We start from the raw sequence: 132,539 nt of genomic DNA, 5'->3' as shown, positions 1-132,539 counted from the left end.
ACCCTGCAGTCTGACTGTGGCAAGTGTATTTTTTTATGTATTATAGTGCGTGGCTTTTACCTTTTTAAAAATAGATTGTGATTAATAAACAGCTTCTTTTAAAAATAATTATGAGTTGATCTGTGACTTTGGCCAAGTCTAATGGTTGGTTTAAAATAAACACTTACCTTGAGAAGCATGATCTCTGTTGGATTATTTTGGTGAAAACCCCATGGTAGTTGGAAGTTATTGATCTGTTCTATATCTGCCATCATGCCATGGCTACTTATCTATCACAGTGGCCAAATCCATATGGCCACTATATAAGGCAACATTTTCTACATTTCATTATGCTTTAAGTAGCATGTGACGTGTTAAACTAGGTAGGGGGTTTTAGTGAGCATTCGTGAGCATGCTCACTGTCTATAGAAGTGTCTATTTGTACGTCTCTAAATGTTTTGATGATTTGAACATGGTGGACCCTGTTGGAAACAAGTGTAATGCTTAATTGGGTCGTCCACTCACAGTTAACAGCCTTTGTATTGAGTTTGTGCTTGAAATGTACTGTAATTCTGCAAACTGTTAATAAATTCTTCAATCAATCAATCAATCATCCAAGCATTAGTTTTGCACAAAACACACTCCTTGATCTAAAAACGGCCATAGCCGTCATGCACAAATGTGATGGTTAGCACATTTGTGGGAATGTTCAATGACCTTGTCAATGGCCAATTGTTCTTGTCCAAATAATTATATCATATTTCATTCCACTGTTATGCTGATGATCCATAGCTTTATCTCAAACGTCAACCTCATGAACTACCTTGACGACATAGTAGTGTTGGATTGTTCTATACTGCTGAAATTAAAGTCTGAAGTTGTCCTATTTGGCCCCCCTGACCCCATCAGTTGATAAAAGAAATCACACCCGTGTGAAGTACGGGGCGCTCTTATCATTGTACATCATCCATTCATTGTCAATTAATTGTTTAGGAAAATAGCCGATTTGCTCGTCTACATACATGTATGACTTAAATTCTCCATTCATTGTCAATGGGAATTTGTTTGTGTAAGATGTGAAAATCTACACTATAGCTGATTATAGGAGGGGCTAACGACCCTCAAAAATCACACCCGAAGTGAGGGGCACTCTTATCATCACATCTCATTCTAGCCAATCACAATTTGCGTCCTCACTTTTCCGTCTTCACTTTTCTGCCCTCTCTTTTATCTTCAATGTGTATTTGCTCAGCCAATCAAATCATCGCTATGGGGTGATTAGCCAATCACAAGCCAGAACCCGGAAAGCTGGCGCCCCTCAAAAAGTTGTAGCAACCTGTCCACCCTTGTCAAACCCCATATCAAATACCCCAGTGTGTTATTACTTGCGCGAGCAGAGCGGAAGTACTGTTTTCGGCTGCGTATGTCGCTGACTACCTCGGCCAATCAGGGATTGTGTATTTTTGGTGGCATCGCTGATCGGCCAATCCAATCAGGGATTGTGTATTTTTGGTGGCGTCGCTGATCGGCCAATCCAATCAGGGATTGGGTATTTTTGGTGGCGTCGCTCGGCCAATCAGGGATTGGCTTATGACATAACAATTATTTTATTTTAGAATGTTGGTAAATGGGTTTCGTCTTCATTTGTTATATTTTAAAGAGGGAGGGATGGTAAGTTGACAAGAGTCAGGGGTAAGTTGCGCGCTCTGCTCACGCACAAGTAGGCCATTCATGGCAAACTTGTGTGCAAAGCGAAAGTTTGGCTCGACAGAGTGCATTTCTGCCTTTAAAAGTGGTGTATGTGATGTTTATTTTTGGTTAAACTAAGTTAGCTCTATAGTCCCATAGTAACCATTATTATTATAGAGGATTTGTTCATAATAGAGGTATACTGTATGCCAGTGGTCCTCAACAGGCGGGCCGCGGCCCACGACCGGTCCGCAGCACACCTCTCTGAATGTGGACCGACTGATTGTGTGCGTGCGTGTGTGCGCGTGTGTGCCTGTGTAATATGGGCCGGCATGTCATGATGACAATGTTGCGCTGACTGGCTCACTAGCTGTTAGCTGGGGTCGCAGTGACACAGTCACACATTCGCGTGCAGCACGCATCAGCCCAATAGAGGGTATGCGCATGCATAAAGTGAATGGCAAATCGAGTGGAAAAGTGAGTTTACGTTGCTTAACGTCATCTAATGCAATCAGATAGGTGTATGCAATTCCATTAATAGAGACACATTTTGGAGTGTTTCGATCATTCACTCATCCCTCCTCGTTTGATACAGGACACCACATTTATCTTTTCATTACAGACAACTCTTTATTGTCCCCACCAGGCCGAAGGCATGGGGAGAGAGTATGTTTTGCAATCCGTCCAACTGTGTGTGAGTGTGTGTGTGTGTGTGTGTGTGTGTGTGGTGTGTGCGTGTCCGTCCGTCTGTGGACAGCTAATCTCCGGCACCGTTGGCTTGATCGCAGTCATACTCTGCACATACACTCCCTGAATGCCACAGCTGAACCTCTGCCCCAAGGTTTTCACATTGGCCTCTTATAGCGCCACCAGGAGGCTGCTTTGTGCAAAACATTTTTTTGGACAGTACACCTACAGATTTTGTTCAAACATCACACAAATTGCTACACAGTCTAGCCATTCAACGAAACAGGTCTTTCAGATTTTTCAGTCTCCATCCTGATTGGCTAAAATTGGCTTCCAAAGTTCACAGGAGTGCTCAGTTTCAAACAAAATGCCGCAAATCATGAACACAACGTGTGATTTCCGTGAAATTGTGCACGCACATTCCCACTAGGCCGAGGAAGAAATGCCACTTGAACATTTTCAACTCAGCCTCATGGTGGCGCTATAACGGGCCGATTAGTGCTTTTACCTCTAACTGCACGGATCTGTGTAAAACTTTGTATGCACAGTCCCTAGAAGCCAAGGAAAAACCTTTGCCTGGAATGTTTCACATCTGCTCTTCATAGCGCCACCAGGAGGCCGACATATATTAAACACATTTTCTAATACTCCTTCAGATTGTATCCAAATTTCACGCAAAAAAAGACGGGTTTGTTTGATTTCTCATAATCCCTCCTGATTGGCTACGATTGGCTTCTAAACTTTTCAGGAGTAGCCCGTTTTATACCCGTTGTGCACAACTCCTCAATGCAGCGTTCAAATCAGCCTCATGGTGGCGCTACAACAGGCCAAGTCGCGTCACACACACACACACACACACACACACACACACACACACACACACACACACACACACACACACACACACACACACACACACACACACACACACACACACACACACACACACTCCTGTCCACCTGTGCCCAGAAGGGACACCTGTCATGCCTAGGGTTAAAGGACAACTTTGCCCATTTTCAACCTATCTTCAATTATTGGTCCTCACTAATGCTTCTCATGGCACCACTTTTGTCTACTCAATCTGTGCCTTACTTAGAGGAGGGCTGTGTGTGGATAGTTCAGAAACCTGCCTACCAGTGACATCATCGGTTGGGAATCCAAGCTAATAGAAACCACAGGCTTTCTCCCCTGGAAAGCATGCTTATAAATAGAACCCATTCATGTTAATAAAAATCACACCCGTGTGAAATGAGGGGCGCTCTTGTCATAGTACATCAATTTATGTTAGCGGACATTTGACATTGCTACATAAGGTGGTCCCTTATTGGCCAAGCGCTCCCACCAACATGCAGCCGATTTGCTCGTTTACATATGACTTAAGTTTTCCCTTCAATGTCAATGGCGTTTAATGTTTTAATTTAATTTAATGAAAACACTGTACTGTATGGCTCCATCGAGGACACAGTATTGTAGCACATTTGTGGTGTATTTTCTTTTTTAATTTGTATTAGCGGTAATTGCTTAATTATAGTCCCTGCTGCTGTCAACAACTTGAAGTTTGTTTGTTTTAGTAGCCCAAGAAACATCCTTGTCTACCAAAACAAACCAGTTTATGTACAGTTTATGTACAGCAACATGTCGTATGGTTTGACTTTGTATCGTGACGTATCGTTTTACCTGTACCTGCACTATCCACACAGATTACATTTCTTTGCTAAATAGTTACTGTATCGATTTTAAATCATTGAATCGTATCGTATCACCATGAATGAACCAATATTGTCCTTGTATCATATCGTCAACCATATGTATCGTGATGCGTATCCGCGTATCGCTGTTAAAATGTATTGTTTAAATACACCCCTAAATACTGTATGTTGCAACCCATAAAAATGGGCCAACAACCTAAAAATGGGTCCCGACCCGTGGTTTGTGAAATTGAGGTCTCCTCTATACATGACGTTTTCAGTTGCTTCTTTGCACCTTTTTCCTTTCTTTTGAAAACAAAACGCCTGCGGTCTCCGAGTTTCCTTGGGAGGCCGTAAAGCATGCAGAGGAACATGGCACGATATCCTAGCCTAGCTGGTTAAACCCCTCACCCCTCGCCAGATTTTTGTCTGGAGGGGTTTACCCAGGCTAATGTTACCCCTCCCAGTTCTGGCACCGCACCCAGCCTGTAGGGGGCAGAATGCCTCCCCTGTCGGCTTTCCACTCATGATTGAACACAGCCAAGTCAACTGTGTTCATTGGAGCACCTGGCCAAGCTAGAGCTAGGGCCATCACGGTTACAAATTGAGTTGTATTTTTGGCATTAAACATTGGAACATATGAATAAAGAATATAATTTTTTTGCCTGGTAATCAAAAAATGCACAGGGCAGATAACTGAAATATACAAATAAATTACCAGTTGACATATTCATTACTTTTATATAAAAAAAAGGTAAAAAAATAATAATAGCGGAAATAGCTGATCTTATATGTGACACGAAGTTATATGTTGTATTTCAGCTTTTTTTTTATGTATGACATTTTTTCAACATGGAAACGATTATGACAACATAATTGTGATTATCTCACATAATTGCGATTAGACAATTATGTAATTTTTAGAGCCACCGTGAAGGAATCAAATCGATCAAATCAGTGTGGTGAGCAGGAACCTTTAGAAACCTTTTCTGTGTAGTTATGTATGGCCTGGGTCCCTGGGTCACACAAAATTAGCGTTTGGTTGGTTTTCACAACCAAGTGTCACTGTTGCGCAGCCTAATGCACACACGCACGCACACACAAACTGTATATATGATAATTTCGGGTGTGACAGTATACAGTGACGGTACAGTACAGTACCCCCTGGGGACCCCCACACGGTAACTCTGTCATTTCTCAACTGTTTCGGACGCGGGGCGGCTCGCCGGAACCGGCTCGGCCCCCTGGGCGCGTTCCTGGGGGTCTGGATGTTCCGGGGACCCCCCAGGGATCCCCACACGGAGTTGCACCACTCATTTCACACAGGTGTGATTTTTAGATCTTTTCTGGGCTTTTTTCTGCCTTTATTGATAGATACAGTAGTCTGAAATGAGTGACACGCAGCAAAAACTAACTATCACCTAACTATACCTAACTACCTCTACCACATCAACTATACTGAGAAAGTATGTTGTAATTGATCTTTTTGTATTTGTCTTGTAACTAGATTCTCTGAGGGAACAAAAATAAATAGCTGTCTTCCTTATAATAAATCAAGACTGTTCTTTAAACTCCTCCCACTGGATTCCCCTCCCCCAGTGTCTTTGTCCCTAACTGCCCTCCCCTCCCCCTCAACACACACCTGCTACTGCACTCCGTTCTTCCCTTCCCTCCCTTTTGACACGCTACCATTCAGTGTGGTCAGGTGTTTGTTTCAGTGACTGACAACATAAACAAACAAAATACTATAGTGACAGTAAAATACGTCACTGCAGTCAACACTGTTGAGGAAATTCAGAGCTGCTCACATTAGAAAAGGAATGTGGTCCCATTAAAAGACCACAATTGTTCATTGTTTATTCACAGATCAGCCAAATCGTACATAAACATTAAAGGGAAAAGCAAAGCAAAAAGCAAAGTTACTATATTTACCCAGGGTATCTGGGCTAAGCTCAAGAACTTGTTTCCAGCCAGGCCCTGCTCATAGAACATTTCATGGTAGTGGTTCAATGCCTTGCTCAAGGGCACTTCAGCGGTGGTAATTTTAACGTGTTGGACCGCTGATTTGAACTGGCGACCTTCCGGTATCAAGACCGCTCCGCAATCCGTTCGGCCACCGCTGCTGGAAAAACTGCAATCATTCAATGTTAATAGTATTTGAAGTAGATAAGAGTATAGCACAATTTGAATGGCTACTCTACGGCCAGGAAAGAAATGAAGTCTGTATATGTTTGACTAGGGTTTGACTGGATTGAGACGATAGATATAAAAAAAGATGCCTCATTGGCCGCTGCAGTTCGTTGGAGCCAGAAGTGCGGAAGGTCAAGGCACGCTATACGCCACGCTGCCACTCAAGTGACTACTGGCCAATCACAGCACATCTTTTCTGGGACTTGTCAGACCTGAACATCTGCTCTGACGCACGCGGAAGCTTCTGTGAAGCACCAACGTGGAAGCTTGCCCTTGCCCTTCCTTGAGAGCATATGTCTATGTCTATGGGGAGACACCCCATGTGGGTTACAGCCTTATTGAGACAACTATAGTCCAGGAAGGAAGTGAAGACCACATTTTCATGACACATTTTTGTCATAAAGATGGCGTCATGACTAAAATATCTAAAAACACATATTACACACATACAAACCCCAGGAAAGTGTTTCTTGTGTCCAAGACATAATTCAAATAAGATCTGGTTGCAAAAAGGGTGACGTGGCCCTTTAAGCAAGAACATAAGCTTTTTTATTTTATTTTTTTTCTTCCTCTTTTTTACAGTGGCCTGGCTTCTCTTGCAAACCACTGTGTTGTGGAACCACTGTGTATGTGTTTTGTGCACCGCACCACACCACACCATATTTTTTCACACACTGTGGATTTATTTTGGTGCAAATATCTTCATAATCATAATATCTGATCCACTGATCCATCCATGTGTGTCCCTGAGCAAGACTCTTAACCCCGAAATGCTCCCCAAGCGTCGTAGAATGGCTGCTCACATGCTCCTAGTTGTTATAGGATGGGTAAATGCAGAGGATGAATTTCACCTATGTGCATATATACAGTATATTATTGACAAAAAACACCCAAAAGGAGATGATGTCAATGATTCACAGGGAGGCCACACCATCATTAAACAGTCTTGTTAGATTTCGTGTCTATTATTTGCATTTAATTCAATGCTAGTTTTGTTCGTAAAGCAGTAATTATACTGTATGTAATAATATGTATTGTCATTTTGTCACATCACAGATTATGTGATGTGACAAAATGAGGAATACATTCACAGACAAATGTGTTATTAACCAACCAGCCAAATTTGAATGATTTAAAAAACAAGTCCGTTGGATGCTGGGGTGTGTTATTATGGGGCTAAATTAGCATATTTCCCAGGATGCATTTTGGGTTACACGGAATGTGGAGTTGTTTACCTAGTTAATATGGTATGTGTTTGGGCATGCAGGGATTCTCAACCTTTTCTGAGAACTGAACTGAACTGAACTGAACTGAACTCTTCTGTCTCAAATGTTAAACTGAAGTCCCTCCTATGAAATCATTTGGCAATAGGTTTTCATTTTAGTTAAAAAGGGTATAGTGTAGTGAACAATTTCAACTCTGTCTCACTTTAGACTCAATCTCATAATTTGTATCACACTGTGACTAGACCGGTGCCCGGCTGTAGTGCACCGTCTACCGAGTCAGTAACAATGGAATTTGGAGTTCCACCCATCTGTCTGTGTCTCTTTTGTGCCCATATATGGACATTTCTGTATCTGTCTCTATGTGTCCTTTATTCATATATATGGAGTACAGGCCAGCTCCATATATGGAGCCTGGGCAGGGGACCTGTCCAGAGGGGCAGAGGCCCTCTTGTGGCGGTTCTGGACAACCGTGGGTTCGACCAACTCGTCATCGGGCACTGCACTCCCTGTGGGGGTGTGGAACGTGTGTGTTGAATTTGAAATGGGTGGGGCGAACGGTTCTCTAGTTATGTGGATTACAGCCGAACACACATACATATGGAGTTCTGTCTCATGGCATGCCCAAATATGGAGTGTTGTGATGTCAGAACAGGCCTGGTCAGAGGCCTTTTGTGGCAGTTCTGGACAACCGTGGGTCGGAGGGACTCGACACCAGGCACTGCACTCCCCCATGGGGGGGGGGGGGGGGGGGGGGGGGGGTGGAACACGTGTGTCGAATTTGAAGTCGGTGAGACGAACAGTTTTCGAGTTACGTGCATTACAGCCGTACACACAGACAGAGACATGGTGCATTTATAGATAAGATTTTTAACCGATTTTCCTCACAATTGTGTTGAGAACCCCCTCCAGTACCAGCAAATACCCCTAGGGGTTTGCAAACCCTTGGCTGAGAACCCTGATTATGTTATGGATCTTCATGTGTAGTGTTGTGGTGACTTGTGTGTTGTTTTTCTGTAAGACCTTGACTGTAATGGCTGTTTTCACCACTCCTTCTGACTTTTCTCCTCCACGTGCGTGGCTGTGCGTGCGCTATACATCGTCAAATCGTCGTCATACAACATCGTCGCGCAGTAAAGATTATCGGGTTAAGCCTTATTACATGAGCTTGTAGATTGGCTTTGTTCTGTTTTGCGTGCAACAACGTAGTACGACAGAGTAGGCTATTAAAGAAAGAATTCTGAGGATTTGTTGTCAGTATCAGTCTCTGTATAAACAAAGATGGCTGCCACGTTCTGTGTATTCTAAGGTTTTATGACACTCGATTTGACACTCACTTTATGCATGCGCATACCCATAGGAGCTGGCAGGGAGTCACAGTCTGTGACGAAGGTAGCAAAGGGGGTATTTATAGAAGTGTTGTACGGTAAGTGAGGGTGCTCGAGGGGGGAGAGAAAGCAAGGGAGGTTGGAATGTTATTCGTGCACACAAATGACCAAAACAAACAAAATATATATTTGCAGTTTGAGTTGATGTAACGACATAACTAATGACATTATCGCAGATTTTGTTATATGCTACTAAATGCATACATTTGTTTTTATCCTGGATTCCCAGTGCAACCTTTTCCTCCCCGTGCAAACTTTTCCTCCAACTTGATCCCATTATAACTAACCCTATAACCCTAACCTCACACTAACCTAACGATTGTCAGACTATTGGGACGTCGGAATAATGGGAGGTCTGAATTGAGAGTGAACCCCTGGCATTCCTTTGCACTGCCATTCCGACTATACGTGGCTTTGCGTGCGGTTAAATGTTACTGACAGGGTTAGTAATGCGGCGTGTCGGAATGGCGATGCGTCGGAATAGCGGGCCTCTCATTACTAACCCTGTCAGTGACATTCAACCGCACGCAAAGCCACGTAGTCGGAATGGCGGTGCAAAAGAATGCACTCTATCCCCGGGCAGGTTGGCAGCTGGATGTTGGGTTATAGTCTACACAAGGCGAGCCTAGGTCTGTCATTTGACTCCTGCATTTGGATGCATGGGATCAGGTTGCACTCGCAGCGTGTGCTGAGCTACATTATTTTTTACCGCTTAAACCCTTTTCCCACCAAATCTCTTCACCAAAAATAGCCGATCTACATGCTCACAACGTTGTGATCTTATAGATCGGATTCGGCTATTTTTTTGGCAGAATAGGGATGCTGGGGTTCAAGTGGTTAACAGACTGTAGCCTGATCAAAGCACAGGGGTCGTCCCACAACACTGACATGTCTGCTGGCTTCGGAATGCCGGTGTGTAACCGAATGATTCTCTCTTTCATGGTGCGTCAAATCTAGCCAATCTAAGAGCTCAGAACTCCGTGTATGATTGACAGATTGCCATTTCCATGTTGCATGTATGACGTTCATAAACCAGAAGCAATGTTGGGCACAAGCAGTGGTGTAATGGTGTTTGTGGTACGGCATGATGTCACGTGTACGCAGCTGACATTTTTGTATTAATCAATCTTTTTTTCTTTTTGATATTTTTGGGACTTTTTTCTGCCTTTATTGATAGGATTTAGTGGAGAGACAGGAAACGGGGAGAGAGACTGGGAATGACACGCAGCAAAGGTCGTCGGGATCGGGACTCGAACCCGCGACGCGCTGTCAGGCAAGCGCCTATATGTGGTATGCGCCTGGACCGCTAGGCCAGCGGGAGACCCAATTAATTCACATTTTTGCTGTGTCTACTGTTTCAGTGTCACACTACAGCAAGCGAGAGCACGCACACACACACACACACACACACACACACACACACACACACACTACACACACACACACACACACACACACACACACACACAGAGTAGTAGCGGCCTTCAGTCTCGAGAGACCATGGCACAAGCGCACTTGGATTGGATCAGGTGGTGCTGAGGGAACAGTGCTTTGTGTGTCTGAGCAGCCCAACACGTGAGAGACAGTCTCTTTGGCAGTGATGGCATTTGAATGCGCTGCCGTCGCCTGCTGACGCCGATTGAGGTGCCTTTCGCCTATAGCTCTCCTTTCTGCTTTTTTTTTGTACCCGTGCATTCGTGCAACGAGCATGACACCACTGGGCACGAGGGTTTGTCACATACAGACGCTGCTAATCACACTTGGTCCCCCTGTGGGTGACTTGCATAACTACAGGTTTCCCTCTGCAATATGAGCCTCTCAAATGGCTGTCGTTATATAATATGCATTAACCTCTTAAGGTTGAGCGGAGTCCCTCAGGGCTGTATACTTGTGTTTTCTGTTTTCTGTTATTGCGGGGAAAGCTTTAGTTGAAAATAGCCGATCAACACTGTGTTGCGTTGTCAGCATTACGATCTGCTATTTTCTGCAAAAGCTTTCCCCCACAATACGGATGCTGGCAGTTAAGTGGTTAATATGATTGTTGAAAGCGGCTCTCTGCAGTTTTTATGCACACTCTATAGATATGGTCCTGTGTATTGTGTGTGCGCTAGCTTGCTCAATTCTCACGCACACATACACATACACGCGCGCACACACACGCACGCACAGACACACAGTTGTTGTTTTTTCTCATTGCCATGCTTCTGTTAATTTAATAACGTTTCAAAATCCAACCTCTAAGAAGACACTTGGTTTCATCAGGCAGATGTGCGAACAAACATGGGTTAATAATATTTATTTGTAGAGAGGATTAGAACATTGCACCCTCTGCTGGTGACATGGGCATACTACATCTTTCCTTCAACCAGATGAAGCAACAAAATGGCTGTGCAGATCATAGACATAGAAACCTCATTCGCCAATCGACCTGGAAGTGCACTGTGCGCCCATAGAGTTAAGGCGCATTCATACTCCAGTTTTAGGTGATAGCTTATCACCACGGTGTAGTTTTTTTTTTTTTTTTTTTTAAAGATTTTTTTTTAAAGATTTATTTTGTGGCTTTTTCTGCCTTTATTGATAGGTTGAAAGTAATCTGACAGGAAATGGGCAGAGAGATGGGGGGGGGGGGGGGGGGGGGAGACACACGGCAAAGGCCGTCAGGATCGGGAGTCGAACCCGCGGCACGCCGTCAGGCTGGCTCAGTGCCCAGACGGTAACCGTCCGGGTCTACAGTGTAGGGTTGGAAAAGTACAACATTGTGTGAGGTGATAAGCTATCACCTCACGCGGTGATAACCTATCACTTCACCCTGGAGTATGTATGAGGCTATATGGATACGAGTGTCATGGCGGCCTCCAGTCACGTGACTCACGCCCCTTCCTTTCATTATGTTCCTTGGCACCAACGTGGAAGCTTTCCCTCAGTTGAGAGCATAGGCCCCAGAGCCGGAAGAGGCGTCTACCTTTCTGTCTATGGTGCAGACAATATGCTTTATTATAATGGCTGGGGAAAAATTACACTCTTGACAAAAGAAAGAAAAGAAAAAAGAATAACACAGAGTTTAAATCAGACGGTTTTCACTCCAAATTAATCAATCAATTAATCAAGTTCATTGCCAAATTACTTGATCACTTAAAGCCTGACGACCTCCGGAACCGGCCATATCGGTATTGTTCCAAAAGCTAGTACTCCATTACAGCAGAAAGAGACTCTTCCTGTAGGCATAAGGGTTATGTTTAACATTGAAACAAAAACACAAGTAACACAGGTATCTGTCAGCAATGCATTGGACATGCCACACACACGTTGTGACGTTATTATATGGATCGCACCTCGGTTCTAGGGAAGCCCCGCTCGTTTTTGCAACTATGCCTAAACCTAACCCGCCTAACCTCAGTAAAACTATGCCTGCCTAAGAGCCAATCAGACACATGGTAAGGCGGGTCTACCCTAGAACATTGGTGTGATTCATAATCACGCCCACACAGTCACACACTCGTTTTCCCCTTGAACATTAATGGCTATGATGAAAAGCGGGCAGCTGGCAGACAGAGATGTTTTATCTAATGAGTATGCCCCCCCTCCCCCGCCACACACCAGGTGCAGTTATGACATAAGGTCTGCTTTTTCCATGAACATATGAACGCCAGGCACTCAGTTGTGTTAACTAAACAATTATTAGCCTGGAATGTGTCTGAATGGAAGTGCTTTGTTTTCTTTTGCTAATAATAATAATAATAATAATAATAATAACAACAGCTGGTATAGGCCAATCTTGAGGGGGAAAACCAGGGATCGGACCCCGATATTTGATCGGAACACCCCTACTAATTTTACAATGCACTATAACACCGTAGTTCAGGCTAGAAATGTGCTTTTGAATTACATACTGTATATTGTGCATTACATTCACCCATTCACACACATTCATACACCAATGGCGGAGCAATCGGTCACTGCTGCCGCGGTAAGATTTCATGATCTCTCTCAGACAAAATTTGATGACTGTGTCGTGGCACAAAAACCGGTAGGAGAAGGCGCGCTCTACTCAGGGGGAGTCTTGGAGTAGTCTCTGTAGCTGGGTGATAATGTCCTTGCCAGTACACAGCGGCTGCTATACTCAAGCACCTTATATAAATACATTATCTCATGTACTATGTGTACATTTATTTGTGGAAAAGAGACCCTTTCGTTGTACGGCTGTACAGCCTGTAAATAAGATAAGAGAAACCCAACAGCTGCGCTGTTTGTGAAACAAGATTCTGAATTATGTGAAACCCTTTACTTGTACTTTCTGTGGTAAAAGTTCTCAAACTTGCTTCTTTCCCTCCTTGATCCCCCCCCCCCCCCCCCCCCCCCCCTCTCTCTCTTCTTCCCTTTCTTGTATTTTCATGGAAAAGATGACATGGTGGGAAGTGAACTATGCGCAAAAAATAATTCCGCCCAATTTTTTACTTGTAAAGCCGTGATGTGACAATGCAGTTGATTCTTAAGGTGGTTGCACACTGGGCGCGTTTTTCGGAAAACCGATGGAGAAACGCCACTAAAAATCCGAAAAACCCTCTGTTTCACCAATATTTAGTCTCTTTATATAGACTAGTGTTCTCAAACAAAATGAGACATACACAAGTGGCAGTAGGTCATTGCAGGCTTGATGATGTATGTTCAGAGAAGAAAAAATAATATATTTAAAAAAAAAAACATTGTGACACAATTTACAAATTAGGCGTATAGCAGACGCTCTTAATCCAGAACAAATAACATGACAATACATCACATACATAAAAAAGTAGTTATCATGAATCATACGTAAACCCTAAACCCCTTTGCTGACGATCTACAAGATCACAACGTTTTGGTGCAACACGTTGTGAGCTTGATGATCTGATACTTTCGCTGAATGTTCAAACTTGGTCTATTTTCGCAGAACGCACGCATTTTAGGACATGCCCACAATAGGGATGCTATAAGGCTTCATATGGTTAAAGTGGTCATCCGTATTCACACACTACCATTAATGAAGCTGAGCTTTTACTGGACTCAAACACAGAATAATAAAAAGCTAAATCCTCACATCTTGTTGTAATACTTCCCAATTAATCTTTCCTAGCCATTCAGTTTTCAAATGAGTGAAGATTCCACAAAACCTGTTATTGACAATTAGTCAATGTAAGTTAGAGCACCCCTACAAATAAAAAAGAAAATAAATAAAAACAGAGAAAAAAAGAAAGAAAAAAATGCATTTGTAGGTAGGCTATGGTAAAACACACTTCTATTTCAGGCATAATTTGACTTAAAGTGACACTGTAATTTAAATATTAGTTTTTCCACACCCGTTTTTTAGAACAAACTGTTCCTTGTGTTCTTTAAACTCCTCCCCCTGACTGATTCCCCTCCCCCAATGTTTATTCATATTTCACAATGGCAAACTGAAACTGCACCCTTCCCCCCACAACTGCCACAAGTACATACTGCCCTCTAGTCTATTTCCTCCTTTTTTCCTGTGTGAATGTTCAGTCTGTGAGGCTAGTTTCAGCTACAGCCTCTGTATAGACAAGTGTTCTCAAACAAGATTAGACAAATAAGAGCCAGTATAGGTCCCTGCAGTCTACTCTGTATCTTCAGAGCTGCCAAAATTACAAGAAAATAGAACAATCGGAAATTTGATCTAAAAAAGCTAATATAATTGTGAAAGAATTGTGACACTCCTCTACACACAATATCTCATATTATCACATTAGCAATATCTTGCAAATGTTACAATATTTTGTAAAATGAATACAGCTTGCCTCATTCAAACCATATCAGTTTCAAAGTGTCTTCTTTAAACTCCTCCCCGTGACCGATTCCCCTCCCCCAGTGTTATCTTTCGTAACGACAAACTGCCCTTTGCCCTGTCTACCTACAAGTACATAGATCTACCCTCTCTGTTCCTCCGTTTCTCTGAGGATTCACTCAAGCTGTTTCCGTTACAGCGTATGTAGATATTAGATAGACTAGTGTTCTCAAACAAAATGAGATAGAGGTGGCAGGTGACTGCAATCTACATTGTGTGTTCAGAGCTGTGCACATGAAGAAAAAAAGCGAAATTGAAAATGTAACCGAATCGTGAGCTAAAATTAAAAGTAAAATAGAATCGTGGATTTCAAGAATCGTGACATTCCTTTATCTCTATACCAAATCTAGCCAATCTACAAGCTCACATATTGCAACGCATTTTACGCTTGTAGATCTCATATTGTTCGTCTATTTTCATTGAGAGATCACGTACGACGACATGCCCGGAATAGGGATTGTAGGGTTCGTGTAGTGAATATTCACGCACCACAAGGGTTTATCACGTACATACAATATTTGTGGAAAACATGAAGACATTCATCCCCTATGGCTGACTTGAGTAACTACATGTTTCCTTCTTCGTTGTTATATAATATGCATTAATATAATGGTTTAATGTCTCTCTACAAACTCTTGACAATTGCATATTGTTTGTGGGTGCGTGCGCACAGACTGCACATGCACACGCACACACACACACACACACACACACACACACACACACACACACACACACACACACACACACACACACACACACACACACACACACACACACACACACACACACAATGTGTAATATATTTTGTTGTTGTTCTAAAGGCAGCCACAAGGGCTTATCCGGGTAATGTACACAAACAAACAGTAACATAGTTTGTAGAGAACATAAGCACATTGCTCCCTCTACTGGTGACTTGGGTAACTACACCTTCCCTTCGACTAGATGAAGGAACAAAATGGCTGTGCTTACAATGATGATGGCTGAAAATTGCACAAAACCTGTTATTGACAATTTGCTTCTGCCCTCTGTATTTGATCATGTCACCAAAGTATATAGAAAATCAAAGTGGGATTTAGTCAAATGTATTTTGCTTGCCAAATTCAAATACTAGTATTTCTCAATAGCAAAACAACATGTCTTCTTTAAACTCCTCCCCCTGACTGATTCCCCTCCCACAGTCTTTATCTTTTGCAACGACATGCACCCTTCCCCCTCCACCCACAAGCACATCTACCCACTGTTCCTCCTTTTTTCCCCTGTGTGAAGAAGTCTGACAGTCTGTTTCAGTTACAGTCAGTACATATAGAGATAGACTAGTGTTCCCAAACAACATGAGATAAAGAAGTGCCAGTAGGTCAATGCAGTCTACACTGTATGTTCAGAGCTGTGTCTACATTATGAGGAGGGAAAATGAGTGGTGTGACTTTAAAAGGGGGGAGGCCACTGGCAAGCACTGTATAATCAGTGTGCCGGCACAGACAGCCACTGGCGGAGAGGAGACTGAATGCTCTCTAGTCTAGTCTCTACGGCTGGTATCGTCTGCCAAAAACACAGCGCAGTCTCTAAAGACACGCTCACGTCCGTTTACATTGTTCTCTGTGTTGACCAATAGCGGCGAAGCAGCCATGATTGCGCACAGTTAGGCATGGTCATTATTACACTATTACAGAGGCACATTTTGTTGGGATCATGGTCACCCGTGATAGAGGGAGCCGACCCTAATTATCTATTATTGACACATGAATCTGCACAGTTAATTTATAATACTGGTCCACTATTGGGAAATGAGTCAATATGTTGAATTTGGCGATCTTAGACAAGAGTACGACAATTGAAAACACACAAACATGAATGTCACCCTGGGCTTTTATTAGACTGAATCAGATCGTATTGATCACCAAAGAAGCATATTCGTAATTATTTCCTTGCCACTGAGTGTCATCAAACTATAAAATCATACCATTCTCCCAGAAATCCTATGCCTACTGCAGACTATGCAGAGATGTGCGTACCTTCTCGTGCGATCACTGTATAAGTATAGCCTACCAATCTTTGTATAGAAAGTTACCTGGTATGATTTCCAAGTGTACACGTCCATTGTCTTGTGTGCAATTTGTGTGTTTGTGCGCAGGGCAGCCACATTTTTTTTCAAAAGCTTTTATTGAAATGTGTTAGTTTTATTTTGTCTTCATTGTCATGCTTTTTTCTTAGTAAGATAGTGAATCTGGATTTTCAAAAATCACCCCTATCCCACATTTGTATCAACTAGATGAGTACAATCAGTAACATTTTGTGGAGAACATTACCAAATTGCACCCCCTATTGGTGACTTGGGTAACTACATGCTTCCTGTAGTCACAAACATGAAGCAACAAAATGGCTGTCCTTATATAATAGGCTACGCATTACTACAATGGCTGAAAAAGTTATTATTATGAGAATATGGATTGGCCACCAAATTTAACACAGAAAAACAGAAAAGCATTAGATGTTATATTACAAATGCATTGTACCATATCTTTACTTCTCTTTGAGACTAAGGTGCTTTTGCATTATAAAGACTAGTATACTTAATTAAGTTTACATACTTTTCCCTACTAATTAGTTAAGTTCACAGTCTGCATTATTCAGACTGACATCGGTTATGGCCGAACCGATTTCTCCATGCCAGTTTCAGGAGGACAAAGTGTTCAGGCTGTTCTTTAGGCTCCTCCCATTGACCGATTCCCCTCCCCCGTCTTTTTTCTTCTCTCCACAAACTGCGCCCTTCCCCCCTCCCCACACAAGTTGCTTCTGCCCTTTTTTCCCTCTCCCCATCGGCGCGATCGACCGACGGTTCGGTCTGTGTGGAGGGTGTTTCAGTCGTCTAGCTAGCTAGACTGTCACAACTAGGGTTGTCGTCAGAGAAACCCTACATAACAACTTTCACGTAGACGACCCGTCCAGAAACGCAGAGCACGTCCTAACTGCCAAATACTCACCTTGTCAGATCTAACTGCTTCGGCACCAGGATCGGCCAAGACTGAGACTAAAAAGTTGGTTGGGGAAAACATCTACACGTGTTGTTTTTCCTGTGGACTGCTCTTCTTTCGCTCAGCTCTCTCTCTCTGGCTTGCCTGTAACAGCCCCAGCCCCCCCTCCTCCCCCCACTGCTGCCTGGCTGACGTCTGGCTCGCTCAGGACGAAAAGAGGAGGAGTCTGTTTCTGTGCCGACAGGACCGAACCGTGTTGTGTGCACTGAGAACCGAGAAGAGTCCGACGCCGGAACAGCTCTTGAATGCACCGTCGCGTCGGTAAGGTTGTTTTATTTTGATGCACTAGTCATAATCATTCACGAGTTCTCCTCCTCACTGCAGCAACACCAAACCACTCCGCTCTGTAATCTCTAACTGTCACGTTTTGAATGCAGGCTCCGGAAGTGTGCAGAGGAGGAGAGAGTTCGTGCACTGACGCGATTTCGCGGGGAACCGTCGCTCGTTCAACACTGTGGTTCAACACCCGGTGAGTAACCTATCAGTAAGCTGCTTGCATGCTAGCATATTAGCATTGGCTTAGCCTGTGCATAAACAACAAGGCAGGGTGCATCATGCCATGGGTATGTGTTGTGCAGTAGTCTTCTGCAAACTAAGGAGGATAATGAGAAATGAGCATAGTTTATTACTGAGTAGTAACCTATATTTGCATTTTGATTGCAAGTCGGTAAGGTTGATTGGTTGGTGGGTTGAATACTTTATTAAAGGATGCCTTCACCCATTTTCAACTTATCTTCATATCCTCCAGTCTTTTTTTTTAATTAACACGATAACAATGGCTTTCATTATAACATGCTAACTTAACGGGAATTGAAAATCTGCAGTTTCTATTGGCTTGGATTCCCCATCGATGATGTCACTGGTAGACGGGTTTCTGAAATGTTCACAGCCCTCCTCTGAAACACAGAGCGAGTAGTTTTTTTTTTACAATGCTATAATGAGCATTAGTGAGGACCAATTATATTAAGATACATTAAAAAATGTTTGAAGTCGTCCTTTAACAGTTTGCGTGTGCAAGCACAGGGAAGTACAGTACACGATTGATAACATGTCTGTAGTGACCCCTGCTGGTCAAGAATCAAGCAGGAAGGACTTGGAAGCTAGCTGATGTATTTAGCAGTCGGCGTACAAAATATGCATTTCGTTAGCGCTAATTAGCTTTACAATTGGTTTCATCCAGCTCTCTGTTCAAAATGAATGTTACATGGTTCAGTGACACCACATCAACTGTAACGATGCATACGCTTTCCATATTTTGTGAAGAAGTGAATGCAAATACAGCTTGCGGTTTTTTAAATGTTTTTGTCCATACTTTCACACTGCTTTAACTTGATATGCATGATATTAAACAACATGACGTCAATGCCATGTCAGTCATCTCCATATTTGGGCATATCGAGAGACAGACAAGACAAAGAAAGTGTCAATTCTGCCCAAAAGGTTGCTTTTAAAACAACCAAAACCAGGAGTGCAAAATAAATCTTTTTTTTTCTTCTACCAGGTGTCTTAATATAAATTTAGTTTAACTTTATTTTTGAGGGGCGCTAGCCCCTCCTATGTCCAGCTTTGAGGGTTTGTGTAAACACAAACATTGAATGGCCACAAATCACTTCCTGTATAGCTGCTGTTTTGTCAAAGTAGACAGAGTGACAGATATTCAATTGGAGTCATTAAATAAATAAAAGAAAGGTATGCTCACTCATGTTGAGCAACTTTAGTGTTCTGAACATTGCACCCCTCTAAGCCGACAGTGGTACATTCCTGCAGTACTTTTCCATGCAGCTCTGGTCTAGAAAGGGGGTGTGGCTTAAAGAGCTGAACTGTTTCCCCCCCCTCCTAGTCATTCTTAGTCCTGTTTTCTAGGCTGTATACGGTATGCCTATTTATTGATTTATTAAAAAATATGTTAAAAGTGCATATGTTTAAGACACTGTTTGTCTCCACTAAAGATTTTTTGTTCTTTTTTTTTTAAACATTTTTGTTTGACAGTCCACAGACTTAAACTTAAATCTTAGGTTATGCATTATTCAATGGGATTTCAACTGTGACTTAATTTGTCCCACAAACACACTGTTGAGCTGTGTAGACTTTGACTTTACGGACTAGCAGGACATGGTACAGACCTGCTTCTAGTAGTTTCCCCTCCCCCACTTTGTCTAGTGTGTCTGCTCACGTGGGACACTGGTAACCCGACACTCTGCTTTCTCCACAGCAGAAAACCAAGAACAGACTCGAAATGCTCCTCCCACTTGTTTGTTTGCTTCAGCTTATGAATGCCTATTGGCCGGTGTTGTGTTCTGATTTTTAAAGGCCTCAAATTTGCCTATGCTGTATTGTCGATCATTGAGAATTGTATATTGAATGTATATTGAATTTCAAAGGCTGTTGTTGAAAACATTTTATCTATTTATTTTAATTCAAAGCTTCGGTGCAAATTACCAATGACAAATTACCAATGGCAAATTACCAATTACAAATACTACATTCTGATTAATTCTGTGGTCTGTTGTTTTTGAGTAGTATCGGTACTTTGAAACAGGTCAGTGAGTTTGAGTGGGAATGTGAACACCTTTGATTGTCCTTTAATGTTATCACTCAGAAAGAAGAATTGTATTGGTTTATTAGCGTTGTGGCACATTGTGCAACGTCCATATTATTAAATAGTGCCTTTGTCTTGCAGTGATACTGGAGCTAGTACACCTGGTACTAGCTCTAGCTCTAGTACACCTGGAAGCCAGTCTGCCAGGGGGGGGGGGGGGGGGGGGGGCATAAGGGGGCCCTAACCGGACCATCTAACCACCTCAGTCAAGACTGGCAGTTAAAAAAAAAAAAACTTCTGGTACTTGTGTCCAGCCTTCTTCCTCAGTAAAACCTTCGGTGTCAACCAACCCTCAGGTGCACCCTGAGGGTTGGTTGTGCACCCCCCCCCCCCCCCACCGTCGTGATATACAACTGCTAAATAAATAATAATAAAAAACGTACGTGCGCAAAAGCACCCCCCACAATAACATTTGATTACTGGTTTGATATCGATCAAAACTGATGCACACCAGTGATTTCTGGTTTTGATACCATGGCAACAATCAAAACTGATGCATGCCTGTGGCTGAAAAAATGTCTGCCATTTTCTCTCCTTGCTGCATTATACATGGTCTGAGTGTGGATCTATTTTAGTACCGTTTGGTTGTTGCACTGTAGTTCAGATTAGCACCCTCTATTGGTGACTTGGGTAACTACATGTTTCATGTAATCACTACAAAATGGCTGTCCTAGCAGGGTGAAATCAGCCCTCAGCTGCTTTGGACAGAAATATAGGGGCGAGTCTTTCTGATAGAAATACAGTGTGATAAATATCTTTCTGACAGAATAACCATCTGATTAACGCATCTCTGATAGAAATACATTGTGATAAATGTATTTCTGACAGGAAATAGCAGTGTGGTAACTGCATTACCATAATCCTGACCCTAACCTCACAGACTGTATCGCAGTCTAAAACGTTACTTTATCGCCAAAATAAGTTGTTAGTGGTGCAAGTAGGATTAGAACACGGGAGGTATGGATTGAAATACGGGGATGGGTAGGTAACGTGACGTAAAAGTGTTTGTCAATGGGAATTTAATGTTTGTGTAGGACGAGGAACATACTCCAATAGCTGACAGAAAAGTGAGGACGCCAAAAGTGATTGGCCGGAATGATGATGATGTATGATAAGAGCGCCCCTCACTTCACACAAGTGTGATTTTTTTTTAATTATTTTTATTTATTTTCTATTTGAGGTAAGGTGCTTTTGAATTATAAATAAATGCTAGTATATTACTTAAAGGACCACTTCACCACTTTTCAACCTATCTTCATATAATAGGTCCTCACTAATAATCATGAAAAAATGGCGCAATTATTTTCTACTCTGTCTGTGTCTCATAGGAGGGCTGTGGGCAGTTCAGAAACCGTCTTCCAGTGACATCATCGATGGGGAATACAAGCTAATAGAAACTGCAGGCTTTCTAGTCCTGAAAAGTTGCAATGCGAAATTTGCGCCATTTTATCATTAGTGAGGACCTATTATATGAAGATAGGTTGAAAAGTGGTGAAGTGGTCCTTTAAGTTTACATACTTTTCCCTACTAATATGTTAAGTTCACAGATTGACAGGAACAGTATGAATATTGTATACTCTATTAGTATACAGTGATGACGTCATAGGTTACTGGAAACAGTGTAGGCTCAAGTAGTTCTGTACTCGATGATGACGTATTGACCCACATGACGTCACAGCCCCCCTCCCTCTGTCTTCCCACTGGTTGACCCACATGACATTACAGCCGAACAGGAACACGGTCCCGGGAATAAAGACGACAGTGGGCTCGCTACTCGAGGCAACAATTTCGTCGTTATTTGTCTTCACAGTCTGTTGAAGGTGAAAGTAAAGGGCGATTTATACTTGGTTGCATGCCGGTGTCGTGCACAGAAAATAGCCGATCTACAAGCTCACAACGGGTTGCAGTGTGGTGCATTTAGAACTGCAGTGTCTGTTTGAAGCCACATTAGTTGGCTCCAGGTGTGCCATTTTGAATGTAGTAACATTCAGCAACTACAGACTAAAGACAATAAATACTTTCATAGAAAAAATGAGAATTGTGTGAGATTCACATTTGAGCAAGAATCGTGCAGCACTTCATTATACTTCATCACAATTAGTATCTATCTAAACCCCTGCTTTTTGATATTTTAGCCAACTTGCATAAACGTTCCAGTTTCAGCTGGCTGGAACTGGTTCATTTGGAGTGGTCATTGGTGTTCGAGGGAAAATATATTTGACCCTGGGAAACAAAGTTTTTACTTTACTTTCATAACCATTTGGTAGACGATTGTGTTTTTTATTTTTTATTTAATTTATACTTGAAATGTGTTGCACTTCATATACAAAATAAAAGGTTACATTTATCAATAAATTAATGTATTTATACTTAATCTGTTTCATCAGGGAAAATGGTGATTAATGTAAACACAGATTGTGTTGCTTAATGTGACCTTTAAACACATTTTAGTTTGGCAAGCAACCTTTTGGAAAGTTGTTTACATGCTCTTAATGATCCAGTGATTGATTGGAAAAGTTTGACATTGATTTAGTCTGTGGAACACCTGATTAACTGTCGGCCATTCAGAGCATTCAATAAAATCTGGGGAAAACTGATTTATTTTATGCGGCAGAAGTTGATTGGCATTGTCTGTTCCTGCAAAAAAAAAAGAATATCCAGAATGTTGATAAAGTACCCTAGAAAAGACACAATCGGGCTCAGCTCTATTGGCACGGTAGGTTGGCCGTTAGTCGGTATGCCGAGTGGGAGACTGAGGTTCGATCACAGCTCGCGTCTGAATAACTACATCTGGCGTAGTCGGCAGGACATGATGGAGGTTGTTCTCGCGCAAGGGACATGAAAGACGTGCTTTGTTGTGTGTATCGTGTTCGGCCGGTGAGGCATATATGGTGTTTCTACATTGACCTGATGCCAGCACTAGATGTCTGTCGTCTCCATATATGGAACTTTTGTGAGAGTGAGTGAGAGCCTTCGTTACAGCCACCCCCAGATTTCTTGTGGAAATCTTTACAACATCAAGAGGGCTTGAACAGTATACGTCGGCCCTACAGGCCACCCCATTAAAAGCGCACCGCCATCCAATATGGGCAATACTGCTTTCTTTTTCGATGTTCTGGTAGGTCATAAAGAACTGAAGATCGAAACCCTTGCCACCCCGTTGAGGGATGGGTATCACTATGGTTCTCCTGCATCTGTAGCACTGATGGAGATAGTGGTCCCAGTACTTAGGGGCTAGGCTGCACTAACATCTGACAGCCAGTACCAACAGCCCTTGGAGGAGAGAAGTTTCCCAGACCAGTTCTTTCACCTGCTGCTGTAACACTCTAATGGATCTGTCCTTCGGCTGTCTAGCCTTCGCTATCCAGACTAATTTCCCGGCTGCCCTTCTTCCACTCCATGGGGCCGTTCGCACAAGCTTCCTTCCTCGGAGAGCTGTTCTACCACCATTACTAGAGGATTTCGACATCCTGTTACTGCAGTACGCCATAATCCGGCTCGAAGGACCATATAAAATACTACTCAAATGGGACTGGTTCCCTGGAAGTAGGACCCGCCAAAGTGGTGAGAAGTTCACACAACGATATCTGGGTTGTAAGGCCAAAATATTGCTATAGCAAATGCTGCTTGCATCTCCCCTCAAGGGCAACAATCGCTCTGGGTTGAATGCCCGTCACGATGACCATGCCAGTTGTCAGCGCCAGCTACGAGTGGGATCTGCCAATCACCTGCCAATTAGCTTTAACAAAAAAAGGCCCACTTTCTTCAGCGATTGGGCTTCAGTGAGCCCAGATGGAAGTAGTTTGTGAAACGGGTGTGAAGCAATCTTCTTCAATCTGGCGGAGTCAGATTAACGCATCCATGGTCATCAACGATATATACAAAGATGGACAGAGATTTCTGTTATAGATGGATAGAAGTTATTAATTGTTAATTGTCCAGTGCATTTATCTTTTGTAAGGCATGTCATAAAGAGAAGCCATCACTAAGCACCTCCATGGTTAAGCTCTACTATGCTATACCACAAGGCAAGACCAACTAACAGCAATCATGCTAAAAATGAATAAAGTCCAAGAGGTAATACAACCTCCCGTTGTATGGTACACATATAGAGACATCTTGTCTTTCATAATGGTTCAACATCTCAAGGACATGGAGACATTTCAGATCTGTGGTGAGAATGATGCAGCGTGCACTGATCCCAGACTTATATTACTGGTTCATTCTGCATTTCACCTGGAGTCAGACATGCATTTTTCAAACACATCTTTGGATGTTTCATGGATGTTAATCTACAGAGGTGCATACTGCATAGTGGACTTGAGTGGTGATGGTCAGGGTGTCTTCTGTTTCCAGGAATTCTTACTTGACCACCCTGGTTAACTGGTGGTGGTGCTGTTAGCATGTAGAGTGAAGTGGGGTCACTACCCTCATAAATTCTCGAGGAGACCCACGTTACCACCTGCAGGAATTTCACCTTTCAGGCTGGTGACTGGAGGAGGGATAGTCATTGTGAAACTGGGGAATGAAAATGTCATACAAAGCTTAGCTTAAAGGCAACGTGACATCTTGCACCATAATATTGAGACACTCGCATACTGTTCCCTCCTACTTAAAATGCCTTCAATTTACCCGCTGTTCCTGTGGGAATATGCAACTTGTATTGTCAATATCCCGTCACCCTGTATGCCTGCATTCTTATTCCTCAACCGGTGGAAAAACTGTTCAGTGAACATTGTTGCCATGTCCACTTATTTACGAGTTTGGCCTTGTTTTGTTGAGAGTTGCTGGAGAAATTCATAGGGATGCAGCGATTGAGATCTTTCACTTCCGATCCGATACCGATATGGCAGCATCCATACCGATACCAATACCCATCCGATACAGCACTTATGCTCTATGCTGTGTATTGCTTCTGTGTGCCTCTGCATGCTGCTACATGCTGGATCTGCTGGATAGAAGTGCTGGAGCGGACTTATGGAATGGAGTGCTTGGATCATTTTCGCTGCAATCCCGATCTAGTGGAAATAGATGGGCTCGACACAAAAGCTTGTGCACGGGTTGCGCACGGATGTGACACTACTGCGCATGCGAGACGACGCAACAACACGTCGCATAAACCCCAAATACACTGTCTATCACATTATCCAAACCTGGAAAAAGGGGTGAAAAGGGAGTATATGCTGGGTCAGCAACTCCATGCCCTCTCTATTATTTTTAGCTCTATGGTCCCATGCAGTTACAGTCTGCTCCAGTCTAATGGCAGTCAAAGGACACTTGAATCCCCATGCAAATATCCCCACCGCCTGGTTCAGGTAAAAGCCCATTTTAAAGAGAGCATACTTGCCAGCATTAGTCATAAATGGAGACCACCACAAGTCAGGATGCCTGGAACCCCATAAACGGAGATAACCGACCTACTCATCCAGACATCCCCATATCTGGAGATAATTGACCTACTCAAGTCTGGCATCATATACCCTATCTTTGGGCATGATTGACATTGGGGGCTCCAAATAAGGATATGAATGACATCACCGTAATGACACAAGCAACGCAGCCTAAGACATAAAGGAAATTGAAGCCTCACATTACTTTCTCTTTCATCATCGATAATCAGAGTGTCCTCTAAGACAGACAGATTCCACTGAGCTCTATCGGCAATATTAGACATTCACCCAGGTAGCTGACCTTACAGGGGCATCTCGGTTTAATTCCTACTTGGACACCATCTCAGCGGGTCCACAACTATTGGTAAGTCTTAATTGGATTGTTCCGGAATATTGCTGTGAAGCCCGACACATTTATCTATTTTTATTAGGCATATATATGGCCATATCACGGTTTGTTTTGACTTGTATTTCGAGGTGAGGTTGCTTGTGTTGGGCTTGTTTGTGGAAGTGCGGTTCCTTATTTGGCAACACAAATGCCTAAAATGTTTTAAATATTGTTTCACATAAATGCCTTTTAATACACTAACTGCCAAATACGCAATATCACGGCTTTTAACACTTTAATTGCCCGGAACTATTTAATCCATTACATTCATGCGCCCAGTCGATTTATAAACACGGGCGCCTTTTCTGGACGGACCGGCCGGAAGTTCATGATGTTGTGTAGCAGCTAACAATGGCCACAGCACTTTAGAATCGATCGACAACAACGGGAGACAAGAATAAATCTATCGAGACTAGCGACTGGACCGCGGAGCGCCGTCTAACACAGGATCTTTTTTCAGAAAAAGACGGGATGATTTAGATCGCGATTTATGAACGTTTTAAGATTTTCGTTTTCATCAGCTAAACAGAGGAGGGAGTTTTTTTATGACGTCTCAGTCTTGCGCGTCACCGAGGAGAGCCCAGCAGGCGCGCCTGGGCTATACAGCCAGGCGATCTGTTCTCGTATCAATAAACTTCGTCTTTAGGACAATACTTCGTCCTGAGCGTCGGGCGTTACTAATAGAAAGGACAAAGAAGAAAGCGATTAATCTGTTAATTAACACCCCCGTCAGCTGCCAAATATGCGATATTGCATTTTTAATTGCTTTATATGGATATGAAACTGTCGAGCTAAAAATCTACATTTCAGATTTTACACTGCATCGCCATTACAATATTAACGTTTCTGGAGAAAGATAGCTAACGTGAGCTAATGTTAGCGTTAGCAATTTTTCTTCTTGCTTTTCAGCTAGCCGAAAAACGGAAGTAAAAGCTCACTGCATCCGAATATCGCTGGTGGCCACACAGTCAAAGTTTAAACAAATGTCGGACGGATTAAGCAGAAAAACGAAGCACCGACAAAACAAAACATGCAGATATTTGTGTAATTTATAGTAGGATATAGAGACGTTTTAATGAATGTATTAATTGTTATACCGTGAAATCAGATTTATAAGGAGCGTTGCACACGTTTGCATGGCACTGTAGGCATCTCACCTCATTAGGGACTCTCATCCTAGAATCGCCCCAAACTGTAGAGTGCTGTAATATTACTGCTAGGTAGCGAACAGCACACATTCTTAGCAAACGTAGTCCCTATGGCAATGAACAATGGCACTGTTGGTGCCATGTGAAATTATAGTTTTTTTCCTTAACTAGGGCACAAATAATCCATATTGGAGAAAAAGGCTGTGTGGAAAAACATAAATAAATAATCGGATTGTTTTTCATGGTCAAGCTTAACATATCCCCAAACCAATGAATGGAATCCATGTAAACATTCATCTCCTCTCACTTGTGCAATATGGTGTTTAACTTAGCATTTTAGCATGAGTCTAGAGACTGCTGGTTGAACCTGTCATTAATTTTCTAGCTCCTTCCCTGGATGGAGCACCCTTCTGCTGGAATGGTTTAGTCCATGCTGGAAACCGAGTATGTGCAACAGACTGTGCTAGAGTGGGGGAGGGGTGCTGGCGTTCTGTGTTTCCATTTCTGCTTGCGCGGAGCTAGCTAGAGCTTACGCGAACTGATTAAAATCAGTTGTGCTTACATTTATGAATTGTTTTGGGATTGGTAATCAGTTAATAGATACAATATTTAGTGAAAGTGCGTGTCCAGATATTGACACATTTCACAAGGACACATACATCTTTGTATCGAATCAGGGAATTCCAGGTTAAATGGATATTTTACACCAGAATAGTTTGTTGTGGCTTGGTAGAGATTGGTGGCTTTTTGTTGACACCGGAATGGTTTCTCTTAGCTGTGCTGTGATTCTGTAAAGGATCACTCTGCGCCTGATTCAGATGTGGCTGCTGGCTCAGCCACACAAGGGGAGGGGGGATGTGTGACTGTGACCCACACATCCCCCCTCCCCTTTCCCTTCCCTTTTCTCCCTCTCCCTCTCCCTCTGCCTTCAACTACTGGGAAACAAATCACGTGCACGTTCTCTAGGGCCTAGACTCAGAGAACAGCCTACAGTCTAGGCAGCGTTTGTCTGGTAAAGCGTTAGTTTAGTCATACAGTGTATATCTTTTGAAGAATTAGTTTTGACAATTGCTTGCTGGAGACGGAGAACATTTGTGTATTGTTTTTTTTAGGAACCATATAATTAGTAGATAGTAGGCTATGGCATATTATCTAATATGTATTATATGTATTGTAAGAAATTGCAGCTTTAATAAATAATCTAGGAAAAATATCCACCTGGACAGACAAAATATTACCTTGTGTTAGCTGCTCAAATGTCAAAGTAAACCACACCTCCCCACGCTTGGGTCTTGAAGACAGCTTGACTGAATTTAATTTACCCGTAGCGCATTGTAACGGGGATAGACTCCTGCGTGTTACCGGCTGATACCGACAATAAGCCACTCCCGACCTACTTCTTCTTGAATGAGTCCAGTGGGAATATTACCATGAAACCACAGGTGTAAAACTGATCACATAGAACATGCACACAAATATGCTTTTCATAGCTACTCCCTGTATGCAAAAGGAAGGAGGGGCACTTATAGATGTTAATGTTAGTTGAATAGGAAATTTACCCAGTAGGCTATGCCAGAGAAAACAACCGGGTTCATATTCAAGTACTGAACGAAAGTGAAGTGAAGGAGAATGGTTTCACTCCCTGGGGAATGTATGTTATTAATCTTAATCCGCTGAGTAAGAATATGGATTTATTCCTGGTGTTTTTTATTTATCTTAATAATCTGCTTTTCCTGTTCCTGGTGTCCTTGAGCTGGTACTTTTCTTTCTTTACCATAAGGGAGTCCTTCAGCTATTTATTTTTTATTTTTTAGAATGATCTTCATCAATATAGTTCAAATATTCAAGACTTTGTCTAGATATGGTTGGAACATCAACATGGAACATCAACAAATCTGTCATGGATTGCTGACTGCTGAGTTCTGTGGTTTCCTCCATGGAGTGAGATGAATGACGTCATTTTTAATTACATGTATTTATTCAGCAGTTGAAAATCATTCACACGTGCCTGTGAGATTTCAGATGATCTGGAACTTGAGTTGATATTACCTGACCAGGCTAGGTCAGAATCATGATTCAATGTAGGGGTGAATAGAGAAACATAAAGACTGGCAAAGCGTAAACGTGTGGTTTTTGATCATGTCATTAAAAACTAGCAATCGCTAAAAGTACAATCAATTTTGAAAAATATTGCACACCTGTGGTGTACGTAGCATGACATGATGTGATGAATTAGTTCAGGCTATGTTAAAAATGGCAAACCGTTAAAACGGTAAGCTTAGTCCTCCACTGCTCACCCAATAAATCAATGAATGCATGCATACACATGATTTGCTTGGGAGCTAGTAAGAAATGTACACGTGTGAAACTGACATAGTTCAAAATAATGCCTCATTGCTGTAACTCGAAATGATGCGATCTACTGATATTGGGCACGTTTTTCCAAAGAGAACCTGCGCAGGTGCTTACGTGCGGCCCTTACGAAGGCTCCACTACGAAGGGTGCCTGATATCATTATAGCTACCAGAGCTGAGGTAGGCCGAGCCTCAGCAAAACATCATGGTGGCCATTTTGTGTTGCTGCAGTGAATCCAGATTCAGCAGCCCGTGTGAGCGGGGGAGGGGATGAATGCGCACTGTGCGCAGTAGCATTGGAACACAGGCTAAACTCTCGCTGTTCATGGTTCAGCCTCTTAACACTGGGAAGATTGATGAAAAATAATATGTTGTCATCTGATCAAATGCATTTGATTACCAGTGTTAAAGCAGATACGGTACTAAGTAGGACATGCAGTGTTCAGCCGGTACTCCATGTCATGCAGCCACCTGGCTGTTGCTCTACTCTGTATCAAGAAATGGAGCCATAAATTCAGATTAGATGAGCCATATAGGCCTACATTGAGGTTCACAATTGCAATTTAGATAAGCGATCGTGTCGATTTAAAAAACAAACAAATCCAGGAGGTCAGAGATGAGTAGTTGCTCAGCTTTCTTTGAACTATAAACTGGTAAAGATAAAATATTAATTCACAAATGTGAAGATATTTACAGAATGTTTTACGTTTTAACCAAAAAGCATATGGGGGAGGTTTGTATATCTACTTTTGTATAGCTATTCTGACTTGTCTGTATCAAGTGCTAAGCTTGTTGCTTAGCATGCTCAGCATAGCAACAAGGGTGGCCATTTTGAGTTGCTGCAGAAATGGAATGTGGGTGGGCAAAGAAGTACACAAAAAAACTGTATTAAAACCATTTGGCCTGCAATGATGACTGATGAGAAAGAAAAATGTTACACACTACAGTGTTTATATTTCAGTTTAATACAAATCCCATGTAGGCCTATCTGTTTCCTCGAATAATTATAGCCTACAATTTGTATCACACTCCTAAAACTTAAAAAGTCCAGTATACTGGAAAGTTTGATCTGGCAGGGGCTATGTTGTCATTTTAAGATTCTATAAGCTATATTGACATTTTATGATTCTGTAGTCCCCACTCTTGTGTGGAGAACCCCCCTCTGCTAGAATGGTTTGGTCCATGTTTGGCACCTCTGCATTGTGGGAGAGGCCTCCTCTAGCATTGACCCACCCCCGCCTGCATGTGAGAGAGGCTGTTCTTCTGGTGTGGGGGATGGGAGGTGAATCAGTAAAGTATGTCAGGGAGTGTTCAGTTCAGGTCCGGCTCTTCGCTGCTAGCTAAGCTTTGTCGAGAAATAAAATTCATATTGTACTGTGGAAAACTGGAAATAGCCTGTGAAATATTAAAGCTGAGCTTATGTTTTTTTGGTTGGTAAGTAATAGCCAATACGTTGCATAAATTCTCACTAGGAAGAAAACACCTGTTTCACATCATGCGGTATAAATGGGGCGGTTTTGCACTATGTAGGGCTATTTTAAAGTCAGTAACTGTTCACTTTTGTGGCAATTATATCCACAAAGCTTAAAATAAAAAAACTACCCCTCTGCAATGTGATGGAACAGTCTATGAAGAGCTCCTCCCCCTTCCCTCTTGGTTTTCCCCCTGGCCTCACTCTAGTCTGCATCAGGCCTCTTTGCCATGTGTTCCTTTGAACAAAACAACTTTTGAATGACATCCAACGGAAGGCCTTCCGCCATCTTGATATTACTCCTGTCAGAGGTGAACCTCTCTTCATTTTGAAAGCATATCTTATTGTCTTGATTGTTAATTTGACCTGATGTTAAACAAACATGTATGTTTGCTAGCATAAAATGCTAATACCCTTTGAATTTTTTGTTTGGTGCTAGTTATATTTTACGTGAGTGTTTTCCACATAAGGGCTCTCTGTGCATCAAAGAAAGGCAATTAATGGAGCTAATTTGGCTTATTTTGAAACCTTGGCACAGTGCCAGGAAATGATTTAAGGAAGATTGATTTCAGCTGCAACCACACAACTCACATAAGCCTGTCTGTCGCAAAGTCACACTGGGTGTCACCCGCGAAAGAAAAAAAGAAAAACGGGTACTGACGACATAGCACAGATCTATATCTCTGTCTGTCTGTCCTTTGCATATGTCCAGAACTGTTCATCCAATAAACTTCATACTTGGCTGGTGTAATGCTCGTGACATGTGAGCTTGTAGATCTGCTATTTTCTTTGGCTTGTCATGTTTTACAATGAAGAATATAGGGCTTACGTGGTTAATCAGACTATTTTTGTTGAAGTCATCTAAATATTGACTATATTCACACAGCGGCCATTTTGCTTTCACGTCATGTTTGCGGGTTAACTTAATATAAAAATGGCCGCCGTGTGAATATTTTGAATTGCTGAGGACCCAGGGAAGTACAGTGTTGAGTGTGACGTTGATTGGACGAGCGGTTATTATCCAGAACCAGCCTGTTAGTTTGATAAAAAAGCACTGCACTTATTTTGTTTATTTAAAGAAGTCAAGGCTTATTTTTTTTACTCGGCAGACGGGAACGAGAATGAGTAGCTAAACGACAACTTAACTACATTTCATGAGCTCGATTTCAAACCCATTTTTGGAGATTCATGCATTGAATCGGGCTAGTCATTTATCATCAGCCATTTCAGAGAATACAGTTTTGTTGAGCTAAACTCTTTAGCTGCTAAAGAGTCTCACAACAAGAGAGATGTTTGAGATTATAACATGGAAGAGCTTAGTAAAGATTCTGAAATGTCCAGTATCCTAGTAACCACTTGAGTCCTACTATGCTTTGTTGGTGAAAATAGACGATCTACAAGCTCACACAGCGTATTGTAATGTGTTGTGTGCTTTTACATCTATTATGTTTACTAGGTTGTGAGGGGGGGGGGGGGGGGGGGGGTTAATGTGATTAAATGAGACTTAAGCATTTGGGGAGAAAGTAATTTTTTGTGAGGGTTACATTCTTTTAAAAATTGCGGCTTTTTGTATTTTGAAGTATGGAAAATCCCATCCCTCTGCCAGAATGGTTTAGTCCATGGCTGTCTGTGAATTTCCATACCGGTTTGTGCTAGGATGGGGGATGGGTGCGGCTAGCTGGCTGTGTGCACTGCACTTTGTGCCTGCAGACACGGCTAGCTACGGTCGGTGTTCACTGTTAGCTATGATCGGTGTTGGTTAAAACCACACTGTATTGGTTTGTTATACGTGTTGTTGTGGTTTGTTTTAACACGATGCAGACATGCAGTTAGGAACTGCACAGGCCCTGAAGGAAAACAATCTTGTATTTCATATGCATTACAGCACTGTGCCGTGTTCAGTCACTCCCAATAATGACTTCACTAACCGATTCTATGTTTTAAAGCTACTCTGCCTGCATTGGGTTTTAGTATGGGAATATTAAAGGAGATATAATTAAGTTTTCTTTTGTAATATAGTTTGCATGTGAAGATGAAGAACAACAATTTGTAGGCGGAGCTTGTAACTAACTACCACTTCAGTTAAATGGTTCCAAGTGTTCAGTACAGGCGGCCATTTTGTGTGCTTTCAGGCAACGCAGATAAAAGACCCATGAAAGGTGGGTGGGGACAGAAAAGGGAAGCATACCGTGAAAGCTATGTGTTGCTTGGTAGAGTAATTCTTACAGAGAGAAGTGCTTTACAGACTAAGATATTTGTCTTGTCTACATTCATCTGATATGGAGCTAAGAAATGGCTTAATTATAAACAGGTCGTAATACAGAAATGCTCATCACCCTGTAGATATTTTTAGAGTTTGTATTTAGGACCGTGGTGAATTAAGCTAATATCCATTCCATAATGATGACTCATCCAATGTGAACAATTTCTTGATCACAAATCGCATTATATTTGGTCTCTGTTTATCATTCCATTTTGTGTATACGAGAGAATAAAGTTCCTGTTTTTGGTTTTGAGAGGAAGCTCACTGCTGTGTGGGTAAATTGGGGAACCCCCCTCCCTGGAGGGATGGTTTAGTCCATGCCGAGTTTGTGCTAGAATGGGGGATGGGTGCTAAGTGGCAGCTTGTGCTCTGCCCCTTTACCTTGTGCCTGTCACAGCTAGCTACGGTTGATGTGGGTTAAAACCACACTATTGGTTATACATGCGGTTGTTTTGTGATGTATATGTACTGAATACTTGTTTGTTTTAACAGTATGATGTTATGAGTTTTGTTTCCGATGCAAAACTAATCTCTTCATTTCATATGCAGTACACGGTACTGCAGTCTCTCCCAATACGGTAATCACGTTAACGGATTCAATATAAAGCTAATATATAAAGCTAATCTGCCTTCATGTTTTATTAATGGCATACTATTAATGTTTTTCTTTCTTTTTTTCCCCGTTTTTTTTTTTTTTAAACTGCCGGTAAGGGGGGGGGGCTGTTCAATGTTTAGCCCACTACATAAGGCAGAGAGTAGCTTAATGATGTCGGAGGAAAATACTGTAGCTGATCTGCAAGCTCACAACTAAACTTATGTGTTGTGAGCTACTGAGCTTGTAGGTTGGCTATTCTAGTATTATATTTTTATCATTTCTTATGACATGCCCAAAATGCGGGATGATGAAATGGGTTACGATATAGAATCGGTTAGTAAAATGAGTATTGGAGCACTGTGTTTTAATGCATGTGAAATGCCACACAAAGCTCCTAACTGCACCCTGTTCAAAAAGAATGAACCAATACAGTGGGGTATTAACCGACACCGATCGTAGCTAGCTGTGACAGGCAAAAAGGAAGTGCAGTGCACAGCCTACTATAGCGGCTCCCATCCCCCATTCTAGCACATACTCAATCTGGTACAGACAGCCATGGACTAAACCATTCTGACAGAGGGGGGGGGGGGGGGGGGGGTTGAGTTATTCATACTAAACTTCATATCAAAGGCCACAAAAAAACATTTATCCTAAAAAACGTCAAAATAAATAAATAAAGGTTTCTCTTCTCTGCGACTATGCACAAAATTATTAGTTCTATATTAGCGGATAGTTTTCTTTTTTTTATTTATATAAACGTCTTTAGGGTTGATTTATTATGGCATTTTGTAGTTTCCAATCATTCCTTTTTCCAGATCAGATATAAGTAGACTAGACGCAAAGTAATAACGAAAAAAGCAAGCAACACATAGCTTTCAATTGCCTTTTCTGTCCCCACCCACCTTTCATGGATCTATTCACTGGATTTGCCTGCAGGCACACACAAAATGGCCACCTGTATTGCTATGCACCGGAACACTTAACACAGTTTGGAACTGAACTAGTTATAAGCTCCGCCCACAAAACTGGCAAAACAGGGGAAAGACGAGCTGTACTTTTTGGGAAATGTTTTGTTTGTCACTATGAAGACTGGAGTCAGATAGTCTTCCTAAAGCTTCCAAATATTTGTCAACAAAACAGTCAATGTATGACAGTGAAGAACATTGTAATGTACACATACTGTGTGCTATGTCAGAAAACTGAAATTGTTGGGCATTATTACCAGTGCAGTACCAGTTTGTCAGAGCGTACTATTGCACTATGCGTCAGTACCCATTGCCAGAGTAGTGCAGCTCCTGGCTGTTATCACAATACTTGGAGGCAAGTTTATTGCTTTAGATTTTTCAGATCCCCAATTTTCACCTCAGCAGTGACTATCCTTCCTGGGGTCAAACAAGAACGTATATCGTATGACGTCATTGCTAGAACATATTGATGACATCAGTGATCTCCCTATATATGGACGCACGCACACGCACGCATGCGCGCGCATACCCACACACACACACAGCTTCCTGGATTTATAGTTGATTTACCATTTGCGCCCGTTCCGAACTTTTAATTCCTATTATTCCTGAAGGCCTTCTCATCTCTGGAATCTGAGGTTTCAAGCACTCTGCTGAGTCATATAAGGGCTGTCGTTGAAAATACTGATTTGAATCAAGAAAATGTTTTGCTTATGGAGAATACTGTCCAGAGCATACCGCAAGGTTTTCTTTTCTCAAACAGGAGAGGGAATGACCAAGTTCAAACGGAACATAAATACATAGGAATAGGTTGGATTGAAATATGAACTCATGTAGTCTTAGAGCATATTTTATTATTTTCGGAGGCAACATTTTGTCTGCACAAGGCTCTTATTTATTTATTTTTGATTCAAATTGGAACACTGCATTGAACATTACATTGCTTGTGTCATCAATAACCCACTAGGCCACTACTATGCTACTCCTGAGAGGTTTCAATTCAAATTATGCTTAGTGCTGGTTAATCATTTCTGGGCTTCTGGCACATTAACAGGATCGGTGCAGCACATTTACGGCCGTCTTTTAGGCTAGAATGCCTAAGTATAAAGTTACCTTTGAACCGACCGCTGAGTTGCTTGTCATGCAAATCCACTTTAAAACGGTGAAATTGCTTGTTGTAGTGTTGAAAAATATTCCAAAGTGCCGATCACAACAACAGACCGGACGGGGCAGCCGCGCCCTGCTAGGCAGCTTTCCCATTGTAAAAACAAATCACACCCGTGTGAACTGAGTGGTGCAAGGTCTTATATAGCCTGATCAGCTGTGGTCTGACGTAATGTCAGTGACCATAGTAACCATGCTCATTATTTTGGGCCCCACGTACAGGTAGTACAGTATGACAAAAAACGTATTAAACGTGGATTAAACAATTAAACAATGGGCAACTCGCAAATCGGGAAAGCGTTCTACAATTAATTAATTCGGGCAACTCGTGAATAGTATTCAAAGTGTTACAATACAGTAGGCCTATGTAGATTTTCACCTGGGTGCTTTCACCTGACATTATCCAACCAAGAGCTGGTTAATGCAGCGGTTCCTCAGGTTGGATATAGGTGGCAATAACGAATGCGGAGTGATAATAATGTTCATCACATTGTACCCATAGCCTTATTTATTAACCATTTCATTCTTATACTAAGTTGTGAAAATAGCCAGATTTAACAAAGACAATGCCATCAACTCTTGTAACTTCTTAAATAGATTAACATTGGGCTACTGTCACTGTCAGCTAAGAACTGCCTTGTGAGGGAGTTTGCTACTGGCGGCCGACCTTGCCGGTGTTGGTACGCATGCAGGGCAGACAGTCTTAACCGTAGAAGGTTAGCTGTGGTGGTTCCTTTGTGCACATATAAACAACTCCAGAGTTGACTCAGCCATGAATTGTACCTCACCATCTGCAGTAACTTTGTTTGGTGAAAACACATTAGTGCTCCTACATCTGTTGACCGTCGTACTGATGTGATGAATTGGCTAATTTGACGAGATTCTTTTATTATTCATGTTTAGATCTCAATTGAGATCCACATGAAAAACTAATGCTGGCATGATAGACACTTGAAGCCTCTAGTCCCCCTGCTTTTGGGGATTTTTGGAGCCTCCCGCAGGAAGCCCTGAGAAGGCTATGCAAAAGCTGCATAGACGAGCAGAGAAATCTTGGCATAAGCTACTAAAAGAGAATGATCATCTTCAGAATGAAAGCTTATTTATCCTACGTTCATTGGCTTGTATCCGTAGTCCGCAACAATTAACCAACACTAAGAAGCAGTGAATTAGCTGTTTACATTATGGGTATGGAAAGGAAATACTTTGGGAAAAGCATTTTGTGTGCTGAGAGAAATGCTAAACTGTTGAATAATTACTTTTTTGTGATATGATAATGACTTTGCCTGTAAGTGACATTAAATTAAAATTTGCATATGCATGTACATTTAATATCAAGAGCAAATAATGAATGAACAGCAGGGTGGTGGTGATGTAACCTGATCCGGTGCAGCCTCTGAAACCCATTCAGCTAGCTACCGTGAACTCAGTCTGGCTGCGCAGAGCAGAGCAGAGCCACCCGCCATTTTGAGTTTCTGCAGTGAAACCACCAGGCACAGTTGATGAAACCTCAGTGTGGGGGAGGGGAAGGTTGCGCACTGCACTGGGCAGTAACATTGGAATGTCAACTACGCGTGTAGCATGCTGGGAATTTATTTTGCACATGTCCATGTGTCCTCTTTTATGCTTCATATTTTGAGTTGGGGTTACTTTTGAAACCATGTGTTGAAATGAATTACGACATGTAGTTATAACGACAGAAAAACTACTGAAAACAAAACACTAAAATGTGGCCATTACAGTGTCACGTGTACCTAGTCAGCTCAGCAGCTTAGTTTGCCTCTCAGCTTTACATGCAGTGTAAAGAATTTACTGGGTGAGGTGTGCTTAGCGGATGTTGTAAAATTCTCGGGTGACTCAGTCAGAAGACAGCCTACCTTAGGCAGGCTGAAACATAAACGGTATGTAGTGTGCAGGAACCAGGAAGCCAGGGGTACTATAGGACAACAAGGTCATTGTTCTTCTAGACTTCTTGTAGTTGTGGAAAAAACAGTGCACTTTTTCTTTTTTTTTGCATTCTAGAATTGTTGATTACAATCTAGACATTTTGCAGTAGATTAGCAATGCTTTCACACTTTACATAATTCAGAGATTCTATTCATTTTCCCAATGTTGTTGTATTTGATTTGATCTGATTTTTGTTTATTTTTTTTGTCAATCCGGAGAATGCAGTAGCTTGTTCATCATAATTGAGTAAAAACGTACTTGCCAAGTACGGGTTGCATAATAATTAGCTTTGGGTTTGTGGTACACAGTGACAGCCCAACATCAGAGGAATTATACACTCTGTAGTTTGTTTTCCTGTACAGGTTAAGATAAGAACGCCAGACAAGTTTAAAAACATGGCTAGTAAACAACACACAGCTGCAGCTAACGGAAATAATAGGCGTGTTAGATGACGTAGGTGTGCCCAGAGCCACGGAAGGGTGTGCCAATGTTGTGCAAGCATAGATGGTAGTGATCAGACTTGGGCACACCCACAGTAAATCTAACCCACCCATTATTAGTGCATAATTTAGCTGCAACTGCATTGCTGTGTCCTATAAGGTCAGCCTTATGCAGCTTGCCATGGTTTTTAAGTTTAGTTCTTAACCTGAACCGGAAAACAAACTACAAAATCAGCTCTACAAAAGGCTTGTAGAGCTTGTAGATCTGCTATTTTCAGCAAAGAGATTTGGTGTAGATAAAAAAGTACAGTGCAACTTGGGTCCAGAGTCTAAATGTTTAGGCAGAATTACGTATAAGAACATGGGTACATGTCATTAGATTAATTAAAGCACACAGTAACCACAAGTAATGGCTTTTAGTTTTGTATCTTATACATTCTTTTTGTTCCCACCACAGAGTTAAAACTTAAAACATAAGTATAAAATATAATGGAGATCTGCCAGGGAGAAAAAAGGACCTTGGTCAAAGAACCCACAAGTAGGAGCATTATTCTCGGTAGCGAAGGCAGGCAGAATATTCTCTAGGCCGGGGCTAGGCCCTCTAGCCCTGTGTTTTAATACTGGTGACTAAATCAGTGCTCCACCTTGTGGTCATCATTGTCATTGTAAGGTCTGTCATTAGAAGGTTGTCATAAGGCCGGTTAATGTCAAAGGCAACAGTATTGTTTATTTCAGAGAAAAGGGCACTTCACGATCAGCTGGTTTTGAGGAAGCTGGTTTTGAGGAAGTTTTAAACATAATTAACCACTGTTTGACTCTGACTCTGACTTTGACTGATTATTGGTTTTTAAAATGTCAGTGTTTTTGGAAGGTTAAAACCACGGTTTAATTTCTATCATATTTAATTGTATGTACTGTGTGCAACTGCACTACTGTAACTGATTTAACATGGTGTTTGAAAAAGCAGTTTGTGTTATAATTTCTCAGTAGGCATGCGTCACGTCGACAATCACACCACTCTTCCACATTAGCCTGCTATTGTTGTAACCCACTCAGCCTGAGTCTGAAGACCATACACTGTGAAACATAATTTAATCAAAACCTTCTGTTTTTTTTCTGTTTTTTTTCTAGGGTGCTGCTGAAGAATTAGGCCGAAAATCACATGATAATCAGTGTGCCACTTTGAGGTGAGGTGTAATTCTTATTTTAATAATACGATATTCAATCGCATATAATGCATTAGATTTTCTTTTAAGATGTTCAGACTGAGAAATTGCCAAATATTAGTTCTACCAGACTACAACTCACACCTCACATCTGACACCTGCATATAAATGGTATCTATCATAAATGTGAAATATTCAGAAACAAATGCACATAAGGTGTGAAAACTAGACTAGCTTGGAACGAGAATTTGTTCGTACGGGAATGGAAACTGCAGCTTTTGCATGACATATTACTGTTGCTAGTGTTGACTCAAATTGGCAACTCTGATTGGCTGAGGCTGTGACCAATAGGATGATGCGGGGGAGGGGTAGAGAACACTGTGAAAAGCTGGGCTGTTTTGCTAGGGTGCCATTTCTGTTCATAAGATCGGTAGTCAGGACTGGCCCATACTTGAAATACTGAGGCTAATCAGAAAACTGAGACTAGGGGCCTTGGGTTAGTGCTGTTCAGACTTCAAAGCAACCTTTTGTAACATAAGTGCTCATAGTGTACTCAGGAGTGCGTGTGTGTGTGTGTGCGCGTGTGTGTGTGTGTGTGTGTATGTGTGTGTGCGCGTGCGTGTGTGCGTGTGTAAAAATGCTGGGGAGCTTCAGTGGAGACACAAATTGCTGGGGTTTTCAACAATATCTTAATCAAATTACGACATGAAGTTGTGAAGCAATGATTTGTTATGCAGACCTCAGAGTGGAAAAAGAACCTTCTAGAACAGAACAAAGAAGAGAGTCATGGGGCACCACAGTGACCTCTAGTGGTTCCTCTGAAACTCTGCAGTGTTCTATCGTTTTCCGGTAAAGCATTCAACATGGGGAAGTGGAAGTGTATTGTACTCTTGTTCAAATTATCATTATATTAATGTCATCTATTCTTCACCCTCTCCAGGTAAAAAATGGAAGTTGCTATGGCAGAGGAGAAAAAGAAGATTTTCCGTGCCAGGAAAACCATGAAGATTAGCGATCGGCAGCAACTGGAAACTCTTCACAGCACCTTGTTATCAGCAGCTCAACAATCATCGAACCCGTCTCCATCTCCCCCTCCTGCGGCACCTCTAGTAAACGGCACGCACAAAGAGGAGGGGCCAAAGGTGGCTGACAAAGAGCAAAATTACTTTTTGGACTCGAACTCGTCCCCCGCAAACTCACCCCCCTCCCCAGCCTCCCGGGGCTCCCCACCGCCGTCCCTGTCCCTAAATTTGTCCCCTTCCCCGACCTCTTCCCAAAGTCCCAAAGCCAGAGAGGACACGCCTCCTGCATCACCATTCCAAACGATCAACTTTGACTTGAAAAACACAGAGGAGGGGAAGAAGGCCTCGTTGCCTTCACCATCAAACGGATGTTCAGCATCGCCTTCAGCAGAGAGCAAGGAAGGACCAGATGAAGAGGTGGTCAAATTGGAAAAGAATGCAAAAGCTACGGAGTCTAACAAAAAGGTTTGTATAATGTAGAAGTTTTAAAAACGGCCCTAGATTGAGATTGAATCCTAAAATTAGTTTACAACATTGTTGCATTTTTGGATTGATTCGCAGTCCGAGCACAACTTCACATCCCTTATCATACTTTTCGGTGTCTTTCCTCAGGAACTGAACACTACAAAAGACGATACAGTTACGGCGAAGGATTCTCCGAAGCCGACAATTAACGATTCAGCTCCATCTGTAAAAGAGGACGACCACAGTGCAGTCACTAATTCCACAGAGCCCATGGAGACAGATGCTGACACTGTGGAGACCAAGGCTCCCGAGACCTCCACGTCCACAAAGAAGGACGACAAAACATCTTCCTCCAAGGCAGGTACCTCTGCCTTGGTACCTGCGTCTACCTTGGTACCTGCATCCTCCTCCTCCTTGGTACCTGCACCGTCATCCTCCTCCTCATCCAAGGCAGCTTCAGTTCCTCACCAGGAAAAGGAAACCAAGGAAGCAGCTAAGGAAGTGAAAGAGGAGAAAGTCAAAGAGGAGAAAGTCAAAGAGGAGAAAGTCAAAGAGGAGAAAGTCAAACAGGATAAAGTAAAGGATGAGGCGGCGGCTTGTAGAGAGAAGGCGAAAAAAGGACCAACAAAGGAGGTGAAGATGGAGGTGGACCACGTGAAAATGAAAACGGAAGTTGGAGAGTCCTCAAAACCATCCCGACCCACATCCACTCCTCCATCTGGCACAGGTATGAGAGCAAAAGGGGAACCAATGCCCAATTGAATGTGGAAAATAGACGATCTACAAGCTCGAATGTGTCGCAGATCTGCTATTTTCCGTGTATAAAATCAAATGGTTCAAAGTTGTCAAATCCTTTTACACATGTTACTTTAGACCGTTAGTCGTTGCACCAGTATGATGGATGAATCAAACGGTAACATTACATTTGTATAGAGTATTGTAGCTATCAATGTTAAATTCCTGCTCCCGTTATAATATAAAGGTATGATCAATGTGCTCTATGTGGAAACCTATCATTTAATTTCTCATTTAGAAAACTGTCTTGTGGAAGTTTCTAACATAATTAATTTCTGCCTCAGCTAAGCACAAAGTAGTGTATAATAGTAGTTCTGTTAACGATATCGTCCCAGGTCTTTAGCATTTGTTTTCTTTTCTTTTTTTGATTCTAAGGATGTGTCTCCGTCTGGACAGTGAATCCTGATTAATGCCTCAACGTATGCTTGTGTTGCTTGCTGAAATTTGCCGATCTAAAATCTTTGTGACGCAGCACGTAGTGAGCTTGTAGATGTGCCTTTTTTGCCATTGTCTGAATATGACAGAATATGACAAATGACCGTGTGGACAGTCAATCTTAAAGGAAGGGAAATAGGATTTGTCTGCAGTCTTAACAAAGCCTCGGGGTCAGCAATTTTAGACCAAACTGCCCTGGGACCAAAAATGATCACATCTAAATTGTAAATAAACAGACTTACAGATTGTGATACTCCTGTCCTAGTCTGGCCCAGCCAGCGTGCTTTATGGTCTAGAGGGGCAGGTAGCGCATGGAGCTTGCGCTGGATAATATTGGTTCACCGATCTGAGCACCCGCCCCCCTCCGCCCCTCCCCTCCCTGGTAGAAAACAGCAGAGAAAACTGACGTCACCATATTTCGAGCGACGCCCCTCTGCACTGTAGTTCACTCCCACTCCTAGACCAGGAAATGTGTCATCTCCCTAGAGAGATGACGGGTTATGACAGTTCTATCCATTCTTATAACTCGGTACCCATTGACTAAGAAATAATTATGAAATGATTAAAGAAAAATAAATCTGATATCTCATGTTTGTGTTCTGGTAAGAGTTTGCGGAAAAGGTAATTTTCTACTCAAGATATAAGATATAAAGATATAAATAAAGTTCAGCTCCTGAAGAAGTTGGGCTATATTGAACTACAGGTTTTTCTACCACTAGCATAATTTAATTTTCTGCCATTCAGCAAGTAACAATTCACCAAACTCACATACTTTTTCTTTGTTGTTTCAGTGGTCAAAGTGGAGAAGAACCCCTCTTCACAACTTAAGCGCGCTCTGTCAGAGGGCGAGAAAGATGGCGTGAAGGTGGAAAGGGAGGGGAAAAGGCCCAAGGTGGAGTTGGAAGCGCAGCTGGAACTAAAGATTACTGCAAAAAAAGCTAACAGTCTTCTTAAACTTGAAAAGGTTTGTAATGCCCTTTTTAATATACCATCTTTTATTTCCTCCATTACCTGTATACGATATTTATTCCCACAGCCATGCACTTTACAGGAGAGCTCAGAAACGCTGTCTAAACAGATTTTGGTAAAAATAAGATGGCGATAGCGTTCATGCGCTATCGCCATCTTAAGCCGAAAAGCGTAGTTCTTACAAGCACTGGCCAACGAAAGTTGCCTATGTCTGCTCTGATAAGCACTGTGGTCCAGATTATATTTGAACAGACTAGCATTGCATCACGTGCTAACGTCTATATGCTAAAGATATGCAAGAACACATATCCGACATGTACAAAGTTTTTGAAGGCCTGCAGGCAATCTTCAGACATCTCATGACATCCTTGCTGTTATCTCGCTCAGTGAACTGTGCAATTTCTAACTTCTACCATATCAAAAGCTGTGACCGCGCCTCCAGAGTATGGTAACTTGGGAAGTCCACATTTTGAAGAAACACCCTTAAAAAACTAAAAAATTAACACCCTTTTTTCATTGTCTAATAAGGGCCTTTCTGGGCCCTGCCCCGTTCCCATTGTTTACATTGTGTTTAGGATCCAAGATGGCCGCAGCACCAGCGGGGGGTGGGGCAGAGGAAATGGGAACGGAACGGGGCGGGGCCCAGAAAGGCCCTTATTATATATTATCAAAACAATTGGACGTATTGCCCCACGTTATAATCAATTAGTTTCCCAACTCTGTGCACATTCAGCCAACCCAACATTAGACTTACAACAAAATTTGTAGAGATGTACCGATAAAAACATTTTCCTTCCTGATATCGATTCCCATAACTTGCGTATCGGTCGATGCTGAGTACCGATCCGATACCAGTGTGTAATTTAAAAAGAGGATAGTGGTTCTCAAAGTCGGGTGCAGGGACCCTCAGTAATAGTAATAGGTAGTGCAACATCAACTGAAGCATTCAAAATACAAAATAATGTAGTGTAAATGACATGTGATGAATTATGTGGTATTGGACAGTCACAGCGTAGACTGGCATACCCACCAATACCATTACCAGCATTTTAGGCAGTATGGGCAGCTTTTACGATACTGGTATCGGTATCCCTCAAAACCCTCCTCATAATCCTCAAAATCGTCTTCATAGTCCTGATCCCCATAGTCCTCGACTTCAGCCGATTCTTCGTCCTTGCCAACCTTTATTTTTGAAGGCGTGGTCTTGTCTCTCTTGTGGCTGGATTCATCTGCTTCTGGGTCTGCCTCCTCCCTGTGCCTTCTCTCCCTGTGCTTGGATCGGTCTCTTCTGTCTCTGTCATCACGGTGATGACCACTGTCATCTCTCTTAGTGTCTCCGTTCTCGGTTCTCTTAGCAAATATTTTGCCGATCTTCTTCGTATACTTGTTCCTCCTTGCGTTCCGAATGCCTTCTGTCTGCATGCCTCTCTCGACTCTCTGTGACGCTACTCATGCTTTTGTCGCTCGCCTTCTTCGTTCGGTTTCTCGCAGTAAAACAAATCCAACAAGTAATAGCAATAGTTCAGTTATAAATAAAGTTAATTAACTAACTTTTCATAAGTAGCCTACACTTTCCGTGCCCAGTTGCACCAACATGCTTACCTACAATCACCAGTAAGTCATGCGTAATTGCAAGTAATAAATCACCAGTAAGTGATGAGTAATTACAAGTAATAAGGTGCTCAGATGGGCAAAAACCAGCCGAAACGGTAAGTACCAGTCCAATTCATTCATTTTGTGGGGGTCTGCGCCATCATTTTCAAAATGTTTCCATTCCTGTCCGTCTACATGAAAGTGGCAGCGTTTTCAAAACAAAACAGGGCCAGCAGCCTTCTCAAATGTCTCTCTTTTAGGGGGTAAAATGGCAGAATAGTGTGGATTATCAGTGTTGGAAAGTAACTAAAGTAAGTTATTAGTTATTATAGTATTACTTTTTCTCCACTAACTAGTAATGGAACTAATTTTTTCCCAATGGAAATATCCTAAAAATCGGGGTCGTATTATAATTGGGCCTAGACTATTTGACATTCAATGTTATTTTTCCACAAATGAGTCTTGAAAAATGGGGGTCGTCTTATATTCGGGACAATACGGTACTATTTTCCAAAAGTAACTAAGAACTATTTTCACACGCCTTGGTGGTACTGTGGGCTTGATATTGCGTTTATTTATAATGGTTGACTGGGTTGGAATGGAGTTGCTTTGCAGGCTGCTGATCCGGTCTAGATCTAGACTCTAGAGCGGATACGGAAAAGATGGAAAAGATGTGCACTTGTCTCTACGTGTGAATTAACGAATGCGGAAGGGCGGGCCTTAAACCGTCCGGAACAAACTGGGTAGTGAGACTTTTGGGCAGTCACAGCCAATCTATTCGAATTCTAATATAACTGGTTACGGCCTAACGCAGCAGCAGAAAGTGTCTATAGGGCGTGACTTCCATTGTTTCCCTGTGTCTTTTTTTTGTTTGCCAATCACAACATGGCTTTCATGCCTGAGGAATGTAAACAGCATCAATATAACTTCCTTGGGGGGTGGTTCTTCCGGTACTTCCTGTTGGATACTCCGTAGAAGATCTCGCCCAGTGTGATTGTGTGGTCATGAGATTAGGTGCGGTACAGGTACACAGTACAGGTAAAATGAACATACTTAAACACGATTATGCAGTGTTTATTTCCTCTGTTTATCTTTGCTTTTTCTTTGGAATGGGAACTGTGATCCAAACCCAAAGGTGTCTCCAAATTGGAATACTTAAAGATTCATTCAGCCTCTACCAGCCCTTCCAACTTTAGAAGATATGTAAACACCAACTAACAGCACTAATATTTGCAGACATAGTAAAAATGTCACTTTACCTGAAATGGATTTGTGAAATATGGCCAGATTCTGAGCCGTTCCGAAATCTGAAGATTTTAAAGACCTGATGGGGAATCCATGATTGTACGCTGGTGTTTTACATTCAAATCAGCCTGGCGTGCCTTGCAGTATGGTACGCTATGCATGCATTGCATAGCTAAACCTTTTTTCTTGCGCTGCAGTAATCTGATCCTAAACCTGCCTAAAACATCGCACACGTAATTGTGTTTCCCTTTCACCAATGCAGCGAGTCGCAGGCGCACACACACGGTCACACAGTAGTACGGGTCTTCTCGGATCCACTCGGGTGTTACGCATAATGATACAGACCCGAGTTCCATTGGAATACAGTCGATTCCCACCCGGCTCCGAGTGATTATGATAAAACACAGCTCCAACCCGTACGGGTCTCAGGTCCTGTCGGGTTATTTGCGGAATCCGCGGGCCCGTGAAGAGCTGCATTCTTGTGTATGAACTGGACCATGCCTCCCGGAAGTAGACCTCAAAACGAGTGATTAGTAGTAGACATAACCAAAATGGTTTAGTCAAACTTTAAACGACATTCAATATGCATGTCTGTTGTCATCCTGCAAGCCATGATTCAGTCTGTAGTCCTTTTACTGCCGCCAGATGCAGCGGGGAATTTCATTTTGAAGACCCAAAAATTCACCCCAAAATGAACCGGAAACAAAATAGCTAATGTGGCTACCCTCTTTTTATAAGTCACCGGAAGCAAAATCGTCTAAAGCTAATGTGGCTACCGTCTTCTTATAAGTCATCGGAAGCACTGATATTCTAACCACAAGGTAGCGACGATTCAGTAAGGAGCCACTAACACTGTTCAAACACCTCAATCTGAGCCTCAATTCCGAGAAAAAATAGTTTGTGTTTACAATGGCGGTGGACGAGGGGGAATCGGCGGAGCCAAGCGCTACCTAGCGACGGGGACACTAATGGACGGTGGATATCAGCGAGACCATTCTGAATCAATAAAGACCTAAAAAGACAAAGACATCAAACGGCAGTGAGTGCCATTGGGGAAAAGAGACATCAACGACCGTCAAAGAGTTAATGAGTGGGATGTTCTCACCCCCAGTGAGGAGTGGCTCTGGAAGGGAGTTGCTCAACGCATGCCGATAGTTGGAGATTACTAATATACTTTGGGAAGCAATCCAGAGGAACACACATTACATCATGGTTTTCCGGTCAAAGGGCGCCAATTACAAATATGAGTACTACACAACAGAACCCACTGCAGTACCCACTACAGAAAGTACAAACTTTGAATGACTATAATGACTTGTTCAGGTGAAGTTCCGAAATGGCGTTTTGACATTGCATGTTTTCTTTCCTTCTGTTTCAGATTGTGCAGCAGGTTGTGGCAGAGCAGTTGAAGGCGTTCGAGAGTACGGTTATTGATAAAGGTTTACAAGAGCTGAAAGACAGAGTGGAAAAGATAGACTGTGCCACCAAACACCAGACCAGTATCAATACACTTCAAGTAAGAGGATTATCTTTATTGAAAACTAATCTCCCCATACATTTTAATTGAATTAAAAGCTATGGATGGATACATACATGCAATAAGACGTCTTAATTTAGATATATATGGTAATGTAAGAACAGTAGAAATGTATTCTAGTTATGTATTATAGTTAGTAAGCCCTAAATACTAAGTCTGTCTGCAATCTTTTTTCAGGCTAAAATAACTCGAATAGCGAAGAAGTTTGGAGAGGCCAATCAAGCATCGGAAAACAGAAGAAAACAGGAGGTAATTTATTTTCTTCAACACTTTCAAGGGGCATGAAACCGTAGGCTGATTTTTAGATTTAGGTGTGCCAATCTGGAAATGTTGACAATTAGAGATGCACAATATGGAAATTCTGATATTAACGGTCACATTAACGGTCAATATTGGTGAAATATCGGTTCATATCGATTGGCCGATACCGATATCATGCATCAATATTGACAGTAGTTGGACATTGGCCACCATGGCTCAGGGAATACCCAAAAATAACACGCCCGTTATTAACAGAGTTGCCTTATCGCCTTCTAGTGCTGCACTATTCTCGCTCAAATGTGAATCTCGATTTTCCTCCACAAGAATTGAGATCACGATTCTCATTTGTTCCATGAAAATATCTATTACAAAAACATTAGAGTAACTAAAATGGTACAGGAAAACAAACTACAAAATCAGCTTGGGGGTTTCATTCGCTTTCAAGACTTTTTGTTCTGGTATTCAAATCATGTCTGAAAAACACATTTAATCATTTTCACAGATACTTGCAGCTGCTTCCGCGAAGAGTGCAGCTGCTGCAGCAGCAACAGCTGCAATAGCAACGGCTGCAGCAGCAACATCTGCAGCAGCAACATCTGGCCCAATAACCCAAATAAACCCAGTGACCCATCGGTAAGCGTTTTCATCTTTTTATTGATTCATAATGTAAAAAACCGTCAATGCCTGACTTATAGCAGACAAGTATTCTGCCCTACAAAGCCAAAGTGCAGTAACTATGTTTTTGAACACGCCAACTTATTTGTCTATCCTAAAGGTCAAATTAGCCTTTGTGATTTTGGGGGATAAACAATTACCTCAAGAACAGATATACAATTAGTGTAATATCACTTATTTGCCGATATCTCATTTGGCTGACCAGTTGACACACTTTTAAACCCAATAACAGCCCCACAAAAAGTGTGTGTAGTTACTGCACTTTGGCTTTATAGGGCAGTATTGATGTTTTACATAACGGTATATTACAAATTCCACTTGGTGGATCATTTGGGTGATTTTTCATCTAGTCATCACGGAAATAAAAATTCTGTGCGATCATAAAATGCATCATATTTTGCGTATGTTTGTGAATTTCCCAATGGGCCTTTGTATGAACGTGACAATACCAGACTGAAACCAGTAATATGCATGTAGGGCTATATCATTTTCGTAATTCTGCAACGTTAGTGAAAAACAAAACAACAGCGTCCATATAATTATACAGAAGTGTGCAGAATTTTGGAGGGTTGAGTTTTTGACCATATTATGACTGCCAGATTTATTTCTGGCTGCGTTAGGCCACTGCCAGCCTCGTATTTGATAACCTTTTAAGTAGTCACAGAATATTCATCTTCACTAGGATCACATCCCCGACCGCTGATAATCGGAGAGACATTTTCTGAGTGTTCGCGCAAAACAAAACAAACGTGCGTAAAACCATCTGTTCAATAGTTAGTCTATTGAATGTTGGTACGGTTGCCGCGGGAGTGGAACGATACAGGAAGGGAGACTTGAGCGTTCTAGAAAATTCTCCAACACGGGAGTGGATGGCAGGCGAGTTTTGCGACCACGTGATTTCCTTGTTCCTCGTCTCAGGGACTAAAACGGTGAATCATAGGTTAGCCAAGAACGCCATCTAGTGTAAAAACACAAACAACTTGTCCAAAGAACCCGTCCTTGGCAGTGTGGGCTTTTGGGAGAAAGAAAGTCATCCAAACTCGTCCTTGGTAGTGAATAATTAGTTAAGACGGAGTGAAAGTGTACCACATCAGCATGTACATCCATAAAAACGTGGGTATGGGATACAGAAAAATTGCCAGCAGCAGAGGAACCAACACCAACACAATCTAAGAAATACAACATGGTTACGGTCAGGCCAAAACAGTATCCACATGAGTATGAGGTTTTGTCAACTTGTTGACTTGGACACGCGCACACAAAATGTAACGTCCATGCCAAATCCCAAATGTATAACTCAAAAACAAGAAGTCATAGCAAGTTTGAGAAAATGGATTTCATAGTGCCCTACACATGGAGAGCCGTTCACAGCAAGAATATTTGAGATTGTCCCGGATGACTCTTTGATCACTGATTGAAGACAGAATAAAAACCACAATCCTTTACATCTCCTAAAAACGATACTTTTTGGGGGAACCAAGATTCTGTGACTTTTTTGCGTTGTCAAGAATCAAGATTGCAACTTTTTAAAGCACTTAACTTGACCTTAAAAATATTTCTCTAGTAAACCTCATTTGGAATAAACATGCAGCTTCTTTTTTTTAAACCTGCGACGTAGCCCTGCATGGTTACAGCTGCTGAGTCTTGTAACGTTCTACAATGTGAAGCTTGATGAGCGTTACCCCAGGCCACTGCACAGAGTGTAGTTAAAACTGCAACTCTCCTCCCAACAGCGTGCTCCGTCGGCAGACGCAGGAGCCGCAGCCTGAAGTGCCCTCTGTCACTAAGACACCTGCAGAGTTAAAAAAGAAGAAGAAACACAGGACGAAGGACGAAAAACAAGAAATTCCGGCAGGAGGGCCGCAGGACGACCCTCATTCTGGCGTGCAGCACATGACCGTGGCACAGCGGTTGACGCAGTACAGCGTGGGCAGGTGCCTGCCAAACGTTCCGCTCCGGACAATCAATACCCAGTGGGAGGCGGCGCTGTACCGCAACTGTTTGAGAAACACGACGAAGGCCAGGCCCGATCGATACGCTTCGTATATATTCCGCAACTTGGTTCCCTATGACATCTACTCTAGCTGGGTCTTGAGGGTGAACTATATTGGCTTATTGGGCAAGGCCGCTCTGCCCAGGAACGTAAGGAAGACACTAAAGATGTATATCGAACGTCGGTTCAGCAGACTGTCCTCTGACAACTGGAGAGATATTCGTGAATCCATCAATGATTTACTACGAACGAAGAGAAAACCACACTTCTTTGGGGTGTGTTAATGGATGAACCGGTCCGTCATGTCTACTTGACCGTCTTTAGTTAACAAGAACAAAAGCATACTGTAAAAGTTATTACATTATTGCATTTTCCTTAGACATGTTCTCTGCATATTCATCACCCTGCTTTGAAAAATAAAGTTGAGAATGTGGTTGAAAAAAAACCTGTCATTGTGTGATATTTAATGTGGATTACACATGGGAAACATACTGATGTTCTTCTGCCCACTGCTTGGAGCTTAATTGCTTGGAGCTTCCGTATGTGGGGCGACACAGCTTTTGCCTTTGCCGCCCCAACCCTGTGGAATGCCCTCCCTAAAATACTCCAAGAAGCCCCCACCCTCCAAACCTTCAAAACCGACCTTCAACATTACTTTCCCTAGCTAACTCTTTTCACTGTTTATAATGTTTTAATCCTTTAGCTTTTAGTGTTTATTTCTTTTTCCTAATAAAGTTGTTTTTATTTTGTTGCTCCCTTTGTCTTTGGGTACTCAGAAAAGCGCTATATAAAATTGAGATTATTATTAAATTAAAACTGATTTGTTTGATTTTCATCCATAGATGTTCAAAAGATACAGACCTTCTCCACAACCACTCACACATACTGTACACCAAAGAGAGATACATGCAGGATGTTCTGTACTCGGGCCTTAAAAAGTTAGTATTTATCGTACTGTTGCCTAAACAACAATAGATCTGCAATAGAGTGAGCATATAATAGGACGACAGTGCCATGTACCTTCACCAGATCTCAGTTTTATCAGGAGAGGAGTGCCTAATGATCTGAGGGGTCTGATTGGTTTATAGGCAGTGAGCAGGTCAGATGTATTCAGGAGCTAAAGCCATGTAAACAAACTGCAGCCAAATGTATTCTGCGCCAAATCAGCCAATTAAGTGATCTATAAGTAATGTGCTGAGCTTTTCTTGTCCCAGAGAGTTCTCTGGCTGCAGCATTTTGAATGAGCTGTAGCCTTGAAGCCTTCATACAGTATTTTTTGGTACAACAAAGAGCATTACAGTAATCTAATCTGTTGGTTATTAATGCATGGATCAGTTTCTTTCAATTCGATTGGGACATAAACCTTTATTTTGGAGATGTTTTAAAGGACCACCTTAGTAATATCACCCAGGTGACTAGCTCACTGTGTTTCATAGGCAGTGAAACCAAATGGGAATGGGATCTAAATATGTATTCTTTGTTCAACTGTAGAATGTTTTGGAAGTCGTTCAGTGTTAATGTTGATGATTATTTAAGATTTTCTCTTAGTCTTGAGACAGAAATTATTACTTGGCACTACTAGCGCGCGCACACACACACACACACACACACACACCAACAGACACAGGAAAAATCATGCAAACTAGCTAGAGGAGCTAGGCATTTTTACATACCCAGGAAACATAATTACTGTGGATGGACGAACGGATGAGGATGTCTGTGCCAGAATAGTAAAAACAGGGATCTACCAACATACTCACCAAAATACAGACATTTTCCAACGGCTGCTTCCGACGCCTCCTAGGAATCTAACGGCCCTATAACACCATCTCCAAGGCCAGCCCGTGGGACCTCACCAGACAAGGCGCCACAGAAACACACATCGGGAGGAGGGAATGGAACTGTCTACTAGTTCACACACCTCAAAGACATCATTTAGATCAATCACAAAACATGCTCTGACATGGAACCTGCGAGGCAGGGGGAAGGCCCAGAGCCACCTGGAGAAGTACCACAGAGCGGGAGATGAAGGCACGTCATCGAGAGCAGAGGGCAGACGACTGAAGAGGATGGAGGAGTTTCATTAATGGCCTGTTTGTCATATTTAGTCAATATTAATCAATAGAAAGTATCATAAAGCTCAAATAATAGACGGGTCTCAATTAGTGACCAGGGGGTGATTTGTGTACATGTAAAGACAACAAAAGTGGGTTAAAAACATATTGAAATTACAATAAGGGCTGTGGTGGACAATTTACCACAATTTTCATTTCAACAGCATTCTGGGCTCACGTTTCCAATGCATCACCATCAAAGTTTAAAGCGGACTGGCTGAATCCAACAGCTGAACATAACACTGCCAAATCGTAAATGAAGTGTGTCATCCACCATGGTTGCCTTTTGTTAAGTTCACCTGCTGCCAAGCTTCCACTTCCAACTATAAACTCCAGCGCAAACCACTCTCTAATCCCACGCAAATCAAATCAATATTTTACAAGATTGTTGCACATGCTGCAAAGAACAACCAAAGAAAAATGTGTTTGTTTTGCTTTCTCTGGCTTCGTGAACAAGGTCTCTCTTCTTAGTATCTGTAAAGCCTTCAAGGCAGCCATCGTGCATCGTGAAAACCTTGTAGAAGGCAGCTGCCTTCTAAGCTAACATATTTGGCAGATTTGGTCCGTCAGCGGAAATCTACATACAGGCAGTTTCAAATGCGTGTTGCTTGTGAACAAGAAGATATTAGAAGTTCATTTTTAATTCCAAATACCCATTCTAGTCTTGTCTTTTTCATCTGTGATAATGTACAGTAAATTACTTGCAGCGTGCCCAGCGTTGCCTGGGTTATTCATTGTGAGTGAAGCAAAATGGATTGAAGAAGCTTTTCACTGCTGATTCTCTGGATTGGTTGGGATGCACTAACTTATACTTGCAGTACTAATAATCACTGCGCAAAAAGCTTGAAATACGTTTGTGTATATTACAGGAAACTCCCGTTAATCTTTCCAACAAACTCCCGTAAACTCCCGAATTGTACCATCACACCTGTATATTACCGTATATTACATGTATATGCCCGTTAAACTTGAGGTTTGCAGTTCCCGTAATTGCCCGTTAACTCCTCTTTTCACGCAGTGAATTGAGCTGAACATAAAGTCATGGGAGGAATTTCAGTCCGAATTCTGGAGTAGTGTTTATGTCAGCAGTGTAGTGTATTTGTGGTACTGGTACCTCTCTTGATTGGTTCATTTGTGAATATACAAAGCTCTGATCAGACTAGAGACTTGCATGAAGACTCTATCCAATGATTCCAAGTGAGCTTTCAACTTTTTTTTTTAAATCTCCTATGACAATTTACAGAAAGGTCAACACATGTAATAAAACTAATAATAAACGACATCTGCACCTTGAATGTCACTGGATTAACAATTTGTCCCCGTAAGTGTCCTGATAACAGCCTGAATAAATACATTTATTTCTAAATTTCCAAACAGGCTGATCCGGACTACTACGCAGACTCCAACAACCATTTCAACAACCAATGCAATTTGTGAGTACATTTGTAAACAAGATGTACATTTACGGTTTTCAGTATGACCTTTTGTAAGGATTAAATGAGCTACCCTTGAATATTTATTGATAATTATAACTCCAAACAGTATAGTTCATACTTATAATGTGTATCATACTTTCAAATTCTTCATTGCGTCATTTGAGTGATCATTTCCCCTCCATTTCCAGCCTCTCCACGTCCCCCAACTTCCGTCTCCATGGCTGCTTCTGCGGCCACAATGGTACAACAGAACCAAATTCTCCAGCTGATCACCTCCAGCGCCAATGCAACCTCTAACCTGGCCGCCGGCATCAACACCCAGAGTCCCATGGGCATCCCGTTGATCCTGAAAACGGCCAATGGTCAGCCCATGATGCACGGGGGCCAGCCCCTGCTCATCCAGCTGCCCATGTCTATGGCTAACTGCCAGCCAGGCACAGTGGTCAACATTCCCGCCTCCTGTTTGCCCACCGTCAACTCTCTCAACAAGTCCAAAATGTCCACGACCACCACTTTCATAATCAAGCCGGCTCAAGCGATCACGACAACAGCAGGTCAAACGATCACCTCGGTCCCAGCTCTCCAAGCCGCCGCGAACCAGATGACCCAGATGGCCCAGATGTCTATTGCCCGGACCGCGTACCAGGGGGGCGCCGGAATGATCAGTACTATGCCCAGCTCTGGAGTGTCTGTGACCACGGCCAGGGCACCAACTCAGCCAATTTCTGTGGTAGGCGGGGCTATGTCTTCATCCTCTTCGCCTGCATCCTCTGGGCCAGCAGCGACGGGCTCCACTGCTCCAGGACCGCCACAGGGAACATCCATGACGTCAAAGACAGGTGCGTGTGCGTGTGGTGTGTGTGTGTGTCACAAACAGCACACCTAGTTACTTGCTATTCATAGTTTCAGATTGCACAGGGAAGCCACTCCGTTATTTGGCCCAGTCTTGTTTGTTTTTTTACTGCATGGCTCTGTAGGAGCCTAGCTGTCTATAAGAGTGTTTGTTTGTTTGTTTGTTTGGAACTAATCTCGCAAACCGTGTCCACACTGCTAGTAGGTTGCTTGCACTGCTTTGGGCAAAATCCACTAAATAATTGACCAAATGCCCTCGAGAATCATTTAACCCATTTAGACCGAGGGCGATTCTAAAAACGTCTTCTAAATCCTGACCTAAGTTTTCTGAAAGACTGACCTAAGTTTTCTGAAAGACTTCAGATTGTATCTCTTCACGCGCAGTGTCAGCAAAGGATAGATAAGCCTTGCCAAGTCATTTTGGCCAAATATGGTGACTTTCACTTCCGTTTTCCCCGCTCGCGGACCGCCATTGTGAGAAACGCGTTAAGTTAGCATTAGCTCACGCCGTTTATCTTTCGCCAGAAACTAATAAATCAGATTCGAACCTCGGATGGATGATGATCACCGCGAACAGGGCCGTATTATTCAGAGAAAATAAGATCCTACTTTTAATGAATGGGACCCTATGGGGTGCGCACGCACGTTTCTTGGTGCTGGGGGTATGCAAGGCGTTGCCTAGCAACTGGGCCAGTGTTAAAAGTAGATTTTCAAAACCGTTTCATATTTGATATAAATACAAGATATCTCGTAGTTGGCATACAACTGGTGTAGACGGAAAGTACAAGATGTCTAGTAGTTGGCATAGAAATAATTAATATATTTTTTTAAATATATGTTGCTATAGCAACAGATAATGTTACAAAAAGGGGTTCCTGCATTGAAATGTATAATGACGAATAGGGGTTCCCTGTCTAAATGGGTTAATCCATTGAGACCTGGAACGCATCCATGTCACGTTAGCGTTTAACCACATTAACCATTAACCCATTTTGGGTGGGAACCCCTTTGTGTTTTAAACATCATGTTATAATTTAGCTATTGAAAAATAGCAGATCTACAAGCTCATAGCGCGCCACCGAGTGGCGCGCTATGAACTTGTAGGTCTGCTATTTTTGAAAAATCGTTAAAATGTGCCTCAAATCTTTCCGAAAATTGTCATGATTTAGAAAACTTTTTTTTTTAAATTTCGACGTCAGGCCTGAATGGGTTAAGGGAGGCAGAAAAACCATGGAGACATGCATTTTTTGCCACATATTATATTTAATTTAATATGATATAATGGATGTTTTGAATTGTAATTCTATATTGTGTTGAATATCGTCATTGCCTTGACCTTGGCCTTGAAGGAATTAAGAGTAATGGTTTCCTATGTTCGACTTCCACATTTCAGACAACCAAGCTACAAGCTCCACTCCAGGCAAAGCTGCTGTGGTGGCGGGACTTCGTCCCAAAGGCTCCGTCATAGACCTCACCGAGGACGATGACGACGTGCAGGGTAAGGTTGAGGAGCAACTGTGTCTTCTCCTGTCCTCCTCAACACGAATCTTCATCTCGTGATACCTTTTGCATTGTGAGTCATCATGGATCAGAAATACAATATTCATTCTGATTCCTCTGTCTCCTACAGTGACGGGGGTAGTAAAGAATGCCACTGCTGCACCTGCCTCGCTTACACAGCGGCCTCACCCAGTCATCAGTGTTCCCAACAGTAAGTCCCTTCATATTATGATTATAGGTCTTTGGGTGAGTGGGTTTGGGAGTGTTATTCACTCCTTATATGTGATATTAGTTGTCCACATTAGAGCACTGTGCTGCGCCTGCCCACTCCCACAATAGTTTCAACTCGTCCCAACCGCGGTTCATTTTTGACCGCCAGTACCACCTGCTCCTTCCTACAGTATTGTCATTGGAAGCCAAATAAAAAGGAGAAAGACATCGTTGACCGTTTCAGCACCATGGACAGAGACAGAGTGCGCTGGATCTTGCTGATCACATCAGTATGCTGATTAGATTTGATGACCTACATTGAAAACAATGTGTGTTGTCGTCTTTTTTTTCCAGGCCTGCAACGATTATTTGACAAAGGTCACAATCAGTCAAAAATATTGTTCATGTTCTACCTGGCTCTCTTTGACTTCAATCCATTCCAAACCTTTGGCTCTGTTTTTTTGCCACTGCCTAGAAACATGGTTCTCAACCTTTTTGGCCATCGCTCGCGACCCCCCTCCTTCACAACTCGCCAATCTAACAACATACACACACTGAACAAACACGCCCTGAACAAACTTGCATGCACGCACACTGAACAAACGCATGCGTGCACACTGAGACGGCTATACTAAATATAATAGCTATATTAGCTAATCGTTATGGCATTAATTATAGATACAGTTTTGATAAGCGGTGTAATATTACACTCTAGTCGAACCGTGTGTCCGAGAGGAAAACTTATGCACCTCTTCACACAGTCCCAGTAACCAATGGCATTGGCCGCCGATGTTGGCCCTGCAATTTTGTTGCTTTGTAAACAGCTGTGCATGCTCACTTTGAGTTTCTCACTTGCGGGTCGAAGTCAACCATTCTTGTGGGGTGTTAAATGTGTGATATTTTTGTATGGATCTTATTAGCCTATCTTACTAACAGCAAGATGCATCCGCATTCCATCCACTATTATGGAGAGCCACCGTTTCATATATTGCGACAGTTTCCTTGCATAGATTAGCTTTTCGCTGTTGTCATATGAAAGTTTATTAATCCTTCACATAGCAAGTTAAGTTTATGTGGTTCCCCGTGCTGCAGGGAGTGCAAAGCCAGCGTGAGCAGTCTGTCTCATTGTGGCCAGTGTGCGAGTGCTCTCTCTTCCTACGAAAATGTTCATGTCTACCTACTAATTCAATATTCTGTATTGTGATTTGTGACTGATTTAACTGAAACTATTAACTAAGGAAACAGATTTATATATATATATATTTCAGGACATTCAGAAAATTATTATTAACGCCCAGCTTGAGTTAACCTGACTCCGCCAGATGGGGCAGCAGAGAGTACACTGGGTTCCCCCCTCCTGCTCCCATCTGGGAACTCTCAGGCAGACTTGATGCCCGGCCACAAAACGGCCTGGCCAATCAGCAGCAGCTAGAGGCGGGATAGCTGCTGCTGATTGGCCAGGCCGTTTTGTGGCCGGGCATCAAGTCTGCCTGAACGGGACATACTGTATGTGACTCCTTCAATACTTCTTGGTTAAGGATGCAAGCTTTGCATTGGATCCCACAAGAGCCCAACCCTAATGTAGGGCTCTAGTCCATGCCACTGCTTGGTATCATGGTTTTGTTAACCACAATCGAACTAGCCTACTTGAACCCTAGCACTTATTCTGTGAAAATAGTTTGCCACATCTGTTGAATTTCCAACTTTGTTCTCTTTCCTAGGTGCTGGAATCAAGTCGTCTCCTCAAAGCAGTCAGAACCTTGGAGGCAATCCTCAGACAACAGTACACCATCGTGCCCCAGTGGTGAGATTATAGAATTACATTTTACATGTTGCATACACACCACACACTAGGCCACATTTACATTTACATACTCTGTGTGAAATTGATGTCTTACTTAATAAGAGCTCAATCAATCAATGAATAGCACAATATTTGTATGTGAAGCAAAACTTTAAATATTCTGTTGAATGGTGTGAATCTGCAACGTCATGGATCCTTCAACCATTGCAAGAATGAAAAAAGTTAAATTCAGTCCTGTTGAAATTGTAATGGTGATGATTAACCAAGTAACGTGAGATCATTAATAGAGGGAGAAACAAACTGTATGTGAGTGCAATATATGGCTCCCATAACGTTGGGGAGATGAGCTTTGGCAAATAATAAGAATCTCAAAGCGACTTTACGGCCTGTGCAATTATTGTAGTGGATCCAGTGGAATACATAATCAATCAGACTTGTGTCTCGTCTCCAGACGTTATTTGCGCGATCCTACGTCAGATACATATACAGTATGCATAAAGGAGAAAGGAGCACTTGCAATAGTTCATATTCACCTGGTGGCCATGTTGGCATTTTGCATTGGAAAAGCAAGCAAATTCATATAACGTTTTGCTATGCGGTGAGAGTGAAAAGGATGGAGAGAGAAAAGATGATGGAAAAACCTTTGGTTCTACGAAAGCTCAACATCACTTTAAATATTAGTACTCACAGAATAAAGATCACGTGATAACCTCATGTACACTCGGGCACCAATCTGTAGTAGTTTTAATTTATTTTCATGTTTGTTCTCTTTTAGGAATCTCCAGCGAAATCCCGGGTTGTAACCACCTCTATACCAACCAGAACCACCGCAGCATTTCTGCCACCCCTCCCCGCGGCACCACAACCTGTAGGTCGGCCACCTGCAGAGTCTGCCCACACCTCACCCCCCCAGCAACCCCAGCTGAAGCTGGTGCCAAGTCCCAGTGGTATAGTGCTGTCCTGGTGTGTAGCAGAGACTGACCTTTCCTGTGCGACTGTAGATAGCTACCACCTATATGCCTTCCATCAGGATAACTCGAATACCAACAGCGCAACACAGCAGCACTGGAAAAAGATTGGGGAGGTTAAGGCCCTTCCTCTGCCCATGGCCTGTACTCTAACTCAGTTCCAGGCTGGCTCCACCTACCATTTCGCGGTCCGGGCCAAGGACATATATGGTCGCTTTGGGTCCTTCTGTGATCCTCAGTGCACCAACGTCATCAGTCCCAACTCTGGCTGAGCTGAGGCGTTTTTCTTTTTGTTTTTTTTTATAACTCAAGACATTTTGTTTTCACTTTAATTTATGTTCATGTTCTTATTGTTACTTATTTCTGATGTTATATTAGTTCATTTGTAAGTTCTGTCTGGCAACCAGACCTAAAGTTCAATAAACGGTTTTATTAAGATGCTCGTGGTTAATTACGTTGCTGTGCATTTTGATACAATTTGTTGCCTAGCTTCTTTTTTTATTTTATTTTTATAACAAATGCATATAAATACATACATGTTTTTACTTATTTGGGGAAATATAATTGATAATACAATTTTAACATACTAAAATAGTAAACAAAACCGCATGGGTACTGATGAAGCGCTAGCCTTCATCTAACATATAATTAACGGAATGAATGAATGTCTGAAACACTGTCGCTGCTCGTCACTGGCTGCACCAATCGCTCTGAATTCGACCATTATATTCTCAAACCAGACAACTCTTCCACAATCTTCAAATGCTACAGAGTCAGAGTCACTACGCTTCCTGCAAGTCTTGAATGGATCATGTTTGTCAGCAGGACATAATTTACGTCACTGCAAAAACAAAGCAGAAGTGGATTACACAGCGGCTGTTGCACAAATACCGTTGGAGAGGAGAGCGGAAGAGGAGAATGCTGAGGCCGTTGAGAGCCTAATTCAAATGGATGAGGATACAAGGCGAAATGAAAATAAAAGAAAGGGTTAGGAAAATGGAAATGGCACGGCAAGTGATGGAAGTCTAGAAGAAACGCATGTAGTACGAATGAAAATAATTTCATAAGTTGATGGGAACTTCAAGGATCAACACAGAGTGGGAAAGTTTGTTGGAAGAACCATGATTGCTATAATAATAATAATAATAATACTTTATTTGTATAGCACCTTTCGTGGCATGAAATGCAGCTCAAAGTGCTTTATAGAGCAGTAGAGGAAAAAAAGAAATGCAAAGACAAAACAACATTCATATAATAGCAGTGAATAATACAGTGAGGACATGAATAAAGGGTTTTAAAAGCTCAACTAAAAGCAAGATTGTAGAAGTAGGTCTTTAGCTGTCCTTTAAAAATGTCTACAGAGGCTGCCTGTCGAAGGTATAGTGGGGGTTTGTTCCACGCCATCGGCCTGTAGAAGCGGTACGGAACGATGCTTCTTCACTGTGTTTTATTTATTTGCCAGACCATTTTTTTTAGGCACAGCAGGGCAGCAGTGGAGGACCTAAGGGGGGGCGGTTTGGGACATATCTATTTATCTAGGCAGGCAGTGTTGAACCAATCCTAAGAACAACTGGAAGCCAATGTAGTGAACTTAGGCTGCCGCATTTTGAACAAGTTATAGTCTGTCAGTTGTTGTCTTTGGCAGGCCAGAAAAAAAGTGCACTGCAATAATCAAGCCGAGAGAAAACAAAGGCGTGGATCAGCGTTTTTGCATCGTCCAACGACAAATTTCTAATTCTAATTCGCACAATATTTCTATGGTGAAAAAAGGCAATCTTGGTAACGTGTGTATTGTAGGAGAAAACTTTTGCACACCTAGAAATCAGGCGTATGCACAGGTGCGTAGGCCAGTGGACATCAATGAACCTGACGGTTGCCAAGTCTACTTATTGATTCTTTCTGTCCACTAGAACCAATTTTATGCAAACTTCTGTCTTATCCTCAACAATGGGTCTAAAGCACAGGGATCGTCTGGAGCTACGGAAATATATAGCAGCGTGGCATCAGCATAGAAATGGAAATTCACTCTGTGATAGTAATAAGTTGTCTCAATGGCAGTATACAGGGTGAACAATATGGACCAGAATTGAGCCCTGTGGAATACCAGAAACAATGTCGCTTTGTCTGAATCAAAGTGAACTAGATTGACAAAATAACTTCTGTCTGTTAATGAATGTGAATCATGAGTCAGATGTTAAAAGCTATGTTGAATATTAATATGTTTGACAGTCACACCTACCTGGCATTTGTCTATCTAATTTACCTTTTAACCTTTGCATACAAGTACGTGCGTGGTAGTCGAGGCTAGACATTTAAACTATTCTACACATAATATGAATGAATTTGCTTTGGTCATTATCTAAGTAGATAGAAATGTGTTTTTTTTATTTCCTGTCATAATAGAGGAGTCTAAGAGGACATAAGTGGAGAGGACCTTGATTATGTACCCTGAGGGAAGGGTTCGCACCTGTTGAAGTCAAGAATGGAGTAGGCTATACTGTACATCACGTGAAGAATGGTGTCACTTTAGGTGGATTTTGTAATAAAATAGACTACTGGCTACGTTATTATTACAGCACAAATACTTGCACAGTAGGTGGCGGTATACACACCCCACAGGTTACAACCTCTTAAAAATCAGACTTGTCTGAAGTGAGTGGTGCAACAGCGCCCCCTGTTGGTACCCTTAACATACAGAGACAGACGGATATACATTGCTGGTTCTAGAGTTGCACCACTCAAAAACCAAGGAAGAAGGAGAACTCAGTGACAGAAGTGGACGGGATAATTCGACACGTGAAGACCTCCAACTCCAATATTTTATAACTTTTATGGTGAAGACAAGTTGAACCGGCACCATATTCAGCCTGCCCGTTGTGGAGGACTTGACGTTAACAATAACAATGGAGCCGGTCGACTTGGAGCATGCAGGTAAACCACCACAGAGCTGCTCTGCAGAGTATAAACAACATAGCCATGCATGCATGGCGAAACTTTGGTTAATGGTTACCCTGCTTTGCGCACCTTGCTACTGTGCTACATTTGGCTGCAACGTTAAAGTCTACATCAGTGGTTCCCAAACTTTCACGTCAAGTCAAGGACCCCCGAATTGACACTAATTAGCCCGCGGACCCCCCATTTGAAAAGGTATGACAGGGACCCCCATAATAGAAGATTACGGCTCTAGCATGCAGTGATTTGCAACCATTTTCAGTACAGTTTGATTATATGCATTAGACTACGGAGTACGGACCCCCATTTAATGGCATTTCTATCTCTGGGACCCCAATTTATATTGTAAAATCAATGTTAATTTGCAGAGTGTATGGATTTGGTTCCATTTGTACACTCAGTTACAGAACCATAAGGGTCCATTTGGTTCCTAATTATCATTTAGATGTGGACCCCCTGGAACTCCCTCGAGGACCCCTGGGGGTCCCCAGACCCCACTTTGGGAACCACTGACAAGTCTGACATAGGGCATGCCATGCCAGAGTGGAATAGTAAGAGTGGCGACACGCTTTGATCTCGCTGCAAAGCGGGTGCCTATGGGCTATAGTTCGGATAGTTCCAGAGGTGGACATTAAAAGTAAATGTACTTAAGTACAGAATTTAACTACTGTACTTAAGTACAGAATCTGTACTTAAGTACTGACTTAAATACAGAATAATCTGTATTTACGTACAGATTTACTTAAGTAAATGTCCACCTCTGTATAGTTCCAAACATTGGATCCCATTGAGATAGAATGAGCACTTCCGCATTCCATTGTTACAATGGGAGTCAACGCTAGTGTCGCTACTCTCTTACTAGATTACTCTGGGGCATGCATGGCGTCATGGCGAAACTTTACCCTGCTTTGCGCACCTTGCTACATTAAAGTCTACATACTGTAGCGTTTCAAGTACCGGCACGGGCCGGTACTGGCACACGTGCATTCTGTATTGTTCAATAAAATGCATTTTAATCCGATCGGTGGCCAATTTTCTCAAAAAGTTGTAATGTATCAGGGTGCAATACACCTCCCAAATGATGGGGGCGCGTAGTTGAAAGCATTAAGGGCCTTGCAAACATGAAGCGAGGAATGCAGGCGTTGTTGCCTGGATCAACACAGGTCTCCTCCGCGACATACCAAAGCCTACACGGGTTGTGCAGTCGACGCGCTGTGATTGGCCAGTCGCTGTGATTGACAGCCTAAACCTAACCCTAACCCTAACCTTAACCTCAGTAAAACTATACCTAAACCTAACCCTAACCTTAACCTCAAGAAAACTATACCTAAACCTAACCCTAACCTTAACCTCAGTAAACTTAACTTACCCAGGGGCGTGGTTATAAACACAACCCGTGTAGGAATTAGTATGTAGCGTCTCCTCCAGGTCTGTTGAAGAGGGGCGCAACAATGCAAGCGTAAAAAAAAAGCTTAACAGAATCCAGGTCTGCTGAGTCGCGGGCGTGTGCACGTAACAAGCATGCGCGCAACAAATTCACGGGACCGCGCTCACGTAAATACGCTTGCGTTGTCGCACTGCGACTTCTCAGAGCAAAAACGCAGGTCTCATTGAAAATGAACTATAGGCTCGTTTTATCACTCCCCGTTTGCAAGGCCCTTTATGGCGAAAAGTTGGCTAAAATGCTTTTTATTGAACAATACGGAATGAACGGGTGCTAGTATCCACCCGTGCAAAATTCTAACATCCGTAGCCCCGGGGGTGTGCACTTTATATTAGAAATATGAACGTTTATCTAGACTTTAACGTTGTAAATCTAGCAAGGTGCCCAAAACGGGGTGAAGTAGCGTCAAGACTGTCAAACAAGTCCTTTACTATCCCTATCCGCTAGGACCAGGTCAGTGGTTCTTAATGTGGGGTCTGGAGACCCCAATTAAGTGGCCCTTGATGGAGTTCCAGGGAGTCCCCAGCTAAATTGGTTATATGAACCAAATGCATGGATCCTTATGGGTCTCTAACTCTGAGAGTGTCAGTGTACAAATGAAACCAAATGGATCCTTAACATTGATTTTACTGTATAAATTAGGGCCCCATAGAAATGGCGGTCCGTAGCCTAATGCATGTCAAACTGGTGTCATGGTTTTGTTAACCATATCATAATTTAACTAGCCTATACTTGAACCCTAGCGTGACCTATTCTGTGAAAATACTTTGCCACATCTGTTGAATTTCCAACTTTGTTCTCTTTTCCTAGCTGCTGGAACAAAGTCGTCTCCTCAAAGCAGCCAGAACTCTGGAGGCAATCCTCAGACAACAGTACACCATCGTGCCCCAGTGGTGAGATCATAGAATTACATGTTTCATACACACAACACACACTAGGCCACATTTTCATACAAGAAAGGGGTCAAAGTGCGCTGCGCCTATCAAGCACTTTATGCGTGAATTCTCTGTGAAATTCATCTCGATTTATGCCCATAAAAGGGACAAGAACTGACAAATAAAGAGATATACATATCTGGGCATAATCGGACTGACGGACGGGTCGGACACACATCTCCATTATGCCCATATTGGCCATTATGCCCGCTTGCCACGCCGCATAGCTGCCCAAACCTCTAGTACTCTACGTGGCAATAACAACCCAAAAATGGGTTCCCGTCTTGAAAGGTAAAAACCCCAAAAGTCATCCAGGGTTAAGATAACTTTGACAAAGAATATAGTGTGTTGGATTCTTTCTCAAGCAAGTTTCAAGTCTCGGCAAATTGCTTTTCATACCATACTGAGTGGACAGAATCCAATGACGTCCTCGAAAACAAGCACACTACAGTTACGGTATGCTTTGGAAAACGGCCGGCAATTTATTTTTTGTATTCATGTAACGTTTTGCTATGCCAGTGAGAGTGAAAGGATAGAGAGGATAGAGAGAAAAAAAGGACGAAAAATATTTGGTTCTACCAAAGCTCAACATCACTTTAAATATTAGTACTCACAGAATAAAGATCACGTGATAACCTCATGTACACTCAGGCACCAATCTGTAGTAGTTTTTATTTATTTTCATGTTTGTTCCCTTTTAGGAATCTCCAGCGAAATCCCGGGTTGTAACCACCTCTATACCAACCAGAACCACCGCAGCATTTCTGCCACCCCTCCCCGCGGCACCACAACCTGTAGGTCGGCCACCTGCAGAGGCTGCCCAAACCTCACCCCCCCAGCAACCCCAGCTGAAGCTGGTGCCAAGTCCCAGTGTTATAGTGCTGTCCTGGTGTGTAGCAGAGACTGACCTTTCCTGTGCGACTGTAGATAGCTACCACCTATATGCCTTCCATCAGGATAACTCGAATACCAACAGCGCAACACAGCAGCACTGGAAAAAGATTGGGGAGGTTAAGGCCCTTCCTCTGCCCATGGCCTGTACTCTACCTCCGTTCCAGGCTGGCTCCACCTACCATTTTGCGGTCCGGGCCAAGGACATATATGGTCGCTTTGGGTCCTTCTGTGATCCTCAGTGCACCAACGTCATCAGTCCCAACTCTGGCTGAGCTGAGGCGTTTTTCTTTTTGTTTCTTTTTATAACTCAAGACATTTTGTTTTCACTTTAATTTATGTTCATGTTCTTATTGTTACTTATTTCTGATGTTATATTAGTTCATTTGTAAGTTCTGTCTGGTGGCAACCAGACCTAAAGTTCAATAAACGGTTTTATTAAGATGCTCATGGTTAATTACATTGCTGTGCATTTTGATACAATTTGTTCCCTAGCTTCTTTTTTATTTTATTTTTATAACAAAAATGCATATAAATAGAAATACATACATGACATGTTTTTACTTATTTGGGGAAATATAATCGATAATACAATTTTAACATACTAAAATAGTAAACAAAACCGCATGGGTACTGATGAAGCGCTAGCCTTCATCTAACATATAATTAACGGAATGAATGAATGTCTGAAACACTGTCGCTGCTCGTCACTGGCTGCACCAATCGCTCTGAATTTTCACACCGGCATTGACCATTATATTCTTAAAACCAGACAACTCTTCCACAATCTTCAAATGCTACAGAGTCAGAGTCACTACGCTTCCTGCAAGTCTTGAATGGATCATGTTTGTCAGCAGGACATAATTTACGTCACTGCAAAAACAAAGCAGAAGTGGATTACCCAGCGGCTGTTGCACAAATACCGTTGGAGAGGAGAGCGGAAGAGAAGAGGAGAATGCTGAGGCCGTTGAGAGCCTAATTCAAATGGATGAGGATACAAGGGGAAATGAAAATAAAATAAAGGGTTAGGAAAATGGAAATGGCACGGCAAGTGATGGAAGTCTAGAAGAAACGCATGTAGTACGAATGAAAATAGTTTCAAAAGTTGATGGGATGCTTGGGACATATCTATTTATCTAGGCAGGCAGTGTTGAACCAATCCTAAGAACAACTGGGAGCCAATGTAGTGAACTTAGTTTTAGTTAAAACTCTGGCTGCCGCATTTTGAACAAGTTGTAGTCTGTCAGTTGTTGCAGGCCAGAAAAAAGTGCACTGCAGTAATCAAGCCGAGAGAAAACAAAGGTGTGGATCAGCGTTTTTGCATCGTCCAACGACAAATTTCGAATTCTAATTCGCAATATTTCTATGGTGAAAAAAGGCAATCTTGGTAACATGTGTATTGTAGGAGAAAACTTTCGAACACCTAGAAATCAGGCGTATGCACAGGTGCGTAGGCCAGTGGACATCAATGAAAGCAATAGAATACACCCGCACACTGTATTTACTCGGTACATGAGTATTTTCTTATTTAATGAAGCAACGTTTCGGTCTGGACCTTCCTCAGGCAACATGTGTGTATTCAAATTAAATTCAGAATCTATAATGACCGCCACGATCTTTACTGTTACTTTAGCTGTGTTAGTCTACTTATTGATTCTTTCTGTCCACTAGAACCAATTTTATGCAAACTTCTGTCTTATCCTCAACAATGGGTCTAAAGCACAGGGATCGTCTGGAGCTACGGAAATATATAGCAGCGTATCATCAGCATAGAAATGGAAATTCACTCTGTGATAGTAATTAGTTGTCCCAATGGCAGTATACAGGGTGAACAATAAAGGACCAGAATTGAGCCCTGTGGAATACCAGAAACAATGTTGCTTTGTCTGAATCAAAGTCAACTAGATTGACAAAATAACTTGTCTGTTAATGAATGTAAATCATGAGTTAGATGTTAAACGCTATGTTGAATATTAATACGTTTGACAGTCACACCTACCTGGCATCTGTCTATCTAATTTACCTTTTAACCTTTGCATACAAGTACGTGCGTGGTAGTCAAGGCTACCACGAAATAAACTATTATACTGTATAATATAATTTGCTTTGGTCATTATCTAAGTAGATAGAAATGTGTTTTATTATTTCCTGTCATAATAGAGGAGTCTAAGAGGACATAAGTGGAGAGATTATGTACCCTGAGGGAAGGGTTCACACCTGTTGAAGTCAAGAATGGAGTATACTGTACATCACGTGAAGAAGGGGGTCACTTTAGATGGATTTTGTAACACAATAGACTACTGTCTACGATATTATTACAGCAGAAATACTTTGCAAAGTCACACCCCACAGGTTACAACCTCTATTAAAAATCAGACCTGTCTGAAGTGACTGAGTGGTGCAACAGCGCCCCCTGTTGGTACCCTTAACATACAGACAGACGGATACATTGCTGGTTCTAGGGTTGCACCACTCAAAAACCAAAGAAGGAGAACACAGAAGTGGTCGGGAGAATTCGACACGTGAAGACCTCCAATATTGTATAACTTTTATGGTGAAGACAAGTTGAACCGGCAAAATATTCAGCCTGCCCGTTGTGGAGGACTTGACGTTAACAATAACAATGGAGCCGAAAGACTTAGAGCATGCAGGTAAACCACCACACAGTAAACAACAACATAGCCATTCATGGCGAAACTTTACCCTGCTTTGCGCACCTTGCTACTGTGTTACATTTGGCTGCAACGTTAAAGTCTACATCAGTGGTTCCCAAACTTTCACGTCAAGGACCCCAAATCAACATTTATTAGACCACGGACCCCCCATTTGAAAACATATGCCAGTGACTCCGATAAGGGAGGATTTTTACGGCTCTAGCAGTGATTCCGAAAATTTCACAGACCCCCAGTTTCACACGCAATATGCTACGGACCCCCGATTTAATGGCATTTCTATCTCTGGTACCCCAATTTATATTGTAAAACCACTGTTAATTTAACTTAGAGTGTGCAAATGGACTTGTTAGGTTCCATTTGTGCACACTGAGTTACAGAATACAGACCCATAAGGGTCCATTTGGTTCCTAACCATCTCTTGAGCTAGGGACCCCCTGGAACTCCCTCAAGTACCCCTAGGGGTCCCCGGACCCCACTTTGGGAACCCATGAATTTGGCTACGGAGTACGGACCCCCATTTAATGGCATTTCTATCTCTGGGACCCCAAATTTATATTGTAAAATCAATGTTAATTTAACTCAGAGTGTATGGATTTGGTTCCATTTGTACACTCTCAGTTACAGAACCATAAGGGTCCATTTGGTTCCTAATTATCATTTAGCTGGGAACCCCCTGGAACTCCCTCAAGGACCCCTGGGGATCCCCGGACCCCACTTTGGGAACCACACTGACAAGTCTGACATAGGGCACGCCAGAGTGGAATAGTAAGAGAGTGGCGACACGCTTTGATCTCGCCGCAAAGCGGGTGCCTATGGGCTATAGTTCCAGAGGTGGACATTAAAAGTAAATGTACTTAAGTAAATGTTACTTACAGAATCTGTACTTGAGTACAGAATCTGTATACTTAAGTACAGTGTCGCTACTCTCTTACTAGATTACTTTGGGGCATGCATGGCGTCATTTCGAAACTTCACCCTGCTTTGCGCACCTTGCTACATTTGCAACATTAAAGTCTACATAGCGGTTCAGATTTCAAATGTATAAAGTGCTCACCCCCGGCCAACGGATATTATAACTTTTCACGGGCCGGTATTGGCACACGTGCATTCTGTATTGTTCAATAAAATGACCGTGCAAGATTCTAACATCCATGGCCCCGGGGGTGAGCGCTTTATATTAGAAATATGAACGTTTATCTAGACTTTAACGTTGTAAATGTAGCAAGGTGCCCTATCCGCTAGGACCAGGTCAGTGGTTCTTAATGTGGGGTCCGGGGACCCCACATTAAGAGGCCCTTGACGGAGTTCCAGGGAGTCCCCAGCTAAATTGGTTATATGAACCAAATGCATGGATCCTTATGGGTCAGTGTACAAATGGACCCCTAACATTGATTTTACTGTATAAATTAGGGCCCCATAGAAATGTCATTAAATGGGGGTCTGTAGCCTAATGCATGTCAAACTTGTGTCATGGTTTTGTTAACCATATCATAATTTAACTAGCCTACTTGAACCCTAGCGTGACCTATTCTGTGAAAATACTTTGCCACATCTGTTGAACTTCCAACTTTGTTCTCGTTCCTAGGTGCTGGAACCAAGTCGTCTCCTCAAAGCAGCCAGAACTCTGGAGGCAATCCTCAGACAACAGTACACCATCGTGCCCCAGTGGTGAGATCATAGAATTACATGTTGCATACGCACAACATACTAGGCCACATTTTCATACAAGAAAGTGCGCTGCGCCTATCGAGCACTTTATGAGTGAATTCTCTGTGAAATTCATCTCGATTCATGAACTGACAAATATAGAGATATACATATCTGGGCATAATCGGACTGACGGACGCACATCTCCATTATGCCCATATTGCCCATTATGCCCGCTTGCCACGCCGCATAGCTGCCCAAACCTCTAGTACTCTACATGGCAACAACAACCCAAAAATGGGTTCCCGTCTTGAAAGGTAAAAACCCCAAAAGCGGTTCCCGTCCTTAACACAATCAGTGCCGGAAGTCCTTCAAAATAGGAGCTCTGGGGTGCCGGAAAGACATGGCCGCTTTTACTCGGAAACCCACGACCCGGAAACAATCCACTAAAAAAAGTTTACTTTACATTGCTAGCTTACATTGTGATCGTTTTAATTTATACGATATATGATCCAAAAAGCGTTCATATTTTGCGGGAGAAGTAGAGAGTAGAAACGAAGCGCCAGTATATCGATCCGTTCAACACCACGGAGAACGCCCTGGATTAGGAGAGACGAGTCATTCTTTCCTCTGCGCTAACAGCTAAGTCAACGGTAAGCTAATTTGAGTGCAGAGCGTAGCATACGGTAGCCGAAAGGCGAACTGACAAATAAAAAAAAGGAAAAAATTCTGAATATTATTATCTCGCCCGGTATCATTGAGGATGCGCTAGGACGTCGATTGGGACCCCTAGGACATGTGGCGACGTCCTACGGACGGAAACGGTTAATGGGTTAACATAACTTTGACAAATAATAGTGTGTTGGATTCTTTCTCAAGCAAGTTTCAAGTCTCGGCAAATGTTTTTTCATACCATACTGAATGGACAGAATCCAATGACGTCCTCGAAAACAAGCACACTACAGTTACGGTATGCTTTGGAAAATGGCCGGCAAATTATTTTATGTATTCACGTAACGTTTTGCTATGCAGTGAGAGTGAAAGGATAGAGAGGAAAATATTTGGTTCTACCAAAGCTCAACATCACAATTTATTTTCATGTTTGTACTCTTTTAGGAATCTCCAGCGAAATCCTGTGCTGTAACCACCTCTATACCAACCAGAGCCACCGCAGCGTTTCTGCCACCCCTCCCCGCGGCACCACAACCTGTAGGTCGACCACCTGCAGATGCTGCCCAGACCTCACCCCCCCAGCAACCCCAGCTGAAGGTGGTGCCAAGTCCCAGTGGTATAGTGCTGTCCTGGTGTGTAGCAGAGACTGACCTGATCTGTGCGACTGTAGATAGCTACCACCTATATGCCTTCCATCAGGATAACTCGAATACCAACAGCGCAACACAGCAGCACTGGAAAAGGATCGGGGAGGTTAAGGCCCTTCCTCTGCCCATGGCCTGTACTCTAACTCAGTTCCAGGCTGGCGTCACCTACCATTTTGCGGTCCAGGCCAAGGACATGTATGGCCGCTTTGGGTCCTTCTGTGATCCTCAGTGCACCAACGCCATCATCAGTCCCAACTCTGGCATCAAAGGTACCCCAACTGTCAGCAGCCGTCACAGATTTCCCTAGGGAAACTGAAACTGAAAGTTATTTAGTGCCCAGGTTGAGTACCACTGGCCTAGAACGGGACATATGTGACCTCTCCTTCAATACTCCTTGGTTAAGGATGCAATATTTTGAATTTGATCCCTCGGGCGCCCAATCCCAATTCCCAAATAGGGCCCCCAAAGTCCCAAACCTTTCAGGTCGAGACCCAAAAGAGAGATTAGATGTTTGTCCAGGACCCAAACCAGTGAAGACAGCAGATCTACAAGCACGTGTCACTTTGCACCGTGTTGCATGCTTTTAGCTTTTTTTTCACTAGTTATTTTTATTATTATTATTATTGGTTATGGAGTTTCATAGATTTGTTTGTTGTTTTAACATTTATGAAATTACTTTACATTTTTCTATTTAAAAAAACCTTTTAATACTGTCTACCTTTAGATTTATTTTATGTACTGTAGGAAAATAAAATGGGATTTTTACTCGAGTCGTGACCCATAACAATTGGTGTGTGGCCCAAAAATGGGTCCTAACCCACTGTTTGGGAAACGGTGCTCTAGTCTAGTCTATGCCACTGCTCGGTATCATGGTTTTGTTAACCACAAAATAATTTAACTAGCCTACTTGAACCCTAGCACCTATTCTGTGAAAATAGTTTTTCCAACTTTGTTCTCTTTCCTAGGTGCTGGAACCAGGTCATCCCCTCAAAGCAGTCAGAACTCTGGAGGCAATCCTAAAACAACAGTACAACATTGCGCCCCAGTGGTAAGATCATGGAATTACATTTTATATGTTGGATATGCACCACACACTAGGCCACATTTACATACAAGAAAGGGCCCAAAGTGTGCAGCGCCTATTGAGCACTTTGTGTGTGCAGTCTGTGTCTTTACTTGCATAAAATGGCAGCCAATTACGCAATCAATGAATAGGAAAATATTTGTATGTGTTAGCATGTGATGTTCTTGCTTACTGTAAATTGCTCTGGATTAAGAGCATCTGCTAAATTCCTAAATTGTATGTGAAGCAAAACATAAAAAGTCCTGTTGAATGGTCTAATCCAGTGGTCCCTGGCTGAAAAGCAGAATAAATAATGGTCCTTGATATGAAAAGGGTTGAAAACCACTGGTCTTATCTGTGCAACAACATGGAGCCTTCAACCATTGCAAGAATGAAAAAACTCAAACTGTCAAGTAACATGTGATCATTGACAGAGGGAGGAACAAACTGTATACGAGTGCAATCTCTGGCTCCAGTAACATTCGACTCCAGTAACATGCTCTTAGCTAATCTGTGATTCACTGTTCCAAGTCCAAGTGAAGGAAGCGAGGAACAAGGAATCCACGCGGTCGCAAAATTCGCTGATAAAGTCCTAACTTAGGATGAATGTTGTAGAGTTGGAATGGAGTGTCTTGCTAAAAGTATGACTATGAAGGACTAGTTGGGGATCAAAAATCAGGGCTTAAGATAACATTACTGTGATTGCCTTATGGCCCCTACACACTGTAGGAGTTTTAAAGTTGTCGGCGAGTCATCAGATCGTCATGTATTTCACACTACAGGAGTCTTTTTTTTAAATCGGCTGTCATTATATCTGTGTGGCTTTCACACTAAACGATTGGTCGCCGACTGGGCATCACACACTGCAAGAGTTCACCAAGATGCGATCCAGACCCGATATAGGCTATAGTACACATCATTTGTTTTTTATTCCAATTCATTTTGACATCTCACGCACGTGCGGATGCCGTGATACAAGCGCGAGACCGACACAGGACGCCTCTCTCTCTCTCTCTGTGCACGCCACACACACACAGGATAGCCAGGCTACATAGGGTCTGTGATAGCGTGTAGCGAGACAGGACGTTAAATCTTGATCTTCATAAAATAACTCGGCACACACACACACACACACACACACACACAGAGAGAGAGAGAGCGCACAAGGTCCAAAAGTTTGCTCCGATGCGGTTTTATCAACATTATTCAAGTGAAATGAGTTGGTTTTATAGACTTTAACAGCAACATTGGGCTAATATAGCTACCATTGTACGACACAGGACAGGTATTTACCCAAGGAATAAAGGTTATATATATTATTATCATCTGATCATCTATCGATACAGTCGACGACCGACGGACAGACAGACAGACAGACAGACAGTGTCAGTGAGTGCTCTCATTGGCTGCAATACAGGACTTCTCGGGACGCGCTCGCAACCCATGTCATACTGTACGATGTCCAGTCGGCGACGGAGCCAAATATCAAATCTGCTTGATATTCAGATGTGGTCGGGAAGGTGTCGGCGAGCACTTTTATCGGCGCTATATCTTCTCGCAGAGCCTTTCACACACAGCGAGCAAAACCTTGGGGATCAAAGCCCGATCTTGCGTCAGATCGTGAGTTTTGTCGGCGAGCTCCAAAAATGGTCCCCGACAGCATAATCGGAGTAAATATCGTGCAGTGTGTACGAGCCATTAGCGATCCCACAATTGGTACTCACAGAATAAAGATCACATGATACTACCCTCATGTACGCTCAGACACCAATCTGTAGTAGTTTTAATTTAAAGAGAGGTTTGTTCTCTGTTAGGAATCTCCAGCGAAATCCCGTGCCGTAACCACCTCTGCACCAACCCCAGCCACCGCAACGGTTCTGCCACCCCTCCCCACGGCAATACAACCTGTAGGTCAGCTGCCTGCAGAAGCTACCGAGACCTCACCTCCCCAGCAACTCCAGCTGAAGGTGGCGGCGGTGCCCGACCACCTCAAGCAACAAAAGCCTGGTGAAATAGTGCTGTCCTGGTGGGTAGCAGAGAATGACCTGACCTGTGCAACTGTAGCTGGCTACGACCTATATGCCTTCCGTCAGGATAACCCGAACGCCAACAGCGCAACACAGAAGCACTGGAAAAGGTTTGCAGAGCTTAAGGCCCTTCCTCTGCCCATGGCCTGTACTGTAGCTCAGGTCCAGAGCCAGGCTAGTGCCACCTACCATTTTGCGATCCTAGCCAAGGACATATATGGCCGCTTTGGGTCCTTCTGTGATCCTCAGTGCACCGTCATCGGTCCCAACTCTGACTGAGCTAATGCACGGTGATTTTTGTTTGAACTTGAGAAGTTTTGTTTTCAAATTTTAATTTAATTTATGTTCATCTTCTTGTTGTTACTCTCATGGATGTTATTTTAGTTCATTTTTTGTAAGTTCTGTCTGGCAACCAGACCTAAAATTCAAACGGTTTATGAACTAATTTACTGCCCAATTTATTTCGCCCCCTTTTCTCCTCTTGTCACTTCTTATTTTGAAGACCAAAAACTCATGTGCCATGAACCAGAAGTAAAAACGGCTATGAAAAGTTAGCCACGATCTTATTTGAATTCACAGAAACATACATTTTGTAACTGCAACAAGCGACACTTTAGTTATGTGCCTTGAATATAGCTTGTTTTGATTAAAAACACAATCTGGGAAAATAATCTGTAAAAGTCGTCCTTGGCAGTCAGGTCCATTGGGGGTAAAAGTCATCCTTGGCAGTAAATGAGAAGATGCTTGTGGTTTTCATTACATTGCTGTGCATTTTGATATAGGATTTTTTTGTCTAGCTTTCTTTTCCCTACTTTTTTTGCATAAACATATATTCTTTCAAAAGGAGAAAAAAAAGCTTGAAAGCTAATTTGTATTGTGGTCCTTTTTGTCCTTTGGTCCTTTTGTGCAAATATGCATGTAAACTGAGTGCCTTGAGTGCCAGAAAAATATAATAAATACATTCATAAATGTTGGCAGAAGGGCCTTTCTGTGTGGAGTTTGCATGTTCTCCCTGTGTTGCCTAGGGTAGGTACGGTACCCTCACAAAAAACATGCAGTACTGCAGTAGCACCCAGGATTAAAAATTGATATATATACACACACACACACACACGTTCATAAAATGTTAACAACATACTAGACAACTGAAATGGTAAACAAAATGGCATGTATACTGTTGAAACTCCAGCTTCATCTCTTAAACCAGACAACTACCACAATCTTTGAATGCTAAGTTCAGAGTCAGTAACTTTGCGTCCTGAAAGTCATGAATGGATGCAGTCATGTTTTTTCATTTAACGTTTTTGTTAAATACATTTAGAATTTCAACTGCTAAGCAGCACACTTGATAATGAATATACTAATTTGATTTATAGTTGGACATATTTATGACTTGTTTTGAGAGACTAGGTCCAGCTGATATTCAGCCAGCCCGTTATGGAGGACTTGAAGTTAATGGAGCTAATCGACTTATGCCAGGGGTTGCAGGTAAACCATTCTTTATTATTACTTTATTAACAGTTTGCAAAGAAAAACCTAACAATAAAATAAAGGCACAGTGGCACAGATTCATACAAAATGCTAAAAGGATAACCCAAATCAGCCCTCAGAGCTTGTTGCCATTAAGGTCCTGTGTATTAAATTAATCAAGACATTTAAAGACAAACAATAATATTATAGTGAGAAAAGGAGGCACTGGAGCAGCTCAGACAATTTAGGCCCTTAATTTATTAACAGGGTACAAGTAAAAAGCGACAACGTTTCGATGTTTCAGTTACATCTTCGTCAGGTCATAGCCCGAGGGGGCAACACAGTAAGGCTTACTGTAAGTACACACATGGTACAGGGGCAGGCCCTTAGTTAACCAATGTCACACAGTCGGCAATCTTTAGTTCATACATATTTTTCACGTGGAACATTCAAGTGAGGAATTATCCAGATGAAAATTAAAGTGCATTTAGACTATGAATATACAGACTATAAATACACAAATATACTTTAATTTTCATCTGGATAATTCCTCACTTGAATTAATGTTCCACGTGAAAAATATGTATGAACTAATGATTGTTGGCTGTGTGACATTGGTTAACTAAGGGCCTGCCCCCTGTACCATGTTGCCCCCTCGGGCTATGACCTGACGAAGATGTAACGCAAACATCGAAACGCCGCTTTTTACTTTTACTACTACATGATACCTGTCCTGCTTCTGAGATGCACCAGACTGGCCCGCTGCCATAGGCTAGAGGCGCGGTTGGAACTCCCTTCTGCAATAATATTATAGCGTTTGCATTATGCAAAAACATCATATATACGAGTAGTAATAAGAAAGAAAGATAATATACAGTGGGTGGGGGTCATTTCCGGTGATGAGCTTAGACTTTTTACAGTGGCCAGTTACAATTTGCAGCCACCTGTAGGATCGGTTTTGAAGGAGGGAGAGTCCTAGTTCTTTTTGACAGTTGGTAGGGCATTCCATATTAGTCACCCTTGAGTAACTTAAGCCCAGCTGTTCACACCAGTTATTCACAGCGCAATGAGTTTCAACTTATAAGCAGTAGCAGTGGTTTGACTCTGAATTGACCTGTTGCATTTTCGGGATTCTAGTTGCAGTTGCAACTTAGTTAAGTTGTGAATCATTGCTGTGGACTGGGTTTTAAATGGAGCTAATAGGGCCCTGTAGGTTGAGCTTCTGTAGCATTAAGTACACTTTGAAGTACACTTTGACTTTGAGTAGCAATCACCATCAGTTTCTTTAGAGCTTAACCACTTAAGCCCTGATATAGACACACTTCGTTCAGGGTCCTCCATTTTCAATTCATCAGAACATTTCAAGACGTACAAATATACACTTCTATGCAAAAGAAGCGTAGAAGCATAGCATAGAAGCAGCATGCATGCCGGCTTCATGGCTTACCAAATGTGTGTAGTTGGTCCCACATTAAAGCGTTTTTGTTGAAAGTTGAAATAAAGCATTAGTATTATTAGAAAATGAATTTGCAACGCTGTGATTCGACTGATTCTGTGTCCTATCAATGTAGTTTAAAGCTGCAGTGCACTCCACTTTTTTTTAGCGATTTATACGGCAATATGGTACGTAGGTTGTGCGTCACTTTGCCATAGTCAGTGTGTGGTTAGATCCCAGCTGGGCCTAATATAAATCACCACACATACTGTAGCTCAGTGGTTCCCAAAGTGGGGTCCGGGGACCCCCAGGGGTCCTTGAGGGAGTTCCAGGGGGTCCCCAGCTAAATGATAGTTTGGAACCAAATGGACCCTTATGGGTCTGTAACTCGGTTAAATTAACATAGATTTTACTATTTAAATTGTGGTCCCTGAGATAGAAATGCCATTAAACGGGGGTATGTAGACTAATATAATATGCATGTCAAACTGGGGGTGCTTGAAATTAAATGGGTTGAGAATGACTGCTAGAGCTGTAAAAGTCTTCTCTCACGGGGGTCCCTGGCATTATCTCTTCAAATGGGGGTCCGTGGGCTAATTAGTGTCAATTTGGGGGTCCTTGACATGAAAAAGTGTGGGAACCACAGCTGTAGCTAATAATGCAGATCTACTGTATGCTTCCCTGCACCATGGCTCACTCACTGAATGGTTTAGCATGAATTCCAGGTCCTTTAACGTCACCAGATCTAAACCAAGTTTAAAATAAAAACAAACCCACTGCATACAACACTCTTACATTAACCATAACAAACGGAACTAAAATAGACACTCAGAAGCTCAGACAGAAGTTATGACAGAAGAAAGAAACATGGCCCTTAAATACAAAAAGAAAAATCATTTCTCCAGTGAAGAAATGTTAACCATTGTGTCAGAGGTAGAAAAGGCAGAAAGCAGAAAAGGCACACTGTTATGTATTTATTTTCCACTGGAGTGACAAGGTTAAACAATCAGGTTGGTACAGAGGCGGTAAATGTTGTGTCCCCTGAGATCTCTTCCCCTGAGAGAAAAAAAATAAATGGTTTGATATTACAGTTGTTGCTAAGAAAATAAACGGACCAGAAGGAAAAGAAGGACATTTGTGGAGGACTTAGACCCTCATCTGTCATCCCAAGATGAAAGACTATTGAATAAAAAATGGAATGCTACTGAGAAATTAGGGTGGCATCCAGCAAGGACTTTAACCCGGGAGGTATTTTATTTAATGTTGTTTGTTGTTTTGAGAGCAGCGCAATCAGAATCATATTCTTTATTTCATATAAAATTAAATTAGCAATGCAAACAAAACCTTTAATTTGGATTGCGGGCCCTGGCCTAGCCCATTTTGGGCGGGAACCCCTTTTGGTGTTAGCATTATGTTATGCTTTAGCTATTAAAAAATAGCAGATCTAAAAGCTTGTAGGTCTGCTATTTTTGAAAAATCATGAAAATGCGGCACAAATCTTTGAAAATTGAACATATATTCTTTCAGAAGACTTATTTTTTTATTTCGACGTCAGGCCTAAAATGGGCTAGATGATGCTCTCAATCCCAATTGGCAATCACACAGTCGATCTCCCCCAGCACGTGCCTGAACCAGATGTTTTGTGTCTGCATGCCTGAAATACATATTCTAGTGTACTGTATACGTTTTAAATGAATAGTGGAATCACCACTAGGTGGTGCATTTACTTTCTGTAGGTTATTAGTATTTTACACTGGCAGTGGACTGTGGGTTATTAGTATTTTACACTGGCAGTGGACTGTGGGTTATGCCATATTTGGCCATAGCCACTTGCCCAAATGTATATTGGTTGTTGATGGTACCCCAACTTTCAGCAGCTGTCAAAAATTCCCCTAGGGTGGTTGAATAGAAACCAATGTGGAATATGTTAGTATAGACACCTTTACAAACACATTGGTGAAGACAATTCTTGGTAAGAAATGTATTCACAGATTTGACATTATTCTGATAATATTCCCTGACTAGATGGGAAAATGTATGTAAACGAGCAAATCATCTAACCAATCACAGGCAACAGGCCATTTCACACAGGTGTGATTTTTTTAATTAATATTTGAAAAATTTCAAAAAACTTCAGTATTTAACCCATTTAGGCCTTAATCCTAAATGGGTTAATCTTACCCTTTGTAGCAAAGGCAGCTTAGCTGTCAAATACATTTTTTCTTGTCTCAATAAATCATTGCATTGAAGATACGAATGTGGCGAGTCTGGCGACTCATACCTTTTCTGTCTATTTTCATCTGCCGGCACCTCATTAACACATGCATTTCACCTACTTTAACATTCACCATCACTGTCTTATTTACAGGTCAAATGATGATGCAGTATAGAAGTGGAGAGTAAGATATTAAAAACATGAACGCGTTGGTTCTTCTTCTGTCTCAGTACCCTGTTTGGAGCCTGATGCCAGATGGAAGTATCCGGGTGGCAGAGGCCACAGAAGACTCCCTGGACACGACACGTACACTTGTGTGCCTTACAACGCCCTGGGTACCATGGGCATTTCCCCCCCTGCAACTTTGGTGCTAAAGGTACATACAAGATCGGCATCCCGCTCAGGCAGAAATCTTGTATCTCCATGTTTCAACTTTTTGTGTTTTTGAGGGGCGCTAGCCCCTCCTATGTCCAGCTTTGAGGGTTTGTGTAACCACAAACATTGTCCTAACACAAACATTGAATGCCATTGATAATGAATGGCCAGCTTTGAGTGTTTGTCCTAACACAACCATTGAATGCCAGCCATTGACAATGGATGGCCAGTTTTTAGTGTTTGTGTAAACACAAACATCGTGTAAACACAAACATTGAAGACAAAAGTGAGGACGGAAATTGTGATTGGCCAGTATGAGATCATTTATGATGATGTATGATGATAAGAGCGCATTTCTTCCATTGGTATATATGTGAGTTACAAATGGATAAATTCAAGATATTGTATATAGTATTTACAGTACTCAATGCAATACATACGTGTACTGTACAGCCCAGGTGTGCAGGATTGAATGTTCATTGGACAAACTGTATAAACCTTTTTACATCGCACTGCCACTACATCCCACCTATCATTTGATAGGTAAGGTGTGATGTAAAAAAAAAAAAGAAAGGGGAAAAAAAAAATCAACTGAGTGTTGGTTATTTTTTGCAACAACAGAGGGAGCCATTTGTTTCCTTATAGCAATTTAGTTAACAATTGTTGCAGCAGCCAGTCCTTCATGACTGTATCACTCCTTTAATTTGAAATCCTAGGGATCCACTCTACCCCACCACCCCTTTATTCTGTCTGTCCCCCCCCCCCCCCCCTCTCTCTCTCTCTGGTAGGTTAGAGAAGGGGGAGGAGGAGAAAGCGAGTGAGTGAGTTGAGCGCTGCATTAGATGCCACACAGATGTGTGTGTGTGTGTGTTAGTTCCCCACTCTCCATCTCTGGGTAGCGGCACTACACACCATGCAGCCAGCCAGCTGAGTGCCATATCTAACAGTTGGTCTTGGCAAAAAGGTTTACTACAGCTCTTCTAAAGGGAAAGTGTCGCCTTGCTTTGAGGAGGAACGAAGACACAGAAGATTAGGCAGTTACTGAGACAGGGGGGGGGGGTACAACTGTGAGCCCGCCCCTCGCCTCACTAAACAGAGCAAAAACGGAAGGCTTTGGAGTATTCAATTTTTTCTTTCGTTTTATATTTTTCTTATTCCTCATCGCGGTGCTGGGAGGTGCTTCATCTTTTCATATAGTCGCTCTCTCCTCCATTTGCCTCCTCATCTATTTCTCCATCTACCTCGTGTACAATTTCCTCTATTTATGAGTGACAGAAAAGAGAGAGGAGGGGTTGCTTTTAATTTAAATTCCCATCCTTCCTTTTTTTTTTGTTTTCCACCACTTTTTGCTCCTCCTCACCGTACCATAGTGGTACTCAGTCTCTTCCTTCCCATCTCTCCACTGACCCCTTTCATTCGTTCCTCGTGCTCCATCATACTCCTGAACTTAGGCTTTATAATGAACATGGACTGAATTTTCTTCAAAGAGAACTAAACCACTCCTCATCAATGACTTTTTTCCTCCCCTTTTCCTTCTCTTTTGATCCCTCCACACCCATGTCCTATGCATCACACTTTTGCGGGATTCTGTAATGTTACACTATAGGTAGGTTAACTATCGTTTAGTGTCTGTCTATCTGTCTGTCTGTGTGTGTATTTGTGTGTGCTTTACGTATACATGAAACACACATTAACACACATATACACTTGCACACTAAACTATGGATAAAAGAGGGTTGCTCAGTTATGCCGATATTTGCTTGTTTTCACGTCCTCATCCTTTTCACTCAACAAGGCAAAGTGCATCCATTTTTTTAATTGTTGTCTTTGAGAAATCTGTCCTGTGATTTGGCCACATCTCATGTTCCTATTTCCATGTTACAGGAAACAATACATTTTCTGGCAATTAGCTGTAAAAAGAAATCCAAGAGAAAACAGTATGAGACTCTGGGGATATGGAGATGAGTGTCGTTGCATTTGGCTTAATTTGATATATATTTAATTGGTATGTTGGTGACATGTAAATTATATTCTTTTGATGCGGTATCCTCTGTTTTGCTGCGGTCAACAATTGGTGCTTATGGTCATGTCACGTCATTTTGAGAGCATCACATTTCACACTTGGTTTACACTTTCTGTCATTCTGCTGGACCTGCAATTACACCTGGTTCTCCCCCTCCTCCCACTCTCTCTGTAAGACACACATGCACAAGCACGCACGCAAGCACAGTTAGCGGCACACACACACACACACACACACACACACACACACACACACACACACACACACACACACACACACACACACACACCCTTAACCCTTTGGCACTCACTTGTAGCATAACAAAAGTAACAAGATCCGTGGTCATCGCCATCATCTTTGACAGAATTTAAATCTGTCATTTCTGTATGTTTTTACTTATCCATTACTTCCGTCTGATGCTATCCATGTAGAATGTGCCATTCCTTTGATCCCTAAAGCTCTTCCCACACTACTCGTACTCAGTCATATCCTTCGTCAGACAAGGGAGACCATTGGTATTAGCTGGTGGCTGATCGGCAGATTAGACCGGTGATGGCTTGCTATTGGTTTGAAGCTTCATTCGGAGTGTGTGTAGGCTGCAGATAGAGACAGACTGACAGACAGATAAAAATAGTATCTCGTCTCATCACTCCCCCTTTTTTCTTCCCCTGTCCCCCCCTTTCCCTTTCCCATATGGTGTCTTTTGATGCTGCCTGTCTGTGTTTCACTTTGGGGAGATTCTGTTTCAAACCATCATCAACACTAGACTGTCTTCTATGTCTTGGGCTGTATTTACATGGACATCTAGGTGAAACAGGCTGCATACCCAAGTTAATAGTGAATTACTCAATAGCATACAGTTGGCCTATACCAGCAACATTGGTTTATTCCCCCCTTTCTTATGGACTGATGAGGGGGACTCAGAAGTGCCCACTTTCTTTATTGTTTCGAGAGCGGGATGTCATCTTGAAGGAATATGAAGAACCTCTCGTTTTGCTCCGTCTTTGCTTCTTTTGTGTCTCAACTCTGCTCTTCTGTAAAACATCTCCACTACAATCTATAAATTATGTGTTACAGAAAAGAGATATTTAGGTGAGTAGTGAATTAATATCGCACTCACCTTTTTAAACTAAGTGTGCACATGCATGAAGCGTGTGTGTGTGTGTGTGTGTGTGTGTGTGTGTGTGTGTGTGTGTGTGTGTGTGTGTGTGTGTGTGTGTGTGTGTGTGTGTGTGTGTGTGTGTGTGTGTGTGTGTGTGTGTGTGTGTGTGTGTGTGTGTGTGTGTGTGTGTGTGTGTGTGTGTGTGTGTGTGTGTGTGTGTGTGTGCGTGCGCGCACAAGTGCCCGCCCCACAGTACACAACTGAGTGATTATGTGTGCATGAATCGGTTTGTCGGCATGTTATACTGAAAGTCAGTAATCAGTATGGTATTCTGCATGATCCTTTGCGAGCAGGTTCTCTCTGAGGGGCTATTTTCACATTTTCTTCCATCTTTTGCATGTGCAGTTAAACCTTTCTCCACCTCACTGTGACTAATTGGTTGTTTTTTCAAGCCAGGCCTTTCATCTTAATCCAATTTCTAAACATTCGCTCTCTATGATCGTGTGTTCATTTAGTCATTACACCTCATGGCATCTCATTTCAAAGTTGAGTAAGCTTAGCTCTAGACTGACTTGAGGAAATGTCCTAGTTTTGGACTATAGGGCTTAATTGTTCATGATTCATTCTTGCTATTTACTTCTCCTGATTAAATGATGCTGCTGTAATGACCAACTCAATTAGTCCAGTGCGGTGTGCAAGGTGCATGGTTCAGGCCTCTGGGGTTCATTATCTTTCTGTGTTGCTCGTCGTGCTTTTAACTAATGCCATTGCATTACTTGGTATGTACCCCTGTAGGCTGGATCTCTCTGGAAATGAATCACAGGTCTAGGATGACTCATACCCCTGCCTTGCTGTGTTGAGCTAGTAATTTCCCTAATAAGAAAGAATATTGCCGTGTATTACCTACTATGGTTTCAGGCCGTAAACAATAACACAGAAAGTTCCAAACGTTGTGAACTTCCTGTTTTGAACTGCTGCCTAGCCTCTGGTCCATAAAGCGAACTCCATGGACCAGAGAGAACTGTTGCCCAGGGAAACGGCATAAACTTTAAGAGGTTTCGTTAGCTACACTAGCTAGCCTACAAAAAAGGACCACTTTATTTGTTTGTTTGTTTGTTTTTTTATTTTATTTTATTTTATTTTATTTTATTTTATTTTATTTTATTTTATTTTATTTTATTTTATTTTATTTTATTTTATTTTATTTTATTTTATTTTATTTTATTTTATTTTATTTTATTTTATTTTATTTTATTTTATTTTTATTTTTATTTTATTTTATTTTATTTTATTTTATTTTATTTTATTTTATTTTATTTATTTATTTATTTATTTATTTATTTATTTATTTATTTATTTATTTATTTATTTATTTATTTATTTATTTATTTATTTATTTATTTATTTATTTATTTATTATTTTTTCATTTTTTTATTTTGTATCTATCAATCAATCATTATCCTACTATCTTTCCCTCTATAATCCTACCATCCTATCCTACTGATGAAACGTGTCCTTCTGTCCTCTCTAAGCTGTGACCATTCCATTGCACATGTATGGGCATATTTAAACATTGGCTTATTTGATGGGAGATTGGGAGTGGAGAAGACACATTTTCACTCACCACGCATTTGTTGCGTGAACTCCCACTCAATTAAGACGGCTGTGGGTGGAGTCGCGCACTGCATGGAGATGGGGGTGAGAGAGAGAGAGAGAGAGAGAGTCAGAGAGAGAGAGAGACTTTGATTGAAATGCATTGCATGGCAAGTTTTGTTTAGCAAGTAGCTACACGTAGCAAATAGCAATGCATTTGCGAGCTACACCAATGTGTGTGGTCAGCCGGTCAGTCAAGCGCAGCTGTACAGTATGACCAATCAGTGGTACTCCATTCTCATGCATGTTTTCGCCTCAGTGGGTAGGGTAGGTATACCGATCTGAAATTGAAGCTGTAACTGTTTGTAAAGTTTCCAAAACTTTATTAGCAATTTAGCACAATTAGCAATCAGTAATGGTTGTGAACTTAATTGCTGCTAGTGGTGTAAACTGATTTCACATGTCTCTTTGCCTTATGATTAGACAATTATGGCTTCGTGTAGCCTAATGTAATTAGTTGTTCTGTTCCTCAAATTGGGGTCCACTGTAATTCCACGTACATGTCTTCTTTTAAAACGATATTGTCAATTTGTCAATCTGTCAAGAGGATGTCAGTGTATGAAAATAAGTTTAACCAGGGTCTGTGCAAGCCTCTTTTAAAATATAAAAAAGTCAAGAGACAGAAAGTAGTATCCGCCACTTTCCTTGATGTTTCATTTTGATTTGAATTTATTTATTTCAGATTGAAATAGTCTGAATAATTTAGGACAACTTTCAAATGCATGGTGGGGGTATTAGAGTATATAGAGTTGGAATAGAATAGTGGTTTTAGAGGTAATTAAGTGTAGGCTTAGGCTACCTGTAAGTAATATCAATATAAAATCCGCAGTGCATCTGGTTTGGCTGAGCATCTGTGTGCAGTTTGGTTGTGCACGTGTGCACCAGACCATGGAAGCCAAGTCAGGTGGGGAGGGGGTCGTTGTGGCTGCCTGGAGGAGGGGATGGAGGTGCTACACTCACTGCTCCTCACTGGCTGGTGAGCCAGGGTACATCAGGATACACACGTACAGGAATGAGAGAATTGGGAGAAAAGAAATGGGAGACAAATAATAACAATAAAGAGGTTTTGTTCTTATGAGACAAATATTGCACTTTAAGCCTTGTTATATTGTTAAGGTGAGGTTGTCTTAATGTGGCTGTTGAAATTCAGGTCCGAGTCCATGCTACACCAAGGCTTTGATAAAAAAAAAGGCCTTCTAAATCCTCACTTAAGTTTTCTGAAAAACCTAATATACTGTACATAGCAACAACAAGTTACAACCCCAAAAGGTGTTCCCAGATTGAAAGGTATAGTTACGTACAGCATAGGGGTTCCCGCCCGGTTTACTCTAAGGGTTTAACCCACCTGCATAGTTTAGCTGCATGGAAAAGAATGATGAGAGTTGATTATATTTTCATCCGGGGAATATTATACATGTATTATAAAAAAATTACTTGTATTCATTGAAACTTAAGAGAACTTTATTGTACAACTCACACCATACATCACAATTCCACCTCAGTGCACCAGCTAGAACAAGTGGTCTATACACAAACACTGTGTTCGGGGGGGGAAACGGGGCCGGCAGGGCAGTCTTATCTCTGCACCAGCGACTCTATGGGCTGAGGAGGGGGGGGGGGGTTGAACGGAAGAGTAGGATGGAGGTTCTACATCCTTCCCCTGGGGGCTCCTCACTGGCAGGTGAGCCAGTAGGGTATGAGGATTTGGCATAACGATTCAATTGTGAGCTATTTCACAGTTTGGGAAAATAGCTGATCTTCAAGCTCACAACACATTGCATCACAATGCGTTATGAGCTTGTAGATCTTCCATTTTGTGTTTTACCGCTTTTTTGAAACATTTGGAACTTCTTTGAAAAATAAATCAGGGACGCCAGGCTGTTGTGGTTAACCAATTGCGCACATGCATCATTCGCACCGTGCTAACACAACTGTCCATCTCTTTCTCTCTCAGACTGACGAAGAAGAGGGTGCAGAACAGACACCAAACGGTTGACCATACCACTGCAAGGTGAAGGAAAAGGAGCGAGAGAAAGCTAGGCACGGGAGTGACAGAAGAAGCAGAACACACACACTGTCCTCATCTCCACGGCAACAGTGTTCCCAGACGTACTGACCTCTGAGAGGAATCCTGGGCAAAGCCTCGGGGCATGATTTGGATGGAAAGAGACCACTACATTACCACTGCATTACAGTACATTCATCATTTTTGGTTATTTTTGTTCAGTTCAAGTACTGTCTCAAACATTTTGAGTTGACTGTTTGAGTTGTTACTGTTCTAAGACCTCAGTGTAAGGCATATTGGAACCTGACTGGCCCATTTTTGATCAAGGGTACTTTGGAAATAGCTGGGATTCCTATAATATGAAATTGTCAATCACTTATTGACAATTGCAGTACATATTTTATGCATACTCTCATTCTTGACCACACCCATTTCAACCTCAGTATTTCATCGTAACTCAAACACATCATTTCCCAGCTCATTCACCACAAGACGGTCACACGACACTCGGCAAGCCCCTTTTCAGTCTCCTCTGCACGGATTCATCTGTCGACCATCCCTCCATCTGAGGCTATGAGAGGAGGGGTTGAAGACCAGACCACACCATCATGCCAGTTCTGAAGAGCAGAGAGGAGATCTGGGCTGGCAGTGTACAAGGTAGGCCAGACCCCATGGTCACTTGTCCCTTAACTCAGTGGTTTTCAACCCTTTTCATATCGGTGCCGTGTCGTTAGTCAGAAGGTTCCTTGTTCCGAAATTACTATCCCTATCTCTAATCCTAACCTAAACATAACCGCAAGCACGGGAGCAGTGCATGTTCGGACTAACGGGACTTCGGATCTATGGGCAGTTCCCTTCATATCAAGGTCCATTATTTATTCGGCATTTGAGCCACAGGCGACCAGTAGATGAGATTTAGCCTCTCAGACCCAAGACCATTAGGAGAGGCGATGTTCAAATGAACAATTCTTCTACATTCTCTATTTGTGTAGACTTCTTATAAATTAGTAATGCTGATGTTTAACAATAATTTAACTCTTGAGAGCGTAACTTGAAAACATTTGGTTTAATTTTACACTCTCAAGAGTTAAAGAAGTGTCCATTAGCGTGTGACCACCTAGCATCCCTTCAAGGACCACAGGTTGAAAACCACTGCTTTAACTATATCATTCTATTTCAACTCTTGAGAGAGTACAAGTAGGCTACAAATATAACACAACTGACGCTTCTGGGTCCATTTGGTTGCATTTGTACTCTCTAAGAGTTACAAATGGATACATGAACAGTGAGGATTTTAGGCCAGAGTTCAATTGTTTCTCACTACAATGGTCAGTGAATAATGGGACTAACGCAGTAACATTGGAGTTTTATGTCTGTGTATTGATTCTGAAAACAGATCGTTTCTAGAGTTCAGTTCCCCTCTGCATTGTGTGCGTGCGTGCGTGCGTGTGCGTGCAACATGCGTGCGTGCAACATGCGTGCGTGCAACGTGCGTGCAACGTGCGTGCGTGCACGCGTTATTACATATTTAACTAACATGACCTTTAGATTCGACATTGACTACTGCATTAGGCAAGGCACGTACTGCACATTTCAACAAGGCAATGCAATGTGCTTTACATAAAACATTTTAGCAAAAGAAAAAATACTAAAACTATAATTAGCCTAATAAATAGTAACTTTAACATAAAACAAATGAGTGTAACTCTGGGCAGATCACAATTGTGTATGTCAGTATTGAACTGAAGAATAGGAAGTTTCTTTCCCTCTTTTTGCTTCTATACTTTAAAAGTAACGAGAAGTGATGAGAAATGAAGGACACATTCAGAGCCAAAGGAAGAATGGAGAAATTGCCTTTTTTTTTTTACCCCCTCATAGACTCTCAGAGCCTAGTGTTCAGATAAGGGATAATGAGACACTGGCTTCAATAAGCCCATCCAAATGCTTGAGATGTACAGCTTCATGAGGGAAAACAGGTCTAGACAATGGTGTGCTATAACGTATATGTAAAGCAGCTTGGACGAGGGAGCTGGAGTCCGTTTTTACTGCTGAGCTTGTGCTCCTCAACAGCCAACCACCCTACAGCTCAGGACTGATAAGAGGGGAGAGAGAGAGAGGGGGGGGGAGAGAGAGGGGGGGGGGGGGGGGAGAGAGATTAGCAAGGAAGTTTTAAAGCTGTGGAAGAGTGCGTTGATAATGGAAGGACATAGAATACATTGATGCAGGGGGTGAAGCAGAAATGTAGCTTCAAAGTGGAGCTCACATATGTTGTTCTCGTATGATGTTGGATTGTTAAAGTAACCACTTATATCCTGCATGTACATTGTTGACTGGGATCTCTTCAGTGGTCTATCCACTATTTTGCCGAATATAGCAGATCAACAAGATCACAAGGCTTTGCGGTGCGTTGTGATGTTATTACACCTTTTCTTGCCTATAAGGTTCGTCCTATGACAGTCTAGACATCTTATGACAGACTGAGTTTGTGTAGAGGGTGTGTGTGTGTGTGTGTGTGTGTGTGTGTGCGCGCGCGCGTGTGTGTTTGTGTGTGCGTGCGTGCGTGCGTGGCAGGGGGGTGTACAGAGCCTGGTTAACTTGTATCTAAGGTTTACGTTGCGATTGTGCCTTCCAAAATTAAATTACTATTTACTAACATTGATTGATTGATTGAAGTATTTATTAACAGTTTGCAGAATTACAGTACATTTCAAGCACAACTCGATACAAAAACTGTTAACTGAGTGGACAACCCAATAAAGCACTACACTTGTTTACAACAGGGTCCACCTTGTTCAATTCATCATAACATTTAGAGACATACAAATATACACTTCTATGAAACAGGAAATCATCATAAAGGAGGTAAAAAGGGAAAAGAAAACATACAGTGAGGGGGAATAGGGGGTGGGTGGGGGGAACAACGACTCACACTCAAAATGTCAGGTCACAGATAATTGGGAAGTTGTATGTATGCGGGAGGTGTACTGTACTTTGTGGTGGTCTCTCCGACTCCAGCTCCCTGAAATGGAGGAATGTACTTGAAGAAGTAGTGTTGTGTTGAAAAGACTTGTCTTGAATGCTTTATAAGTTAAATCTGGTTTGATCCCAATACAGCAGCCTTGGTTCATTCAGGTATTTGAAAGTCAATATTGAAATTCAACAAGTTTAAACTTGTTTATTTACTGTAGTAATAAGGCCCTTAAAAGTTACCCCTAACCAAGGAGGAACTATAAGAATAACTTTACATTTCAAAGGTGGGGGGGCAGAGTACCGACACAATAGCCTGGCTAATAAGCCAATTTACAATTTAGGCATTTAGCAGACGCTCTTAATCCAGAGCGATTTACATTAAGCAAGAACAAAAAAGCATGGGAATACATCACATATATAAAAATGCATTTATCAAATGAAACATGCATAAGCTAAGAACGTAACTAGAACATATCTATATAATGACACTATACATATAAACTAGAAAAAGTGCCCCTCGGGGCACAGGTCTCCACCAAGCCAGGTCAGGTTGTGGCCTCCTGGTGGCGCTATAATAGGCCAATGTGAAAAGGGTGCCATTTCTTCATACGCCTTTGATTGCAATTGGATGATTTGAGGCATTTTGTTCCAAAAATGTGTTTTGCAAAAATCAACCTGTTGGTGGCGCTATAACAGGCCAATGTGGGATATATTCCTCAGCCTAGTAAGAAAATGTGTGAAAGATTTCACGTAAATTGCATGCTGCGTTCATGATTTGAGGCTTTTGTTCACAACGGGGCAATCTTGCAAACTGTGAAAGCCAATTATAGCCAATTAGGATGGAATATGAAATATCGGACAGATCCGACTTGAGCACATGACCATAGAGATACTGTGTAACGATTTTTGGACAGAATCTGGAGGAGTAATATCAAAAAATGTGTTTTACAAAAGTCGGCCTCCTGGTGGCGCTATAAAAGGCAGATGCGGAAAATGCAGGTCAAAGGTTTGTCCTTGGCCTCTAGGGAGTGTGCATGCAACGTTTCACGCAGATCGGTGCAGTTTTAGGTAAAACATGTGAAAAGCTGCCTCATGGTGGCGCTATAACAGGCCGTTCTGGAAAATGTGGGGCAGAGGTTCATCGTTGGCATCCAGGGAGTGTGTGTGCAAAGTTTGGCATCGACCGGGTTAACGGTGCCGGAGATTAGCTGGTAACGGACGGACGGAAGGACGGACAGACACACACACACACACACACACACACACACACACACGGACGGAGTGCAAAACATACTCTCTCCCCATGCCTTCGGCCTGGTGGAGACAACTATACTATTATGCTATACTATGCTATACATATGTCCTATGAAGTGCTATGACTACATACAATGCAATTATTGTTCTGTCTACATGACATGCTATAAGTCTGTTTCAAATGCTATCTAAGTCTAAAAAAAAGTGCTATCTAAGGGGGTAGGGTAAGTGCTATGGGCCATGATGGAGTCTGAAAAGGTGGGTTTTCAGACTACGGCGGAAGATTGGGAGTGATGCTGCAGTTCTGATTGCAACGGGAAGTGCATTCCACAGTTTTGGGGCCAGAAGGGAGAAGAGTTTGGGACGTGTGGAGCGTTGTCCCGGTGTTTTTAGTGAGGGTACTTCCAGCTTTCCTGCGTTGGCTGATCTGAGTGCGCGGGAGGGTTTGTAGGGTTCAATCATGCTTGCAAGATATGGGGGAGCCATACCTTTGGTTGCTTTGAATGCCAGCAACAGAGTTTTGTATTCTGTGCGGGCAGCGACCGGCAGCGACCGGGAGCCAGTGCAGGCCAGTGCAGGCCATGTGCAAGCCATACTCATATCACACTGTCTTGGCAAATTTCTTTCCCAAAGGGCCAAAGGACAACTCATGATTGCATAGAATATATATTTTATTATTTTTTGAATATAAAATGAGCAACATATGGTTTGGCGATGAATTTGATCTGCTTTTAGGTACTCTAATAAAGCACATCTCCCAACCATAGGGTCTCCGAATACCCCGTACCTAGACAGCAGATCCAAAACAACAGGTGGCAGCTGGGGTGGTGGAGGCTGAGCATTTTACAAGCAGACAGCAGAGCAGCAGTTTCAGTGTGAGCAGCACAAAGCAAGCAGGGATGAGCAGTGCAAACTTCCAGTTTGAATAGCCAACATGCTCTGCGCATGTCTGTGACGCGACCCTGTTTTCCGCCCCGCTTTGGGAGGGGCTGGAAGGAGCGTTGCGGCTTGTGATTGGGTGAGACAGTGGAGTAGGGAGCGCTCCGCTGTGTTCATTGTGGGGGGGGAGGATTTACTCCCCCCCCACAGCGGCTGTGGCTCAGGAGGTAGAGCAGGTCGTCCAATGATCCCTGGGTCGGCGGTTCGAATCCCGGCTCCTCCTGTCCACATGTCGAAGTGTCCTTGGGCAAGACACTGAACCCTACATTGCCTCCAATGAGTCGGTCGGTGTAAGCTTGCCACCATTGGTGTGTGAATGTGGGAAGTGAGGACGCTGGCGTCGACTGTTCGCCGCTTCACCTCCCAATGTATGAATGAATGAACCATTGTAAAGCGCTTTGAGCACTTGGAAAAGCGCTATAAAAATGCAATTAATTAATTAATTATTACTATTCTGTGCCTATCAGGTCACAACTTGGACGGGTCTGAGTCGGCTCAAGCGAACTTTGCAACGTTCGACATGGCAACTCGCTCGCTTTAGCCTGTGACGGCGCCCCTCCGTTCGTGGTCTAAAACATAGGGCAAAAGTCCCCCCAAAACGGGGCAGAAAACTGCCACGTCTGTGACAGGCGCGCCGCTCATTCGCTTTCAGTTCATCCTGCCTGAGGTAGAACCAATGGTGTAAAGTAACTAAGCACATTTATTCAAGTACTGTACTTAAGGTTAATAAGGTCTCATGACATCCATTTTTGTCCTGTTTTTGTTTTAGGTTTTATGATGAAATACAGCATGTAGGCTACAATGCCCCTCTAGCATTTACACACTACAGTAGTATCATTAAGGGTTCTTACTTCACAGTTTCTATTTTAAAAATCCATACTTTTACAGACTTGAGTACAAATTGCTAGATGTTTATGCAACTAAATGTCAAATAATTTCAAGAAGATTCTAGCTATGTGCTGTAGCTCATAGAAACCAATCAACCACTTAACCTACAACCGTGTCAGGTGTTGAAAATAGCCAATCGACGACAATCTCACAACACGTCACAATGTGACAAGCTCACCGCACGTCACAATGTGACAAGCTCACCGCACGTCACAATGTGACAAGCTCACCGCACGTCACAATGTGACAAGCTCACCGCACGTCACAATGTGACAAGCTCACCGCACGTCACAATGTGACAAGCTCCCCGCACGTCACAATGTGACAAGCTCCCCGCACGTCACAATGTGACAAGCTCACCGCACGTCACAATGTGACAAGCTCACCGCACGTCACAATGTGACAAGCTCACCGCACGTCACAATGTGACAAGCTCACCGCACGTCACAATGTGACAAGCTCACCGCACGTCACAATGTGACAAGCTCACCGCACGTCACAATGTGACAAGCTCACCGCACGTCACAATGTGACAAGCTCCCCGCACGTCACAATGTGACAAGCTCACCGCACGTCACAATGTGACAAGCTCACCGCACGTCACAATGTGACAAGCTCACCGCACGTCACAATGTGACAAGCTCACCTCACCACACGTCACAATGTGACAAGCTCACCGCACGTCACAATGTGACAAGCTCACCGCACGTCACAATGTGACAAGCTCACCGCACGTCACAATGTGACAAGCTCACCTCACCACACGTCACAATGTGACAAGCTCACCGCACGTCACAATGTGACAAGCTCACCTCACCGCACGTCACAATGTGACAAGCTCACCACACGTCACAATGTGACAAGCTCACCGCACGTCACAATGTGACAAGCTCACCGCACGTCACAATGTGACAAGCTCACCGCACGTCACAATGTGACAAGCTCACCGCACGTCACAATGTGACAAGCTCACCGCACGTCACAATGTGACAAGCTCACCACACGTCACAATGTGACAAGCTCACCACACGTCACAATGTGACAAGCTCACCGCACGTCACAATGTGACAAGCTCACCACACGTAACATTGACACAAAGGAGGGTGATCACTGGCACACTGGCATAATTATTCTATTATTCTACATTCATGGCAGTCGGGAGATATGTATTATATCTCTGAGTCATAATAATGATCATTTTAACATTGTGAAAGAAAATATAAAAAACAAAACATCAGGGAAAATGTTATATACGTACGTGTACAATCGAAATATGTTGGAATTATTTATGTGGTGTGCACTTAAAAAATGCACTTAATTTCAAAAAGGTTGCAGACACCAACCTACACCAGTGAACTAGAGAAAATAAACTAAAGTCCACTGGCTTTGCTTCATTGGTTGTTTATGAAGTAAAACATGTACTTGTCAGCAGCACTCATTATTTCCCCTCAATAGATAGAAAAATAATGTATTATTCACCCCATGAACTTCTTTTCTAACCCATTTTGGGCGGGAACCCCTTTTGGTGTTAGCATTATGTTATGCTTCAGCTATTGAAAAATAGCAGATCTACAAGCTCATAGCGCGCCACCGAGTGGCGCGCTACGAGCTTGTAGGTCTGCTATTTTTGAAAAATCGAAGAGCTGTCAGGATGTAGAAGACATTTTTGGAATCTGATCTCAAAATGTCTGTCAAAATGGGTTAAATAAGAATGGAAAATGATCTCCCCGTGAATCTCTTTTCCATATGACCTGAAAATGGGTTCAAAAAATGTAAATGTTTGCTCCACCTGTGAAGCCTCATTTATTCACTGTGTCCATGGACGTGACGACGAATGCAGGCATACAATTATGGTTTCCGTATGCAGTAAATAGTTTACCTTTTCAAATAATTACATCACTTAGGCCTATACTAATAGTTTAGTAGTAGTATTATTATTTTGAAGTGGATTCATTCTTTGTTTGGAAGCAAGTGAAGGTTGTGGTGGACTTGTGTAATATGGTCTCTGCAACGGAACGGACCTGGTGAGCAGGCTGGCAGCTGAGTTCTGATCATATTGGAGTTTATTGGGGACTTTGGAGGTGGTGGTAGCACTTGCCGTAGCACTGACTTGCACTAGCCTCAGCGGTTACAGGCGTATGCAAAGGCAAAACGTATGTCATTTAGTAAGCATTTTATGTAGACATAGCACTCTATAGTGTATATATACTCAGTTTCATTGTACAGATTCTACTGTTAGGTGGATGTTAGACTCTCAGCTTGCTTATGATTCTTGATGACTCTTTCTATGTATTTGATGTATTACCATGTGTTGTTTTTGCTTACTGTAAATCGCTCTGGATTAACTAAATGCCTAAATTGAAAGAGTAAATTGTGGTGCCATAGAGGATACTGTTGCAATAGTCGAGCCAGGATGTGATGAAACTGTGATACGAACACAGCGTTGCAAATTTTAACCAAAAAATGTAGAAAACATCCACATTGTTTTGGTCTCCGCTAACTGGCCAACTAGCAGCTCCGGGGCTTGTCCCTCACTGATACAATCTTAAAGCAAGTTTGTGGTTAAATGTAGGTGTTACTTTAGATCTAAGGGTGTAATCCCAGATTACAGGAACAACATATTTGTCTCTAGGGCAGATTTTACCTTCATGAAAAGTTGAAAACAGGCCGATGTATTAGCATGACAGAGTAGGTAGAAAATAAAATATAATGTAGTGAATGAATGAAACTGATCACGGTAAAGCATCACATTAAAATAAGAAATCCCAGTATAGCACAATATCACACATTGTCAAACATGTATGTGGCCAAATGCACCTATAGTCTTGTGCACATTGATATATACAGTACACTATCAAACATACAAAACATTTGCGTGCCCACGTGCGCTTGCACAAAACACACACACCACACACACACACACGTCACACACACACACACACACACACACGCACACACACTAGAACCCCTAGGATACACACAAATGTGTCAGGCTGGGAGAGGGGGCTCAACAGGGCAGGGGATCTGATATACCGTTCGACACCTCTTTTCAATACGGTAACAAGATATGTTTCCTCGTTATGACGTTAACTGCGTTCTCATTGTGCCGTGATATTTATTATTACGAGATGGCGTCTCCTCCTGTCACAAGGAGATACCGTTTCTGGTACAATGGGGTATATAGGCCTACTTTATCATGTTATACTGAGATAATGATGAAATTATACATCTGTGTCGGCAGCCCCGGTGCTGTCTGTCTGTAGTTCACGCATGGCATGGAGTGTATAAAAGAAGCAGTCGGAATGAGGCAGGGAATCGACGTTAACAGACGTAATGAGGATGAAGGAGACCGATCGCCTTGACAGATGCTCTATGTGGGACATGAAGCCAGGAAGGGTAATGTGACAGTGACAGTGTGGTGGTGGAGTCGTGGAGAGGGCTGGAGGTGCACTGCCAAACCCTCAGTGCTAATTAACGCATTCTGGGCGGGAACCCCTTTTGCTGTTTTAAGCATTATGTTATACTTTAGCTATTGAAAAACAGCAGATCTACAAGCTCGTAGCGCGGCACCGAGTGCCGCGCTACGAGCTTGTAGGTCTGCTATTTTTGCAAAAACCCGTGAAAATGTGGCGCAAACCTTTGAATATACATGTTATTTCGGAGCGAACGTTTTTAATTGCTTCTGGAAGGTCCCTGGAACAACATATTTTCAGATGGGGGGGGGGGGGGGGGGGGGGGTCGGCGGCCAAATACATATATTTTTGGGGGTCCTTGACATGAAAATGTTTGAGAACCACTTATAATAGAAACATGGGTTTTTCTGAAATCTGTCCGGATTTAGAAGACATTTGTAGAATCTGTTCTCAGGTCCAAATGGGTTAACCACAGTAAGCCTTGCTGACTGTGGCTCCTGCCATAGGGTCAGGCCTATCTCCTGTGTCTGTAGCATGAGGTGTGGCATGATGTACAAGTACACCCCCTGGACATGACGCTAGCTAGCATGTCGCAGGGACTTACCCCAGACGCTCCTCTATAACCACAAGGCCACTGAAGCTGCCTGCTAGCAGCCTGTTCTGGGAAGAAGATTTCACATTTCTCAGCACACTCAAACAGGATAGGATGTCAAACTGTGGGGGGGGGGGGGGTCCTTGAAATTTAAATGATGAGAATATCACTGCTAGAGCCATAACAATCTTCTCTTATGGGGGATCCTTTCATATCTTTTCAAATGGGGGTCCGCGGGCTAATAAGTGTCAATTTGGGGTCCTTGACATGAAAAGGTTTGAGGCCAACTACTAGACACACACATGACGCTCAAGCACCCTCACACTCACAGTACAAGTAACCTAATTGCATGCATTTCGGCATTTCATGTTATATTGTTGTTTTTATTTTAACAACATGTTGGTGGGTGCTCCTAAAATGTTTCTCGCGCTCCTATCATTTTAAACTGGTAGCACCGGTGCTACCACGTAAAAGGGTTAATTTCGAGATTGGGTTGGGTTTTGGGTAGGGTGTTGGACTCATGACTGTAAGACTGTTTAGTACGTCAGACCCAGGGCCGTGCACACATAGACATCAAAGGGGGCTTCAGCCCCTGCCCTTTTACCCATCTGTATTCTGTAAGACAACTGCCCTCTCCAGACCACGAATGCAATCCATGCCATGCAGGAAGGCAGCATTCAGAATAATTGCTTTTTTCCCCCCCAAAGTCTCCTGAACTTGAACGCAGCATTTTGCGTCGAACAAATTTGTTTCGAAATCCATGTCTCAACTCCACTAGCTAAAGAGTGCTGGGTTGCGCCCCAAAAATAGCTGATCTACAAGCTCTCAACGCGTCGCAGCGCAGCTTGTAGATCTGCTATTTTCGCTATTTTTTGTCCAAAAGTGCCCTTTTACGGGATTTCAGCCCCTGCCTCTCTAACTCTCTCTGCACGTGCCTGGTCAGACCAAACACATGCACTCGTTCAAGAAGAACTAAAGTCCAAGTCAACTAGTCCCTGGTATAATCCACAGTCAACTAGTCAACTAGTCAACAAATCAACTAGTCCCTGGTATAATCCACAGTCAACTAGTCAACAAGTCAACTAGTCCCTGGTATAATCCACAGTCAACTAGTCAACTAGTCAACAAGTCAACTAGTCCCTGGTATAATCCACAGTCAACTAGTCAACTAGTCAACAAGTCAACTAGTCCCTGGTATAATCCACAGTCAACTAGTCAACAAGTCAACTAGTCCCTGGTATAATCCACAGTCAACTAGTCAACTAGTCAACAAGTCAACTAGTCCCTGGTATAATCCACAGTCAACTAGTCAACTAGTCAACAAGTCAACTAGTCCCTGGTATAATCCACAGTCAACTAGTCAACTAGTCAACTAGTCCCTGGTATAATCCACAGTCAACTAGTCAACTAGTCAACAAGTCAACTAGTCCCTGGTATAATCCACAGTCAACTAGTCAACAAGTCAACTAGTCCCTGGTATAATACACAGTCAACAAGTCAACTAGTCCCTGGTATAATCCACAGTCAACTAGTCAACTAGTCAACAAGTCAACTAGTCCCTGGTATAATCCACAGTCAACTAGTCAACTAGTCAACAAGTCAACTAGTCCCTGGTATAATCCACAGTCAACTAGTCAACTAGTCAACTAGTCAACTAGTCCCTGGTATAATCCACAGTCAACTAGTCAACTAGTCAACTAGTCCCTGGTATAATCCACAGTCAACTAGTCAACTAGTCAACAAGTCAACTAGTCCCTGGTATAATCCACAGTAGGTCCAGGAAGAGGAAAAAATAAGAAGTAAAGTTACATTCATATACTCTCGGGCCCCTTTTCCACCGGTTGATTCCCAATGGGAACCGGTTCAGTTCTTTTTGGTTTTTAGTCCATGGCTCATGGATTAAAAACTCCAAAATGGAAACGTTAATTATGAATTGAGTGGGCAAAACCATACCTATATTAGATTGTTATCACCATTAAACTTCCCCAATTGAGTACTTACACGAAAACAATGATTTATTGTATTACAAATTTTACATTTTTAAATATGCAAATGAGGCATTATGTAGGAAAATGTGCAAAATAATCGAAAATATGAAAAAGCTACTATACTGTGGAAGGGTTATCATGTATTAATTTACTTGTATTGATCATATAAACAATTTAATATACAGTAGGGCATAGTTTGCCCACCAATTTTTGAGCTCTGGCTCATGCACTAAAAACCAAAAAGAACTGAACCGGTTCCCATTGGGAACCAACCGGTGGAAAAGGGGTCTCAGAGTTACAAATGGATAAAAGAACACTACGAATTGAATGTTGTTTGCCCTCTTTTTAAAGTAGTAGTTCAGCAAAAAGAAAATACTTATTTTCTACCAATTACACATCCCACGAAGCCTTGAATTCATGGAGATTCGTTTTGTTTTTGTCATCCAATAGTTTGACCGGGTGGCTGGTTGTTAGTAGGAGACTCTGCTGGTCGTGAAATTATTGGTTCAGGAATGCGACAAAAAAAAACAAAAAAATATCCATGAATTCAAGACTTCATGGGGTGTGTAATTGATAGAATAATAAGTAGTTTTTAGACGAACTACGTCTGTAAGCATGCAGCAGCATTCCCTCCCCTGTTTTGAGCAGTGAACTTTGGAGACACCGTGGCCAAGTGCCCAATTTAAGTGAGGGCAATTGCCACCCCGTTAGCTTTTTAATTTAATTCCAAGATTCTGGTGTTTCCTCCAACTGGCCTTTCTAATTTGGGCATTGTTTTATTTTATTTTATTCTCTGTTTTTTTCAACAAAACATTTCAGCACTTGTAGCTCTTCTATTTTTGGAATCGGACTGAAGTGGCCCCTTTTTTGCCACCCCAATGAAATGACACCTCTGTGCCAAAGTGATAACCTTAAACACATGCTCGATTCCACTGTTCACCTCTTTTCTTCCGCCGGCCCTTTATTGTCTCCACCAGGCCGAAGGCATGGGGAGAGAGTATGTTTTGCACTCCGTCCGTCCGTCCGTCCGTCCGTCCGTCCGTCCGTCCGTGTGTCCGTGTCCGTGTCTGTGTCCGTCCTTCCGTCTGTGAACAGCTAATCTCCGGCACCGTTAACCCGGTAGATGCCAAATTTTGCACACACACTCCCTGGATGCCAACGATGAACCTCTGCCCCAAAATTTCCAGAACGGCCTGTTATAGCACCACCAGGAGGCCGCTTTGTGCAAAACAAGTTTTTAGACAGTACACCTACAGATTTTGTCCAAACATCCATCACGCAAACACAGTCTCTCTAGAGCCATTCAACGAAACAGGTCTTTCATATTTCTCAGACTCCATCCTGATTGGCTAATATTGGCTTCCAAAGTTCGCAGGAGTGCTCAGTTTCAAACAAAATGCTGCAAATCATGAACACATCGTGTGATTTCCGTGAAATTGTGCACACACACTAGGCCGAGGAGGAAATGCCACATGAACATTTTCAACTCAGCCTCATGGTGGCGCTATAATTGGTCGAAAAGTGTTTTTACCTCTAACTGCACGGATCTGTGGATAACTTTGTATGCCAACTCCCTAGAGGCCAAGGAAAAACCTTTGCCTGGAATGTTTCACATCTGCTCTTTATAGCGCCACCAGGAGGCCGACATATGTAAAACACATTTTCTAATTTTACCCAAATCGGTACACATGCTCTTCATAGTCATGTGATCAAGACAGGTTTGTTTGATTTCTCATAATCCACCCTCATTGGCTACGATTGGCTTCTAAACTTTTCAGGAGTAGCCCGCTTTGTACCCGTTTTGTACAAATACTACTCAACGCAGCGTCAGATTGTGGTGAAACTGTGCATGCATATTCCCACTAGGCTTTGGAAGAAATGCCACTTGACAGTTTTCAAATCAGCCTCATGGTGGTGCTACAACAGGCCAAGCCGCGTCACACACACACAAACACACACACACACGTTTATATTGCTCCTAAACATTTTGCCAAACATCACACACACTCCTATCCTCCTGGTGGAGACCTGTGCCCAGAAGGGCACTTTTTCTAGTATTTCGATCTGCGTTTCTGCAATGCTCTTTGTACTAGCCATGTAATCCTCTCCAAATGTGCATGTCATTTACATTTCACATATGCACGCCAGTACGTACTGGTACGTACTGTATGTATTGTGTACGCAAGCCACACCACGCCACGCCATGCCGCACGCACGCACGCACGCACGCGCGCGCACACACACACACACACACACACACACACACACACACACACACACACACACACACACACACACACACACACACACACACACACACACACACACACACACAGAGATTATAATATATTCAACTTCACCTCACCTTTTGGCAAGAACAAATAACATTTGACATGTCTACCACTCTTTATTTCCATAGCTCTTCATGTGTGACTGTGAGAAAATGAGACGGAGCTAAGAATAGAAAAAGTGGGAGCAATACTGTGATGCTGCTGCTGCTGCTAGTCAGTCTCTTACACCAGTGGTTTTCAAACCTTTTCAGGACCCCCAAATTATTATGCATTTGGCTGCAGACCACAATCTTTTGTGCCCCATACAAGATTTGTGTTAAAATGATTCAATATTTCTTTCTGATCTACAAGCTCACAACGCATCGCAATGTGACACTGTTGTAGATCTATCTATCCGCTATTGAAGAAAATACAAACATGCATCCGGAGCTAGAGAGCCTTTCTTTCCCCTTGTGTGCTTGTGTGTGTTCATTTATGACATGATGAGCTGTTTCCGTGTCAGCTGCCATCTGTTGAGACCTATGGAAGTTGTCACTTCTCCTTTCATTCCAAAGATAGTCTTTTTGAAGCATTTTACTTGACACATTACGGCGAACAGAGGACAACAGACGCCAGTGAGGTTTTTCAGATGGAAAATGGCAGATTGCAGTACGAAAGGGAAAGATTTGTGGGTTGAGGAACGGCTAGAGGTGACGAGAGAGTGATGACAGGTTTTGATTGCTGTACAGGATTGGGGACTATGTGATGAATTAAAGTACTGAAACGGGAGAAGAGAAAAGAATCATGTGTGACACAGATAGCTCAGCCTGGGAGAGAGTGGTTGCAAGTGGATAATTATGTTCAAGAGGGGAGAGGAAGAGCGTAATAAAAAGATGGACGAATAAAGCATAGATTTAATTTGTGGAGACATTAGCAGAGACATGATAGTCATCAGTAATAGGCTTAGTTCACCCTAATAAGTAGCAAACGTCTTGACAGCTGCTTCACATCGAAAATCAATTTCATTGTCACCAGGCAATCATAGTTAATACAATGCAATGAAAACAAAAAATGGCACACAATGGTTGCCAACCAGTTGCCTTCTACTGTGTATCTGTGCAAACTTATATTGTGTACTGTGTAATAGTGAATTAAGACTTTGAAGGAATTTAATTGACGTGTTTTGTGAGGTCACAGTGGCCTTGGACTTGAAACTCAGCTACTTGTAATCAGTGTTGTATAGTGCTACTTTTAGAAGTGGGGGGATGCCCCATAAGACACATGCACGCTCACATGCACGCGCATTTTTGTGCATGTGCGCACCGCACGCAGACACACTATTAAAACATGCAGATGTGTATAGCCTATTTAGAAACAGGGTTTACAATGCTTAACCATATCCATCATAAAAGCAATGGCAAGTCAAAAAACATATTTTTGGCAACAAAAAAAACATCTTTAGACATGAGAGAAGTGGGAGGATTTGTTGACAATTTCGTCAACAAATAAAAACTAGACTGAAAATAGCAGATCTACAAGCTCACAAGAGTGTGAGCTTGTAGATCAGTGAGCTTGTAGATCAGCTATTTTCAGCAATTGTAAAATCAGCCATTACGACGCATCAAGGCCCGCCAAGATACATTTTAGACGTCGACTAAATCAACTGTAGATTTAGTCGACTAAAACTAGAGTAACACAAAAACATTCCAGGTGACTAAAATGTGACTAAAACTAAATGTAAATTATTCAAAATGCTATGACTAAAACTAAAACAGAAATTTGCTGCCAAAGACAACACTGGTTTGGTGGCGGAGTTTCTTCCATGTTTGACATGGTGACTTCCACAAGCAGAGGTCAGTCGGGGTGCCAGTTCAGCAGGTGGTGGCTTTGCAGCAGGGAAGATACAGCTTTAGATTCTGCTGATTCGTCAGCTGCCATATAACCACATGGATGGGAAGATATGGCCGTAAACCATTCGATGCCTTTATCACACATCTCACCTGGGGGTGGGTGGATGGGTGGATGGATGGATGGATGGATGGATGGATGGGTGGATGGATGGATGGGTGGGTGGGTGGGTGGATGGGTGGATGGATGGATGGATGGATGGATGGATGGATGGGTGGGTGGATGGGTGGATGGATGGATGGATGGGTGGATGGATGGGTGGATGGATGGGTGGATGGATGGATGGATGGATGGGTGGATGAATGAAAGAATGAATGAATGACCATAAGTGGCGGGGTGGTTGAAAATCACACTTGTGTGAAGTGAGGGTCCGCCCACTGTATTTGTATCGGCCACATGACGTCTCACGTCTCATTTAGTGCAACATTAAACAAGTCCATAGTACATTCAAGTCCATAGACTTGTCTTGCAAACGATTGATGTCATAAGTGCTCTAAACAAACACTAAAGTCTATACTGTACAAGGACTTGGCTCGTCCATAGACTTGGCTGGCTCTAAAGTGCTCTAAACAAAACCATTTTAATATCCTCAAAGTCCATAGACTTGGCTGGCAAACGATTGATGTCATAAGTGCTCTAAACAAACATTTAAAAAAAATCACACCTGTGTGAACTGAGTGGTGCAAGGTCTTATATAGCCTGATCAGCTGTGGTCTGACGTAATGTCAGTGACCATAGTAACCATGCTCATTCTTTTGAGGGACAGGTACACAAACACACACACACGGGTACTAACAAAGCCAGTTGTTGGAGTGGTTTGCACCACTCAAAAAAACATAGACTTGGCTGCCATATGATGTAATCTTCAAAAGCCATGCATTGGAGGGGCTCTAGCGCCCCTCAATTACAGTGACTGCTATTGACTCCAGCATAGTGTCTCTTTTCGCATAAAGCAACAGAGATCACTGAGTCAGAAGCAATGCAGAGCTGTCATCTTGGGGGTGAAGGCGGAGACGAGCCATGTTTGTCTGTGAAACCGTGCATCAGTGCTGATTCATGACATTTAGGCTCATGTCACAGTAAGTGGAGGGGAGTGTGTAGGCTTATACTTGATATCATTTGCTGGGATATTTTTGCCTGCAAAATGGGGAACATAAAATATGACAGCATCAAATGCATGAGGTGCTTTGTTTCAAAATGAGACTCTGGTCTCATAAAAAAAAAAAAAAGATCACTGGCATGAAAGTCGAATTCACTGTGGAATATTATTGAAGTTATTAAATGAAATATGACACAAACCGCTTTGTTAACCCATTTTTGGCGGGAACCCCTTTTGGTGTTAGCATTATGTTATGCTTTAGCTATTGAAAAATAGCAGATCTACAGCTCATAGCGCGCCACCGAGTGGCGCGCTACGAGCTTGTAGGTCTGCTATTTTTTTTAAATCGAAGAACCACTGACATAGAAACATAGCTTTTTCAGAAAACTGTCAGGATGTAGAAGACATTTTTAGAATCTGATCTCAGGTCAAAATGGGTTAACAAAAACCTGTCTTCTTTTTCATTATGAGTGGTCAGTGATCGTAACCATTTTTTTTTTACATGTAAAAAGGACACATATACTTCTGTGGGTCTTTAGATATAATTGCTGTTTTGGATTAGATGAGGAACTCCGGGCTATATAGCTTTTCACATGACTGGTTCTCAAACCTTTTCATGTCAATGACCCCTAGCTTGTTGCTAAATTGCTGCAGACAACCCATCTGAAATTATTTTGTGCCAAAAATAAATAAGAAGCGGTTCTACAAGGTTCTACAAGTGTCCATGTTGGAAAATGTTATTCGTGTAAAAAGCTGAAATAGCATATCTACAAGTTTACAAGTCACTTTGTGACGCATTGTAACGTGTAAGCTTGTAGATCAGCTATTTACGCTAAGTATAACATTTCTGAAAATGCCAGTAATTTCCTGGTATATTTCAGTTATTTGTGATATCTACCCTGTGCACTTTTTTTTTATTACGAAGCCTAAAAGTCAAATGGAATTGTAATTTCTGTTCATAATGTTCCATTTTCCAATGCAACCCATTTTGGGCGGGAACCCCTTTTGGTGTTAGCATTATGTTATGCTTTAGCTATTGAAAAATAGCTCAAAATAGCTCAAAATAGCTCAAAATAGCTCAAAATAGCTCAAAATAGCTCATAGCGCGCCACCGAGTGGCGCGCTACGAGCTTGTAGGTCTGCTACTTTTGAAAAATCGAAGAACGACTGACATAGAAACATAGCTTTTTCAAAAAACTGTCAGGATGTAGAAGACATTTTTAGAATCTGATCTCAGGTCAAAATGGGTTAAATGTGTAATCGTGACAGCCCTAGCCGGATCCCACTTTAAGAACCACCACCACATAGTAGATCTACTATTTTCAAAAGATTTGTATACATTGGAAAAGTACATTTTGAATTCCGGACATACTTGTAACATTAAGTATTTCTATAGTGCACTATTGATACTTTTTAAAGTAAAATAATAGTACTTTTTCCACCACTGCCCGATTTTCCTGTACAGTTTGCGGTATACGTAACGTTCTCATTCTTCGCAGGAATTATTATTTTTATTATTTTTTTATTTTTTTTGGAGGGACATGAAATGGGGAGAGAGATGGGGGGGTGACATGCAGTGAAGGCCGTTGGGATCGGGAGTCGAACCCGCAGCACACTGCCAGTCTGCCAGACTGGATTACCAGCCAAGGTGCCTGGACCGCTGAGCCACGGCCCAGGCCTTCGCAGGCATTCTTATGCGAGTAATATCATGATGCTGCCTGCCAGCACAGTGTTCGCTTCATACCACCTATGTAGACGTGCTGCGACGCGACAGCTTGGCTGTCAAGAACCTGGTGTTGGATAGGAAATTGTGGAGGGCAGCGATCCAGGAATCCCGAGTTGGTGTTGGCTACACCTCACTCTCGCAGCAACTAACTTAACTTCATACTCGCTTTCAGCAAAGACTTTGCCTACGATTGTAGGTCCCATGAAGCATGGCATGAATGCCAAAACAAGATTTCCGCCACTCAGAATTCGGTGCACGTTCACACATGACACCAAAACCAAATTTGCCGACACACGGTTTGCACATGCCTGCAAATACTGTATATCTGAAGGCATAATGTTGTGATGGTAATGCAGAAGGTGGTCAGTGGGGACTTGGTCAATGATTTCCAGACCAACACTCAATTCTCTGCACGGAGGCTTGATGCTTAGAGTCTTGAGTCACTGGGTCCTCCTCCTCAGGGGGGTGCGTGCGCGTGTCGTGCGTGTCCGCGTTTGTGAGACAAAATGTAAAGGAGGGGCTACGATAGGGATAGAGGGAAACGTTAACAAGCTCTTTGGTTCCCTGAGGGCCTGTCTCATTCTTGAGCTGCCTGGTGAAGACCTTGTATGTCCAAAACCGTTATTATTATTATTTTAAAAAACAGTTTAAATTAGAGAAAATACTCGCATATCCTCTTGTAGGTCTGCTTTTCAGAACTTTTGTGCGACACTCTTGTATGATGAAGGGCATTAATTTAGTTTCTGCCGGTTTGTTTGATTGATTGATTGGTAATTTTATTAGACGATAAAATGCAAACAGTACAGGGTACAGTCAAGCACAGCATTGGTCCAAAAGGACAGCACCGAAGATGGTCTTGTTTCCATTCGGGTCCTATGCATTCATTCACAATTACGACAGTGACAACAATCAATTAAGATTTCTCAAACACATGAAATCTACATGTACAGGTTGGAATAGAAATACATTGATAAAAGGGAGGGTGTAAAGAGGTGGGGCAATCACCTCCCTTTGACCTGATGACAGTGACAGGTGAATTGTCAGACCCTTTTTAAAGGAAACCAGTGGTCTGCTTGTTTTGAGGGAAGGGGGGCAGGGCATTCCACACTAGAGTGGCAGTCCTGTGAAAGGTGAATTTACCCATATTTGTTCTGAAAATGGGTGGCACCAGATCATTATTTATGCTCCCTCTAGCATTATGGCTGTGGGAGTTGCTCACCTTTTTGAGGTAATTAGTCAAGTAAATGGGCACTGAGGGCATGGAGGGTAGAGCTGCATTTACAATCTTGAATGCTAGTCCCATTTTCAGTTGCTTGACTCTGTCTTCTACACTGAGCCAACCAACGCTGTCAAATGGCGTTGCACAGAGGTGGGTCATGGGCCCTATAGGCCTAGCCTGGCTAATAAGCCAGACCGAATCAGCAGTTGGCAAAAAAAAATAGCCTGCCAGCGGATTACGGTCTGGAGAGGCTCAATTGTACGCCCATTTCCTACACCAGAGAACTGGTGTGGCCAATCGGGACACGGTATGCAATATGGGCGGGCTTTGGTACAGTGACGTTCAATGCTTGAGACTTTTGACTGACAGTAGCTCTGACCAATTGCGTCAAAGAGAAAATGTTTGAACCCGCCCCCCGGTAAACAAGATCCATACACAGCATCTCCAGACTCAAATACCACACGACAGTGTGAGTATGGCTTTGAGTCTGGCTTATTAGCCAGGCTACTATAGGCCTAGCAAATGTCTTAGCAGTGAAATGTGACATCTAACCCCACTGAATGACTACTGTAGATATGCCACGCTGTGGGCTACAGGTGCTGCCTGGCAGTGGTTTGGAGAACCTCCAAACATCTTGGCAGGAAGCCGAAAGGCTCTGACAGACAGAGAACATCAGATACACGCGTCAAGAAACAAACCATTTTTGGTAACGGCTGTAGTCAAACTGGAGGTGTCAAGTGGATGCGTAAAAAAAAACCTGTTTGATATGTCTTTCAGAGCTCGGTTCTATTTTTGAGCATTGACACGCGGGGGACAGACCACCAAAACACATATCTTTATCCCAGCAATCAATCAAACTTGTATTGCAGTGTGTATGTATGCACAGTATGTATGTATTTGTATTTGTTTGACCCTTCTACATTCTCGTCTGTTTTTTTATGAAATAGGTCTGCACAAATCCTGAAAGGTTTTTCTGTGAAACAGAAAAACATCCAAACAGTAGGCCTGTCTTCCATTGCACATACAGTAGTAGCCTGTGATGTCAGTGCTTTAAATGGCAAAACTATGTACTGTACCTCATTCAATATGATGCCAAACTAGCCGCATATAAAGATACAGATGCTTTGTCGCTTCAAAAAATTCTCCTACTTTTGTGAACAAGTGGCCTCACTTGCCATGATGATCTGTCAGAGCCTTAGAGATTGCAAGATGGTGAAATACTAAATAGTCACTTGCATTAGTCTGGATTGCAAACCACTGGTACTTCGACATTATTTTCAATGGAAATTGTCCTTGCTTTACCACATAGGGACTACAGAAATACATCAACTAGATGGGAGCCACTGGTAAAGCATTGCATTTTGTGACACATTGTACACTATTACCAAGACATGGCACACTGCTTGCACGTCTATACACTTGTGAAGATATGACAGGGTGCTGTCTTTGTAAGCAGTCAGCGTAGCTATAGTTCCGTGGTGGTTTGATCCCACTGGGGCCCCCAGGGGCCCCGCCATTCTGAGGAAAGGGACGCGTCATTTTGCTGCTAAATTAAGTTCAGAACAGGAGATATGACCTCTGTGGAATAAATGGCTTCAATGAGGTAATGAAGACCCCGGGGGATAAAGGAATCCTTCCTTGAATCCTCGGCCCCCGCTTTTTTTCCACTTCCTTTCTTGTTCCTTCAGCCCTTTGTGTGCGTGTGTGCGTGCATGTGTGTGTGTGTGTGTGTGTGTGTGTGTGTGTGTGTGTGTACGCGCACACGTGTACGCTATAGCAATTGTGTGCTTATTACCCCGTCTCTTAGTCAGTTTATTTCCTATGATCAAGAGAATAATGTGTTATAGGATGTTCTTTGGAGAGCTATACAGGCAGCCTCAATACGACACTCTGGATCTGTGTCTTACTTAGCTTGGAGGAGACTCGGACAACCTGAATTGCACTTCATCTAACACCCCAGACCCTCTTCAGTGACCTAATGATTTCCCCATCATTCTGCGGCCCCTCTATGACAATAGCAAAGTGAAAAGACTCTTCACTGTAGAGGGCCCTTAGTGGCTCCTATTAGGACCTGTCATGGTTTCCTCTCTTCACTGTAAAGACCACTAAAATGGACAAAAAAAAACGGCAGAAAAACAAAAAGCTTCGAATTGTGAATTTCTGCTGTTTGTTCAGGTGCACGAATGACACTATATCGTCTCTTCTTTTGAGACCATTACCCTCCTCTAATGCTGCTGATACATAGCCTGGCTAATAAGCCAGACCGAATCAGCCGTTGGCAAAACAAAAATTGCCTGTCGGCGGATTACGGTCTGGAGAGGCTCAATTGTACGCCCATTTCCTACACCAGAGAACTGGTGTGGCCAATCGGGACACGGTATGCAATATGGGCGGGCTTTGGTACAGTGACGTTCAATGCTTGAGACCTTTGACTGACAGTAGCTCTGACCAATTGCGTCAAAGAGAAAATGTTTGAACCCGCCCCCCCGGGAAACAAGATCCATACACAGCATCTCCAGACTCAAATACCACACGACAGTGTGATTTGAGTCTGGCTTATTAGCCAGGCTAGCTGATACACGCTATCCCTAGGGTATGCGTGTGACATCATCATACCCGGAAGTTATGCGGGAACAGCGTTAAACTCACTGTGTGTGTGTTGAAGTTAAAATAACCAAGTGTCACCAACACTTACAGTACATACAGTATATACCATATGAGTGATTGACATATAAACCGTTCTTGATTCTTTGATCCTTGGTTTAAGTGGTTAAATATACCAGATCTTTCTATTTTAATGTCTCACAATGCTGCATAGGCCTATTTGTAGATCATCAGCATCTCCACTGTAATCCCCCCACAGTATTTAGGACAAGCATGCATTTACCAAGATTTGCACAATAGCCCCTTTCTCACCGCTCACGTTCATTACTGTAGGACACCGCCAGGGCTGAGTTGATCAAGTCATACTGTGGATTAGGGATGGACAATAACCAAAAATGTATTGAAACTGATATTTAGAACCAGTTACCGACTTATATAGCCAAATAATTGAGAAGCAGGGTGTTTTTTGACCATATTTTTTCCATATATCAAAAATTGTTGATGTTTTTGTAATAAACTAAGGGCCCTATTCCATAAGTGCTAAACACCTTATCCCTAAACTTCTTTGTCTTTTTGAGCGGTGCCTCCTTCCGTATGTATGTCCGTATATCCGTATGTATGTCCGTATATCCGTATGTATGTCCGTATATCCGTATGTATGTCAGAGCACGGAAAGCTGCAACATCTAAAGTGGCCAGTAGAGTACAGCACAGAGTAAAGTGGCACAGAGTACACTACAGTACGAGCCCTGGGCCGTTCCTGGGGCTCTGGATGTTCCGGGTACCTCCGGGTACCCCCGGGGACCCCCACACGGACCCCCCCAGGGACCCCGACATGGTAACTCTGTCATTTCTCGTCTGGATGTTCCGGGGACCCCCGCACAGTACACTACAATACAGTAGAGTACAGTAACAATAAATGTATAGTTGCGCCGCTGAGCACACACAGGTTTTTTTACTAACTTGAAAAACATTTTTGAATAGTTCAAAATGCCGATCTACAAGCTCACAGCGTGTTGATGTAGATCGCCTAGTTGAACAATTTTAAAAAATATATTAAAATAAGGCGAAGAAGTTTAGGCATAAGGGTTTTAGCACTGACGAAAATAGGGCCTTAGTCTTAATAAGTCTTAATAATCACATAATCCCGTTCATAAATTGCTGTATTGTGAACCGCCGTGAGCTTTTAGAACACCCTTTTTAACACTAACTATTTAATCCATTTCATCCATGTTCCCATCATTTATAGCGCACGGACCACTTTTACCGGCACACCGGAAGCTGGTGTGTATGTCTGTGTAGCAGCTAACAATAGCCACACCACTCTAGAGTCGATCGACAACAACGGGAGGTAATAATAAATCTACCGCGACTAGCGACTGGACCGCGGAAGGCCGTCTAACACAGGATCTTTTTTCAGAATTAGACGGGATGATTTAGATCGGGAGTTATGATCGTTTTAAGATTTTCGTTTTTGTCAGCTAAACAGGCAGGGGACATTTTCGATGACGTGTCACTTTTTGACACGTCATCGGATCGGGCAACAAGCGCTCCAAGGCTCTAGAGCGATGCGAACGGTTTTGTTATCATTAATCTCCGTCCTATTTATCAATCTCCGGCTTGGGCACTTGACCATGACCTTGGGCCTCCAAGGTGTTAACCATGAAAACCCGTTCCTTAATTGTAATCGAGGAAAAGGTTTGAAATGATCATGATGCAGATTTGTAGTCATATCGCTCAGCCCTATAGTTGTGGCATGAAGCAGAGGGCCGTATAAAATCTGTCCCCGGGCCGCATTTGGCCCACGGGCCGCACTTTGGACATCCCTGCCCTAGTCACACGTTGCCAGACTATCACAGCACTCGGAAGCATTTAGAGATTGATTTGTGAGTCTAGAGTAACTATAATGGTACTGTAGTTTGTGTTGTTTGAGAGTTCCTGGATCAATGCTCTTTGTAAATGGTAAGTGTGATGATGACACTAGCAGGCAAGCCGTCTTATTGACATGAGCCTTTTTACCTCAGGGCCCGCTTTATGTGTGCGTGCGTGCCAGCGTGCGTGCATGTGTGCGTCTATATGTTTGTATTGCTTAGCTCTGTCATGTCTCTCTCGCTCTTTTGTCAGTGAGGCACGCACGCACGCACGCGCGTGCGTGCACGCACGCACACATGCATGCACGCACGCACGCGCCTCTTTTCATAGAGGGGAAGCATGCTGTGCAACACATCACAAACACATGACCAACACGTCAGGGGGGACTCAAGTGTGTTTGTATAAATGTGGGAACTCAAACTGTGCTTGACCTACAGTCCTACAGTATGCTGTACATGCCAGTGATGGAAATGTTTCACCCAGCACGTGAGGCTTGCATCGTCCATCATAGTTGTAAAGGATAGAGGGCGCCTGCATTCTCAGCTCTGACCAGTAGGGCACATCGCTTCAACGCTGGGCGCTTGGCATCGTCTTCATTGTGAATGAGCGGAATTAGGGGGAAACCACCTAACTCCATTTTTGAGGTTTTTAATCCCCCCCCCCCATAAATCAACACTATTGAACACCCTACATCTGTGTGTTGGTTAAAAAATATAGTTAAAGTATTAAAAAGTGCTTCTGACAAAACCTCTTAACTCCATTGCATGGACCCTCTAACTCCCCCCCCCCCCCCCCCCCCCCCCCCCTCTCATGCAAGTCATTGACAATATATAAAGTCACAATACTAACTTTGATGAGTCAGTATTGCAAATATAAGGTTTTCTTCATTTCCTGTAAAATGGACATTTTGGAGCTGGGTGCGTTCTGCCTGAGAGCAGATCTGTGTGCTTATGGGGAGAGGATTATCCTTCATTTATACTTTGTTGCGTGTGGGCGTTGCACGCAGGTGTTGCATGGGAGCCTTGAGAGAAGGTCTTGTGCACACGCAAATAGCCGATCTACAAGCTCACAATAGGCCTATCTCACAGCCCGCTTTCCACGCCCACTTCCGGTAGATCAGGGGTGGGCAACTTTGACGATGGAGAGAGCCACTATATTTCCACACCTACTCCCTAGAGCCATATATTACTGTCGTAGCAAAAATAGCCGATCTACAAGCTCAAAACGCGTCGCGCTGCGACGCGTTTTGAGCTTGTAGATCGGCTATTTTTGCTATATTCGAATTGAAATCTTGAATCATTTTTTTGCTATTTTTGAATTGGAATCCTGAAAATTTATATTTTTATGTCATTTCAAATGCCTTCAATTATACTTGTGTTGAGCAATGAGCTACTAATTTAGACTGAAGTAATTAAAGCGGGTCATGTTTGCATGTTGTGGAATTGTAACAGCTGAAACCAACATTAACCTGAGGGCCACAATAAGTGATGGTGGGGGCCGCATGTGGCCCCCGGACCGCCAGTTGCCCACCCCTGCGGTAGATAGTGGTGTCATTTAACATTAGGCATTTACACTTTTTTTCTCTGGAGAATCTAAGTACATTTCCTAATGTTAAAATGTCAAAGACCGATAATAATATGAAGAAAACACAATGGTATAAACAACTCAAATAAGTAGAATAAACCTTACCTTTACAAAACGGTAGTTTGTGGCTTGTGAAAATACCTCTTTTAACATGGAAGCCTATGGACCAGAAAAGAAATAACACCACTAGCTCTAAAAGGGGGGGCGTAAAAAGGGGGCGGGGAAATGCTGTGAGATAGGCCTGCGTCACACACACTGGTACATATCAGTATTCATATCTAAATGAGCAGGTACAAGCCATTGAACAGTGTGGGTGTTCAGTCTAGCTGCGATACAAAACAGCCATTTTCTCCACATTGTGTAATGGGAGTATAATCGCTGTGCCAAGTACCATGATGGACATATACAAGAGCATATCGGTGCAAATGTCAGTTTAGATTGGTTGTTCGTTGATGCAACGCTTCGCTGTTTATTCTTCTCTTTCTATTGTGTCGTGAAAATATCTGTCCGCTGTGAATACCCTCGGACACCCTGCCTCCATTTAGATGTTAACCCATTCAGGCCTGACGTCGAAATTTAAAAAAAAAGTTTTCTAAATCATGACAATTTTCGGAAAGATTTGAGGCACATTTTAACGATTTAAAAAAATCACCCCCGTGTGAACTGAGTGGTGCAACTCCCCCCCCCCCCTCTCTCGCTCTCGCTCTCATTAGCAGGCAACAGTGCAGCACTATTTCTCTCTCTCTGTTTCTGGCACGACAGCGCCCCTACTGGTACTCATGAGTCACACATGAGTCACACACAAACATAGGTTAACACGAGTCACATACTGTAGGTGTCACACGGACACAGACATTGCTGTTCCTTGGAGTTGCACCACTCAAAAATAGCAGACCTACAAGTTCATAGCGCGCCACTCGGTGGCGCGCTATGAGCTTGTAGATCTGCTATTTTTCAATAGCTAAAGTATAACAGAATGCTTGAAACACCAAAAGGGGTTCCCGCCCAAAATGGGTTAATTAGTGACGATATGAAGACATTTGGCATAGGAGTGCTAATCCCCAAATGTCAGTGCTGTTTACACTTTGTCAGAACGTGTGCATGTGTGATGCACAGGTGCCCGGGATTGGAACCGTGTATAATTGTGTATGAATGGTGCAAACCCAAGAGAAAGGCATGATGGTGCTGTGCTTTTTTTTCTTTAGCAAGTGTTATATTTACTGTATATCAGTGAAAGTTAGCCCAATAATCTAGCTATGATAAAAGTGGACAGTTTGCATTGCATGAGTATTGTGTGAACTTGTGCGTGAGTGCGTTGCGTTTGTGCGTGTGTGCGTGCGTGCGTATTTCTCTGTCCATCAGGGCACAGTGTGGAGGCATATTGGAATTGTTGCCATGGAAACCAATTGCTGCTGTAAAACAGAAACTCTCTTCTCTTCTCTTCTTCTCTTCTCTTCTCTTCTCTTCTCTTCTCTTCTCTTCTCTTCTCTTCTCTTCTCTTCTCTTCTCTTCTCTTCTCTTCTCTTCTCTTCTCTTCTCTTCTCTTCTCTTCTCTTCTCTTCTCTTCTCTTCTCTTCTCTTCTCTTCTCTTCTCTTTGTCTCCACCAGGCCCAAGGCATGGGGAGAGAGTATGTTTTGCACTCCGTCCGTCCGTCCGTGTGTCCGTGTGTGTGTGTGTGTGTGTGTCCGTCCGTCCGTCCGTCTGTGAACAGCTAATCTCCGGCACCGTTAACCCGGTCGATGTCAAATTTTGCACACACACTCCCTGGATGCCAACGATGAACCTCTGCCCCAGAAGGTCCAGAACGGCCTCATGGTGGCGCTACAACAGGCCAAGCCGCATCACACACACACACACACACACACACACACACACACACACACACAAAACATGATTATATTACTTATATTACTACTAAACATTTTGCCAAACATCACACACAGTACTACTATCCTCCTGGTGGAGACCTGTGCCCTGTGCACAGAAGGGCACTTTTTCTAGTCTCTTCTCTTCTCTTCTCTTCTCTTCTCTTCTCTTCTCTTCTCTTCTCATTCCTCTCCTCTTCTCATTTACCTGCCTTCATGGCTTCCTCCCACATGCTTCCTCTTCAGTCTCTCCCCACACCATGGCCTCCTCACAGAGAATTCAGCTCATTCACAGTTAGTATGTATTGTGCACCTGCAATTAGGGCTGACAAAAAACCCTCTGATAATTAGACCTTTTGGATGGACCGTTTTAGCAGGAGATCATCCCCCCTCCCATCCTGTTCTCCATCCTGTATAGAATACACATGGGATCACACTATGAGTGTTGTTTTGTTGTGGTTCCAGTTGAAGGGTTCGGGTTTTTCGTCTGCGCTTTTGGTTCCCCCATTTAACCCATTTTGACCTGAGATCAGATTCTAAAAATGTCTTCTACATCCTGACAGTTTTCTGAAAAAGCTATGTTTCTATGTCAGTGGTTCTTCGATTTTTCAAAAATAGCAGACCTACAAGCTCGTAGCGCGCCACTCGGTGGCGCGCTATGAGCTTGTAGATCTGCTATTTTTCAATAGCTAAAGCATAACATAATGCTAACACCAAAGGGGGTTCCCGCTGAATCGAGTATACTGTAACTACTAGTTTAGTCTCGCCAGTCGTTATAGAAGTTTTATATACCAAACAAACTATTCCTATAAGCTAAACTGCGCCGCATCAAAGGTTTTATTGGGCAGGCCCTAAAACTATGATGCAGAGAATCATTTTGGGTAATACTGGTTGGTGGTTTCCGGCCCGATGACTACAAACCAGTGACTAACAGCATGACGTAAAGTTAACTGTACCATCCGCTCCCGACCGGATCAGAAACCCCAAAAATGGTACGCCTCCCAGGCTACTCACTAAACAGTAAACACTATGCATTATTTAGAAGTCAGAAACCACAATTTTCACATCATGCAATGACTAATCGTGTTTCTCCTCGCCTGACATGCACCCCCCCAACCCTCCCACCTCCCCTGCACACGCGCGTCGTCCTCCTCCTCCTCCTCCTCCCACTGGCTCCCAGCTCCTCTTTCTCTCTTTCCCTCCTTCTCGCCTTTCCCATCTATCCTCCTATTGCTCCGTGCATGGCTGTTAATAGACGAACAGTAAATAACAGCAATAATAGTAAATAATAGGTCTGCAGCTGACATCAAAGAGCAGCGAGGGCGTGTGGGAGGGGCTGGGGGGGGGGGGGGGGGTGGGGGGCGGGTGAGGGATGGAAAAGAAAGAAGTGTACTGAGAGTGAGTTAGGAGAGAGAGAGAGAGAGAGAGAGAGAGAGAGAGAGAGAGAGAGAGGAAGAGAATGGACAAGACCATCAGTCAGAATTGGTCACTGGTGTGATTGTCTAATGGTCACTTAGCCTGGCAGCGAGTCCATGAAGCTCTGAGCCCGTCAATATGTCGAAACGCATCCGCTGCTGTCTTCACTCACTGAACAGACACACACACACACACACACACACACACACACACACACACACACACACACACACACACACACACACACACACACACACACACAGACACACACACACACACACACACACACTGGCCTTTGAAGTGTGCAAGGGTCCCTAAGGTAGTCACAGCACGAAATAATGGATCTGCCGTTTGTCACTGGATGCTTTATGAAACCGTTTAGGATCCTCTCTCAAAGGGCACTGTAAAATTCTCAAGTGTTAATTTAAAGGGAAACTAGCCTACACTGTATATATATTATATTATATTATATGTATATGTATATATATTTTTGAGTGGTGTAAACCACTCCTACAACTGGCTTTGTTAGTTTGTCTGTCTGTCTGTTCGTACCAAAAAATGAGCATGGTTGCTATGGTCACCCAGTTCACACGGGTGTGATTTCATTACGTCAGACATTACGTCAGACCACAGCTGATCAGTCTATATAAGACCTTACACCACTCAGTTCACACGGGTGTGATTTTTTAATATATATATTTTAGCCCTCATTTAACTCCCTCAGCCACTATATTGTTGTGCTGGTGTGTTTCCTTGCAGAAAGACGCATATCTGGCTGTATTTGGGGTTTGTTCCACTGTTTATGTTGACATTTCCTCTGTTTAAGTGGACTGCACTGAGTCCATTGATTGGGCCATATAAACTTGTTCTGTGCTCGTTAGTGATCTCTCTAATCAATTAAGGTATCAAAGACAGCTACCTGTTGGATGCCTGTCAGGCCTCATTCACACGTACCAAACACCAATCAAGCAATGTTTGTTCGTTTTTTTGTTTTTTTGGGCCATCACAATGCTTTTCCAATGGGAGTCACATGGTTTGATCAAACATTTGTGTTTGATCGCTGATTGCTGATTGCTCCCCCCTCATCAAACAAAAATGTTTGGTCAAACCATGTGACTCCCATTGAAAATGAATTGGAGCAGCAATCAAATTGCAATCAGACATCACACACGGACCAAACATTTGTTGTGTACGTGTGAATGAGGCCTTAGGCCTCATTCACACGTACCAAACACCAATCAAGCAATGTTTGGTCGTTTTTTTGTTTTTTTGGGCCACCACAATGCTTTTCCAATGGGAGTCACATGGTTTGATCAAACATTTGTGTTTGATCGCTGATTAATGATTGCTCCCCCCTCATCAAACAAAAATGTTTGGTCAAACCATGTGACTCCCATTGAAAATTAATTGGAGCAGCAATCAAAAAGCAATCAGGCATCACACACGGACCAAACATTTGTTGTGTAGGTGTGAACTAGGCCTTAGAGAGAGGGAGTGTTTGTTATACACACACACACACACACACAGTCAGACTTGCCTAGTATCCCTTTAACTCTAAGGCCTAGTTCACACCTACACAACAAATGTTTGGTCCGTGTGTGATGCCTGATTGCTTTTTGATTGCTGCTCCAATTCATTTTCAATGGGAGTCACATGGTTTGACCAAACATTTTTGTTTGATGAGGGGGGAGCAATCAATAATCAGCGATCAAACACAAATGTTTGATCAAACCATGTGACTCCCATTGGAAAAGCATTGTGGTGGCCCAAAAAAACAAAAAAACGACCAAACATTGCTTGATTGGTGTTTGGTACGTGTGAATGAGGCCTAAGGCTGCGTACACACCTAAAGAACAAATGTTTGGTCCGTGTGCGATGCCTGATTGCTATTTGATTGCTGCTCCAATTCATTTTCAATGGGAGTCACGTCGTTTGATCGGACAAACCTGTCCGATGTGGGGGCGGAGGGCACAACAAACACATCGGACACCTTGTAGTCAAAACAGCCAACGAACAGGGTGGGACTTCAGATCGGACAGAAGGGTGGTTTTTAACCGCCAACTAATAGGAGAGAACTTCCGTTCTTGACAGCACTGGGTGGGGTTTAGGCTGTAGTCTTCTGAGTTACGTGACACAGACTATTATATCGCTTGTTTGTATGTCTTCTTTTGGCTACGTCCGTGCGTAACTTGGAGAGTCCAAGTTGCGCACGGCTGTCTCCAGTGAGTGAGTCCAGAAATACAGGACGATAGCCAAAATAGCCGTCGGGCCTCGGCAGTTGTGAGGCTGCATTAATAATTAGTTCTAAAAGCATGTATTTTTTACGGGGATCACTATTGATTTTAATAGTAGGCCTAGACGCATATATGTCTATGAGTAGCCTAGAGTAGAAATGTAATGGCAGCGTACGAGGTTCACATGCGCAAATATAACAGATGTACAAGTTATCGACACGAATGGTACTTACGGTATGGTACACGATGTAAGCTTGTAGATCTGTTTATTTTAAGCATGCGCCGCCGCCACCACGAAAAGTTATGACGCGCGCACATGTGGGGGGAGAGACCCGATATATTTTATAGCTCTATGGGAGAGACGCAGACAGAGAAATATTTAAAATCATCCTGTCTCGCTCTAGCGCACGGCCGCACGCATAAAGAGCCAATGGAGCAAATGTTAAATAAGCTACACAGGTGGTCCTAAATGATTAATTAATTACATCACTATAGCAAAAGACGTGATATAGGTCAACTGCAGCGGAGGTGCACACATGGAAGAAAAGTCCTTTTTATCGGGATTCGGGGATACTTTGTTGTAGGCTATACGTCTCCGGTGAATTGTATGCAGCCGCAGCAAGCACATTATTGTTCAAACACCTGTTCCTCTGTTCATCTGTTGTCTTATTTGGCTAATAAAATTATTAAGAATTAATGCAATTTCAAGTTGTTGCTGCAATCATGATTCATGTTGCTGTTCTCTTCTCTCTGTGTGACTGAAGGTTGCGCCCAAAAAATGTAGACAGTGATTTCCCGCACCCCCTCATGTTATTTTTCCCTCGTAAAATGACCTCTTTTCTTTCTTTTCACTATTTGGTTCGCTTAACGTGTCCACGTGTCATTTGTTTACATATTTGGTACGCTTTACAGTCCAGTGTGAACACCAAACGGACCAAAATCAAAATGCAAATATGTGGTCCTTGGTCCTTGATCCGGACCTTCTAAGTGAACCTTGAGTGTGAAAAACGGCCTCGACAAACTATCGCTAGCTGCTGCTGCAGTCAAGAAAACTACACTGAACATATGTGCATCTATTTCCGCGTGTCGTAGCACCGCCCAAATCGCGCAAAGCATTGTGGGACATGGAGGCATCAAATCATAAAAATGTAATCAGTGGTCGGTCGGACAGATCTGTGTGTCCGAAAGGTGTGTACGAAGCCTCAGCGTGCTGCGTGTACAAATGGAACCAAATGAACCCAAAAGGAAGAGTGTGTGTGTGTGTGTGTGTGTGTGTGTGTGTGTGTGTGTGTGTGTGTGTGTGTGTGTGTGTGTGTGTGTGTGTGTGTGTGTGTGTGTGTGTGTGTGTGTGTGTGTGTGTGTGTGTGTGTGTGTCCACACAATACATACTCTTCCTTCCATATGGCGAAAGGGGGCTGGGGGTCCCAAATGTTGAGTGGACGATTTATGCTGCAACAAGGCTAAGCCACACATGCTCAATAATGATGGTGGCACCATCAGAGAAATGGCCAGAGCATCGCTCCTAGCCTCGTACTGGACTGGCTGCTGCAGACCAGAATAACTTCCTGGGCTTTAGGAGGAGAGACTCTGGGAAACTGGACTCACAAGCCAAGGGCTTTGGGGTCTGGTGTGATTGGCCAGTACTCAACGACCTCTGCCTTCGGACAGGAGTCCTGCTAAAATGGGGGGAAAAAACAACGAAAATGTGCCCATCTCTGATGGATTCATTACAGACTCCAGCTTGGTAGTGGAGGCTACTCTCACCCACCATGCAGGCAGGCAGGGGACACTAGACTACAGGAATAAACAGCTACAAGGGTTCAGCTTAGTACAAAACGGACTGAAGCCAAACAACATTGGCGTGGACTTCGACTGCAGGGAAAGTTGGCCTGTGTTGATTCAGCTGATCACTCTGTTTCACATTCGATGTACGAAAATGCTGTTATTGGGGAGGATGTTTTAAAATTCACCATCAAAGCGAGACTGCAAGTATTACCAACCAAGACAAGCACAATCTGTCAAGTGCATACAAAAATGTGTATATTTCTCACCACAACCGTATTGTTGACCTAGTGTCTGATGCAGTTCCAAAATATGTGCCATCCAGTGCAGCAATGTATAAACTAAACATGTAAGAGTGTTACCAGATTGGTTTAGTTGTGCATGCGATGTCTTTGCTAACATCCCAAATACACCTGATGATGTTTTTCAAGGAGGTCCTGATTCTGGAGGTGGGCTGTGTCTTTGATTTGTACATGGACCAGGCATTTCACGATAAACATTCTAAGTACCAACCATTACTTGGAATCATAACAAACCTTGGGTATCGATGTAGATTCACCATACTGATATTCAGAAGCCTGGGCCATGTACTGTACATAAACTGACCCACGAGTGGCCTAACAATAGCTGGCATGACAAAGAGCAAAGCCAAACAACTTGCCAAATACTGCTCTGTTCCGGCTGTTATAGGCAGTTTGTCTGTGTGGAGGAGGAGGTGCCATGTGTATCCTTAGGTGCCCATGAACTGTCAACCCTGTTATATTTGTTTCCCTGTAAAATGAATTGTAATTTGCGGTGTGTGTGCGTGCGTGCGTGCGTGCGTGCGTGCGTGCGTGCGCGCTGATATCCTGGGTATGTGGGTCATTCACTTTACATTTTAGTTTATAGCAATGGTGCTCAAAGTGGGGTTCAGGGAGGGACCCCCGCCCGCCCCCCGCCCAGGGTTCCTTGACCTTCACAGGTCTGTAACTCTGAGGTTCCATTTGGTTCCAATGATGTGTATACTCTTCCACTTCCATTAGTATACTCTCAGAGTTAGGGGGGCATTGAGAACCACTGGTCTAAAGGCTCAGCTGCATCACTTCCTAAACACAATCATGTATCAAGACCCTCCCAACATCTAGCTTTTGGAAATTACGTCATATGGCAGCCAAGTCTATGGACTTTTAATGCTTGTTGGCAGCAGTTTAAACAAACATTACCAGGCGCCCCTTACTTCACACGAGTGTGATGTTTCAGGTATTCATGTTCTGTGTGTGTCATATATTTAACGCCCGAATCTCTCTCTCTCTCTCTCTCTCTCTCTCTCTCTCTGTCTGTTCCTCCAGGGATTGCATTTACACTCCTCCATGATGCTCGTCAGCCTCCGCCTCTCTCCTTCCCGTCTTCAGGACTATCTCTTCCTCTCCCCCGGCTCCTCCTCCTCCTTCCCTCCTCCTCCCCCTGCCGCTCCGGACCACCACGCGTCCCACCATCATCCTCATCCCCGACTGGCTCTGCCCTCCGTCTCCCTGTCCTTGTCCCTGTCTCTCCTCTTCCTCTCCTTGCTCCTCCTCCCGGCCGGCGAGTGCCGCCGGACGGGGGGCGGGCCCGGCGGAGGAGGAGGTGGGCCCGGAGGTGCCCAGGGGACGCAGGGAGGCCAGAGGGGAGGGGGAGGGGGCGGCGGTGGCGGCCAGAGGGGGGGCGGTGCCCTCCTGCCCCCTCACTACCCCGCGGCGGGTCTGCCCCCCGTCTCCCCGGCGGTCAACCCCAAGCTGGTCAACTCGCTCAGCATCGCGGTCATCCTGGTGGGCAACTCCAGTGAGGTATCGCTGGGCGTGGGGCTGGAGAAGGAGGACTTCCTGCACATCCCCTACCCTCCCAAGGTGGAGGTGGTCACCATGAACGAGACGGACCCCAAGAGCATCATCAACAGGATCTGTGGGCAGATGACGCGGCACTCGCTGCAGGGCGTGGTGTTTGGCGACGACACGGACCAGGAGGCCATCGCCCAGATCCTGGACTTCATCTCGGCCCAGACGCACATCCCCATCCTGGGCATCCGGGGAGGCTCCTCCATGGTCATGGCAGCAAAGGTAAGGGCTTTTGTTTGTTTGTTTTGTTTGTTGTTGTTTTTGGAGAAGGACTATGCAATGCACATGGAGCAGCAAAGTGGGGTCTAGGGCAGGGGTTCTCAACCCGTGGGTCGCGACCCCTCGGGGGGTCGCCAAATTATTTTGTGGGGTCCCCAAAATATTTTCAAAAAAAAAAAAAAAAAAAAAAAAAGATTTTCTTTTTTAAATTTTATTTTCACGAATATTCAAAAATAGCAGACCTACAAGTTCATAGCGCGCCACTCGGTGGCGCGCTATGAGCTTGTAGATCTGCTATTTTTCAATAGCTAAATTATAACAATGCTTAAAACATCAAAAGGGGTTCCCGCCCAAAATGGTTTAAGGTTATTGTAGCAGTCAATTTATATTGGGGGTCGGGAGGGGGCGGGGCGGGGGTCCCGAGACATTGCCGAAGCATTTCCGGGGGTCCCCGGCCAAAAACGTTGAGAACCCCTGGTCTAGGGGACACTCAGACTTCCTTGAGGGGCTTCCAAATGGACCCTTACAGGTCTCATTGGCTGCCAAACACCAGTTCCACAATTCGTTTTTTCTTTTTTTTATACGCTGGATGGCACTTTTCGCTAACCTATGGGTCCCCATTGGTTTCGGGGGTGACACCCCGGAAAAGATCGACGTGAAACATCGATCATATGACCGGATAAAAACTGCTTTCACGAGCCTGTAGGAGCCGGTGGAAAAACACCACATGTTGTTAATGCATTACTATATGGACAACTGCGTACAGCACTCGCTCTACACCAGAATCCTTTCAGTCAATGTGTTAACTCTGAGTTAACACATTGTGTGTTGACCAAATTTGTGCACCATAAAAAAGTTTGAGAACCAGTTTGAGAACCACTGCCCCAGAATAAATCCAGTTTTTGTGTGGCGCTGATGTTACATATAATAGAATGGTACATTTGGTACATAACTTTGTAATGCTACTGACATTTGTGCGCAAGACTCTTGAAAACAAAGAAGACATTGCATTGTGGGTTTGAGCTGACAGGCCCTTTTTTATGTCAATCAATCAAGTAAAGTCGCCTTAATTCATATGGCAGATGCCTTTTTATATTTAAATGTTATATTTGTAGGGGCATCATGTGGTCTACCTGCACTTTGATGAATTGATGAATTGAACATGGTGGACCCTGTTGTAAACAAGTGTAATGCTTAATTGGGTCGTCCACTCACAGTTAACAGCCTTTGTATTGAGTTTGTGCTTGAAATGTACTGTAATTCTGCAAACTGTTAATACAATTTTCAATCAATCAATCAATCAAAGCACAACCTTTGCGATCTACAGTACTGGTAGATCACGATCTGCCTTTTGGGCACCCCTGGGTTAGCCTATACCAGGGGTTCTCAACCCGTGGGTCGCGACCCCTCGGGGGGGTCGCCAAATTATTTTGGGGGGTCCCCAAATTATTTAAAAAAAAAAGGGTTGGAACTGAATGGCTGGAAAATGGAAATGAAGAGTTTTCATAGTACACATGCATACACCTTCCATAATGATTATATCTGGTTTCAGTATTTATTTATGGTGTATTGTCTCTATTATTAAGGTTATTGTAGCAGTCAATTTATATTGGGGGGAGGGGGCGGGGCGGGGGTCCCGAGACATTGCCAAAGCATTTCCGGGGGTCCCCGGCCAAAAACGTTGAGAACCCCTGGCCTATACAATACATACTTCATTGACCAGGGCTGCCAGCAGTCTGTGTTCAGCATCCATATTTTGGGGGGAACATTAGCCACAAATAGCTCACAATGAGATGTGGTGTACATGGAGAAAAATAGGTCCAAATAACACAGGTGATTTACTACTAGGGTTTAAGAAGTGCATGGTGAATTGAATTCCCCTGTGTATCCAACCTCACATTGAAGTTGTTGACAGTGAGTTGACTCTAAGAGGAATGAATCACAGTGTGAAACCATGGAATGCTTGACAAGTCAAAAGAAAGGTTCTGTAGGATTTATCAAAATGTGGTTATAAGAGATCTAATCTAGGATACACATGGAGAATCGGTGATGTAGTAATGGAACGATTTATTCAAACAGTGCACTAGAATAATGTTTTCTTAATAGGCTTATACCAGTGAGTGAGTCAATTACTGAACACTCCGGGAATCCATATTGAGGCTCGGGCATATTATCTTTTTTGATTCAGCTCATACTGTAGCTGTTGGAGAAATACAGAGGTTGTATTGGATTCACTACAGCGGTCGCTGATGTGTAAATGCAACGTTCAAGATTCTTTACTGTTGTCACATACACGTATAGAGGAGTCAAGAGGACAATTATCGGGGCTCAACATTGCAGTAACATGAGAAAATAGCAGCAATAAAGTAACAAATTAGAAAGAGAAGCTAAAACAAAAGTACTAGTAAAAATATATACAAGAGCAATTGCAAAAATATAGGTGTCTTTGTTGTGTGTGTGCCTTCCCCTTTTTTTTGGGGGGGGGGGGGGGGGGGGGGGGGGGGGGTACATTAGGCCACCTGCCCTCACAAAATGTCTGTGCATGGCAGCCCTTGGTGGTTGAGGGCAGTGTGGTCCCCATACAGTGATGCATCCAGTCAGGGTGCTCTCGGTGGTGCTTTTGTGTAGAAGCCCCTTAGGAACTTGGGGCCCACAAAATTGAAGAGTTTTACTTGACTGTCTCGTTGCATTATAAGATTTGAAAATAAATGTTCCAAAATGTGATGCTGAGTATAGTAGTCTGGTACCAGTGCTATAGGCCTTTTTTTTCAGTTGGATATTTTTGCCTGTCTCTCAACTTGAATTAAGGAAGAACCACATGAATGTCCCAAATGAAGGGGAACTGAATCAATGCCCCCTCAGCAAAGCCATCTCTCCTAAAGGCCTATACGGCTGTTTGCAAAGGTCGGAAATGGTTCACAATCACTCATAAAACCTGAATGCCTCCCTCTTCTTCCAAGTCAATGTAACTCGCTCACCAGGGTTCACTTTAGAAGAGACAAGGGCAAGGTTTGTAATGCATTCTCTGCCATTGAAGTAGATTTACGTCTAAGTCTAATCCAACGGTAAATGCACCGATGATGTTTATTATAGATTGGTTTATGATAGATCGCGCTCTTCACCACCGCATGAATAGCTCTCGTTTACTGGCCGATCGATAACACCGGAAAAAAAACGGAAGTGAAAAAGTCTGCCTCCATCCTTTTTTTTTAATTCACTTATCTCGGATTCTTTTCCCAGATTGCGTTTTGGTCAAAACAAGCTTTATGCACGGCCCATAACTAAAGCGTTGATGATCACGGCTACAAAATGTATGTTTCAGGATAATTCAAATAAGATTGTGCGGCATGATGTCGCGCGGCCACGGTGTTAATGCAATAGGTCCTATTGAATAGGATCTATACAAAAGGGCAAGAGACTGTATGAAAGTGATAGAGAGCAATACTAGGAAAGGAGAGGGGGGGAAGAAAGATAGGAAAGGAGAAGGATAGGAAAGGAGAGGGGGCGAAGGATAGGAAAGGAGAGGGGGAAGGATAGGAAAGGAGAGGGGGAGAAGGATAGGAACGGAGAGTGGGGAGAAGGATAGTAGGAGATGGGGGCAAAGGAAAGGCGAGGGGGATAATGTTAGGAAAGGAAATGGGGGCGATGTATAGGAGAGGCGGAAGGATAGGAAAGGAGAGGGGGAGAAGGATAGGAAAGGAGAGGGGGTGAAGGATAGGAAAGGAGAGGGGGTGAAGGATAGGAAAGGAGAGGGGGTGAAGGATAGGAAAGGAGAGGGGGAGAAGGATAGGAAAGGAGAGGGGGAGAAGGATAGGAAAGGAGAGGGGGAGAAGGATAGGAAAGGAGAGGGGGTGAAGGATAGGAAAGGAGAGGGGGGAGAAGGATAGGAAAGGAGAGGGGGAGAAGGATAGGAAAGGAGAGGGGGAGAAGGATAGGAAAGGAGAGGGGGGTGAAGGATAGGAAAGGAGAGGGGGAGAAGGATAGGAAAGGAGAGGGGGAGAAGGATAGGAAAGGAGAGGGGGAGAAGGATAGGAAAGGAGAGGGGGAGAAGGATAGGAAAGGAGAGGGGAGAAGGATAGGAAAGGAGAGGGGAGAAGGATAGGAAAGGAGAGGGGGAGAAGGATAGGAAAGGAGAGGGGGGAGAAGGATAGGAAAGGAGAGGGGAGAAGGATAGGAAAGGAGAGGGGAGAAGGATAGGAAAGGAGAGGGGAGAAGGATAGGAAAGGAGAGGGGGGAGAAGGATAGGAAAGGAGAGGGGAGAAGGATAGGAAAGGAGAGGGGAGAAGGATAGGAAAGGAGAGGGGGAGAAGGATAGGAAAGGAGAGGGGAGAAGGAAAGGAGAGGGGGGATAAGGATAGGAAAGGAGAGGGGGAGAAGGATAGGAAAGGAGAGGGGGAGAAGGATAGGAAAGGAGAGGGGGAGAAGGATAGGAAAGGAGAGGGGGAGAAGGATAGGAAAGGAGAGGGGGAAGGATAGGAAAGGAGAGGGGGAGAAGGATAGGAAAGGAGAGGGGAGAAGGATAGGAAAGGAGAGGGGAGAAGGATAGGAAAGGAGAGGGGGAGAAGGATATGAAAGGAGAGGGGAGAAGGAAAGGAGAGGGGGGATAAGGATAGGAAAGGAGAGGGGGAGAAGGATAGGAAAGGAGAGGGGAGAAGGAAAGGAGAGGGGGGATAAGGATAGGAAAGGAGAGGGGGAGAAGGATAGGAAAGGAGAGGGGGAGAAGGATAGGAAAGGAGAGGGGGAGAAGGATAGGAAAGGAGAGGGGGAAAAGAAGGGAGTGATATTGTAGAGGTAGAAAGAACAAAGGATTAAAGGCGTCTGTGCATGGGGGATGGGGGGGGGGGATGGCTATGAAATAACACAGCGTGTGCAGTGGTGGAAAGTAACTTAAGTACATTTATTTATTTATTTATAAGTACTGTACTTAAGCACAAACATTTAATGCCATTGACAATGAATGGAGAGTTTGGGCAGTATTATGCGTGTCTTAAGTACCAGGTCTTATTACTTAACTTAAGACCTGGAGGTGTGGTCAATGCTGTTTGGCCACTCAGAATAGCCACATGGCATTGATCACGCCTCCAGGTCTTAAGTTAAGTAATAAGACCTGGTACTTAAGACACGCATAATACTGCCCATCATGTCATATGTGTCTGAGAAAATTGGTATTTTTGTTAAATTCCCATTGACAATAAATGAAGAATTTACGTCATATGTGTCTGAGAAAATCGACATGTTACGTCATGATGATGTACGATGATAGAGCGCCTCTCACTTCACACGGTTCATTTTTTACATCTACTCAAACTCTACTACATCTCGTATCCAAATATTGTACTTTTACTCCATACACTACATTTATTGGAAAACTGTAGTTATATAGATTTGGATTATTATTGCAATATTATTCCTATATACATTTCGGCCATTTGAAAATAGCCGATCTACAAGCTCACAATGCGTCGCGATGCGACACATTGGGAGTTTGCAGATTGGGGATATTCAAAAGATTGGAATACATTTGAAAACCTTGAAATGGAACATTGTGCATAATGAGTAGAGTACTAGCACTTTACAGTACATTTTCATGCCAATACTTTTGTCATTTCACTCAAGCACATTCTGAATTCCGGACTTTTACTTGTAACAGAGAGAGTATTTTTCTACATTGCAGTATGGATACTGCAAAAAAGTACATGAGTACTTTTCGCAGCACTGACAGCGTGTGTGTGTGGCTGTCACGGATCTCAACGTGTAATTACCACGTTTGAAACCTGCGCGACAGAAAGACAGCCAGGGCACCAACCGAGAGAGGGACATGTTGCAGGAGACGCCGCGCTGAGGCAGAGGTGAAACAGATGTTTTAACCCATTTCGAGCGGGAACCCCTTTTGGTGGTTACATACATTATGTTATAATTTAGCTATTGAAAAATAGCAGATCTACAAGCTCATAGCGCGGCACCGAGTGCCGCGCTATGAACTTGTAGGTCTGCTATTTTTGAAAAATCGTTAAAATGTGCCTCAAATCTTTCAGAAAATTGTCATGATTTAGAAGATTTTTTTTTAAATTTCGACGTCGGGCCTAAATGGGTTAAAATGCTGCCGCAGAGAGGAGGAGGAGGAGGAGGAACGAGACACCAGCGAAGATGTCTTTTTTACACTGTACAGTGTATGATGTTGATGCTTTCCATTGAAGGGTTTTTCTTAGAAGTGATTTTCCACTTGCCAGGCTCTGCTTGTGTCTTTATCTCTTCCCTCTGATGCTTACTCACTGACACACACACACACACACACACACACACACACACACACACACACACACACACACACACACACACACACACACACACACACACACACACACACACACACGCATGGGTGATCAAACGCGCGCAGATCTCGGTGTGGCGGATACGGTTGCCGTGGCAACCACTTGCTTATACATTTACTTGTCTTCTATATATAAAGTCAGCTTGAGAGAGGAGGCGTGTTAATTTCTGGGCCCGGAAAGAAAAAAAAGAACGGGGTTCTTCAGATTCACAATACCCTCAGCCACGGAAGGAAGGGGGGAGGGGCGGATTGTCGTTGGCGAGGAAAACGGGTGAAGTTGAGAGAATGAGACGGAAAACAAACTGGGTGGAAAGGTGGATATGCAGGGTGAGGTGTTGATCACACGGTGTCCAGTATTGCAGAGGCTTTTCCTGATAAGTTGCACACCAAAAGTGATGTTTTTGACAGCAATTTTTGATGTAGTTTTGAATGAAATGTAATTTAGTTTTAGTCACATTTAGTCATCTGAAATGTTTCAGTGTTAGTCTAGTTTTAGTCGACTAAATATCATAAGATCTTAGTCGACTAAATCCCCATTTAACAATTTGGCTGCCTTTGACGTAATATTCCGTCAATTAAAATCCAACTGTTGTCTGCTTTTGACGGAATTCTCCGTAGTACTTTATCGATATGAAACTGTCTCGCTGAAAATCTACTTTTGACACTGACCCGGTTGCTATAGGTTAATTGCCTTAGTCCCCCCCAACACCAGGAGACGTGCGCGCGCATCCCATAGGGTCCCATTAAAAGTAGGATCTTCTTTGGCTGTTATCTCAGCACTGTCCGTGGTGGTCATCATCCATCCGATGTTCGGATCTGATTTGTGATTTTTTCATCCGATCGCGCACGACATATTACCGTTTCTTACAATGGAGGTCTGCGAGTGAGGAAACCGGATGTGAAAGCATGGTAATCTGCCCAATTCTGTTAACTTGGATTTGGTTGACAAAAATATATATTTTGGCAGGCCTTGATGGCGCCGTATTACCTGAAAACATAAAATGACTTGTCTTTTAGTTCTACTAGATCACTTCTCCACTAGTCCCTCCCTAACATTTTAGTCTAGTTTTTATTTGTTGACGAAATTGTCAACATATTTAGTCATAGTTTTACTCATCATAGCTCAGTTTTTATTATGTTTTTATTTAGTTTATGCCGGTGGAAAAAGGTGGTCGCCGAAACATTTTTCGTGTACAATGTATAGCCTACTGTATATGAATCGGGTTAAGACAAAAAAAAGGACAGAATGCTGGCGAATTCTTCCGATGCAAAGGCAGAGAGCTGTGTGGGAGAGAAGTAACATGAAGCCTATATAGAGTCCATGAGGGGGAGTTGTATGTGTGTGTGTGTGTGTGTGTGTGTGTGTGTGTGTGTGTGTGTGTGTGTGTGTGTGTGTGTGTGTGTGTGTGTGTGTGTGTGTGTGTGTGTGTGTGTGTGTGTGTGTGTGTGTGTGTGTGTGTGTGTGTGTGTGTGTGTGTGTGTGTGTGTGTGTACATGCGCGTGCGTGTGGCGCGTGCACAATTGAGTGAATGAATTTTCCAGCATCAATAACTCAATTACCTTCAGGTTGCTGGGTCCATTCTCTATCAATCCACAATTATGTCTAATCCATTTTGTTATAAATATCCAGCAGGCTTTGTCTTCAGGCATCTGGGTAGGGCCAACCATCTGATTGCTTGATATCATTGGTCACTGAACAATTACCATTTCCATTTGAAAACTGCGCTGGATGTACATTTCCCTTTTTCCTCTCAGCCGCTGATCTTTAACCCATTTAGGCCTGATGTCGAAATTTAAAAAATGTCTTCAAAATCCTGACAGTTTTCTGAAAAACCTTATGTTTCTGTATCTGTGGTGCTCAATATTTCATGTCAAGGACCCCAAAAATGATATGTAATTGGCCACCAACCCCCATCTGAAAATGTGTTGTTCCAGGAACCCCCCCCAGAAGCAAAGATTTGAGTTAAAAACTTTGGCTCTGAAAGAATATATATTCAAAGATTTGTGCAGCATTTTTCACGACTTTTCAAAAATGGCAGACCTACAAGCTAGTAGCGCGCCACTCGGTGGCGCGCTATGAGCTTGTAGATCTGCTATTTTTCAATAGCTAAAGTATAACATAATGCTTAGTTAAAACACCAAAAGGGGTTCCCGTCCAGAATAGATTAAGCTAATATTATTCCACATGCTTGCTGGCGTCAGTGCACACGAGGGGCATGGTGAAATAGAGAGTCATTGTTTTGGTTGATTGTATATGCATAGGATTCCTTCCAGCTGGTGCCCCTGGCTTCATCTTCCTTCCCTCACCCCGTTATAATAAATGGGTGAACCAGAAACGGATGCAGCGCAGGTTAGGTCCATTATGCACCAAACAATTCACACACTCCAATTTAGCCATTAATTCACACCGTGCCATGTGTTGGTGTTGGCATAATGGGACAGCGGTGTTGTTGGACCCGACCCACAACTCAACTCCGGCTCCAGAGACTAATGAGGTCTCTCAGATCTATTGTTGGGAGTTAAGCTTTGTGTGTGTGTGCGTGTGTGTGTGTGTGTGTGTGTGTGTGTGTGTGTGTGTGTGTGTGTGTGTGCGCGCGTGTGTGTGTGTGTGTGTGTGTGTGCTTGCACAAGTGAATTACTATACTTGTGAGTATTAGTAGAATTTAAGAGATAGATATTGTGGCCACTGTTTTCCTGGTCCTCACAAGACAAGAGAAGTTGCTGTTTTTATAAATGGTAAATGGTACATTATTATTATTTTTTTTATGTTTTTTTTTTGTGGCTTTCGCCTTTATTTTATATTTTTTATGGAGGGACAGACAGTAGGCTGACAGGAAATGGGGAGAGAGATGGGGGAGTGACATGCAGTAAAGGCCGTCGGGATCGGGAGTCGAACCCGCGGCACACTGCCAGACTGGATCACCAGCCAAGGTGCCTGGACCGCTGAGCCACGGCCCAGGCCGGTAAATGGTACATTTATGGGCTTTTATCCAAAGTGCTTTACATGTACATTCACCCATTCACACACACACATTCACACAACGATGGCAGAGGTGACTACTGTATGCAAGGCACCAACCTGCTCATTGGGAGCAATTAGGGGTTCAGCATCTTGCTCAAGGACACTTTGACACTAACTCTGGGAACCTTGCGGTTCCCATCCGGCTGCTCTACCCCTGAGTCACTCACTGCCGCCCCGGCATGGGAAAAAATAAAATAGGCTTACATTTAGGAACAGATTGAGGTTGGAGTTAGGATTAGGAATTTAGAGGTTAGATTTAGGGTTTGGGGTTAGACTAGAGTATCCCTCCCTATACTTAGTTGTGCGGAAATCTCACGAAACGGAAAATAGCTGAAATACGAGTTCAAAACGCGTGCTATTTTCAATGACGCCCTAAAATGTCGATTTGTGTGGGAGAGAAGTAACATGAAGCCTATATAGAGTCCATGAGGGGGAGTTGTATGAACAGAAGTGTGTGTGTGTGTGTGTGTGTGTGTGTGTGTGTGTGTGTGTGTGTGTGTGTGTGTGTGTGTGTGTGTGTGTGTGTGTGTGTGTGTGTGTGCGTGTGTGTGCGTGTGTGCATGTGTGCATGCGTGAACACACCTACTGTAAGTGTGAGCATGCTGGTGTTCAAAGATAATGGGCCCTGTCCTTGTGGTTTGGGAGATTACTGTAGTTGTTTTCTGCACAAACAAGGTACCAGGAGGCTTCCATCCCTAAACCATTTCTCATAAAATGTATGAGAAATGCTCTGGTTTTCTTCAAGTTGATACAGTTTGTTTGTTTTTTGGTTCCACTTCAAAA

General features: G+C 42.9%; 2 protein-coding genes and 1 long non-coding RNA gene across 6 annotated transcripts in view; all 3 read left to right on the top strand.

Moving 5' to 3' along the window:
• Positions 1–17,468: 17,468 nt before the first annotated feature.
• atf7ip (activating transcription factor 7 interacting protein) lies at positions 17,469–75,403 on the top strand. 4 transcript variants are annotated; one of them, XM_079499185.1, is made up of 17 exons: positions 17,469–17,976; positions 18,093–18,184; positions 39,568–39,623; positions 40,543–41,089; positions 41,237–41,816; positions 43,111–43,283; positions 47,505–47,642; positions 47,841–47,912; positions 48,427–48,557; positions 54,084–54,139; positions 54,331–54,981; positions 56,388–56,492; positions 56,625–56,705; positions 69,959–70,041; positions 71,137–71,608; positions 72,305–72,387; positions 74,217–75,403. In XM_079499185.1, the coding sequence occupies exons 4-17, from the start codon at positions 40,550–40,552 to the stop codon at positions 74,706–74,708; spliced, it is 3,657 nt and encodes a 1,218-aa protein (XP_079355311.1). In that variant the 5' UTR covers positions 17,469–17,976; positions 18,093–18,184; positions 39,568–39,623; positions 40,543–40,549; the 3' UTR covers positions 74,709–75,403. The 4 variants fall into 4 exon arrangements, with proteins under 4 accessions (XP_079355311.1, XP_079355314.1, XP_079355312.1 ...); XM_079499186.1 differs by lacking the exons at positions 17,469–17,976; positions 18,093–18,184 and adding an exon at positions 31,265–31,376; XM_079499188.1 differs by lacking the exons at positions 69,959–70,041; positions 71,137–71,608; positions 72,305–72,387; positions 74,217–75,403 and adding exons at positions 58,426–58,508; positions 59,284–59,912.
• LOC306921891 lies at positions 62,177–66,089 on the top strand. Its single transcript, XR_013789851.1, has 3 exons — positions 62,177–62,407; positions 64,683–64,765; positions 65,509–66,089. It is a non-coding gene; the product is annotated as an uncharacterized lncRNA (long non-coding RNA).
• An 11,825-nt stretch (positions 75,404–87,228) lies between the features above and the next one.
• Positions 87,229–132,539, top strand: part of grin2bb (glutamate receptor, ionotropic, N-methyl D-aspartate 2B-b) — a gene marked incomplete at its 3' end in the record, with an annotated part of 184,499 nt that continues 139,188 nt past the window's right edge. The window contains exons 1-2 of the mRNA XM_079499184.1: positions 87,229–87,365; positions 121,660–122,406. Of these exons, the coding sequence (XP_079355310.1) occupies positions 121,681–122,406 (726 nt within the window). The 5' untranslated portion in view covers positions 87,229–87,365; positions 121,660–121,680. The remainder of the gene's footprint in view (positions 87,366–121,659; positions 122,407–132,539) is intronic.

The sequence above is a fragment of the Electrona antarctica genome (assembly GCF_951216825.1).
Source record: "Electrona antarctica genome assembly, chromosome: 4".
NCBI classification, from domain to species: Eukaryota; Metazoa; Chordata; class Actinopteri; order Myctophiformes; family Myctophidae; genus Electrona; species Electrona antarctica.
This window is presented reverse-complemented; position numbering and strand designations above follow the sequence as displayed.

Coding starts and splice junctions, on each gene's coding strand:
- atf7ip (XM_079499185.1), top strand. CDS start 40,550: ATGGAAGTTGCTATGGCAGAGGAGAAAAAGAAGATTTTCCGTGCCAGG. Junction 41,090..41,236: donor CTACGGAGTCTAACAAAAAG/GTTTGTATAATG, acceptor GTCTTTCCTCAG/GAACTGAACACTACAAAAGA. Junction 43,284..47,504: donor GTCTTCTTAAACTTGAAAAG/GTTTGTAATGCC, acceptor CTTCTGTTTCAG/ATTGTGCAGCAGGTTGTGGC.